We start from the raw sequence: 141,446 nt of genomic DNA, 5'->3' as shown, positions 1-141,446 counted from the left end.
GAAATGACTGATCATTGCCAATTTAAAGGACTGGAATTTCTTTTTTGTAAATTTAGTGTTTAGGGACTACAATGAATGTTGATTATAATTTTAGGAACTAATTTGATGTATTATTCCAAAATATTGGTAGGTCAACCCTCATCATAGCTTTCTCCAAGAGTTTCATTCCATTTTTCGGAACTTAAATTTTATGTCAAAATTCAAATTCTGCATTTCATATGCTGTCTTTCAAAATCCGTCAAAAATCAGTAAATTCTTTGAGAAAAACCCAGAAGATAATAACAACTAAAATATGAAATAAAATAGTCACTAGTGAAATTAAGGATGCCAGTCAGCAGAACAAAACATAGCGGAGGTCAAATTTATGTGATACCAGAAACAAGCACTTCAACAAAAGAGAATAGTAAGCCTTGCATAGAACCAAGAAATATACATAACAAATTATTAAGACAGAAGAAATGCCAGATGTGAAATTGAGACATTGTAGAAGGTTAACTGCCCATTTAACTTACCGAGTCAATCTTCTTCAAAACAGAAATGCCTGCCTTCATATCATAATCATAGACTGAGGAAGGAGTCCTCAATGAGCTATACGAAAACCGTAAAATACTTGATGAAAACTCTGAATCTGAGGATTCTGCTGAGTATACAGGATCAACAAAACTGACCGCCTGACCACTTTCAAGGCTCCTTAGTGGTTCACCAATTGGTGGAAGGTGATAAACTATTATTTTTGGTAGACCATTTTCTCTCTCATATGCTACTAGATGATCACTAAAAAGTTGTATCTCCTGAATTTTAACACTAAAGAAAATTCCATGTAAGTTTTGATGAAATAGAAAGACACTAGCTCCAAAAATTTCTATTGTTTACATTTTATTCATTCAATGATTTTATATGTTGACGGATGATAAGAATCATCACATAAATATAATGTGACAGCAAATTAGTTCACTATAAACTGCAATGGAATCCAATATCATGTCAAGGAACAGCTCATCAAAGTTTATTTGAAAGGTGGCCAAAGACAGTTTTTTACATATCAAATAGTAAATTAGTAATTAAGAGAACAAAGACCAGACAGACAGAGAAAGAAAATTGCATGAGCAGAACACAATTACATACAAAGCATCTTAGAAAATATGCTTTCTTTTAGAAATTTAGAATGCAGTCTTGACTACGACTAATACATGGCTTTTAAAAATGAAACACTATACCTAGCATAAGAGCAATTCATCATGTTCCAGTAACCAAACCAAAAAGCGGGAAATCAGCAATTAATGACCACATTGTTCAGAAAGCTTTCACTGATATTTAATATTTTACATCCTTGAGCACAATACCTAGTAGCCGACACACTCACAAGTCAAGTCATTATATAATTTATTCAAGATTATGGCCCAAAATAAACATAACAACTGAGCAATTATACAGAAATCGTGTTACCTTTCCCTGTGAGGAATAAGAACTGTAGTTGAAGAGGTGTTATTGACAGCACAAGCTACAACCTCTGAATTGAAAAACTGATCACTTCTCCTCTTAATAAAGAAATGATCTCCACGATGGCTGACAGTTGTGTCAATACCATCAACACGTGGTGTCAGAACTTTAAGACCCTCTTCAGGCTTAGAAACATCCAGATAAAAATTGAACCTTGTATTTTTACTCTCTGATGCAACAAACAAATATTTCTTGCTCTCAGAAGCTTGAAGATCAAGAGAAAACATATCATCCTTTTCCACATAAAGACAAGTATCCTTTGATTGTTCTGTTCCCAGCACATGAAACCATGCCTGTATTACTTGAGATGTCAGCATAACAAGTAGACAATTAACAAGTGTAATAATGATTTAGAGATGAGACCAACAAAAAAAAAGGAAATTGATTATGGAACAACATGTCAAAGTAAACAATGTAAATATATTCAAATACCATCTTGGAGCAAGGATTGGACACACATGTTTCAGATTCGGAAGAAAAAAAACGATTTTGGGGTATGGTTTCTTCTGATTTGTTGAGTTTTTAGCTGTTTTCTAAACTTATCTAGTTACTATAACTATTATTATTTTAAAAAATAAAAATAAAAACATTTTTCCCCTTTAAAAGCACCAAAAATTGAGCCCTTAATTAATCAGAACTTGGCGTCTAGCTATGAATTAAGCGGAAAAAATTCAGAAACACTGCCACATTGAATCACAATATCACACAGTAAACTGCAAATCTCGTAATCCTCTTTTCAGCATCTTTATCTGGCTAAACTTCAAATTCAATTTGGTCAATTTTGCTCCTAGTCAGATTGAAATTCAAAACGCCCATCCAATGGGTTTGGAGTTTGGGCACATGAGAATTTGGTTCAGTTTGAGCTAAGATGGTCAAAACGTGTGAGAATAAGACCAATAGAGCTCCAGTTATAAGTGTTGATAAGATGTAGGATTGCTTAACAATTAAAGGTAAAGGTAGACTAAGAAAGATTGAGTGAAATCATTAAAAGTGATCTTGAATTAAATGGTCTTGCTGAAGAAGTTGGGAAAGTTTTTGTTGTTGCTGCTGTTGTTGAAAAAAAGAAGTATCATTAGAACCAAATAGGTCAATACTGAGTTCAAAGGAGTATTTCCCACCTTGTCAGGCCTGAGAATCTCATCCATTGTGATGTAAACGAAAGCATTGTCACCAGCCCATTCAAGGTATGATGTTACACCAACAAGAGGCTCTCCAATAGTAGCTTGAGTCTCAACATCAATGACATAAATAGTATATATTTCATCTCCCTTGGTGTCTTCTGCATATGCTACCAACTTGTTATTTGGGCTAACCTAAAAAGAAATGAAGTTTGAAATAAAATAGCAGCAGGTCAGAACTTGGAAGTCAGGAAACAAGCCAGAAGAAAGTGAGAAAAAATGCCATAATAATGATATGTTCTAACCTTAAAAGCACCGATACTGTAGTATAGGTGATGTTGTGCCTTAACATTCACATCCAAAATAACATGCTCTGGAGGAGCTTCAGGTCCTGTGGGCATGATGTCATGCACAGATGGCACCTTTTGGTTATCAGATATAAGGCGCCTGCAATATTGAACATACTCCTTCCCTTCCAAAGTTCTCTTATAATAGTAATAAGGCCCTTTGCGTAAAGGTGCAGAGACATCCTCCTCCTTAATCCTTCCTCTTATCTCAGCAAAAAGCTTATCTTCAAATTCCTTAGTTCCTAAAAAATTTCAAAAAAAAAAATTAGTATAATTTTTGCTGATAATCTGACGAGACTTCCTTAAAAAGTGTGGGAGGGTGGGTGCAGGGGCAGGTCTAAATAGATACAACAATAGGATTCCCAACTCCGCACTTTGGAGTCATAGAGCCTTTACCTCCTTTATGTTTGTTCTGTTTAACAATGAATCATTTCCATATATTGCAGGGGAAGTGAGCAGAAGACTGCCTTGTAAAGTTACACGAGAAATGCTACCAACACACTTTTTGGTACATTCTTTTGAATACACTCTCTAGTCTCTACTATTAGTCGAAACTTATTAGAAATAAAAAATTCACAATTTTATGGGTCTTAACAAGACATATTCAAGATTTTTTCAAAAATTTGAATTCGAAATTTTAGACTGTGTAATCGATTACACAATTTTGTTAATCGATTACCAGCAGTTAGTAAACGTTTTAATTCAAATTTTAAAAGCTGTAATCGATTACACAATTACTGTAATCGATTACCAGACAGGATTTTCAGAAAAATAATTTCAAGAGTCACAACTTTTCAAAGGCTTTATTCATGACCACCAATGGTCTATATATATGTGACTTAAACACGAAATTGCTCAGAGATTTTCAGAACAACAAAGTGTTTATCCTCTCAAAGAGCAAATTCATTTTATCCTCTTAAGAATTCCTTGGCCAATTCAATTGCAATTCATTAAGGAATTATTTGAGTACTCAATCTGTAAAATCCATCTCTTTCTAGAGAGATTTGTTCTTCTTCTTCTTCTCATTCTCTAAGGGATTAAGAGACTGTGAGTCTCTTGTTGTAAAGGATCTCTAAACACAAAGGAAGGATTGTCCTTGTGTGTTTAGAACTTGTAAAAGGAATTTACAAGATAGTGGAACTCTCAAGCGGGTTGCTTGGGAACTGGACGTAGGCACAAGGGTGTGACCGAACCAGTATAAAACTGAGTTTGCATTTTCTCTTCCCTTAATCTCCTTTATTTATTATTGTTTTATATTCATATTCAAATTGTTTCATTTGAATTAATATTTAAGAAGATTGTCATTAAGGGAATTCATAACTTGAGTAAAAAGTGAAATAGATTTTTAATTAGGGGAAACAGCTTCGAATATCTTAATTCAACCCCCCCTTCTTAAGATATCTGAGGCCACTTGTCTAACATAAATACATTTTGATCAATAGTAGCGCGTCTTTTGTTAGCACTCCTCAAGTTACCCTACACATCAACCTCCAGCTCGAGAAGAAAGTAAAAACTATAGAAGGCCTGGGTGCATCTGAAATAGTTTCTATAGCCATTAGGATCTGCTGTCTAGGAGGCGTTTTGTCTTGTGCATAATTAAATTTAAGAAAACATTTACTATAAATTTGCTACAAACTTGGAGCAAATTACAGTAGTTGTAATTAATAGATAATTGCTAGGTTGGAATTTTCGTTGTACAACCATCACAGGTCAGACTTGGTAATCATGTCGACGAATTGATGCAGTCAAATACTCAGATTAAGTCAACAATTTTTTTGCTACTGTAAGTTGTAACCAAGGCTCTTAAGTAAATTCAAACTTCCACGGTCTTGCTTACAGTGTGCTATACATCCATGCTGATGCGGATTGTATTTTCATAAGAAAAATAAAATTTCAAAAGTAAGAAGAAAGAATAATGACGGTGAAAGCGAAAGAGGATAAGAAAAATAGAATTCGCACCGGACATGATGGAATCGGTGTAGGCATTTTCCTGGCGGAGGTACGAGAGCACTTCGGGATCGGTGCGGGAATCGTCACGGAGCCAATAGTAGTTGTCGATTCTCACGTCGCCGAACATTTCCATCGCATGCTCCACCTTCTTTGCCACCGGAGGAGGCGGGGACTGAGACTGCGACGACGGATTCATCGGCGATGCGGAGGCGACGAGACGGCGGTGGCGAGAGAATGCTGCGGTGGCGGCGGCGGAGGAAGGAAACGGAACAGCGGAAGAGAGAACAACGGTAACAGCTAGGGGAATGCAGAAAATGCGACCAAAGTTTAAGCGAAGATTTGGAAGTACCATTTGTTTGTATTTTTCTTTATCGATCTTTATCTTTATTTTTTCGAAATAGTCTAATTTTTTTCTTTTTTTCTTTTTCTTTTTTTTTTCTTTTTAATATTTTTCTATTGTCATGGAATCTGGAACATGGAGAGAGAGTGAAGTGTTTTCATACTTGTTTCTTTCTTCCTATCTATGGATGTATAATTGAAATGAAATGTTAGAAACTCTGAATTACGAGTGCAATTTGCTCATTGAAATGAAATGTATGATTGTATGGCTAGAAGAGTGAGCCCAGCGGTATCTCTATCTTTCCAACTGAATATTTAATACGAAATGACATTTAGAATTGTCATTGTGCAACATATTAATTATGTGATACACACACTGGAATATGACTTTAAAGGAATTTAAAAGATTTCCTGTGATAAAAAAATATCGGGATGTTATATCAAGATTCTTTAAATAATATAAAATACGATTTCTAATATTTAATTAAGATTATCATGCTTTTTTTTAAAAGAGGGTGTGAAAATTCTTTACATTAAAAAAATGTTATGCTAAAATTTGATGGTATTGAATTGAGAATTTTTAAGTCTTACAAAAAGTCTTTTGATATAAATATATATATATATATATGCATATACTTAATATATTATTATTGAGTAAATTTTGTGTAACTTTTTGGTAAGGTGTATAAATATCATATTCACCCAATAATCTTAACCTATGTGATTTTTTTACTCTCATTTTTTTCTCTCATTACCATCACAAGTATATTTTTCTATTTTTGTTGAAGGAAGTATAAATATTGATATAGTAATACTTGATATCTCCTTTTTTTTTCAAGCTTACATGTCTTCTCTACACTTTAGTAAAAGATCATTCAAATTTTTTTTTCCATTAATCAACTCGACAAATTTATTATGTACATCATAAAAAAGGAAAATGTCAAAAATACATAATTTTTTTTTAATATTTGACCTTCTTTATGTGCTCGATCAAAACACATAAAGATAATCTTTTATTTTACATAATACTGTTTATTGATTATATGCTAAACTATATTTTTTCCTTAAAATTAGAGTTGTCTTTTTTAGTCTTTCAAATTTAAATTTGTATTTTTTAATCTCTTAAATTCACTAAATATTTTTAAGTCTCCTGAATTTTTTGTTGGTTTGGGATGCATAATTTATCATATTTTTTTATACCAAGAGAGACTAGAAAAAGATCTCATAAATTTGAGAAAAAAGATAAATTCACAAAGATTAAAAACGTATTTTTATCTTTATTATGTTATACCAATATTGTCTTGGCATCCATTTTTATGAAGTAATAAAAAGTTAAATACAAGGCTTAATTAAAAAGTTTCACAATGTTAGCAAATTTTACACTCCAATTTTGTTTTCAAATTTTGCTCTCACGTAAAAAAAAATCACTATAAGTGTTATTATTTTGATTATTAATTTTCATTGATTGCTATAATTTTATATGTTGTTCTTTTAATTTGAAACTTATACACATGCGGTTAAGTAACTTAAAAATTTTATAATTCATAATTATTCCAAACTGAAAGTTTATCTGTTAGCGAAAAAAAAGAAAAAGAAAAGTGTTAAAAAAAAAGTAAACGTGTCTAATAATGTTATGAAAATGTTTAATGAGAGAAACATTTTATAACACAAAGTTGACGAAAATGGTGAAACAAGAGTGTCGCATGATTTTCTGTCAAATTCTTTTATTTTTTAATTTAATATTTATACCAGTAAAATATAAACACGTTCCTCGTCATCTTTTCCTACTAAAAAAGTTGAACGTAAATAGTCTTGAAGGATTCGTTTTCTTAAGACTCTGTTTGGTAGCTGACAGAAGAAATAAAAAGAAGAAAAGTAGGTAAGTGAGGAAATAAATGAAAAATAGAAGTTGTTTGATTTCAGAGAAATAAAGTAAAAACAGAAGAAGAAAAATATTTTAAATTAAAGTTATTTATTTAGTAAAATAAAAAATAATATTACTAATAAAAATTCAATTTTGCCCTTGTGTAAACACTATTTTGTTTTTTACTCGCCGCCACCTGTGTGAGTCCGTGAGTTCTCTTTCTCACCTTCGTCTTTGCATCACCCTTTCATTCTGTCTCCTTCTCTCTTTTTGCCACTGTGTATGTATGTGTGAGTTGATGAAAGGGTTTTTTTGTTTGTGCGTGTTTGCTAGTTGGTGTTTTTGCCAGTGAACAATTGTTGGGCGTGTTTGAATTGGGAAAAGAATGAATCATAAAGTGTGAATTGAATTGCTATTCCTGTTTGATTTCTGCCATTTGAATTAAAGCTGAACCTTTGGGGTGTAAATTGGGAAAGAATGAATCAGAAACTGTGTTTGAATTGCTGTGAATTGTTGTGCGTGTTTGATTTCTGCAATTTGATTTAAGGCTAAAACTTTGGGTTGTAAATTGGGAAAAGAATGAATGAAAAACTGTGTTGTGAATCAAAGTTGCAGAAGCAGTTTATGTTCTTATCAGTAGACTTATTTATGGAAAAGACAATTTTGTTGCATTGGAGCTTATATTTTTTGTCCTGTGCGGTTCAACCTTGGTGCTTTCTTGTTCTAAGAGAGAGGGAGGTGTAGGTTGGTAGCTTGAATTCTATGATTGGATTATTGCAGATTTGTGACTACGCTTGCAGGAGGACATTTTTTATTCCTTTGTTGGCACATTGCATGTGGTGCTTAGGTTTCATTACATTATGGCATAGGAATATGTTTATTTGTTGTTTCTTTTTTGGGTCCCTTTGTCTTTTGAAAAATCCGATGTAAGGTGGATTGGCTTGGTTAGGCACTTCTTGTGTAAAACTAAGTGATATCAATAACTATCTTTTGCTGAAATGTGAATGTCAACGAGGGAATTTGTTATATTCTGTTATCTTGCGTCTAAATTAGTTATGGTGTGAATGTGATCTCTTCCATTTTCATTATACAAAATAATTTGATGTCAATAGTTTTTTTTTTTTTTTTGAGTTTATTAATAAAAGTAGGTTGCTGTTTTGAGTCAGCTTTATTTGAGCTAGACAAGTGAAAATGAAGTGGTTGGAGATGGGGTGGTTGATATTTTCGCATCTGATGATTATTATGCATGTTTAGTTTTTGTACTAAATTTGTATAATAATTATTTTAATTTTTTTTCATTTATTACTTAGTTTGTTATCAATAAGTTAGAAAATAATATCTTTTAGATTTTGTTAGTTCATTGAAGTAAATTTTAGTAAATTCATTAGGTTTAGTTGTGTTTTATAGAGTTTTGGTTCACCAACAAGCAAGAAAAAAAATATTTTTGGATTGATGAAGAAGCACACCAATTGAGTTTAGCGCGTATGAGGCAGCTTGGAAAGTCACATGGCAAGCATCTAGAGGCTGTTGGGAGAAGATCTGAAATTTGGTGCACCTATTGCACCTTAGCTAATTATTTCCTTTGCCATTGGTGTTGGCTAAGTGCAAATCTTGGGCTTAGCATGTAGTCACTTAAACCAGTACTGTTTTTGTGTGTGCGCTTAGCACGATTACCAAGCTTAGTGCACAAGCCTTTATGAGATAGTGTTTTGGAGCGAAAAGTTTAAAAGAAGGAAATTTTATTAGGGTTAGAGTTCAAAGGTTTTAGAATAGACATATTTTAGGTGTTCTTGTGCTTCATTATTCTTCATTTTCTCTTCTTTTCCTTGTATCCCATTCTTGTTTATGTCTCTTATGGATATGAGAGGCTAATTTTATCATTGTTAAGGGCTTGGATACCAAAACTCTGGGATGTAACAATCTTTACTATCCATTTAATGTTATCTCACCATTATTGCTTTCTTTCTATGTTTATTACTTGTTTGTGGTTTGATCACCCATGTGCAGGTATATTGTAGTGTAATGATCATTGGAATTTTTTTTTCCACTAAGAATTGAAAGGGACTTCTAGTTCTAGTTAACTCATATCTAGGGATGGAATGAGGTTGTCGAACCTTTTATAAACCTTTGTTCTTAATCAAATCACCAGGTTTAACTTGTAAAGGGATTAAGGTAGAATCAAGTGATTTAGACTCTTTTACATAAGAGAATATGGTTAGAGTAGATTAGTTGATCAAGGTAATAGGTGGAATAACATTGACTAGTGAAAAATTATTATTTTTACATCAAGAGTTCATTTGGTAGGCCAAGTACCCAATATTTTTACCATATCTGCACTGATCTTATGTTACACCTAAAGTGTTTGTATTTTTGTTCCTTTGAACGTTGCACTATTTTTATATCTTTGTTTAATCTTAGACTTTAAATCTCTATGTTATGTTTTAAAAATCAATCAACTCCTTTCATTTAATTGCTTAGAACTTGGTTTATACAAACTACTTAACACAAACAAAGTTCATATAAATACGACACTCGATCTTATCGTTTATTATTACTTGCATGATTTGATTTACTTGCTAATCGATTAACAACAATCAAAATACTGCAAAATATTTTGGTTGAAGTTAAAGAATTTGATGTGAACAATATAACACAACAACATGTGTGACTAATAGTGATTATAACATATACCCATCGAATGACAAATTTTTGAAATCGACTAACTCAACAATTATGGGATACAACTAGTGTAATTGTATTGCACTTAATTGTTGTAATTATCATATTTTGGAATATATAAAGCCTATATACACCTTTTTGCTTAATAGAACTAAATACAAATTGTAGAAATATGTATTATATATCCTTGGTATATTATTATTAGTGTTATGTTTGTGTTATTTTTTTTTATAATTTTAACAAAAAAAATTTTGTAGAATTTTTTTTATTTCTATAATACTTTTTAATTGTTTTTATTATGTTTAATTATTTTTTTTTATTTATTTTTGTGTCAATATTTTTTTATATTGCATATTTTATAATGGAATGCATAATTAACTTATTTTATCTATTTTCAATTTACAATCAATAACTATCTTTTGCTGGAATGTGAATGTCAACCAGGGAATTTGTTATATTCTATTATCTTGCGTCTAAATTATTTATGGTGTGAATGTGATTTCTTCCATTTTCATTATACAAAATAATGTGATGTCAATAGTTTTTTTTTTTTCAGTTTATTAATAAAAGTAGGTTGCTGTTTTGAGTCAGCTTTATTTGAGCTAGACAAGTGAGAATGAAGTGGTCGGAGATGGGGTGATTGATATCTCCGCATCTGACGATTATTATGCATGTTTAGTTTTTGTACAATAATTATTTTAATTTTTTTCATTTATTACTTAGTTTGTTCTCAATAAGTTAGAAAATAATATCTTTTAGATTTTGTTAGTTCATTTAGTTAATTTTAATAAATTCATTATGTTTAGTTGTGTTTTATAGAGTTTTTGTTCACCAACAAGGAAGAAAATATTTTTGGATTGACGAAGAAGCACACCAATTGAGTTTAGCGCACATGAGGCAGCTTGGAAAGCCACGTGGCAAGCATCTAGAGGCTGTTGGAAGAAGGTCTGAAATTTGGTGAGCCTATAGCACCTTAGCTAAATATTTCCTTTGCCACTAGTGTGGGCTAAGTGCACATCTTGCGCTTAGCACGGTTACCAAGGCTTAGTGCACAAGCCTTTATGAGATAGTGTTTTTTAGCGGAAAGTTTAAAAGAAGAAAATATTATTAGGGTTAGAGTTCAAAGGTTTTAGAATAGACATATTTTGGGTGTTCTTGTGCTTCATTGTTCTTCATTTTCTCTTCTTTTCCTTGTATCCCATTCTTGTTTATGTCTCTCATGGATATGAGAGGCTAATTTTATCATTGTTAGGAGCTTGGATACCAAAACTCTAGGATGTAACAATCTTTACTATCCATGTAATGTTATCTCACTATTATTGCTTTCTTTCTATGTTTATTACTTGTTTATGGTTTGATCATCCATGTGCATGTATATTGTAGTGTAATGATTATTGGAAAATTTCTTTTCACTAAGAATTGAAAGGGGCTTCTAGTTCTAGTTAACTCATATCTAAGGATGGAATGAGGTTGTGGAACCTTTTATAAACATTTGTTCTTAATCAAATCACTAGGTTTAACTTGTAAAGGGATTAGGGTAAAATCAAGTGATTTAGACTTTTTTACACAAGAGAATATGGTTAGAGTAAATTAGTTGGTCAAGGTAATAGATTAAATAACATTGACTGGTGAAAAATTATTATTGTTACATCAAGAGTTCATTTGATAGGCTAAGTACCCAATATTTTTATCATATCTGCACTTATCTTATGTTACACGTAAAGTATTTGTATTTTTGTTCCTTTGAACGTTGCACTATTTTTATATCTGTTTAATCTTAGACTTTAAATCTCTATGCTATGTTTTAAAAATCAATCAACTCCTTTCATTTAATTGTTTAGAACTTAGTTTACACAAATTACTTAACACAAATAAAGTTCATATAAATACGACACTCGATTTTATCGTTTATTACTACTTATATGATTTGGTTTACTTGCTAATCAATTAACAACAATCAAAATAATGCCTTCTGCTGCAAAATATTTTGGTTTAAGTTAAAGAATTTGATGTGAACAATATAACACAACAACATGTGTGACTAATAGTGATTACAACATATACCAATCAAATGATATATTTTTGAGATCGACTAACTCAACAATTATGAGATACAACTAATATAACACTACGATTATGGGATACAACTAGTGTAATAGTGTAATTGTATTGCACTTAATTGTTGTAATTATCATATTTTGGAATATATAAAGCCTATATACACCTTTTTGCTTAATAGAACTAAATACAAATTGTAGAAATATGTATTATATATCCTGGTATATTATTACTAGTGTTATGTTTGTGTTATTTTTTTATAATTTTAACAAAAAAAATTGTTGTAGAATTTTTTATTTCTATAATACTTTTTAATTGTTTTTATTATGTTTAATTATTTTTATTTATTTTTGTGACAATATTTTTTTATATTGCATGATTTTATAATGGAATGCTTAATTAACTTATTTTATCTATTTTCAATTTACAATAATCTTTTAAAATCTAAAAACCTAAATAAACTTAAACTTAAAACTCAAAACATAAATTGAATTTTGTTTTTAATAATTTGGAAACTTACAAAAAGAAAACTATCCAGACGATGCCTAATATCCCTAACTAACATAAAATAAGTTAGAACTTAGAACAATAACCAAAACCGTCTAGATTGAAGACATCCCATCAGAAGCAAAACAAGCAATAACATCAGGTAACGACTTCATCATTCACGTTGGAGACTTTGTCGGCGACAATGGCCTCCATTGACGGCGCAACGTTGAGCATTGAATGGATCTGGAACTCCATATATGCGACCTAAAAAAGCTTTTACTGTGCTAGATCGGAATAGATCAGACTTGGTCGAAGAAGAAGATGAGCAAGCGGGGGAACGAGCATCTCAAGGAAGGTGAAAGTGACGGTAGCGACCCACCCAACAAAGCAAGATGTTGAGGTAAGAAGGGGAAACATTGAATGTGCCATGAACAAGACAATTTTCTTCGCCTTTCTTCTCGGTTGAGTGAAGAAGTTCTGCAGCGTGGGTCCCTCAAAAATTTCTTGTGTATTTCGCTTATGCCAAACCGCGGAAGTTGCATAGATCCCTGCGTTTCCCTCCTCTTCTGTTCTCTTCGTCTGTTTGTCTATGTCAAACATAGGGAAGGGAAGAAAGATATGAAATATTAGATAAATATTCATCTCACATTTTTTTAAAGAAAATTCATATAAAATTTCCTAAAAAATCGAACAACATATTCAACTAGTCTTCCACCTGGTCGGAAAATTACCTTTATCAGAAAAAAAAAACTTCAACAACCCACACTCGTGATTATGACTTGTAGGAGGAATATATGTCTGCTTTAGTGGCAAGAAAGAACGGACAACAATGATTTGTGAGAAGAGAGAAATAAGTAGTGTTATGTGTTATTTGATTAGGGTTTAGGTAACAAGAGAGATCATTAACTATTCATCTTTTACCTCTTTCTTCATTCATTACCATTTTAGTGTGTATTTTTTTTCTTATCGATGATGTGTTTCTTATCGAGCTTGATACAATAAAACCTGATAAAATAGTCACCCATAACTTGATGCAATCAAGCACATTACATAGTCCAATTTAGAAATTGACGACATATCCCCTTCAATTACATTGACAACAAACATTCCCAAAATGGATATTATACTTTTGAGTCGGATGAATTCAATAACATACAATTATCCTTCTTCTCCTTTCGGGAGTATTTGAAAACAAAAGAAGATAATTTAGTATTTCTCACAATGAATAAAGATGATATAACATATTGTTGCTAATATGATATTTGTAATTTTTTATGTGGTTCTTAAGGTTTTTATCTAAAAATCAATAAATTTAATATTTTTTCTTGATTCAAATAAAATAGTTATGAACTTTAATTTCTTATTTTCTTCTTCTTCATTTAGACTTTACAATAAATACATAAGTTTAAATCAATTAAAGATTAAGTAAAAAATAAGAATATAATTAACAAAAGAGTAATTAATGTTAGGCTAAAACATATTTTTCATCCCTTTAAATATTGAAAAGTTTGAAATCTATCTATGTAAAATTTTCGATATGCTTTTAATCTTCTTATAATTGAAATATGTTATTTTTTGGCTCAGCATTAGACTTGGACGAATTCCAGCCTACATAACATTTTTTAAAACTTAAATTATAGGTTAAAATATATTTTTTGCCCTTATAAATATCGAAATGTTCAAAATTCATCCATACAAAATTGAGTCCCTTTTTATCCTTGAAAAATTGAAATCTATTACTTTTTGGCCCAAACCAGGTTTGAGTATCCAAACATAAGTATTACTCTTTCCTTGGTTTCATTCATGACTATGTGAGTATGTGATTTCTCGGTTTTAAAACAACCACAAAATGCAGCTCCCCCCAACAAAAAATTGTAAATCTCTCATTTTTTCTTGTCTTTCTTTATCTTCTTCGAATTTAAATAAACAATTATCTTTCTTTTTCTTTTTAAATGTTTTGTTCAACTACAATGACCAACATCACTTTATTAACCATGTCATCTTCTTCTTCTTTGAATTTCTCTTCCTTCCGAAAATCTAACACCTTCATTTTCAAACTCAACAATACGAATACCAATTTCAATGTTCTACTGGAATTAAACGTACGTTTTTGACAAGCTCAACAACTTGACTTCCGAATTCACCTCTCTCTCATATTAACCTAGTGGACAAAGAAGATTAAGAAAGTTAAGGAAGAAGGAGGTTAGAGAAGAGGGATTTACAAATTTGTGAGTTTTTTTTTTTTAATTTTGTGATGATTTTTAACCCTTGAAAATCACTCCCTCTCATATCCATCAATGGAACCAATTAAAGAGTAACATGTAGGTTTGAATTTACCCAAACCTAACTCTTTGGACAAAAAAGTAACATATTTCAATTTTTCAAAGATGAAAAAAAGGCTCAAAATTTTGTAAGAATAAATTTCGAACATTTTGATATTCATAGAGATAGGGATGAAAACATATTTTAACCTATAATTTAGAAAATGTAAGTAGACTTAAATTCGTCTAACCTAGCTCCAAATAAAAAAACAATACATTTCAGTTTAATAGACAAAAAAATATACAAATTTTTTTGTAAAAATGAATTTGAAACTTGTTAATACTTATAAGAACCAAAAACATATTTTACCCATAATGTTATCTTATATTTTAAAAACACAATTAAACACCAACAAATTTTATAAAAATTCCAAAATTAAAAAGAAAGTAAATTTATCACTATTTCATTAATAGAATCAGGGCTTTTTAAAAGTAAATCAGGGTTTGAATCACAAAAGAGACTCTAACATTGAATAGTAGATTATAAAAGAGTAAAAAAACCATCCAATCACAAACGCAATCAATTACTGTTATGCATAGCCATTAAACTAATGAGGAATTAGCAGCAAAAACATGTACTAATAAAGCAAAAGGCAGGTTGGTATGTGTATGTGTTAGTTTGTTGACTTCTTTCAACCTAACCCATCGTTCGCACGGAGCCGTGGTGGTTCTGGCTCTGTCCTTTTTTCCTTTCTCTCGTTACCAGAACCAGAAGAACCATTTGTGGCCAACATGGATTTGGACCAGTGGATCTCCAAGGTCAAAGAGGGCCAGCATCTTCTTGAAGACGAGCTTCAACTTCTCTGCGAATATGTACCCCTTCTTTCTTCGATTCCTCCAAAACCCTCTCATGCTCACCCTTTACTTTCTTTCTTTTATTAAATTGGGATCTGATTATGCATTTTGTTCCCATCGCCTTTGTCCCTTTTCTTGGGATTATTTTTGGGGAAACAAAATTCTGAATGCTCTCTTTGCTTCTTAACTTCGTATTGTGTCTACATATTATTTTCCTTTCACAGTTTTTCCCTTTGTCTTCATTGAGGATGGTATTTTCTAAATTCAATTTCAACCTGTGCTCACTGAACAAAGTATTATCTCATTATTAATTATTAAACATGAAGTAATTCAGTTACTTTTGCTGTAGTTCTAGTGATAGGTTTGTCATTTGTGCACCTTGGTGTCATTAAAATGGATTATACTAACTTGCATATTAAACATTTTATTTTTTAAAATACCCCAGGTAAAAGAGATCCTTATCGAGGAGTCCAATGTGCAGCCTGTCAATAGTCCAGTGACTGTTTGTGGTGATATTCATGGTCAATTCCATGATCTAATGAAACTTTTCCAGACTGGGGGTCATGTGCCTGAGACAAATTATATTTTTATGGTATTTGCTACGATTTCTTTTTTCCTATTAACTTTGATGATTTAATATCTGTTTTGGAGTTCTAGATTTTCCTAAATGCATGGCAGGGAGACTTTGTTGATCGAGGTTACAATAGTCTTGAAGTTTTTACCATCCTTTTACTTCTAAAAGCTAGGTATGTTCTTTTAATGCATATTTGCATTGCATCTGTCTTGATTCTTGACTTGTTGGCTTTACATGTATTGTTAATAAGATTATCACTTGGAATTTGTCCTAGCTTTGGAGGCATTTAAGAATAGTTTTATGATTAATTTGGTTTTTTGTTCCCCCATGGTATCAAAATGTAAAATTTTGGTACACGGTCAGTGTGAAGATTTTTTCATGGTCAGCCAATTAGAAATTGTGCTTGATATAACTTTTAAAGTAAGTATTATAAAAAGCAACAATCGTACCATAAATGACAATTCATGATTGGATGACAGTATAAAAAACATTTACACTGTCATTGTATTCTAATTAACTTCTAATATCAAAATGCTTATGATACTTCCAAACAGTCTTTCGTTGCTAGCATATTTGACTTAGGAAAGTTTACATCCATTTGCAGTGGTGCATTTTTATGAGTTATCATATCAATTATTCAGCATTAGTTTGAAATGGTTTACTTCTATTTATTTTTTCCTATGGGGCTTGTCCTTTCCATATGAACTACAAAGTTCATTTATTCTTCTCTTTTTGTACTCAACATCAATATAGGAGCAATAACTGTGGTTTTGATTTTTGGTTTTAGACTGTTTGACCCCCTGGTGTTGTGGTGTGCAATAGGAAGAAAAGAAGGGTAGTAGTGGATTAGTGTCATGCAGGAAATGAATGAAATATGTATGATTCATGTTGGGAATCTGAATTGTAACCAACCAGCACACATGTTAAGTGGCATGGGGAGTGCTAGGCCAGGGGTCAGTTAGCAATACAATTTACAAAGGAGGTAATGAATAAGGGAGAGGCAAGCAAATTGCAAGTAAGGGGTTTTGGAAGGAAGGAAGCAAACCCTTGAAGTGCTAGCAGTGTTTCTACATTTATTTTCTGCTTTCTGTTTTGTGAGTGCCATTAAGTATCTAATAAGATTTTGCAATTGACATGAAATTCTTGATTTCTTCTCCTTGGAAGAATAAATTTGATTTTTGAGACTTCCAAATATGTGCAAAAGCATTGTTTAAAGTTACCCCAAGTCCCAACACCATCCACTCCCCCGAAAATGATTTAGCCTTGTGAAATTTGTCAAAAGCTCTTACATAGATGGCTAAACATTAACCTGGCTGTTCTTTAAACATTTTATCTACAACTTAGCATGGCACCCAAAAAAGTGGTTGATTTCAACCTCCTAGTGATTGTAAACTTGTACATTTTATGACTAAAATATGTTTTTCGTCCTTGTAAAATTGGCGAAGTTCGGATTTAGTCCCTATAAAACTTTTCGCCCTCCTAAAACTTTAATGTGTCATTTTTTGGCCCGGAGCTAGGTTCGGTTATATCTGAAACAATGTGACATTTTTTTTATTTTAAATTTTAAAATTCGATTTATGGGGGTTAAAAACCGCTACAAATTGCATAAAAAATATAAAATAAATACAAAAATACAATTTCTGGCAGTTAAAAACTGCCCCAAATTGCATAAAAAATAAAAAAACACTGTTTGTCTCCATCTTTCTCTACCTCTCCAGCTCTCCAGCGCATGCCGCCCCGGCACCAGACCACCTCTCTCCTTCTCCATATCCAAACAATTAGCAATGGAGAAAAAAGGTTGTGATATAAAATTGAATCACCGTATATGATCTCGTACACAAACCAAGATGAATAGGAATGTCAAGTCTAAATTAACTCATTGAATCACCGTATATGATCTAGTATATGCCTTAGGAAGAGTATATTCAGTGAATTGGTGAAATGTGTAGACTATGCTATTAAAACATTTTACCATAGTTTAGAGAATCTTTCTATTCTTAATTTGAAAACATATCATTCTCTTGACCATTTAAAGAGAAAGTCTATTTGATTCTTCAAAAGTCAAGATTTTTTTTTTGGCAAGAGACTTCAACTTTATCTAAAATGGAGGAACAAAAGCATCTGCAGAAAACCCAAACCAATGAAGACCCCCACGACGACGACAACAACCCTGACTATTTGGGATGTCTTTGACACCCCGATGACCTCAGGGAAAGAGAAAGAGAAAATCGAGCTGAGAATGTGAGGTCCTCAACTAGGATTAGTGCAACCAAGAAGTGCAGATCTGGAACTCATAGCGGAACTGGGACAACACCGTTAACGACCTTGATGTGCAGATGTGGGACCTTGAAGCCAGATCTGGAATCAAGAAGCGCCGATCTGGGAGATTGAAATGACAATGGTGTGTGGTGTGGCAGACCTGGAAAATCGAGGAAGAAAACCAAAGAAGAAACCTAACTCAGTGGTGGGGCGCAAATCTTTCTCTCCTTCTCACTCTTCATCTCCCCAAAACCTCTCGCACACGTGTCCAATCCTTAGTGGACAGTCATTATAAACGTAAGTTCGGATATGATTGAACCTACGTCCAAGCCAAAATTTGACACATAATTTTAGGAGGACTAAAAACAGATGAAAAATTTTGCAGGGACTAAATTCGAACTTAGGTAATTTTACAGGGACTAAATTTTGATCTTGTTTGAAGCTCAAATGCTAGATCTATTGCGACGATAGTATCTTTCTGCTCTTCATCTAATTCACTTTCATTTGTTGTATAATTTTTGTATTTTGTTGAGAAGCAACTATTGGTGTGTGATTCTTTTATTTTTTTCCTTTGAAAATTTACACATCCTTTTATTTTTCTGTAATGTCACAGATACCCAGCTAATATTACTCTTTTACGTGGAAATCATGAAAGTAGACAATTAACCCAGGTACGCTTTGTGAATGAAATCATTACATGAATCATTCTAAACTTGCAGAATATTATATTTTTTAATTCAAACAGATTGTGCAACTGAGGAGGGGTCCAAAAAGTATTTCTAATCCTGTCAGTCTAGCATGCTAGTTATAACCTTATAAAGTGTTGGTAGTGTAATTATGTGCATGACTTTATTTCTTGCTAATTGCAGTGATGCCACCTTAAGTAATTTTCAATATTGCTAGTGTTGTTGAGTTCACTGAGGCAGATTTATTTGCAGGGTCCAATAACTTCTGATGTCCAAAGAAAATTTGAACCAAGTCATTGGCAATTTTAAATTTGGTCCTTTTGAAATTTTTAAGCATGAATTGGCTAAGGTAGAGGAGTTTAGTTGCTTTGAATTTTTGAAGCTGTAATCAATGTTTGGAAATGGTTGTTTAGGTTGAAATTTTAAAATGGCTAGGAAAACTCATGTAGTTTTTGACTCATTAAGGATCTCATCTTCCATGGATGTGAGATTGAAAAGTAAGGTAAGTAGTAGTCAGGTTGTTGTGCAGAATGCTAGATTTCATAATGGAGATATGAATTGTGGAAATACTAAAACCAGAAATGCCAAAGTATCATGATGATTTATGTTAATTTTGTAATTTACTGTTTTGCTAGGTCTATGGATTTTATGATGAATGCCAGAGGAAGTATGGCAATGCCAATGCTTGGCGGTATTGTACAGATGTGTTTGACTATTTAACACTTTCTGCAATTATTGATGGAACTGTAAATATCTTTTACTCCCTCCTCTTCAAGTATCTACCCCCCATGTGCCTCTGTGCATCTTGGTGGGTAGCTTACTGGATTTATTTTGACTTTTTGTTGTTCTATTAGAATGTTGCTTGTTCAAAATTGAGTTTTCTATATGCTATGCTTGACCCAGGTGCTTTGTGTTCATGGGGGCCTTTCTCCTGACATTCGAACAATTGATCAGGTCCTCTAGCCTCCTTCTTAATTATTGGCCAAAAACAATATTTTATAGCTTAGACTATCTCCTCGTACATGTATTTTGTTTAGTTGTCTAATTATATATTTGCAACATTGACGTTGCACCATGGTGTCATCCTTATATATGCCTATCCATGCCCTGTCTGTATGTGGATACATCATATGTACAGTCAAGTTATATATTTGTTTTCATGATGTGAAATGTCTCTCTAAGTTAGCTTGATGGTCCTTCTTCCCCATGATTCCCATGCTATTTAGACTTTAGACAGAAAAATGAACAGCTGGAGCTGGACACTTGCATATTTCCTTTTCTTTATTTTTTACTGGTAACTCAAGAATGTGGTCTGTTTTTGTTTGACATCAGAAAGCCTTCAATGCTTGTCGTTTTGATATTTTGTTTGAATTACTTCTTAAATTTGTCAAACATGTTTGGAGCACAGAAATTGCCTTTGTTTCTTAATAATCACAGTAAACAAACACTTAGTTCTTAATTATTTGGATCGTTTGTTAGTTAAATGAAGTATTGTTTTTGTTAGTCTTCAGAAAGAGAATTATTTTCTATCTTCATTAAAAGGTAGAAACGAATTTTTGTTGCAGATAAGGGTCATTGACCGGAACTGTGAAATTCCTCATGAGGGTCCTTTCTGTGATCTAATGTGGAGTGATCCTGAAGATATTGAAACATGGGCAGTCAGTCCCCGTGGAGCAGGTTGGCTTTTTGGATCCAGGGTCACTTCGGAGGTAATGTAATTTATTTGTTAATTGCTTTTAGAATTGAATATTATGTTTTAATCTTACCAGTGCATTCTTTTCATGCAGTTCAATCACATAAATAACCTTGATCTTGTTTGTCGAGCGCACCAACTCGTTCAGGAAGGCCTTAAGTATATGTTCCAAGATAAAGGCCTTGTAACTGTATGTTTCTTAAATGAATTACAATAATTCTTTTGTTCCCTAAATTTTTAAAATATAATTTTGGACTCGTATAGATATGAAGTCAATTCCCCTTTGGAAATTTGCAGGTATGGTCTGCACCTAATTACTGTTACCGATGTGGAAATGTAGCTTCTATTCTGAGTTTCAATGAAAATATGGTGAGTCATCTGAAGCTTTTTGCTGTGTTTAAATCTATTTCCATGATAATGATGGTTTCTTCATCATTTGGTCTTGTGATATCATAGTTCTTTTCTTTTCCCTTGATGCATCAAATTGTACTTATTCTTTAATGATTCTGCATGTGATGAGATGGAGAGCGCAGTGATGGCATGAGTGTCGTATGCTATGTGTTTGCTTCGCTGTTTTATATGCTATCCAGTGGTAACTACTGAATTCACAGTGAAATCATGATGAAATTTCATCTGTTATTTTACCTTGCATGAAATTTTCAATTGAGTATTTGCTAAATTTCCTCTGATTTGATGGGTGTGCCCAGGGATAGATAGTAAATGCAATCTTGTATGTCTCTCAATTGCACTACAATGTAGCTAATTTTGGAATTGGCAAATAGATGGGGCTATTAGCCTATTACAATATGCCTATTTATATTCATTTTTTTTTCATTTAACTTTTCAATTATATTCTTGTTACGTTTTACTTTTTTAAAAAGTCAAGTCAATAAGCATATTCACACTCCTTATTCTGTGTGTGTTTTTTTTTCCTTTGTGTATATGTTAAATAAATACTATTAACTTTTGTTTTGATAAGTGTTTATTGGCTATACTTGATAATATAGTAATATACCCATTTGAATTTTTATTTTATTAATATACATAAAAAAGCACAAATTATTTTGCAATATACTAACTTCACCATTGTTGTACTGTCGGAGATAACTTGTTAATTTCTTTGTGACAGGAAAGAGAAGTTAAATTTTTCACCGAAACAGAGGAGAACAATCAGATGAGAGGGCCCAGGACAGGCGTTCCATATTTCTTATAAGTTGGTGCAAATTTTGTTTTGAATTTATTGTAAAATTAGACACTCATGTATTTATGCTTTGCCTTTTAAAGGTGGATTTTATTGGTCACAAGATTACCAATCAAACTATATCTTAGCTCTGGGTCGCACAGATAATTTTATGTTTAAATTTTTATTGAAAAATATTTTTTTTCTTAATTTTTACTACAAAATATCGTTATATGAATAGAATTGTTAGAACGTCTTGGCATGTTTTCAAAATAATTCGCAATGTGTTAAATCATACTTTACTCTAATAAAATGCGAACTCAGCTTGTGTGTGCTTTCTAAACTTTTGTGCTGTCAAATTTTCTACTGTTGAGATTAAGTACAAATATTTCCACGGGACGTCTGAAAAGAAGAGTAACATTTTGTGATTATTTAACATTTTTTGTTGTTAATCTTGAGAGTAACATTTTGCTCATACTAAGTTTTTTTTTTTTTTAAGTTAGGAATGTACTTTAGAAAATAGAATTCTTTTATAGTTGTCGATTAAAAAAATTAACAGTTAAAATTTTAATAATTTAGTTATTTAATATACACCTACGTATATTTTATCACATTAACAATTATATATTTTCTAAATAATGTTTATAAGAATATTTTGTCCTTTACCCATTATTTAGGATGAAGGAAAATAAGAGGAAGGGCAATGAAAAGGAAGTGATACTCATTTATCATTTGGTATACATGAAAATGAGAAAGAAAAAAAAAATTGATAGATCTCAATAAATTTTTTTGGGTTGATTAAGTTTTTAGTTCATGAATTTAATCATGTTCTAAGTTTTTCTCTCAATTTTATATTTGACAATTTGTAGTTCTTTATTAATTTTTCATCAGTATTTCTAATTTCTCTATTGTTAATTTTTCACTTATTTTTATTGTTCAGAATTAATCTCAACTATAAAATAAATGAGAAATTAAAAATAGACAAAATAAGGACTAAATTAGAGTAATAAAAATAAAAGAGAAACTAAAAGTAAGATTTTTTTAAAAGGACTAAGATTACTGACAAAACATTAATAGAGGACTAAAAGTTATAGAAAAAATTGAGGACTAAAAATTAGGATTCAAAAAAGTTGAGGAACTCAAAACTTATTTAGCTCTATTCTTTTCTCAATTTAAAGTAAATATAATAATAGATGGCTTAAATAAGTATAAGATAAAAATGCTCTTTTATATTATAAATTTCTTTTTTTTATTTGGAATAGTGTTATTATATATATATATTATTTCAATAAACTGCGAGGAAAAGAAAAAATAAATATATGAATTTTCTCGTTTGATGAAAAGAAGAAGAAGAAAGCAAGTAGAAAAAAACCTCACAATTTTGTTTTCATAACAAATTTCAAAATAACTTAATTACACTTTCAGTTCTTGTATTAACATGCAATTTTCGTCTCTATAGTTCTAATTCTTTATTTTAAATCTTCGTAGTTTCCAATTGTTAAATAAGTATCTCACACTTTGTCCAATAATTAACAAAAATATCACAAATGTAATGTTTTGTATAAATTAACAAAGGAAAATACATATGCTGTCAACTATTTATTTCAATGTGAGTGATTAGTGAACAAAGAGCAGATGAAATTTGTCATGAAGACGGTGTCTTTGGTAAGATAAATAAATAAATTTCTATCCAACTTGACTAATGACTAGTTTAACACTTCTTAAGTTCTTATTTTACCAAAAGAGTTGTTCAGTAAAAATAATACTCCATACGTGTATATAGTCACAACTTCACGCTGATACACCATAAAACATTACCAGAATCAAGAAATACTTTGTAAAATAGGAGGTGTTTCTAGTTGGGGACAGTCACTGATGTTCAGTTTTGGAGATAATCCACATTTGATAATTCCCCACCACACGGTCTTCAATTGTGGCAACTCTCTAAACTCCAACCTTGTTAACTTGGGAAGAGTAATTTCATTAACACGACCCACATCTTCAGTGATACTCACTGTGAATATCTCTTTCATCAAATCACAACTCTTAACATCAAGTGAGACCAAGTTTTTGAGCTGTAGCAGTGGCCCAATTGTCAGCAATTTCTCTATCTTGTGGCATTTTGAGACCTCGAGATGTTTGATATGAGAGAACATGCCACCAAGAAGAATATTTTTTGCTTTGACTTCATTTTCCTTCCATGTTTCAGCTGGGCCTTCCAAACTTGTAAGATTCAAAGATTCAAGGTTTTGGAGATTACTGCACAAGGAACATGGACCAGTCAAACAAAACAAGCTCTCTAGTTTTGGACAAACTCGAATATCAATGTACATCAAAGAAGGAGATCTAAATGAGAGAACATCACACAAGCATCTCCATTGTTTATTCTCTGCTATACACAATCTTGCAATGTCTGTTGGAAGCACATGGTCTAATTTTGTGCAGTCCCTAAAACTCACAATTCGGCACTCATCGTTTGTTAGAAAGTTATAGTCATAAGAATAATCCAAAGAATATCCAGGACCGATTCCCAAATGGAGATGATAAGTTTTAGGTCCACTACCTCTGTCCAAGGTTGCCTGCACATAATTATTGAAGTTATCCCAATCATGAAAACTGCCTGCAAAATGTTCTAGCATGGTCATCCCTTGTACATCTTCTGCATTTACCTTTGCCAAATGACCATAATTATAGCAGATATCAAGGTATTGCTTATTGGTTAAACCAGGTAGCACAGACCCTGGTAACAATGTCAAGTTGTAATTCTCAGACAAATCAAGCCATTTCAAGTTGATAAGCTTTCCCAAACCCTCTGGTACTTTCTCAATGGAAGTTCCTGAAATTTTCAATCTAGATAATGCCTGTAGCTGTCCTAATGGGGGGCACATATTGTAGTGACTTGCATCCTCCAAGTAGTAGAGAAATCAGTGACCTCAAGTTAGACACTGCATTAGGCAAAAGGGTAAAAAATGGATTGCATGATAGATCAAGCACAGCTAGAGCACTCATGTGGCTGAAAAAACAATCTGGAATATGACAAAGGGGATTACCACTAAAAATCAAAGTGGACAAGTTTGGACACTTTGGTGACGTGCCATTCGGGATTTTCTTTATATTGTTCTGCATCAAGGAAACCTTTTTTTAAATCAGCTGTCCACTCCTGCATGTCAGGTGCCTTTGTCAATCCTTCATTACAATTCACCATGTAACTCTGGTTCAATATGTGGCATACCATTTTCTGCACTAAACCATGCATATGGAGATAATCACTTTCCAACAACAAAGAATGGCTTTTGAGTTTATCAACTATGGTAAGTCCCTCATCCAATACTCTCTCCAAACTTGCTGTATCATTAATCAGTCCCTCATCAAAGAACTTCAAAACCAATGTTTTTCTCCCAATTTGATGGTATAACGCACAGGATAAGAAAAAATTCTGCATGTTGTCAGTTAAATTATCGTGACTAAGTTTTAACAAGTTGAAGAGCTTTACTTCCATTTCTGATTTTTGAAGTTTATTCAATGCATGTCTCCACCAACGGATGTCATTTACCCCTTTCATGGTGCTAGCCATCACACTGATTCCAAGAGGTAAGCCATCACATTCCTTAACAATTGATCTTGCAATCTTTTCTACTTCATGAGGAAGTTTTGCAGGTGTTGCCTGGTTTCCAAGTTTCAGCAAAAATAACTCCCAGGCTTCTTCAACTGAGAGGTTCCATCCATATTATGCTATTTGGTAGGCAATCCATTTGGTGACAAACATGTTCCAAACGACTTGTCAGAATCAATTTAATGCCATTCACTCTAAGAGGAACTCCCACCTTCTGTAGATCAATATTCTTCCAAACATCATCCAAAATAAGCACTGTTTTTTCTTTTCTTTCCAACACTAAGGACAACTTTATAGCTCTCATTCTCTCATCATCTTCATCAGGTGTCATGCCTATTCTATTTGCAATGTCATTTTGCAATTTAAAAATGCTAAAAACTTGGGAAACAGTAACAACGGCATGTTTAAAACTGCCCTTTCTAGTTATATCGTTCTCAATATAAGTTACTAGGGCTGTTTTTCCCACTCCTGCCATTCCATGTATGCCAATTATGAAGACTTGATCATCCCCTAAAAGTTCCCACATCTGCTCAATATTCCTGTTAAAATTTTCACCAACCAAGTCATTTGGCAACTCAGAAGACTTTTGCTTCATTTGAATATGCACTTCTTGTATCAATTGCTCTAGCACTATTTCCAGTCACTGGAGGCTGACAAACCAAACTTTAGAGCAACACAAAGTAGGAGAAAATTTAATTAGTCAACCATTTTCTAACTCCAAAATAAATCATAGCAATAAAAGTAAATAAGAAAAGAACATATATATTACCTCAAATATACATAGAATAATTCTCATAACTAGAAATTTATAATAGAACAACTGTGGGATGATATTGGATAGTAGCTGAGACAATGGCATATAATTAATGAGAAAGTAGTGATTATAAAAAGATTATTCATTAATGTGAAATAAATTTTTCTTGTTGATAGAAAAAACATTCTCTTAAAAACCTATAGTCATTATGAAAATATAAAAAAATTATAAGAACAGTCAATACTGTAAAATCTTCGTGAATCAAAACTCATGGGAGAAAAGTCTTTCTATAAAAAAAAATATAATATTTATTTATTATTTGTGAGAATCATATATTTAAAAATTTTATTTATTTATTATAATTGTTAATATTGAGAACCTTCAAATTCAAATTTATACATCAAGCTGGAATAATTTATCTTTTGCTCGATAAATACATTTTTACAATGGATTTTACTACTTCGCTACATGTTAAAAAATTATTTCCCCATGGTGTTAGGAATAGTGTGAACTGCTAAGAACAATAAATTGTAGCCATGGTATGCGGTTTTAATGCTACTATATTTTTAATATTTCATTAAATTGTACTTGTAGCCAAGGGCCAAGGGGTAGGACTCAAAGTAGGTTTTATCATGTATAAAAAATGGATTTGGAGTAGTTTTTTTTATTAAGATCATGTCACTTGGCCAAGACTATTAGGATTAAATAACTCATGTTAAATATAGTAAAAAGACACCTCTAATAATGTTTTATCATAAATAAATTTTATCAATTTAACCGTGTTCTTTTTTTACATATTATCAATCTAACCATTAAAATAAAGAATATTATCATGATTAGAATAAAAAGAGATTTATCATGCAATATTATCATGATTTAGACATACTGTTTTAAGTATGTGAATTTTTGTAAACTTAATCTATTCTATGATAACTTTGAATTTAACATTTAGATTGATAAAATTTATTGTTGAAAAAGGTTATTTGATGTGGCATATTAATAAATTTGACGCATGATGTTATTTAACCGAATCCCATATATACATATAAATAAGATAAATGATAACTATAGCTCTTATGGTACTAATTAACAAAGTAAAAGGAATAAAAAATTGTTGGGAGGCAAAAAAATATGCTCCTCTGTGATTTTAAAATGCGCTCTTACATGATTTCTAATAATTTTTTTTTTAATTTCATAACCAATATTACTAGGATTACTAGGATACTGGTTAATAGGACCCAATAAATAAATATAAATAGTTTAATATACCAAAGATAATATATATAGAAAAATGAATTATGAAAACAAATACGACTTCCTACGAAGTTCTATTGTCTCTAACAGTCGCTGACTATCAACCTGTCAGAGCCTTCTTAAATCTTAATGCATGCAAATGGACTATCAATCTCACATAGTAATGTATGCCATTGCCAATACTACTTTACTTCATTCGCATACCACGTTCTAATGTCTATTACAAATAACCTTTCATTTCTAGAAAAAGGTGACTCATTGTACCTTCTAAGTTCTAAATATACACATTGCCTCAATGATACATCAAGTCGAGTTTTGACTTCTAGTAGCAAATTAGCAATCTGGTCACCAAGTTTCATCTTCCACGTTCAATTTTTCTTTCATCCCAAAAGCCAAGTCTGATGCCCATTTCCTCTGATGGCTTCCATGGACACAAATCAAACAAGCCAACTCTAGCAATTATGTTGCATCTTTTATGCAAGTTATTTTATCACATTATATGCAGTCAATAGAGCTATACATTCTCCTTGCATTTTATTATACAAAGGCAGAATGCGAGAGGCATCTTTATATGGAAATATTTCAGCAGCATGGATGGATTCAAAATTTGGACCCTGAATTTTTCAGGACACTGGATTGTCAGTGACAATAGAAGGAATATTTTCTTGAGAATATGTCAAACTATTCAAACAGGATGGTTTTGCTGCACCATAGTAAAAGTAAGCCATGACTTTTGACCACTCTTCTGCACTGCGAATGGCTGAGAGATCACCAAATGGATGGTAAGCAAAGTCAGAAGGAAAGGGACTAAGAAATGGGAAATATAAATTTCTTTTTTTAAAAAAAATATATATATTTTAGGGGAAATATAGACCAATACCTTTATCACGGAACAAAATCTTGCCTGCTTTAGTAAAGATAATTTCTGGGAATATTGATACTTGAAGTGCAGCAACCAGTTCAGTCTCAACAACAGCATCAATCGCAACACACTTTCATATGATATGAAAAAGGATGTTAGACAAAAAAAATTAACTTACTGCTAAAGTATCAGGAACCAAAGGCAACAAGTGTCTGACTTTACTAACTCTACTTACTCTTGGTGAGGGCAACCTGCAGTTCCATATGATATGCACAGCCTTCTCTAGTTCATCCCGAATTTTTTCATTCTCCTTTGGCCTAAAAAGATTAAAAACTTGAACTTTTATCTGATTGCAAGTATGATATAGAGCATTACAACTTCATAAATATAATTATTAAATATGTGATCTAGCAGACCAAGTAAATTAAATTACCTAAAAGTACTTTAGCCACATTCTGAGGTTAATTAATTGAATAAAAAGGTTGAAAGTTTAAGAAAGCCCCCATCAGATCAGAGCCCCATTCCAAAAGATAAAAAGGAAAAGGGTCATCACTCATCAGTGTCTGAGAAAAAACATTGGTTAAGGAACCAATAAGTAGAATGATTTTATTAGAAATCATAGTAGGGATGCATTGGTAATGTATTTTTAGAAAAATAATTTACTTTTGATTTCTCAACTAGTATTCTAAAGGAACATTTTTTAAAACGTTTAATTTTGATTTTTTAACTAGCACCCTAAGGGAACTTGTTAGCATTCTCCAAAGGAAAATACATGCATGCTCAGCTTTAAGTTGTCAACACTAACCAAACAGCAGACTACTCTTACTAGGGTTCTCTAGAATGGACACCGTTATTAATAATTGAAACATACACATTAACCCTGTAGCATGCTCATAGGAACAAGCAACAGCTGAGCAATTAGCATTCAGCTACTTAAACTGAAACCAGAAATTATCAAAGAAACATTCCTTTAAGCTACTTATCAAAGAATACTCGAGCAATTATTGGGCTTAAATACAGGATGTAGGAAATGTACAACATAGAAGTAGAACAAACCTTTTATATCGATTGTGCACGAGAATAATCAAGGGACTTATGTCTTTGAATACAGTCTCCTCCCATTCGGCAGTCTTTATGTCTTTGATGGGACGAATGTAATTATCATCTTGCCACATGATTTCTGGACGATCAACATCATCGTTGTCGTCATCATCATCATCATCCTTTTTCTTGTTCTTAATGGTAATCTTGTCGAAAAACTGGCCCAAGCTGAATCCCCAACCATCAGCATCTTCTGGCCAATCAGGATCATCCTCGTCCACAACAAGAGGGTAATCCTCCAAAAGCTTCTCCAGTTTTTTCTTCTTTTCCAGAGGGTCTAACTCCTCTTCAACATCAGGTTTCCTATCCAACACCTGTCTTATGTTCCTCCTCCATTCCAGTCTCTCCTCAGGACTCATAAGGTAAGGGTCATTTTTATTAAACCGCTGAGGTGCATCGTCATCGTCATCGTCGTCATCAGTGTCACTAGATGCTTCTTGCCCTCTCTTCTTCCATTTACCACCATCAGATTTGAGTGCTTGAACTCTGCTTGGGATTCTTATTGATCTACAGCTATCACCATTCTGTTTGAGGGAAACAGAAGAGTTTTATTGAACTCTATCTGAAAGATTACTCAACTTAGGGCTGCTTAATTGAATAAATTTATCTACAAGCACTTAAAGGAGAAGGAAGAAGTCAAAAAAATTATTTGAGCTACTCCCATAAGTTAAAATCAACTCATGCACTTAACTTTTATAGAAGCTCATTCATCTAACATTTCTAAAAAGCTAAGGTGCATAAATTGATTTTAGCTTATGGGAGAAGCTCAAATAATTTTTTGCCTTGCTATTTTCTTCTACTTGAAGTTTATGCAAACAGAACCTTAGATAGATTGGAAAGAGAAGAAAGATGAAATACTTGCCAGCTTAAAGGGAAGGGTGAAATTGGTAGGTTTATGTTTGGGAAGACAACATGGTGAAATGATGGACGAGAAGGGCAGAATGATGGAATGGGGCAGCGCCATTTCTTCAGTGGTTGAAATCTGTTATGCGTGTGGATTTGAAACTGAAAAGGGGAAAAAGTTGATAAAAGAAGATACGAAGTGAGTTAGTTAAGCAAATGCATTCGTGACGTGATTATACAACGCGAAATTACCTTGCTGAGCTTCGCTCTCCCCTAATCCACTTTTGTGTTTGTTTGTTGAGAGAAAAATTTAATAGATTAGTTGAGTTGCCTCTGCAAGCTGCAAGGACAAGGAGCTTAAACAATGAGTGTATTTCGGAGAAGGGGGCATCCACTAGGCCCAACATCAGAACCATGTTGTTATTCTCAACCCTTTTATGCTCTTCTCACTCCCTACTTTATTTTTTCAATTTTCTATTCTCTCCTACCCTCACAAGGCATTCCCTTCTTCGGTCTCTTCTCTCTTCTTCTCTCACTCCCATTGTACATTTTCGCTTCATTTTTTTTTTGTTTCTTGTTGTTTTGATAGAAACTTGTTTCCATTTTATTTTGTATACACAAAAGAACATAATCGAAATAAGTTTTCATTATGTTAAGTTTTTTATATATAAAAAAAATTAATGCAGCTAAACAAGTTTCCATTGTATTAAATTTTTAGGACTTATTTTCATCGAGAATATTCTTTTGTAAGAAAAAAGTTGGAGAATGAGAAGATAAATGTTAGTTACAGTCACATTTGGATATGAGCTTATGTCCAAGTCCACTTTATTGTAAAATCCCAAAGTTTCTTAGGTCTTATTATTTGTACTCCCTATTTTATCTTTAACTAAAACATTTTTTTGTTTTTTTATATACAAAATAAAAATTAGTTTCTGTCAAAAAATAAAAATAAAAATCTGAAACGAAAATACACAATGGGGATGGAAGAAGTAAGGAGAGAGGTGTTTTATGAGAAAGAAAAGACTCGGAGGGGGGAGGGAAGAGAAAAGAATTGAGAGAGGGGTGAAAAAGGGGCAACAAGGGGTGCAAAAGTAAATTAAGAAATAGAAATATATTGGGGAGTGGTAACAGAAAAAAGCTGATTGCGAAAAACAAGGCCCAACCAACAGGATTTCTGGGCCCATATCTAAAACACACAGTTTCACTTTCTTATATATATATATATATATATATATATATATATATATATATATATATATATATATATATAATCCTTTATTTTCTAAAAACACCCGAGACCCCCCCCTCTCCTAATTTCCTTCTGAAATCACCATTATCTCTTAAATCCTCCCTCTTCTTTTCTACTTTTCATCTCTCAACCTTTTTCACTCATTTTCCTTCATTATTTCAAAATTCATCAAATTTATTGCATCCTTATGACACTCTCAAGCATGAGAAGGTGGTTCGAGTAAAAGAAAACACCACTCATTTCCTTAAAAATTTTATTTGATCTCTTTAAGGTAAATTTATAACTCATTGAGTTAGATGAATATTTTATATCATAATTTAGTTATGAGTTGTGTGAGAAGGATTAAAGTATTAGGAATTATTGTGATTTCCTCAAAACCTTATGTTAAATTTGAAAAATTCACGTTATCTCTTGTTCTTTTTATTTTAAATGCTTAGATCTTGTGGAAAATATGATGATTGGTCCTCCCAATAGCATGGGAAGACATTGATTGTGCTCTTTTTGATGTGAGTAGTTAATCTACTTAGTGACATTTTAAAATTCTTTTAAGATAAGCAAGTAAACTCCAAAATTATATTCTTTTGTGATCTTTGAAATTGTAAAAGTACTTGAGAATGAAGTCAAATATTTATTTTTTCTTGATTGAAATTTATTCTTTTAGATTTTCGATAAGGTATTTAAGAGTGGATATAGGATTTTTATTTATTTATTGTGAGTTTATGATTGATTGTCATTTGCTACAACGAACAGATAATGTAACCTATAAATGTCATATTTTTATAATTATTGTTTGTCACAACGAAGAGATAATATTGTCTATATGCACATAATAGAATAAAAATTTTAACAAAATTATTATTCTTGAATACAAGTTTATATGTAATTTTAAAAGTTTTCAAGGGAGTATACCATAATTTCTAATAGTGAGTTGTATTTATTTCACTTTTATTTAATGTCAATTAAATTCTTTTTGGATGTAAAGACTTGTGCTATGTCAATTAAATTCTTTTTGGATGTAAAGACTTGTGCTATGTTTGTGCTCTCTTTCCTGTTAGGTTTGTATTTTATGCATGTTTGTTTTGTTGGGATCCTCTTTAATCTTGTCAAAATTCACCGGTCGTATTCTCGTAACATAACTAATCTGATAATAAGGATTTTCTACACCGAGTGATTCCTTCTATCACATTAGATTTAGAAATTAGTACATGTTTAAGTTGAAACAGCATGATGCCGTACAAAACTTTCAGACCACCTCGAGTTTAATATAAGGAGGAAGCATAGAAGAGGCAAGAGAATATACAACTTTGCTGCCAAATACGAAAGGGATTCATACTTTAAGAATAGACAAAAGAAAGAATAAACTAGGTTATACGGCGAAGGAATGAATAATGCCAACCTTTGCCGGTATCAAATTATAATTGATCCGCGTAACGCAATATCATTTTCTTTTCTTGGACTCATGATCAGGCTTAACGAGCTGGACAGGAGCAGCTGGTATTCTGACCCACCATTCTCTAATCCTCCTTATCCATCTATCACTACTCTCTTTCCTATATGGCATCTCCCTTGTGTAAAACTCAACGAATACCACCAACAATATGTATTTTGGAGGAACAAAGGCAAACACTGCTGCTAGGAATACAAGTAATAGAGCAACCTTCTCTGTAGCCTGCAGGACAAATGTTAAACTTCAGAAAAAAGATTATTGAGGAAACTTAAAGTGACTGAATCAATTTGTTTAGAAATCATAAAACTTATATTTCAATCAGCAGATACTTCATAAAATAGGAAATTAGCAATGCTACAAAGGATGCCATTATTTTTATGGCTATAAACTTATTTCAGCCAACAAACTAGTTGGGAAAAGCTAATAATTTGCTGTTATTCTACACATTAGAAATGAACCAAGGTTAACTCAACTCTAAAAGTTAACTCGTTAGAAAAAGATTAGTCTTATAAAGAGTATTAGTATTCTTGCCATATTCCTAGCCAAGATGGGACATCTTAAGAAAATCAGAGGCTCCAACTATGCTTAAGTCATCATTTGGACAATGGCACTCAATAAGATTAAGATTAATAATTCATATGATCCACAAAGTCTTTTCTCTTTATATGTGCTTTTTGAATTTTTATATTTTTGGAACTGATTCCTATTTACATTTACCTTACAAGTGGACCTATACTTGGAATAGATTTATGTTCTTTAAGGTGATGAATGGCCATGAAATTTGAGGTGGAAATCAAAGCATGCCTTATCCTCCTCCTCACTCTCTTCCTAGAACTCCACTACTCTTGATAGATTTTGTAAATTGAAAATTTTCCAGCAGATAATGAAGTGCTTTTCATTTATGTTTAATAACATATCTACTTCCTTCATAGTGGACTAACCAAATGCAGCACAAACCTCATTATACTACCCCACAAGATAATGTATGCATAGTATAAGATGTTTTCGACAACTGCATGCAAAACATTTAAATTTTTCTTTGTAGAAATAAAGTATGACTTGGATACTCACCTGTGGTAATATCGCCAGTAGAAGAGCTCTCAATTTTAGGAGAATAATATTTGCAGCTTGAATAAGCGATTCAAACTGTGTAATGGCCTCTTGTAACGTCAGCAGTTGTTCTACAGCATTTCGATTTGGGGGAGGAGTTACTATAAAGGCTTCTAATGGTCTTCCCTTTCTGAGATGCCTTCGCCAGAGCATGAGAATTGCCATAAACATAAAAATGGATGGAATAAAGTACTGGATCCACCCCCTGTACATCAGTGTTAATCAACTGCTTTATTCATCCAATCCATGGAAGCCAGTTTTAAAACAATAATATCATTTATTAACAGTCATCATGGTCTGATCCTGGTGGTAATTCATTTGTTTAATAAAAAAAAAGTAAAACAGCTTATCAAAACTTTATTCTAGCTTTTAAAATTGACATCCACAACTTGTTGAAGTACAGATTGACAAAAGTATGCACTATGCAGAATGGTGCCAAAAACATGATGTATCTTGAACGAAATGTGCTTAGGAACAATATATATATATATATATATATATATATATATATATATATATATATATATATATATATATATATATATATATATATATAAAGACAGTATGGAGTGGTGATTTGATGTGCCAGAGCCTTGACAAAGAGGATCTCAAGCATTGTAGAGAAGGACATGCAATACATGTCAAATCATTTTAAAAAACTACTTTTTGGCCATTTGGTTAATAATAATATCCTTCCATATTGATTTGTTTCTTTCCTTTTCTTTTTCTTGAGTCTCTTAGACTGTGATCTTGTGTATTTTACAGTTATTTCTCAATAATCAGTACATGTTGAAATTCAACACCAAGTAGTGATGAACTTGAATTTTGCCCATTTACATGTATGGGGAAAATGCTAAGAAGCTAAGGAAATCATTGTTGGGCACTTGGGCCTTACACAATATCTTTTAGGGATTGAGACCAATTGGTTGTGAATATTAAATTTATACAAAATTGAAGGGACAAGAGTTGAGGTAAGAACTAAGAACCATATAAAAGCCTTTTAAATGTTCAAAATTAAAGAAATTCATGTATAAATCAGAATGTGATAGAGTTGAGAAGCAAAGACACCTACTAACAAAAGTGGAAAGTTTTTCAACAGCCTAAAGTTTTGCAAAATCAGTGACACTGACGTTTATGTGAAAAGCAACCAATTTGAAACAACAGATATTAATCTGGGTCACCAAGTCATCTGCTGATTTTACAATAAACCAATTACCTTATAATCATATAACAGGAGAGTAGCAAAAAGGCTGCTGATTTGTAAAAGTCTTTCCATGAGGCCAAAAGCTGTAGTCGGTTGGCAGATACAATGACTGGGAATAGTAGCTCCTACAAGGAGTTAAAAGAATTATCCATACCATATTTATTAAAAATATATAGTCCTTTTATTTTTCCCTCATCCTCTTGGGAAACCTTATAATTTGTGTTTTGAGAGGCTAAGTCATTCAATGGATATCCTAACCCAGCTTTCAGGTTCAAAATTGAAATGCATTTCAAATATGAAGCAAAATATTTAGTGAGCTGAAGGAGCATTTGAAATATTAGTCACAGCATATTATAACAATTTAATTTTTTTACTTCCTTTTTAATTAATATACTCTTCCCCCCTATATTATAATTTCCATGATCAAAATGAATTAAGAATTATTTTTTCACGAAAAAAGAGATTGTGGAATGTAAATAATAATTAACCTTCATTACTGCAACATTTGTATCAATTCCTTCAACCTTCACTTGGTCCACTGTTGCCTGTGCAGCTTCCGCTTTTCCAGTGTCCAGAAGGGACTTTTTCACTGCCACTTCCAAGGGATGTATCTCACCAACTCTGATATCACTGACAAAAGTTGCTTCCTCACAAATATCAGTCACCTTTTTTGATTTGAATCCAAGATAGAAAAGTGCCATAACTGCTACTGGAGACACTGCCGGCTGCCTTTTTGTATCTACAGTTACAGGAATATCCCGTTTAACAGAAACAGCAGCCAAATTTGTTAAGCTCTTTGACATGGTTTGCAAGATTATGTCTCCCCGCGGAAGAGTTTCAGCTAGGTTAAACGTAAGTAAAGTTTTATAGTGGGATGAGAAAAACCGGAAAGCTTCTCTAACTGCACGATAGCGGAAAATGCCCAGAAGAGCCCTGGCAAGCACTTCTGATTTTTGTACCTCCTTAAGGTAGTATTTCCTGATAAACTTGTGTGCACGCAAGATCTCCAGACTAATGTCCAACCAATAGTCACGACGCAAGTTTGCTTTAAATTCAGGGAATTCAAAATAAACAGGCTCTACTCTGTCAATACATATTGAAAAATCATAAAACTCGAAGTGGAAAGCAAGTGAAATGTATAGAAACGTCAGATGATATTTGTCAATAGATAACATACACAGAAGTTGATTTATACATCACAGCTTTATCAAAAAGGCGAGCACCAAGGGGCCCAGTCAGATCAGGCCTTATGACCTGTTTCATGTCTGTGCCCAGATCATATCGAACAGCTTTCTCATATACACCAACTCCCAGTGACTCAAAGTACAGAGCATAATTGGTGAGGGTCAACCGCCCTATAAAGGTCAGAAAATTGAGGTACAACTGAGTATAGTGGAAAACATGTATGCATCATTAGTCAGCCTGCTGAAACTGGGTTCCTAGTCAGTTTGCTACTACATTGCTCAGGCATAAAGCAGAAAGAAAAGGCTAACACATTACGCAAGGTGATCTACAACCATTTATTTCATTCCATATAATCCAATTTGCTGCATGCATCAAATTAGCTTCAAATTAGGGCACTAAAAACACTTGACTAAGAAAAGTTCCTAGACTTCCCTTAAGCAAACATTGCAGGAGATTATTCCATGCATTTTTTTTTATGCAAACAAAGATAAAGGTTGCCCTATACTTACAGCAAAGAAGCAATTAATGGAATGTTCAAGAAATAATTTACTACAAATATTTGAGTGCAGCCCTTTGTGATCAATTGGGCTCTCAGTCACTCAACGATTCCAGCAGGATTCAGTTAAATAGTGAGTACTTCATCTACAATCAAAAGCTTAATGTGATATTTAGCTTGCCTGTGCATTTGTACTGCAATAGAAGCTTGGTAAAACATAAATTTAAGTTATATTCTGTAAATAACAACAACAATGACAAGAAGAAAAAGGACAATTGTTCAGCTGAGCAAACTAATTTTCATGACTTTATCATACAATAAAAAAGAGGAAAATGGGAGTTGCTAACCACCTATGCAAGCTATTGGAATGCACCATCATCCTAGTAGTATCTCAGCCACTCAGTGTGCAACTATAATCAACAGGGACAACTAGACCCTTTCGATGTATACAATCTGTTTTGAGCATTAGAATGAACGACTCACCAGGCCATGCAGTGATTCCAATATGTTGAAGAACTGGTTGAGTTGGAATTGTCCCGTCAACATGGAGGACGATCTCTCCTTCGGCAAGCTGAAGATTTCCAGCAGATACAGCCATCACATTCTTAGAATTCTTGATAACCCTGCAAGCAACTCAGTGTCAACAACTACACAAACAACAACAACAACAACAAAGTCTTATTCCACCAGGTAAAGTGAGCTACATGGATTACACGACGCCATTCAACTCAGTTAAAGACTAAAGTTTCAGCAATGTAGGAAGTACACAAACAACACAAGTAACAATGTGGAAGGAGAAGAAAAAACTATCGTACTTGTCAAGGAATCTTAGGTATTTGTCATAAACAAGAAAATGAAGGCGGTGCGCGGAAGTACTAGTGAGTGCATGGAAGAGATTGTGGACAGTTACAACATCAGCAATGGGAACACAGACAGGAGCAATCCGCGAGAAAGCCTCTAGACCCACCGTCTTCTTGTCATCGACCTAAATAAAATACATTGCAATTGCATTACATTCGAACAGTTATTAAATTTAATTGCATAGGATCATGGGAATGGTGGAGGTGAAACCTGAAGCGCCATATTGGTGGAACTCGAATAGAACAAGGAGGCGTCATCCTCATCACCAGCGGTTTCCTCTTTACTTGAACTTGAAGAAGGGTTATCCTGCAATGCAGTAATGAAGCAAAGAGATGCATTACATTACATTACATGTTGATGAATGAATGAAAGTGGAGAAGAGAAGGGAGAATGGAATGAACTGAGAGGGTGTGGACGCTGGGAGCCTCCCAAGCGAGCATCATGTCGAAGGTTAAACGACGGAAATCGTTGTCGTTTAAGAAATCGGAGTTATGAATGAGTTTGTGAAGAGCTTTGTAGGAACAGAACTCCAAGAGGTGTCTGGCGTAGGTGAGAAGCTCTTTGACGCCCATGGGGAGTTCCGAATCGAAGCAGTGTTGCAATTCCTGTGGCGACATTCCAAGGATCCTGAAATGGTAAATGGTAAATGGAAAATGGATATGAAAGTGCGAAATGGAAATGGAAGAAGAAAGTGAGGAAAATGACTTGGAACAGCGAGAGACGACGGAGTTGGCGAGATGAGAGAGCAGGGGGATGGGTTTGGGGGAATAGGCGGACTCATCGGCGGCGGCGGCGTTGGGAGAAGAAGGCTTGCTCCGGTGGAATAGGGATTTCAGCGAGTGCTGATGGTTTCGAAGAATGTTCTCCCACATTCCCTCCATTTCCAAACAGAGAAATTCAATTCGTTTCGTTTTCAATCTTTTTATTCGATGATCTGTGTATGTATCTCATGCAATGCCAAATGCTCAATGCAATAATCCGCACCGACTTTGCTTCCTGACTCGGTAGTCGGTAATCTCGATCTTCTTCTCACTTCTTTTTTTCCATTCGGTGTTTCCCATTTCTATTTTTATTCTTTTCTTTTGTAGCAATAAATTTGTACTACTACTACTATTAAACAATATTTATTACTTGAATGTGTTTTTATTTTTTTCTAGTTAATTTCTTTCATTGATGATACTGATGTACAGGCTCTTGCCTCTTCTCATTAATATCATTCAATATGTTTCCAATTACAATATATATATATATATGAAAGCTCACGAAAACAATGTTTTTATTTATTTAAAATGAAATATTTCTTTTTATTTATCCTGTTTAAAGAGAAAGGTAACCGCAACTTGACTTATTCTGGCAGGTTTATCTTTCTCATCTTAAATTTTGATTAAATTAATTATTTGATTCCAATTTAAGAATATTAATAATATATTCATTAAGATTAACTCAACCAAATTTATTGATTTTAACATTGTATATGATTAAATTATATAATTTAAAAATATAAAATTAAAAGTAAAGTATATTAGTGGGAAAAAAAAGATTATAAGCATTCCCTAGTCCCGTTATTTTCCCTGTTTAACAAGGATTAAGATTAAAGTAAGCAATAATTATAATGATAATAACAAAAGCATTTAGATCACTTTTTTGTTCTCTCTCTGTATAAAGGGAAACACATGCGCTGTTGTAACTTGTGGCTCCAGTATGTCAAAATTGCATCTTACTAACGAACAATACAACCTCAAGGAGCAGTGCATGATATATGCATGAGTCTGAGCTCCCATTAATTTTGTTTTTACCTCAATAAAAAAGTATAGGTTCTGATTATAGGACTAAATCAATCTATACACATTTTAATTCTGTTTTGTGATGAAAATTAACTCTACTGATCAATTTTACAACACAGAGGCTCAAAGACCAGTTTCAGTTTCCTCTAACAAAATTAAATTACAAAAAAAAAAAAGAACTATTTCTAATTCTGGGTATGTGCATGATGAGAAAACAAAAAGGACCTACAAAGTGGGCAAGAGAATTGATTGCGTAGTATCCATTGGTCAATGCAATTGAGATGGAAAACGTGCCCACACCTTCCCAGCTTGCTCACTGCATCTTCCCCCTCATACTCCACCAAGCAAATGGAACAAATCTCTTGTTTCTCTCCATCACAGTTATGACCCTTCAAATCCTCGTACCTTGCCACGGGCAGGGAAGGAATTTCTGGGAACTCCATCTCCTTGGCCATGCCTTTGGTCTCACAAGAGAACAAAAACATGCTTGCAAGTGCCCTCTTTAGTTTCATCAATGGGATCAAAATGCATGTGTAGAACACAATGGTCACTACCCACAAACGAGACTGACACACCACAAAGCAATTCATCCCGCAATTAATCCAATACCTCAAATGAAACCCTCTGTCTCTCTAATGATTTTGGTGTGTAGGTATATGTTCTTATCAATGACAATGATGCTTAACAGAAGGTGACTCTCTCCATATATATACTAACACTAAGAGGAGAGGGTTGTATGACTTCTATTTATGTTGACACCGGCCCTTCACATAAAATAATATATATCCTAAGCCTAGATTCTTGATTTTATAAGAATAACTTGTTGTATTGGTTCTGACTTTGGAGGCTGCCAATGTGTATATTACTTGTTTATTACATAGGGCAGCTGCAATTATACAAGTATAGGTTTTGGGCTGCGCTTATTCTATTAACAATATAAAGTCATCGCAGGATTAAATATGTAGTCTCTGTTAAGGAAGAAGTTGTTAACTTAGTTATTTCAATAAATAAATAAAAAATCCATGTTGAAATGATGAGCCGGCTAAATCTCCGTTTGATTAATGCACACTAATAATAATAGATATGCTCTTCCTTAACCTTGAGATTATCATAATTAATTAAAGTATAAATTAGCCGGTGTGGTGTGGTGTGGTGCTTTTGCTTCAGTTTCATTTATAATAATGACTGACCGCGTGCCGTATGCACAACAAGTGCAGCGGTTAGCGGAGGGGTAAAGGAACCTCCATCTCTTTGCTTGTTAGTTTTGGGTTAAGGGTTTGCAAGATTTGGATTAAAGAAATAATATTTTAAAGCATCTTTACCCTATGTTACTTTAGCTTTTTTCTATTTGTTTAAATTTAATTTAAATATACCGATAGTATAATACTTTCATTTAATTAAAGAATGTCATGTACTACTATAAGAAAAAGATTGTTAGTAACTTTTATAATTACTATCTTTAAAGACATACTTATGACTTTTATTTAGTTAATATTTACACTAACAATATATGATCAATAAAACCTCTTTTATTTATCACATAATTTTTTTTTTCTTTGCTTTTCTTTCCCAGACTACTGGTTTGATTATTTTTGTTCACCGTATTAGTAAATTAGTCCTAGAATGCAGTGCTTCCAATAAGTAACATAATGGTTTAGAATAGAATGCCAAGACTGTCTCTTTTTTTTTCCTCTTCTTTCTTTCAACTAAGTTGTCTTAATAATATATTGCTGGAGCCTTTGAAGTAATCATTCATCTGCCAGGCCCACATGGGGGGTCCTTGGCCTTGCTGAAAATACAGAGTACATGACAAAAACTTTAGACAACCTCGGAGGATTTGTTTCAAACATTACCTGTAAAGTGGACGTTTCAAGTATATTCATCTTTATATTATAAATTTGAATTTAAGTTATATTTTTTACTATATAATCACGTGCCTTTTCACTTTATGACACGTCTTGTAATTTTCTAGTGATAAAAGGTTTAATTTGTATAGATGAGATCATAAATTTTAAATCACCCATATTAAAAATGCATATAATCATGTATGTTAAAAATATTATTTTTGGATCTCTGTCACCCATTTTCTGTATCCACCAATGATATTCAAACTTCAACTAATTTGTATCTATAAACATTCTGTTCATTATTGTTCAGTAAAGTTGACTATGAAATACTACAAAAGGCAAATAAGGTAAAAAATATCGGCCTAAAAATACTACGATTTTTTTTGGGAAACGAAATAATAAGATAAAAATATATTTTAACTTATTTTAAAATAATTTTAAGTTAAACTGATTAAAATTTGAGGCAAATACATACATACTTTAAAAGATAACCAATATAAACTTCTTAAGAAGGTAACATACGGGAAAGTCACAAGGGATATAAATATAATCACAGCATATGAAAGCAACATTTTGAATAACGGTCCCACTGGACATAATTTATAAATGCATATTTCTATTTGTTGACATTCTAACAAAAGTCAAAACAATTTGTTTTGTTCGGAATAGAAAATGACGCCTGGATACCAATTAGGGTCACTGAGAATGGGACAGAACTCAGAGGGTCGAAATAATCGACATACTATTAGAAAAAATAATGGTAATAAATTGGAATTTGGACATGCTGTCTCCTCTTCAATGATAGTTTCATCTTAAATGTATTCATAACAAAGAAAAATACTATTTTAAGTGATTTTTTCCCCCAAAGTAAACAAGTAAAAAAAATACATTTTACTATCATAATATACTATTTTACAAAATTAAAAGCCACTCTACTTGTCAATTAATTGGCATAAAGTTATTCTTGCTTAATCATGGAGTATCAGTAATCTCAAGTTGAAATTCTAGATTTTCTTTGAGAGAACTTTGCTATTAGTCTTACTCAATTCGCAGGGTTAATTTTGTGGAAGATATTGGTGGTAAAAAAAACAAAGAAAAAAGAAAACATTAAACTGCTTTTGTTGTCAAACAATTGGCAGAAGGTGCCCAATCCCAGAGTTTCACGTGTTAAGGTGTATATAGATTATTCCAATTGGCAACCCCACTGAAAAGAGCATAGACACAATAATGATTCTTTAAGAGAAGATAAGGATGCCAACAGGAAGAGGTAATGAGCATTTAGCATTTCACAATTTGGTGTGACATAACTTTTAAAAAAAGCTCATATGTTGTGTAGTAAATTTATGTAAAATCACTTTATTATCATCATTATTCTAAAAAAGCTGTCCTTTAATTTAAAGAAATTGAGAGAAAAAGAAAAATAGAAGGAAGAAGAAGAAAATGAAAGGACAGTAGATTAGAAGTGACCACACCTTTGTCAAGGCCATGCCTGCTGTTAGCACGCTTTCTGTCTCAAACAACTTTTATCGAACACATTCCACGCAGTTTCTTTTCTCACCAATAACTTAAAAGCAACATACACACAAATCTCACTCTCTCGGTTCATGGAACTCTTGCTCTCTCTCTCCCGTGACTCCTTCTTCTTCGCCATAATAAACAAAATGACAATCAAAACAAGGAAATAGTGCGTTCGAACTTCGAAATTAGTAATTGAAGCATGCGATCACCTCAGCCTCTTCGCAGCGGCGGCGATAACAGTTGTTCGCCGTCGCATAACCCTCGTTTCCACTCGACGGTGGCGGAACACAAACTACGTCGCTTCAACTTGCTAATACTCGTGTTCCGCCTCACCTCCTTCTCCTTCTCCCTCGCCTCCTCCGTTTTCATGCTCACCAACACTCGTGGCTCCGATTCTCCTCACTGGTACCACTACGACACCTTCAGGTACTCTTATTACTTACTATTTCAGACCTAATTTCTAAATTCGTGTGGAAATTGGAAAGTAAGTCACCGAAATCGGTTCAGATTCGTTCTAGCGGCGAATGCGATAGTGGTGGTGTACTCAATGTTCGAAATGGGAGCGTCGGTGTGGGAAATTTCACGAGGCGTAACACTGTTCCCCGAAGTGTTGCAAATATGGTTCGACTTCGGGCATGACCAGGTCAGAAACTCAGAATCGAGAAATAATTCGACAGTATTTATTCTTCATCACTCGCTTATGTATGTGTGTGGGAGTGATGTGGTGTGGTGGTGGTGCAGGTGTTCGCGTACCTGTTGTTGTCGGCGAGCGCGGCGGGGACGTCGATGGCGAGAACGCTGAAGGAGATGGAGACGTGTAGAGCGAGCAATGCGTTCTGCGTGCAAACGGACATAGCCATAGCGTTGGGATACGCGGCGTTTCTGTTCCTAGGGTTTACCTCGCTCCTAACGGGCTTCCGCGTCGTCTGTTTCATAATCAACGGTTCCCGTTTTCATCTCTGAGGTTTTCGTTTTCGTTTTGCGTGGCAACGCCACACTACACAAACGAACGAATATTTTGGGTGGGGTCGGGCTTTTCTTTTCACTGTACTCCATCCAAACACCGCTCGCTGGAAAGAAAGGTATCAAAATCAAAATTATTTGTCAAGAGCCTGTTCGCACGGAGTATGTACAAAGCAATTCTATTTTTTCTTGCATTGGGAAAACGGAGCTTTCATGCGTTGGAAAACGTGCTAACTCTCGTTTATGTGGTGAGGAGCACTTGATTTGTTGTACGTTCATTCTTTTCTAAGAAATCCTAATAAGATTATGTTTATGATGGTAATTTTATTGAATAGGTTAATATTTTTTTATGATAGTGATTGTAAATAGGGTTATTGATTTTCAAATAGACATCAGATATTCTCAATAAGTTTTGATCCAAAGATCATCAAATTAATTTTCGATTTTGAGGATGTAATTTACACCTAAATTCTTTGTTTCTTCTCCAATAATATATTATACAAGGATTAAACTCAGATGATTTTTTTCAGATATTTTTCAGAAGCTTAGTTTGTATTACTAATTGAATTACACTTATTGGATAAATCGGTTAATTTTAAACATTAACCCACACAAGTTGGATGATTTTATATTTTACAATGTAAAAATGTTAAATTTCATTTAAAAATTAGAGTAAATGACTTTTATTAGTGTTGGTATAAAGTGAGATTGAAAATTACAAACCTATAGAAAAGTTGTGTAGTATTTGAATCCAAGTTATGCAAATTAGAAGAAAAGAAAATTAACTAAGTAACTTTTTCATCTATTTGCTAAATCTTTATTAGTTTATGTAAAATAATCTAAGATAATAATTATAATGTAATGAAAGAAGTATATTATTCATAAATTTGTTGACTTTGATTATAGTTATTTAAAAAATCATAAAAAAATAATTTCTTATTAATTAACCGTATAAGAACTCCCATACTAACTCTATATTATAAATTAGAGACTAAAATCTACTCCTTCAAATGGGTTTTATGATCAAACCTTAAATTCTCTATTAGAAATCTAAGTCCGCATAGATCGATTACATGAACTTTTGAACATCCTAAAGTCACAAAACAAGTTTGAACAGTATACATTTCTTCTGCAGGTCATTTCAATCACATTTGATTTCCATTTGGCTAGAGAAGTGTACAAATTTAGTCTGTGATATTTCCATATTTATATTTTCCATAGTTATTAATGACTTTTGAGATATTATTTAGCCTGTGTTATAGTATTTGCAAAAAAGTCCCTCGTTAATTTTGTATTTTTTTTGGGACATGGAGGAACCTCGTTAATTTTGAATAAATGATTTTCATCTTTCATTTTTATTAGATCTTTTATGGAGTTTTAATTATGCTCATGCGGTTAAAACAAAACAAGGGATACATGTTATACATTATTTTTATGAGTCATATTCATCTATTTGATTTCCGCAAAAGAAAATGATTCATTTAAAAAATAGAAATTCTAGCTTTTATCAAGAATTTGAATGAGTTCTTGAAATATAATGACTAAAATAGCCACAGATAATAATGATCCCCATAAAAGAGTTGCATAATCCAATATCATCATACTTACGTGCATCATTAACCAATGGGACTGCAAAGCATATACTAATATTAAGGATTCATGCATTTTGGTTAAAAGTATGAGACCACTAGAAATTTGCTTTACTTATGATTGATACCTAATCGTGCTTTCTCGATCAAGCATGACGACTACCGATGCAATCAATTATAATTTTACGACAAAACTAAGGGGGAAAGACATCGTATCTTACGATTAATTGTCAACATAGCATAGTTACAATACAATTACTATATCAATTACAGTGGTATGACTATAGCAATTACAGTCTACATCTGACTATCTAGAAATAAGATGATTTTTGAAGATTATCAATTTTCTGTAATAGAAATTATTAGTAAGATTAAGTTTCTTAGACCAGCACACCTGTTGCATTTGTTTTAACATCTTGATATAGACATTCTAGGGAGGTTTTTGATTGTCTCTAGCTTCGACGTATGCCTCATTTATTGTTGTATCATTTTGAGTTTAATATAATTTACATTTTTCCCAAAAAAAAAAATACAATCCCTATATCAAACAAATTATTGACTTGGATTGCATCATATTCTGTTCTCCCACTAACTCATTAGTGGTTGTATATTAAGATGCTAATAGACGAGGTTAAAGTTGTTACTTCTCAAATTATACTCACTCGATGAAGTTCAGGTAAGCATTAAAACGAAACTCCTCTTAATATTATTTTCTTACAAAAAAAATTTGAAATCAACTAAAAGTTCTAATAAGTTCAAACCCCTTCCACTTGAGTATTATTATACTTGAGTATTATTATGTAAGGCATATTGAATCTTTTTCAAAGATTGTGATCAAAGCTGTCACAAAATTAACATAATGTAGAAATGAATAAAAATTAACTCAAACCTTAACTAACATGAAATAATGGCAAACATATGAAAAATTCTACGTAAAATTATGTTAAATTACAAATGGATTGAAGTTCTTTCGTATATTAAGTAAATATTTAAAGCAAGGAAAAGTGAGAATTAATTCTACTCCAACATATAATTATACAACAGAATTAAGATCCATTTTTTAATTTTTAAATCATAATGAATTGATTTTAAGAAAATTAATTTTAAACTTGCGTTTCAGAAACGGCTAAACTCCAAAAACAATTATAACGAATTAACGATTGCATGCAAATATATCCATGTCATGAGATGAGCGTGCCCATTTTTCCCAAAAAGCATTTAGAACACTAAAACAAGCCAAGATCCCTGTTTAATGCATTTATAATTATAAATTATAACTAAAGCTAGGAGAAGATGGCAAGTTTTAGTTTCACATCACGGCAAATTACTAATTAAGGATTCACATAAACACTAAAACACCACATGTTTCTTTCACGCCAGAGTAGACATGGCAAAACATGGTTCCAAGAAGATAACACATGATGAAATTGCCCAAATCAGAAGATAACAAGGACTGTAAGCACTGGAACTCACAACAGTGAAGGAGCATTTTCAACCATTCAATCTAGTCCTCTAAAACTACAATTTTACAAAAACAATTAAGTCTGCTCATGTTCCAACATTAGAAAACATCTCACTAATAAGCCATGGTTGTTGCTCACTCCTGATATTCTTTGAATCTTAACTATCACAATGTAAATGCAGGAATGAGCAACTATGCATTTATGGAGAGCTTCTCCTTCGGAAGATCATTTCATTTCCAAGCATCAAGCCATAATAAATTAAGGGCAACATCATCAAGTGAAGCACAAAAACATTTCCTTAAATTACATGTTATCAAAAAGTACTCTATAGAAGAAAATAAAAAACAAAATGAGTCAAACTTCTTTTATTTATAAGTTAAAATGAACTTACATACCTCACCTCACCTTTTCGAGAAGTTAAATAAGAAAGTTGCTGTAAAAGTTAAAGTGTATAAATTGAATTTAACTTATAAAATAAGTTTAATTCATTTCATTTTACAACTCCACAATGTAATGCATAGGGGCATATATATAGAAGATTCATATACCAGCCAAACAATAGGCCGACATTTTATAAACTATTGTTCAAATTCAACAAGTTTGATTTGTTCAATTAAACTATTGTGTTAGAATTAATATTTTGTGTGAAAGATATATGACTTATGTAGAGATTAGTAAATAAATAATTAATAATTAAGGACTAAATTATAATTGGATTAAATAGGATACATTTTTAGAGGTAACTATTACTTATTAGAAGTCGTGATTATAAAAGAAATTAATACCTGCCAAATATAGAAACATAAAAAGAATAATCAAAAAAGCAAAATTTTGTTTCTCTTCTCTTCCCAGACATCAAAGAATGACTGGTGCAAGGATAAAATTCCCTTTGTGCTTATGGCGTGGGCCTAACTATACAACCGGCCCATATCAATACGCGCTTAATTCTTTTGTCCTCGCACACGTCACATTCGCGGGGTGTACATGGTTGTATACACACACAAAAATAACGTTATATATTAGCTTTTGAAAGAAAATATTTAGCTAAGCGCTTGTGGCAAAATATATATTTTTTCGTATTTTACTCAATAATTAATATATGCTCCTTAACCTCAAAATATATAAAGAAAGGAGGATCAAATTATGCCGGTGAAACTTTAATAACTATTATGTTATTTTATAACTTTCAATTAAAAGATATTTTTTTAAAACTCAACGAATTGAAAATTGTTTTCATATAGATTATATATGCAAAAATTTATATTAATTTAAAATCATTTTATTATCTCATTCATATAGATTAAAATCGACATAACATAAATATTTTAAAATCACATTGTATATCAAGTTATAAAAATAATAGAATAATTGTCAAAATTATATTAATGTAATTTGATCTCTCCTTTTATATATATATATATGTAATTAAAGATTGAACAAAAATTATAGATTTAAAAAAAAGAAGAACCAAAATTTGATGAACATAAAAAATAAGAAAATCAAAATCAAAGATTAAAAATTATACAAGAATCAAAATTATAATTCAGCCTAAATATAGTATAATAACTATAGACCAGATGGGATTACTTGCTCAGGTCTGGGCATATTTAAGAAACTTAAAAACAAAATCAAAATGAGTTAACATTATGACTTGTTTGATGTAGTACCAGATATTGTCCACTCCGAACATTTTAAATTCCAAAAGCAAATTGTTCTCAAACTACACGAAGTTTAAGTACATAAAAAAGCGCCCCCATATCAATTTATCCCATTACAAATTGTATGACGTTTGAATTCAGAAAAGAGAAAATATTTATGACAGTTAACACCTAACAGCATCATTGATTTACTTTGGCACAGTCAAGTAAAGGATCAGTTGCTGACCACCCTAATCTGTGCCAAGGACTGAGCGTGCAAGGTAAATTGATGATGCACATATTTCCAAAATATGAAATACAATTTTTCCATTCAAAATTTATATACACACATATGCCTCGTGCTCATACATACCTTCTTGCATATGCATGTATCTAAATATTTGTGTACATAAATTAGCAAAAGAATTAGTTTTACACGAAGCTGAACTTGGTGAAAACATTAACAAATCAGAAAAGGGGAAAATGTCAAAAATGGGTATCTAGGCTCCGGCAACTTCTTGAGGTTGTTTCGGCTTCGCTTTGCTTTTCTTAGTCTTTCTGACTGCAACCCCTTTGTCTTCCACTTCAGTTTGGTTTTCAATCCTAGCAAAGACTGGTTTAGGTTGAGCCATGACTTGGCCACCCTTAAGCCCACCCCACTTGGTGTCTCTCTACAATGTAAAACAACTTAAATCAGAGAACAGAATAGTTTACGTGTAAGTTATGTATATGTAAAAATTTATGTGTGCGTGCACACATGTGAGAGAGAGAGGACAGACCCAGGTTGCTGCATCAAATTGGTCCCTGGAATAGCCAAGTTGTGCATATATTCTCCAACTCAAGCTTGGTGTAACAGGAAAGAGTGCAATTGCAATAATCCTCACTGTCTCTAATATAATTACAAGGTCCTGCTCCAACATCATAAATGAAAAAATCTTGCTTAGGCATTTGGCTTATCTTCAACAGCAGCAAAACTGAGCGACACGTTGATTAAGCATATTATACTTGATTAAGAAGGAACTTAATGACAATTGACAATTAATGAAAAGCAAATTGACTATTTTCACTCCATGCATGAAAAGAAACAATTGTTTAGTTTTGTATTAAAATTTGATCCAATGTCAGTTTAAGTGTTTGAATGTCAACGAACAATATATGATGTTAAAATGATGCTAAAAACAATTATTGAATATGCAATACCTTAGGGTGTGTTTGGTTTGCATTTTCATTTTCTGTTTTCATTTCCTGAAAACTGTTTTCATTTTTAAAAGATTAGAATTCTGAAAACATGTTTGGTTTGACTTCTTGTTTTCTGTTTTCAAGAAATAAAAACACTAAAAATGCGTTTTCAAAAGGAAATGTATTTTTAGATTTACTTAAAATTACATTCCTAGCCATCGCGTTTTCATTTTATCCAAAATAAGGTTCTTGGTTTCAATTGAAAACGAGATTTTATTGTTTTCAGTTTTTGGTTCGTTTGGAAAAATATTTTCATTGAAAATGAAAATAGAAATCCAACCAAACACATTTCCATCACCATTTTCTATTTCCAGCAAAAATGAAAACAGAAAACAATCAAACCAAACACCCTCTTAAATATTCCAACGATGTAAATTTTCTTTTGTTAACTGATAGCATATGAAGTTTTATACTAAAAAAAATATATCATGTTTAAAATTTTACTAGACCCAGATGTTATTCAAGAATCAAGATGGATGATTTCATTTTCATACAATAATATAGAGCTGAGCAAATTACCTTAGCAGCTGCTTCAGCAGCAGTGCCCCCTTGCTTAAAGAGAGACCATGGTGCACGCTGATCCATATACAAATTCCCAACATTACCAATCTCCAGAACAGCCTCACAAGCTGATGACAGAGAGAGATTTTCATAGTGAATGTGAGCTTTATCAACCTACAGACAACATAAACATTGGTCAAACTTTGAGTCACAGGCAACTCCCACCACAACTTATGAACAAGGGCAAAAAGAATAGCTTTAAAATATGTCAAGTTAGCAACTATGGAACCAAAATTTGGAACATTAACTAAGGGTCAGACTGTTTCTATTTTGAAATTTGAAATAGAATATAAATCAAAAGTTCTATTGATATAGCCTGTAAACAAGTAATTATTTCATTTTTTGTTTGGTATATAACAAAATATTGTACTCCCTCCATCTCAAAAATAATGGTCATCCTAGGTTGTTTTACATAGACTAAGAAAAAGTAATAAATAAATGAAAGAATTAGAATAGTAATTTTACAAAATTAACCTTATATTATCATTAATTCATTTATAGATTTTGTTATCCATCATAAGAGATATAAGTGAAAAAAAGTAATTAATGTTACATTGAAAAGCTAAAATGACAATTATCTTGGAACAAATTTTTTTTTGACATGACAATTATAATAGGACGAAGGGAGTAACAATTTTTAATAGTGTTCTAGGCAAGACCCTTAGATATGCAGAGTTGTATCTAGCTAGCCTCTAACAGCCCATCAAATTTAAATACCATAGCCCCTCCCCCTCACCCCCCCCCCCCCCCCCCCAACATTTATCTGTATTATTTAAATCCAGTTGCTGATGAGTTATTTCATTATGTCCAAATGCCTAGAACACAGGATAAAATTGAAGCAGTAGTTAGCATCCCCTCTCAAATCAAAAGAGGTCTCCTCCTGAATGTGAAAACAAAATATTTCAACTTGAAATTCCTAGCTTTCTGTACATTGATTACAAGATACAATTAAAGCTACCACACAACCAAGCAGCATTCAACACCAGGTATAAATCACCAGACAAATAATGTGCTATAGAGGTTTTCCATAGTTATTAAATTCATGGGTAGCATAACCCCAGACTGCTGCAAAATGACAAACTTTAAAATTTAATTTATAATTATAGAATTTCCTAGAGGCTTTACCAGCTTCTCTACATTGTCCTTGAATTCATTTCCTTCAGCAGCTGTAGTGGAATCCACCACCAGAATTGATTGGCAGTTCTTTTTCAGAAGTCCTAGTGTCCGATTAAGAAGATTTCCTGCCAAAATAGCGAAGGAAATACATATCAATATTTGTTACTGAACGTTACAAGTAATGAAAGTAGGTTGAAAGTACCAATTGTATTGGCAAGATGTGCATTCACAATATTGATGAAGCGTTCCTCTGAATAGTCTCCATCATTGCCAAATTCCACCTCTCTGAGGAAGAAGTATCTAACTGCATCTGTCCCAAATTTATTAACCAAATCGTTTGGTTCAAGTATATTCCCTAGTGACTTGCCCATCTTCATGCCATCCTAACATTTTCAAAATAAAAAGCATTGCTGCATGAAATGAAATTAAATATAAGAAATAGATTTATAAAACTTTGCTAAGTCAAAAATTGCCAAATTTAGTTTCCTACCTTTTGCTAAGACCCATATTTTATTGAACTAATTTTTGCAAATTCTACTATTTATACACCAGATTTGAAGAATAGTACATGAATTACACAAGGTTTGCCCCTAATTTACCCCTAACAAGGAGTTTCCTCCTTCAAAACACCATGAACAGCAAACTGACACAATGACTACCTCCTATGGATCTGTTGCAAAAAAATATACAACACTATAACTGCCACACAAATCCATAACTAACTAAAGACACAAAAACAATAATAATTCAGATCCAGAACTACCTAAAGACACAAATACTGCACAAACACTAATAGTTCAGGCCTACTGAGTGTCTGAGTCTTGAGCTGGTTCATATCCCTTCTCACATAAACTTCCCAAGGTCTATCAACACTCCCCAGGAAATGAATAGCCTTGTCCTCAAACCCGAATTGATATTATTAGAGCTACCACAAGAAGAAACATAAGATAGTAAATACTAAATAGGTTTAACTACAAATACCTTTGTCAAGAATCCATGGCCAAATACCATTTTAGGAAGGCTTAGTCCAGCAGACATTAGCATAGCTGGCCAGTAAACAGCATGGAAGCGTAGAATATCCTACAGAGTAACAAAATCATTAAAGAAATATAGAAATTCAATGTTTTAGCTATTCTTAAATATCATAAAAATTCATTCACAAACATATATCACGGGTTGCAAAACCATCACAAAAAACAAATGCTTCAGTAGCAACTACAATGTTTAAGAAGAAAATATAAGTGTTGCATTTTTTGGCAAAAAATTAAAACAGATAAAGAGAACAAAACCATAAATCAAAAGTTTCCAGTTTTATGATTCTATTTGATTCCAAGGAGATAAACCATGCAGAAAAGAAGCATCTCATCGTAAGACAACCCCGTGTAAGTTGGAACAATTTGTGCAGCCTCTCTCACACACAAACAAACAAATTAGTGAAGGATGAATAGAAGGAAAGGTTAGGGTGAAACAATGAAACATTGGGACTTTTATGTAAAGGATCCTCACAATTAATGGTTATAAACAATGAACTTGTTATAAGTAGATAAAAAATGGTTTTCAGTAAATTAAGTTTACTAAAAAAATAGGAAAACCGGTGGCATACCTTACCAATCAAGTGCAGTGAAGCTGGCCAACCTGAAGAAACAGTTTTAAGTAAATCAGGTTGTTCCTGATCATCAGATAGTGCTGATATATAGCTGCAAATTGAAAAGAATAAAAGAAAAGATATTCAATAAAAGTTTAGGAAGGTAATTAGCAACTCATTTAATTAAAAATATTCAGCAGAATAGCAGAAGTCCAAACTCTTCTTTATCATTTTTCTGTACAAATGATCATGCATAATTTGAACTTTCATGCATTTAGCAATGTATTTCGAACAATAAACAAACTGATAGTCATTGATTATGATAGACAGGAACTATAAGATTATAGAATAGAGTCAAGGGAAACTAGAGAAGCACGCACAAGCTATAAAATACATATCCTTACCCTAGTAAAGCATCAAACCATACATATATAGTCTGGGTCTTGTCATCAGGAACAGGAATGCCCCACTCAACTGATGCTCGGGAAATGGAAAAGTCCCTCAAGCCACTTTTGATCCAACTTTGAACCTTGAAGCTTGTAGAAGAAGTTAATTTAAAGCACAATACATTAACAAGAAAATCCATTTTAAGTTCTCCCAAAAGAGATAATATGCAGTCCATTAGATACCTATATCTCATACATGAACCTGCCATAAAGCATTATCCCACTATCTATGGGGAAGCATGTAGGCCAGCATGAAGGGTGGGGTTGTATTTGAAACAAGACAAATCAAACACCTTGGTATTTGCATTTTCTTTAGCAATATGTCATCAAATTTACATCCAATTAACATATCAATTATCAAATATCTGGATCAGAGTTTAATTGTGTGTGTGTGTGTACAAGTGATAAAGGTAGGGTACTATAGTACCCACTACCCAAACCCATGCTCATTGCAATTTTTTGTGGGTTACTTGGGCTTGGACCCACAAACCATTTTATGGCTAATTTTTGTGAGTATCCATTAGATATAGATCCAACCATCATTCCTAACTATAATTAATGATATTTGTTATAATCTTTTACATCCAATAAGATTCATGATCACAAAATCACTTAACTGTACTATATAGTCGCGTGACCTTTTAAACATATATGTAAAAGGTCACGTGACTATAGAAATATAAATATAATTTTAAATGGCTGTAGAATATTAAGATTCTAATTGTTTGGCCACATTATGGTAGGACTTCAGAGTGTTAATCGGCCGGGCATGTTAAAAACTCAAGCTCCAAGACTAGAGAAATGTAAAAAATAGTTCAAGTACGTCATCACTGGTCCTTTCTATTAATGCAAATCTTAAAATCATATAAGTTTCCATTCTGATTCTTCTCAAATGAATGTAGTAAATATGTTCTGAAAATAAAATTGAATACAGCCAACACAAAGTGCAGCATACTAAAAAAGTAACAAACAGACAGGGAGTTCATATTTTATAATACAAAGAGAAAAGGGAACTCTCCATTGCCTTACCTCATTTAAACGGAAAGATGGCTGCACAAAATTCGGATTTCTATAAAGAGTATCCTCCAATGCCTTCTGATATTTTGACAGTGCAAAAAAGTAATTGTCCTCTTTCCTTGAAACACAAGGCTTTAGGTGAACTGGACAACAATTATTATCAAGAAGTTCCTTCTCATCCTGCATCAGATAGCAATACATTTTTAAAGTAAAATCATAAAACTAAGATGGTAAATCTTAGTAAGTAAACTATCTCAATCAAAAGTTTCAAATGATCGGAGAAAGTTCTCTATTTCCTTCCTATTAAAGGATGCTAAACAGAAAGATTGCTTGCAGTTCACAGGACACACTCAGACCCTTCAAAATAAAAAACTTATATAAATTAAACATAAAATATGGCCAGTACCAGAGCTACAACTTCCAAGTTCAAACAATCACCTTATATTCCTCACAGTTTACACAATAAAGTCCATCATAATCAGCTCGGTAGATGTCACCATTGGCAAGCACTCTTGAATAAAATTCCTTCACAATTGCTTCATGCTTGCTATCAGTTGTTCTAATGAACTTGTCGTAAGAAATATCTAACTGCAGCCAAGCAATAACAAAAGAATATCACGAAAAATGTAAACCAAAATGCATTAATACGAATATCCAACAAATTAAACAAAAACAAAACATGACTAAATTCCAGGGAAAAACTAAGGATTAAATTACATCTTTCCAAAGCGTCTTGTAAGATCGAGATATGAGATTGCAATGGTCAGGAGGGGTGGAACCCTGAGCCATGGCAGCAGTTGCAATTTTCTCCCCATGTTCATCCGTGCCAGTAATAAATATAACACTCTTCCCCAATAGCCGCTGTCAAATGAGTTAAACCTTATATTATTATATAATAGGAGAAAATAAACAGTTAAAACATCAACTTTCTTAATAGAAACCATTGTGCAATATCTCTAATCATATACCCAGCAGTTTAGTCCAATTTCCAAGTCGACCCATTTCTGGAATTGGACCAAAGTTACATAATTTAAACTAAAATCAATGAGGGTAGAGATAGAGAATTGAACCTGGAAGCGAGCAATGGCATCGGCAGCGATGGTGGTGTAAGCGCTACCCATGTGGGGAGGAGCATTGACGTAGTAGAGAGGGGTAGTGAGGACAAAGTGTTCGGTACTTTGGGGAGTGATATCGGTGGTGGCGCATGTGCAGAATAAAGCTCCTCGAGAGGGGTTTTGACGAAAATGCAATTGGGGTTTCAACTTCAGGGAAGAAGCTCTGTAACGGAGGGAAAACAGAGGAGGGTTGAGGAGACAGAGGGTGTTTTGAATGGAGCTGTTTATTCTCACTGCCATGGCTTCTTCTCAGTTCAGATTCTCAGGTTTCACTGTTTTGCTGTTTTGTTCACACGTGTCCTTTTGCCGTGGCCATGCTTTCCAGCGGATAGCATTAACATCTCAGTGTTATATTAACCCCTAAATACTGAAACTGAACTATCCCCTCGAGTAGAATTTCCATTTTTCTTTTCACCCGATAAAAAAATTACATATTGGTTATAAGAAAAAAAAAGTTTTTTTTAATATAAATGGGGAAAAAAAAACTAGTGCGAGACATTTTAATTTTTTAACTTTTAAGTTTAAATATATGTTTAGTAAACAAAAAATAATTTAAATATATGTTTATACTTGCAATTTATCTCGATTTCAATTCTAATTTATATTTTTTAAAAAGAAAATTATAATTTATATTTTAAGAGTTTAGTTTTGTTTTTTTAATTTAAATAAAGCATATTGATAGCGTGAAAAATATACCATCATCTAATCATAAATTAAGATTATTGAATTTTTACTTTTTTAACTTTAATAATTACTTTAAAAATTATATTTAAGATTAAGGTAAATAATTATTTTCATCTTTGAATGTGTAATTCATTGACAAATTCATTCTTAAAAGTTAAAAAATACAAAAAATTCATTTATATGTTAATTTTCATCTGTTATTGTTAATGAAAGAGTTTACATGACACAAAGGGAATAAAATGTCACAAAATTAATTGTCAACATGATTCTTAAATGATCAAAATATTATTAAGTTTTCATTAGACTAATTTATCATATCACAAATTTTGTTTCATTTAAGGATAAAATATAATATGATTTTAGTTAATCCTTACAAAAAAATGAGACCTAACTTGAATTTATCATTACAATGTCACAATAGAAATTTCATAACAATAAATAAATTATGTTTATTATTATGTTTATTAGAAGTTATGTTTGCTTCCTTATTTTTTAAGTGTTTATTATAATATTATTCTTGCAGTAATAAAAGAAAGGGAGGAAATGAAGATTAAATTATATTTTGTCTTTAAATGAAATGAAATTTGAGATCTGACAAATTAATTAAATGAAAACTTACTAACATTTTGGTTCAATATATTCAGCAGTCATGTTGACAATTATTTTTGTGACATTTTCGTTCCTTTATATAACATAAACTTTTTCATGAATGTTAATGAAGAAAAGTTAACAAATAGATGAATTTGTCACACTTTTTTTTTTTACTTTTAAGGACCATTTGAAATTTTATCTTTAAGGAATGAATTTATCAACTCTTTATACATTTAAGGACGAAAATGACTATTTATTAAGTTTATTTATACTTACTAATAGTATAAAATAATTACATTAATTATGTATAAAAATTAAACTCTGTAAATGTTTTGTTGTAAAATAATTAAATATAGGGACACATCCCTAGATGTATAAAGGGAGGCAAAAATAGTTTACACAATTATTTAAAATATTTAATTTTTAACGAATAATTATTTAATAAATTATGACTTTTAAAAAAAATATTTATTATTAAAACTATACATAAAATTCATTACTATAAATAAATCAAGCAAATATCAATTCAACACCCTTTTTATTTTTATTTATTAATTCTTTATTTTCTTCTCAAATATACAAGGAGCCTTGAGGACCTGAGCATAACCCCTATTTGTCCCCATGAATCCGTCACTGGTTAAATAAAGCATGGTTCAAGATCTTGTTTTCTCTAAGGCACTTTGAATAAGAAAATTATTATTTGTTTAACGATTCATGTAACCAGTTGTACAATAACATTTTTTGTGTGTCTCCATCTCTCTCATACATATCATTTTAGGTTAAATAAGTTTTTGGTCCTTTAAGTTTTTTAGCTTTCAATTTTTAGTCCTTCAATTTTTGTATAACTTTTAATCTTCTATTATTTTTTTTATTAATCACTTTTAGCCCCTCTAATTTTTCCTATTTTCAATGCCTTATTTAATTTTATTGTTCAAAATTAGTTCCAAATATAAAATAAACAAGAGACAAAAAATGGACAAAACAACAACTAATTTTGAGTAACAATAAAAATAAGTAAAGGACTGAAATTGGACAAAAAAAATTAGAGGGTCTAAAAATATTAACCAAAAATTAATGAAGAATTATCAATTGTCAAATAAAAATTAAAAGACTCAAAATTGGAATATGAAAAATTGAGGGGATAAAAACTTAATTAACACTATCATTTATTATATGTCATAATGATGGAGAGAAATGAACATAAAAAAATGATGTATAAAGTGTTGTATGTATATAATATCTCTCAAAGTAATGATAACTTTGTTAATGAACCATTGAATATTAGTGAAAAATAACATTGTGTTTCTTTTAAAGATACGATTATGGAAAATAAGGAAATATTTTTTTCCATATTCACAGTCGATCTTGTCAAATATAATTTGTGACAATTAATTTTAAAGATGAGATTTTTTTAAATCCTATGATATATTATAATATTTAACCACTCTCAATATCCACATATATCCCTACAAATCAATAATTCTTTTTTTAATATGTTTTATTCTCACAACATTAGGTTGTTTAACTCACTCATGTTTTTCAAGTAAAACATGTCTCATGAAATCATGTTAGTACCATTCACAATAACACAACATGTCATCGAATTGTTAAGAAAAAGATCTTAATGAAGTTATTGTTCGGTCAAAAAATTACAGAGGATCTTATTGCATGGTTTGTGTTCAATTAATTCCATAAGGATAATATTTTTTAAAAGTTTTTTTTCTTCATTAAGAGTGATTTTAGAGATTTTTAATATATTTTTTACTGCAATATTTTATTTCTTCAGCCTATCGTTTTCATTTTTTTATTTCTAAATTGAATTTTAATATCTTTAATTTTTTATCAATAGATAAAAAATTATATTATAATGTAAATTGTTTATTATAAATTTAAAATATAATTTATATGTTAGAAATACTTATTTATTACAAATTTTAATTATAATATAACTTAAATGTTAACAATAGTTATTTATTACAAATTTTAAGTATAATATAATTTATATAATTAAAATATTTATTTATTATAAATTTCACTTATGTATAAAATAAACACGTATATCCTAATATTAAAGGGAGGCATACATATATGCTGACAAAAAAAGGATGACATATATAGTAAGTATCTTAAGAAACACATTATAAAAAAATCACATGACTTAATTATTCCAATATTAAATATTTATAATAAAATATAATGATTAATATATATTTTTCTCACTCTCAACACAAGTAAAAAAAACAAAAACCCTCATTAAATATGCTTCCGAATTTCAGACACTAAAGAGTACTTGTTTATTTGTACTAGTATAATTTTTCTCCATGTCTAAAGGGAGCGTAGAAGGAGGCATATGCTGCTGAAAATAGGCGTTCTTTAACAGAACTTCTATTCCCCTAGTCAACCTTGGCAGCACACCACCTCAGTCTCCCTCTCACTATCTCTACAGAGACAAGAGAGTGATTGAGAGACTCCTCTGCTTTTCTAGTTCCCCAAATTCCATTTCCATTATAAATCTCGTCTCATGCTTCAAATTCAAATCCCCACGCACACAAACAACTCCAATTCCAGCGAATAACTAACTAACTGTTAAGTGTTGGAGAAAATTCCAATGGAATCATCGAATAGAATGTCCATTTCTTCAACCACCTTCAGTCTCTCTCTGATGCAACTTCCCGCCATATCCAGGTTGAGATCTTCCTTCCTCAAGAAGCTTCCGGAGCCTCTTCGTCGCGCCGTCGCTGATTGCCTCTCCTCTCCCCTCACCTCCGCCCTCGAACCTTCCAGAACCCTTCGGGTTAGGCCTTCATTCTTCTTTTTCTCTCTGCTTTTACCTGCAATTCCTATTACGTTTGCTCAGCTACACCAGAGTCAGAGATGACAATTTCAGTGTAAAACGCTATCGGTTATTTTTACTCGTTCAATGTTCTGATCTGGAACTTGTCTCAACTCTCGATACTTGTTTTTCTACTTTAATTTCTGAACGGTTCTTAGTGTGGTTTTTTAATTTCCTGAAAATTTGAGCTAATTTCTCTATTAGTCATGATTTTTTGGAATATGATTTGTAATTTATTGTAGAATATAATTCTAAAATCTCTTAATAATATTCCTACTTTCTTTTTATGATGACAAATATTAGATGTATTTTTATATTTTCAAGACATATGCATTTAGTTTTTCATTTAATAATGATAGTAGGACGATTCGATGGAGACTATAGTATTACTTTATGAGTTTGGTGGTCATGTACTTATAGTGTAAAATACTTTATCGTTAATATGACTTTTAAAATAATTATCATAAAAGTCAACAAACTTACCATACATAAATCATAAAAGTCAACAAACTTACCATATATGATGGGTTGTGATTAGATGACCGTGTAAAGTGTATAATCGTTTTTCTCTACTGAGGTTTAATGGCCATGCATTGAGTCTTTGAGAATGATGACATATATTGTATGCAAATGTCATTTCCTTTTTTTTAGTTTCGTGAAGTTTAAGATAGTACCACTAGTACTGAGAAATAGAATGATGACATGTATTGTATGCGACAAATATTTTTGTGTTAGCAATGAGTCTTTGCGAGTATTTTGTACATGGCTATTTCATGTTTTAATGCATACACCGTTTCTCGTATTTTCAATTGTTTCATGTTTCATTAAGTTAATTGTACTTTCTTCACACTAATTTGGTGACTACTCTAAAATGTATTATTGCAGGACTATCTGGCAGACCCTGCAACCAGAGACTTGGCTTACAATGCAATTTTGGGACATACTATTGCAGAGAGGGAGCGAAGGTAATTATCAGTTGTCACTTTTTTTTTTTTGATAAAAGGTAGTGATGACATTGTCCAGACTGCATCAAGCCATTGTTCGTATGATGCGTAATTTTGTTCACATGGATGGTCTTCTATATTTTAGACTTATCACACAACCATGTTGTTTCTTGCAATTTAGATTTACATTGACAATTATTTCTTTTTCTTTTTCTTTATAACTTGTTCTGTTTAGTATTATGTAATTCACTTTGAGTTTCAATTTTCTGCTGCTAACATTTAAAACTATTTTCACCAGTCCTGCAGTAGTCTCAAGGTGTGTGACACTTTTCAAACGCTATCTTCTAAGGTATGTATTTGAATGAGTGGGTATTCTGTTCTATCATAATAGTATCTGAGATTCTGTCATCCTAATTTCTTGAAACTGCTTGTCAATACAATGTTGGCTTATTTCAATAAAAGGAAAAGAGTATGCAACTTCCCTAAGCATTACCTCTTTTGCAAATGGACACCCTAAACTTTAGCTTTGCCTCAATTGATCCACTTTACTCTCTTTGCAAATAAATATCTTAAAACATTAATTTCATCCCAATGAATCCTTAAACTTTTCTCTCTTTGTAAACACACATTTTAAACATTAATTTTGTACCAATGGATCCTAAAACTTTACCTCTTTTGCATATAGACACCTAAATTTTAATTTCATCTCAGTTAATCCTTAAAATTTATCCCTTTGAAATAAACTTATATTAAATATGGGTTAAATTACTAACAGAGAAGAAGTTTCAACTGGTATTTATTTCAAATTTCAATAATTTATTAGTTTTATTTTCATAAATCACTTTTCCAAACTTTAAAAATCAAAAGGATATTTTTTAAAATTAATATTTTTATTCTATTTTAATATATGGAAAAATGGAATGTAACAAAAAAAAGATTAATGAATGATTGACATTTAAGATAAGTAAACTATTGATATTTCTTTTTCGTTAGTAATTTAACTCTAACATGATAGGAAGAACTATTTTGTAAAAAGGCTAGAGTTTAAGGATCAATTGGAATGATCATAATGTTCAAAGTGTCTATTTGCAAAAAATGCAAAGTTTAAATATTAATTTGGAACGAAATTAAAGTACATGGTATTTGTTTGTAGAAGAGGTAAAGTTTAGGGTGTCTATTTGCAAAAGGAATAAAGTTTAGGGAGAGGGGGTGAGTACTCTTTTTCCTTCAATTAAAAACTTCATTTATCTTACCCTCCCTCACCCCTACCTTGGAATCATTAAATGGATAAAAAAAAATAGGATCCCTAGATAACAAGCTGAACAGGTCATGGTCATGGAATATGGATTGCGATTTTGTAAATAGCCTAATCTATCTTGACTTTGATTCTCTCTTTCTTCCCTCTGTTTGTTTTGTGGGGAGGGGGTTGGTAATCCTTTAGATGCAGTGCAAATTGTCATTTAGTTAGACACTCTTTAATTGATAACTTGAATGCATTTTCTTTAGATTTGTGTTACAGTGTTACACAAGAAAGCAACATTTGTTACTTGCTACTTATGCTATTAAGACTTAAGAGTTCTCAACTAGTTAATTTATACAGATATAAACCAAGTGAGGAGACTTTACTTCAGATAGATCATTTTTGTTCAACCATTATTGCTGAATGTGATATTAATCTGAATCGACCATGGTCAAGATCTTTGAATCACCAAACTGGTGCTTTAGCAATATCCACAAATACATCTCCTTTGCCTGTATCTAGTTTTACCTCTGAGGCAATCCTGAAATCACTGAGTTATGTGCGTTCCCTTGTGGCTCAACACATTCCGAAGCGGCATTTCCAACCAGCTTCATTTGCCGGACCACCTTCTGCGTTGGGACAATCACTGCCAACATTGTCATCATTGTTGAGTAAATCCTTCAATTCCCAACTATGTCCAGCAAGTGTCACAGAATCAGTGGAGAAGGATCCAGTCACTTCATCTATTTCTAAGTTATCAAAAATTGAAAAAATTGATGAAAAAGACCAACTTGGGTTCATTGCTCATGATATTCTACAATGGCGTTGGCTTGAGAAACAGCAGTCATCATCAATGAAAGCTGACAGGTAATTAATATTTTATATTTGGTTTTGATCTATAGGTCTAGGTGTTGTGTTAATGGCCACTGTTGTTTATATTTCTGTTATTCTTTTTAATTTATCCCTTCTTAAATTGCTTCAGAAATTTATTGTTTTTTCAAATATATTTTAATACAGTGATCATGCTGTAAATTCACAAGGCATGAGAGCATATAATTTCTTAGAAGTTGGTGCTGCAGCTCTACTTGAAGGAGACATTGGAGCTAAGATGAAGGGGCAACCATGGAAATATTTTGGGACTGATGACATGCCTTATCTGGATCAACTATTGCAGGCTTCTCCAGTAACATCATTTACTAATTCTGCATCTGCTTGTCCCCACCTGAGAGCAATAACAGCATCTAAACGCACAAAAGCAGGCCCTCGTCAAGTTTGGCATGTTCTTCTATCAGATAACTTTCTGCTCAGATATTTTTTATTCTCATTTTTTGTTGTTTCATCTCTGTTTTAATGAATTTGATTTTTGGAGTAGTTTAGGCCTTGTTGCATTAGTTGTATGCTAGGAAATTCCTTACCTGCAAGACATATTTATGTTAGAAGTGTTACCGTTTGGGTTTGCTCTAGTTGTACCACTCTAGTATTTCATCTAGAATATTAGTATAAATATAGGAGTATTGATCTCTAATATGATTTCTATGGATAGGTTTGACCGTTTGAGGGCCATGCAGTAATTTAAAGTTTTGTTTGGCAGTGACTTTGTTCACCATAAATATAAATATACACAAAACCTTAAATGTTATATGAATTAAAATGCTACTTATATAACAAGTAATTGAATTGCTTTGCAACAATATAACATTCTCTTTTTACTTAGACAAAAGGCAAATTGTAATGTCTGTTTTTTTTCTCCACTACTTTTGACTTGCTAAATGATTTTGATGATGTAATTTGCTAATCTGAACATAGTGATTCCTATAGGGAGGATTCTCCTGTGAGTACATTCCGTCCTCGAGCTCGACAACTCTTTCAGTATCGATATTACAGGTACAGATAGAAAATTCTTTAAAAATAATTTTTTAAGTATTTTTGTATATATTCCCTCCATCTCATAATGGATGTCATAATGATATAACACAGCTCTTTAGTTGAGTATGGCGTTAGCGACAAGTCTAATTGCTGTAAGCCTGTAACGTTGTTCTCCTGTTCAGATTCAGAATATTTTTCTTTCTTCAATTAGAGCTAACTACAATAAAATATATATATATATATATATATATATATATATTTCTATTGAAAAATCTGCAATCCTGAAAAGCTTTTTAGGTTATGTAAAGAGATTCTCAATATAATGCTATTTGCTCTGGAATACATGGTTCATATTTTATTTATTTGCAATGCTCTTTTTTAATCTTTGATTATGGTATATGCTTTTCATCTTAAATTGTCTTTCTAATTTATGTATATTCAAACAAGGAGTGTTTAAATCTCTCCTCTTTGCTTATATTTCCTTATCACTTGATTGCTAAAATCAGTGCTCTATATTTGTAATTATTTTCCAGAGGAAGTCGTGGAATCTACTCAAGTCATAGGGGTGATCATGGATATACCCAACCTGACCAACCCAACAAAATAAAAGGTTGGGTTGGATTCACGGGTTTGATCGGGTTGAATTTGTATTAAGCTGATTGAGTTAGGTTGGGTCTTGGCTTTAACAATTCCTATACTTGACCCGACCTGATTATATGAAAAAAATAAAGAAACACTTAATATAACACTTAGTATAAAAAATAAAATAGAAATTTAATGTGATATAGAGCATGTTTGGGATAGTAGCTTATTGGGATTTCTGCTGTTTGAGTGAAAAAATTCAGCATGCTTGAGTGGATGTGCTTCATAGAATAATTCTGGTTTTTGAGACAGGATAACAATTTTCTTTCAATTTTTATAATTTTTGTATTTTTCCCATTATGATAATAAACTTGATGAGCCAACCTGATCCAACTACAATTGGGTTAGGTCAAGCTAGCACCTAGAAACCTGACCCGAGAATTGTCAATAGGGTTTGATCCAAAATTTCCCCAATCCCAATCAATGATCAACCCGCTCAAGATGATGAAAGTGTGTGGCCATATTTAACATACATATTAGGTTATTAATCAATTTAACCTTTCTGATTTATAAAAACTTAGCTTATAAAAAAAAAACATCTTCTTCCTTCCCTTGCCTCCTTCTCCTACTCTTCCTTTCTAATTCTTGATAGCTGTTTTCATTAATTTCTTACTTTCACAAATTATTAATTATTTTTATAAAAAATAATATATAATTATGTTTCTTGAATAGAAAATTGCATATTGCTTGTGTTTTCATTGAAAAAATTTACAATTTTTGGTGATATGTTGATTATTTTTAGTTGATTTATTCTCTTTTTATATATCTTTCACTAAAGATAATTTTATGTTGACCAGTGAGCAACAACCTTTGCGATTGAATCCTGCTGAGGTATGTGAAGTCTTTGCTGCTGTTTGCTCAGAGCCTTCCCCAAATACCAATGTTATGATGATGTCAACTAGGCTAAGAAATAACAGTGGAAAACCATCAATGGATGTGGCTGTTAGCATCCTTATTAAACTTGTTATTGACACGTATGTTTCAATGCACTTATTGTCTGTTTATATTTTAATTCATTCTAGGGTCACACTCTCTAACACACTCTTTTGAACACACCATCTATCACTGGTTGAAATTTATTGGAAATCACAAAATTTAGTGGGTCCCACTCCCACATAGTATTTTATGACTCTCTTGATTTTGTAGTTTTCAATACATTTTAACTAATAAGAGAGAGTGTGTTGCCAACACTTCTCTTCTTCCATTCTTGGTTATAGGGATACAGTTGGTATGGGATTATTGTTTAGATTTTGATAGTGGGTGGGCTGTTCTGAGTTGATCATGTATTATGGCCATAAAAAGATACCGTTTTGTAGGTATATTTTGGATTATCAGATTGCTACTCCACTCACGCTTTCTTTGCTAGAGGTGATGAATCAACAAAGTACTTGTTTCCTATTATCATTATGACAATATTTTTAAATGTTTTTAATGTTAGTTGTTACTTACTGGATTTTCAAATACATCTTTCAGGAGATGCTTAGTTCTTCTAAAACAGCTTGCAGGGTTCAAGCATTTGATTTAGTTCTAAATTTTGGGGTTCATGCTCATCTCCTAGAGCCAATCATAGTGGATGATGCTTCCACAATTGAAGAAGAATATTCTCAAGAATCCTATTATGATAGTGACACTCAACTTATGGCCCAAGGGAGCAGAAAAGGAAATTATCCAAACAAATTGGACACTTTCTCTGCAATTAATAATTTCGAGTCTTGGGTTTTAAATATTTTGTATGAGATACTACTTCTTCTTGTGCAGGTATTATTGATCATCCTTTCCTATTTTGACCAACTTTGAGCTGAAAAAGAATTTTTAGGAGAAGATTAATTTTTTGGTTTCTTCATAAATTTTCTTGGCCAGAATTGTTTTATTAGTAGGTGTCATACTGGTTAATTTATTTAGTCTTTTGGCTTGACTAACTTCTGTTATGCATGCTATGATGTCAAGCGATGCTATAGATGAGTTGCCCAAATATTTTTAATGATGAAAATAAGGATGGGGGTGTTTCCTATGTTTTCTTATGAGAATGTGGCATCAGTTCTTATTTTAAGAGGGAGGGTTATTCACACTTAAAAGCTTTTCTTTTTTGGTACTTATTTATCTGTCCTAGTTTATAGTTACAAGTTTATCTCGTTACTTGTCTAATTTCTAGGCTTCAAATTGGATGGTTTATGGAGAAATGAGTGCTTGCTTTTTGAATGTCATGCCAATTTAGAAAAGTAATCATTGATGCAATACAAAGTCCTTGTTCTTGAACAAGTACAATATTTGCAAGTCACATTATGTTTTATAAAGTAGCATTATATACAAATGGGATTATAGGATAGGTGGGTTGAAGAATTAGGAGGAAGCCAAATAAGGTTTTAGACCTTTAAAGATTGGATCACTGATTTTGCTTTGTTGGATTAACAATTTTTTATTTATTGTATCTTTAGTGTAGAAATTCTTACAACAATGGTCTAATCATGATGTTCTCAACCTAACATTTTATGCTTATTAATTGTTTTATACAGACTGAAGAAAAGGAGGAATCTGTCTGGGCATCTGCACTCAGTTGTTTACTTTATTTTGTCTGTGATAATGGAAAGATCCACAGAAACCGATTGCAAGTTCTTGACATAAGGGTGAGACATGATATTTCCCTTTCCTATTTTCATTTTACCAGGATATCATGGAAATCTCATTTTTGTTTCATTCTGCTTTCTATTAAGTTTGTTCCTCACCTTTAATAGACAGTAACTAGTAATGCACTAATGCCTACCCTTTGCAACCGTAGTATCATGCTATTTCCTTTTTTCCCCATCCATTCTTTGTTTTGCTGCATAGCCACTCATTGAAGACAAGTGATGGGAACCATATCACGACGATTTCCATATTTGCCCTTCTCTTTCTGACTCCAATTTTCTCTCACTAAATTTTTTTGCATTTTATTTATTTCCATCTCTCCCTCTTTCTCTTATTTCCTTATCATAGCAGAGTAAAGAGAAAACCCATCATTGGAGATCACTCCAGTCACTTGTCGAAGACAAAAAAGATTGGAACCATCTCCTTCACAATTGCTATACCAGAATCTTTATCTGCATTTTCTCCCTATGATTTTACCTATTTGCCTCTCTCTTTCTGACTCCAATTTTCTCTCTACTTGAATCTTTGGCCTGTTTTTTCTTTTCTCTCTCCCCGTTTTTTTCACTTATTTTCTTATCAAAGTAAAGAGAAAACCCATGTTGAATTAACTTTAATCTACTTGGTTATTCATACTGATATAAGAACTGCTCATGGCTTTTTATCTTTGAAGACTTCCAGAATGGTTGAGCATATGAATGAAATTCAATGTTTAGATATACATATAGCATTCAACTCAATTCCATTTTCTTGGAATCAGGGAATGGCCTGCAACTTATTAAGAGGAGAGTGTGGGGAAGAGAACGACAAAGGGGCCATTGGCTTGTGTTCTCTCACTACTTGAACCAATGTTTAGAATTTTAGATATACATGTATCACCATTCACCAGCGTTAAACTAAATTATTTTTTATCAATTTTTTGCTTTAAAATTTTCTTGATTATGTTTTACAAAACTGTTTTTAAGAATCAAATGGCACAAAGAGATTGTACTTCCAGTCTCAGACCCTAGGTGTTCTTTGGTTCCTGACTTCCTGGTCCTGTCCATAGCCATGGTTTGTCTCCCTTTTCTAGGACATATGGCTATATGTAAATTGTATCACTTAATGAAATTAAACCATGAAGCAATTTTGAGACTAAAGTTTGTGAATTGGGTCTTTTTTTTTTTCTTGAGTCTTTTTGTAGCCATTCATTTCTTTGTTTTGATGGACAGTGTGGTTCATGTCAATGGAATTATAAATATATAACCATTATTTATGGTCAAGAGGGATTTCATGGTAAGTAAAATCATTGAAAATTCGGTCTTTAATTGAGCCAAATGGTGTTGTGTGATCCATATAGCTGACTTAACCTAGTGGAATAAGGTTTTGTTATTATAGTTGTTGTAATTGTGATTACTCCGTTTAATTTATTTACACATTCTGCCTTTAGGTTATCAAAGCACTTATAGAAATCAGCAGAAAGAATTCCTGGGCAGAATTAGTTCATTGTAAGCTCATTTCCATGTTAGCTAACATGTTGTATGAGGTTCCTGATGAAGTTGTTGAGCTCCTACCTAGCACACCAAAGTTTCTCGTGAATCAACTTGATCTGATTGGAGGAGTTCAATTTCTTTTACGCGAGGTATGCATATTTTCAACCACGAGCTTGAAACATAAGGAGAGGACATAAAATGTAGGATTTATTATTATCAATTTAAATCTATGAAGACTGTTTATATTGCCTACTTAGCCGACAGTGTTAAGTATTGAAAATTTCTGTTATTTATAATAGGATTGTACAGTCAAAGTAAAAGTGATTATATATATCCATCCATCCATCTATATATAATCTGATTTTGATTTTCAAGTACAACAAGCATTTACACTTTTCCTCATATGACAGCGCTTAATTCAGATCATACAAACAAGACTAATAATCACAACTAAGACTTGTATATTTTCAAAGCTTATGCTTCTTTTTTTCGGGGGGGGTCAACTTTGGTTCAATGGCAATGCTACAACTCACATTTCTGATTTCTCCAATCGAGAAGTCAAGTGTAATACTAAGTACTATCCTTAAGGTACACAAATCATAATGGATCTTGACTATATAAGAAAGAAAATACTTTGAGATCATTCTTTTCCTTAAGTTGGAGATTTAAGGTGATGAATATGTCAAACTTTTTGGTCACTTACTGTGCCCAATATAAATTTCCATATTGTTTGATTTATAAGATAGTCTCTGCTTTTCACAAGAGTGGAAGTGTAGAATGAAGACATGATCCAAGGTCCTTGTTATATCAGTATTTCTAAATTTGCAATACTTGAAGGATTTCCTCCCATTTATTTCTTTGTTGGATGCAGTATGCCCTTGTAAACTCAAGAGGGGAGAGGAAAAATCTGCATTCAGTGCTTTTTGACTATGTTCTGCATCAAATTAATGAAAATTGCATAGCTAATGGAATCAATGAATATAGTGATGATGAGATCCAACCCCTTGCAAGTCTACTTGCTCAAACAAATGCAGCCGAGGCATTTCATATTTCTGTTAAACTTGGGGTAGAAGGAATTGGGGAGCTTTTGAGGAGATCAATTGCATCTGCACTATCGAGATATCCCAACAGTGAACGTCTAAATATGGTATTTCCATCTTTTTCTTTTTAGTTTGCAGGCAGAATAGTTTAATCTAAGCTGTTGACTGTTGAAAAATATGTATGCATATTCTTTGTTAAGATAGAAATTATACTAAATAGTATACGGAGGGTTAATGAATGTGACATATTGATACATTAGGAATTTTATTGAAAGCCTTATTTCCTTTCAAATCTCAACCAGGAGCAAGGGTTATACTTTTTCTTGAAATTATGTGATTATACATATAGAGAGGAAGGGAGATTGAAACACTGAATTGATATTAACTGAAAAATATTACAATACAATGTATTGATGTGTTCAATATGTTCATAAAACCTAGGGTACTAATTTTTACTTATACTAACTAATCATAATCCTAAGTAATAAGAGAAACAAATCTTGGAGGATAATCTATGATATCATAAGATATTTCCACATATTCTAACACACACAATATAAGCCTCTAATGTGCATTTCATTTTTTATTGGCTTAAATGCAATTTTGGTCTTCCTATTTTGCTCAATCCTTAATTTTGGTCCCTCCATTTTAAAATAGAAAAATTTGGTCCCTCTGTTTTAAAAAAATCTGCAATTTTAATCCTCTATTTCAAAATAGAGACATTTGGTTACAAAATTTTCAATTTTGCTTAGGTTTTATTTCTTTCATTTTGATCCAGTTGAATCTTAGATCTAACATATTCATTTAGGTATCATAAAAAAATTATTTAATTAATTATAATGTAAGAAATAAAAGAAATAAAATGTAGATAAAATTGAAGATTGGACCAAAATTGTGAATTTTTTTAAAATACAAAGATCAAAATTGTGAATTTTCTAAAATAGAAGGACCAAATGTCTCTATTTTAAAATATGGGGACTAAAATAGTGGATTTTTTAAAACAAAGGGACCAAATGTCTCTATTTTAAAATGGAATGACCAAAATTGTGGATTGAACAAAATAGGAAGACCAAAATTGCATTTAAGCCTTTTTTATTCAATGAATGATAGAACTTAGTGCTGAGACATTTTTTTGACAATGCTAAATCCGTAAATTGTTGTCTGGTATTTGGAATTCTTAAATTCAAATTTTATTATGTACATTTATGATAATCAAAGACATGTTTTGCTTTTCAGTTCAAGAAATTTTATTAGCAAGTCCACTCTTCTTTCATCTCACCAATAATCAGTTGCAAGCTTGAATAACTGTCTGGAAGAAAGACCAACATGTTTCTGCATCTTCCTTGTACCTAATGTTTGCTCTAATTCACTGAATAATGTTAGGATGAATGTTACACATGTTTAGGTTTATTTTCTATTTGCTATTGATTGTACATTTGTAGCTATTTAAATTTTAGCTAGAGAGATTATTAAAGTGGCTAAAGAGACGTTGGGTGAATCTAGAGGTTTTGGACCTAGGGGTAAAGAATCGTGGTGGTGGAATGAAAGTGTTCAGAGCAAAGTTAGAGTAAAAAAAGAGTGTTTCAAGGAGTGGTCTAGGTGTAGAAATTCTGAAACTTGGGATAAGTATAAGATAGCTAGAAATGAAACCAAAAAGGCGGTGAGTGAGGCAAGAGCCCAAGCTTTTGACGGACTATACCAAGCTCTAGGAACCAGGGACGGAGAAAGATCTATATATAGGCTTGCTAAGGGTAGAGAGAGGAAGACTAGAGATTTGGATCACGTAAAGTGTGTTAAGGATGAAGAAGGCAAAGTCTTAGTGCATGAAAAAGATATCAAGGAAAGGTGGAAGGTGTATTTCCACAACTTATTTAATGATGGATATGGATATGACTCTAGCAGTCTAGACACAAGAGAAGAGGACCGGAACTATAAGTATTATCGTCGGATTCAGAAACAGGAAGTAAAGGAAGCGTTGAAAAGAATGAGTAACGGTAAGGCGGTGGGGCCAGACAACATACCTATTGAAGTGTGGAAAACTCTTGGAGATAGAGGTCTTGAGTGGCTCACCAAACTCTTTAATGAAACTATGAGGTCAAAACGCATGCCGGAGGAATGGAGGAGAAGCACATTAGTGCCAATCTATAAGAACAAGGGGGATATACAAAATTGTGCAAATTATAGGGGAATCAAGCTCATGAGTCATACCATGAAATTATGGGAAAGAGTGATCGAACGGAGATTAAGAAAGGAGACTCAAGTTACTGAGAATCAATTTAGTTTCATGCCGGAAAGGTCGACCATGGAAGCGATTTATTTATTACGGCGGGTGATGGAGCAATATCGCATGGACCAACAAGACTTGCACTTGATTTTTATTGACTTGGAGAAAGCGTATGATAGAGTGCCTAGAGAGATTTTGTGGAAAGCTCTAGAGAAGAAAGGGGTTAGGGTTGCATATATTCGAGCTATCCAAGATATGTATGATAGGGTATCGACTAGTGTTAGGACACAGGGTGGAGAGTCAGACGATTTTCCCATCACAATTGGTTTGCATCAAGGGTCAACCCTTAGCCCCTACCTTTTTACCTTAATTCTGGATGTCCTCACGGAACAAATCCAAGAGATAGCGCCGAGATGCATGCTTTTTGCAGATGACATAGTTCTCCTTGGAGAGTCGAGGGAGGAGTTGAATGAGAGGTTGGAAACTTGGAGACGAGCTCTAGAAACACATGGCTTTCGCCTAAGCCGAAGCAAATCGGAGTATATGGAATGTAAGTTCAACAAAAGTAGGAGGGTATCTAACTCAGAGGTGAAAATAGGAGACCATATTATCCCTCAAGTCACACGGTTTATATATCTTGGGTCTGTAATACAGGATGATGGAGAAATTGAAGGGGATGTGAATCATCGCATTCAAGCAGGATGGATGAAATGGAGAAAAGCATCGGGGGTGTTATGTGATGCAAAGGTACCGATCAAGCTAAAGGGAAAGTTTTATCGGACTGCGGTAAGACCGGCGATTTTGTACGGAACAGAATGTTGGGCGGTCAAGAGTCAACATGAGACTAAAGTAGGTGTAGCGGAGATGAGGATGTTGCGGTGGATGTGTGGTAAGACTCGACAGGATAAAATTAGAAACGGAGCTATTAGAGAGAGGGTTGGAGTAGCGCCTATTGTAGAGAAGATGGTGGAAAATAGACTTAGGTGGTTTGGGCATGTAGAGAGAAGACCGGTAGACTCTGTAGTGAGGAGAGTAGACCAGATGGAGAGAAGGCAAACAATTCGAGGCAGAGGAAGACCCAAAAAGACTATAAGAGAGGTTATCAAGAAGGATCTCGAACTTAATGATTTGGATAGAAGTATGGTACTTGATAGAACATTATGGCGGAAGTTGATCCATGTAGCCGACCCCACCTAGTGGGATAAGGCGTTGTTGTTGTTGTTGTTGTTGTTGTTACTTTCATTGTATTGTGACTTTTGATTTGCAAAGCATATATTGGCTTAAGATAGTCTTCTTTAGGCTGTCTGCATATTCATTTTTTGTCTCACTTGTTTCTCTTTAAATCTTTGCAGCTCTTGGATTTTGTGACAGAGAAATTTGATTCACTAATAAGTTCATCCACTCATTTGGATGGAGAGTTCTCTCATATGATTCAGATAACCAAAATTCACAAGTCTCTTGAAAATGTGGAAATTATCGCTCTAAGAAATGATATTAATCTACAGGCAAAGCACTCATGGGTCACTTTACATTCCCTTCTTCATTCTGAAAGAATTGCTTACCGTCAGAATGGTTATATCTGGTTAGGTGATCTGCTTATTTCTGAAATCAGTGGGGAAAGCAATGGTACCATATGGTCAAATATAGAATTCTTCCAGCAGAAATTTGCTCAAGTAGGAAAACAGGATTCTTCAGATATGTCAGATATTCCTTTGCCCATTTCACTTATGTGTGGGCTTTTAAAATCAAGGCATAACTATATTAGATGGGGATTTTTATTTGTTCTTGAAAGGCTGCTTATGAGATGCAAATTTTTGTTAGATGAATATGAAATGCAACAATCAAGGAGCAGTGATCTTGGGAGTGGGCTGAAAGATTGGCATCTTGAGAAAGCCCATGCATTGATTGACATAATGAGCAGTGCTTTGTTGTTTCAGATAAATGAAAAAGATTGCACCAATAAGTATGAAACAGATCGCATCAATATTCTGAAAGTAATTATTTCTGAACTCAGAACGCATTTTCTTTTTTTCTCTCCTAATATCCTCATGTCATAGCAACGAATACTTACAAAAAAATGGTGAGCCACACTAAGTTTGAAAAACTGTTGTAAGTTACTCTGCATGTTCTTTATGCTATCAAGGAAAGAGAAGAACCATTCAACCACATAGTTTTCAATTTGGATGTAATTAGGGACTTATTTTGTTAGGAACCTCACATTGTCCTTGTGTCATTAGTGAACTGATAGAGCATGGTCTTTTTATGATAATTATACAATCTTGGAAGTGGGTTTATTTGTTAGGTCAAGAAGCATTTCAAGATAAATTAAATTACCATCTACAAAATCTGAAATCACATAGGTGGCTAAATTGCTAACAGATGTTAATATTCATATTTAATATAATTTTTCTGAATAGTAAACTTCAAATACTGTTTTCTTAATACTTAATAAAATGACTCCTAGGAACTACATTGAGAAAATTGTCTCTTTGAATATTTATGGTCTACCCATTTTGCTCAACTCTTTGTTGTTTCTCAACAGATGTGTGACATATTATTATCCCAATTATGCCTAAGAGTTCCCCCTGCTACGGCCCTACCCAATGGAGATGATATGCAACATGACAGGAATTTAAATTGCTTCAGTTCAAACAAAAAGTTTGATAGTGATAACCGTGCCCTTAAACAAGATACTTATCTCTTGGGTGAACATATTGAGGAAGAAGCTGATGGAACTTCAAACTACCCTAAGAACTATCACCTTGTTCATGAGACTGCAGCAATGGCAGCACTTCTTCTCCAAGGACAAGCCATTGCCCCAATGCAATTAATTGTGCGCATTCCTCCTGATTTGCTGTTTTGGCCACTAATGCAATTGGCTGGAGCAGCAACAGATGATATTACATTGGGTGTTGCTGTTGGAAGTAAGGGAAGAGGAAACCTGCCTGGTGCTGCATCTGATATCCGGGCAACCCTTCTCCTACTTCTTATTGGTAAATGCACAGCAGATCCTGTTGCTTTCAAGGCAGTTGGTAAAGAACATTTTTTTATGTGAGTGCAAACTTTATGCTCTTTGCTAATTAGTTGGCATTTTTATTTATCACCTTTACACATACTTATAAAGCATGGGCTTCTTCCATCTGGCAGGGAACTTTTGAATGACAGAGATTCAAGGGTGGCATATTATTCTTCTGCTTTTCTTCTGAAGGCATGAATTTGATTTCATTTTTTGTGTTGATCATGTGTATTGATCCATAAATTTCATCCTTTATAACGATTTCCCTTTACTGCAGCGAATGATGACCGAGAGTCCTGAAAAATATCAACACATGCTTCAGAATCTTCTTTTTAAAGCTCAGCAGGTACTTCCATTTGTAATGATTTGCTCGGAGTGCCTTTTCTACTGTTATTACATTTGAGATTGACATTTTTAATTTTGCATTTAAGGTTGCATGCATCATATTCAAATTCTTGTTTAATATCCTAGGCAGTTCTATCCTTAAACAAAATTCCCTTCTTTGTATTGTGTCTTTAAATAGAAACAACCTTATTTTAAATTTCTTTGTTTCTTTGCTTAATAATTTAGTATTTTTGGTGATTAATTATAAATGTTACATGTTTGTGCTTTGTATTTGCACTGCACAGAGCAACAATGAAAAACTGTTAGAGAATCCTTACCTTCAAATGTGTGGCATACTTCAATTGGCAAATGATCTTGGATTTGACTTGTGATGTTAAACTCATGGCTTTTTGGGGTGCGATATTGGTTTGGAGTAGATTCATGTTGGTCTAAGGTGTCATTGCAACTGATTCTGAGGATCATTCATCATCTATCCTTCAAATGACCGAGATTGCCACATTAGCTGGGACATATTCTTTGAAAGCTTCCTTACAGGAACAAAATTGTGATTTATTTCCAACATGGTGGCCAGAGGGTCCAGGTGGACTCAATGAGCTCTTCCGTGAAGATTTTTGCACCAAATGTTATTGATATCACACTTGTAGATCTCCCAGGCATTCCAAAGGTTCCTGTTGGTTACCAGTCTTCTGATATTGAAGCGCGGATTAAAAAAAATGATCATGTCATATATCAAAACTCCCACCTGTCTCATCCTAACTGTAGTACGGGGTGATTCAGATTGGGCTAACTCAGAACCAAATGCTCTTCAGATGGCACGCATTGCTGATCCTGATGGTGATTTTTTGCTTCCTTCCATGTGTCTCAAACTTTAATCTTTTCACACCTCTCTAATGGGTTGCTAAATGTTCGTACATCTGTTGCAGGTATAGATCTATCTGTGTAATCACAAAGGTTCGGAATACTCTTCTAACAATTTAACTGACACATTTTTTATTTTGTTAAACTGTTGTCATGTTCTGACAATCTTAGGAACTTGTTATTTGCAATGTAGTTGGATATCTTGGAAAACCAAGCTAAAGATGTTCGGGATCTGTTGCTAGTAGGCATGACAATTCTCCTCGCAACTCGGGGATCCCCGCAGGGACTGCCCCATTCGGGGCCGTCGATCGGGGAAAAATTCCCTGCTGGGACGGGAATCGGGATGAAAAACCTCCCGCAGCTAATTTGGTGACGAGGACGGGACTATGCTCCCCGCCCCGTAGGGTTCCCATATCCCGTGTATATAAAATTTTACTTATATACCTTCATAACTTATAATATGTATTACATAAATATAAGGATTAATATAATATTTTACTAGTAAAAAAAAATATAAAATAAAATTATCATATATATATATATAAGTAATATCTCACAAGTCACAAACACAAACATTAACCAAACCCTAAAACGCTACATCAAACATTCATCGTTCCTTGACTTTCTTCTTCCTTTGTTTCTTCTTCACCTTTTATGCTTGTGTGATTTTATTACTATTATTATTGATTTATTTTGGTATTTTTAGTCATGTTTTAAACTTAGAATTAAACCTTAAATTTATTATTGTTGAAAAATTGAGATAAAACAAAAAAATTGTATTTTTTTTTTATAATTTTTGACATTTTTTAATGTAAAACGGGGTCCCGCGGGGAGCTGGGGAACGAGGATGGGGCAACAAATACCCCTACCACGGGAGAGGGGACAAAGAGTGGGGTAAGATTCGGGGACGGGGAGTGGGGGAGTACTTCCCGCCCCGCGCGGGTGCCATGCCTAGTTGCTAGGTCAAGTTTGTTGTCTCCCACTTGGTTATGTAGGCATTATAAATCGTGGTCAGGAGGTAGTGATGTTTTACTGTAGTTGTAAATTAGTGTTTAAAACTATTTAACACCTTTGCACATGTTCTTTTAGATATTTTGTTAAAATTACTGGTCATTGTATACTCACACCATATTGTTTACATGTATTTTTCCTGATTGGCATGGAGGTCAATATGTATATTTTGTTGAAATACATTTTGTCTATTGTTTCATCATATTAGGATATTCGAATGAACCGGAGTGTGAAGGATGCACTTGCTTATGAAGTTGAATTTTTTCTCAGTCACCCTGTAAGGAAGTTCTTGTGTGTGGGTAATATAGTCAAATTTCTTTGCTTATGTTTGCTTACTTTTATCTATTTATGTTATTCATAGGTATACAGCGGTCTAAGAGATAGATGTGGTCTTACTGAACTAGAAAAGAAGTTGAACCGGGCAGAGTCTTCATGACACTGAAAACATGAATAGTCTTTTGTAATAAATTTTACTGTTTATAGTGCAGAGTAAAAGTCCCCTTCGGTCTTCACACTTTTTCCTTCTTTACTTGACACTATATATATAGGTTTGTCCTTTATACAGAGGCAATCAAAGATATTGAATATAGGATAGGAGCACTAGGGGAGCTTAGAAGGGTGGTCTTCCAAAAATTTTACCAAAATATTACATATATATATATATATATATATATATATATATATATATATATATATATATATATATATATATATATATATGTTAAAAATGTTTATATATATATTTGTATTTAACACTAATAAATTTTTATAAAATTCTCAAATATGATTTAAATTTATGTGTTTTTTAACTACTAATGAATTTTTGTAATTAAAATAATATAGAATATTTTAATTTGTAAATTTTTAAAGTTTGACAAAATATAAAATATCAATCTTTAGTTATTATTATTATAATAGACACTTTTAAATTAATATTGCATTTAATTTTTTTTCATAACATTAGTGCTTAAATGCTTATGATTAATTTAATAACACTTTTATTTCTTATCTATTTCATTAAGAAAAATTATTTTCTTACATTTCCAAACCCATCATTTTTCTGTGATTTTTATATATTCACTCTAGTATAATGAAGTTTATGTAACTAGTGTAATAAATCGTGTCTTGTATGGATTTTAAATTTACAATTTACAAATTCTTATATTATTATTATATTTAATATTTTTATTTCAAATATATATATATATATATATATATATATATATATATATTTGTGTGTGTTCATGTGTGTATGTGACCATGTGCTTATTTGCAAGTATATTCATTTATATTTTTTATATAATTAAAATAAAAAATTAATTAAATTGAAAAAAAAATTAAAACATATTATCATACTAAAACAAATACTTTTAAAACACATCTTTATACTAAAAATAAGTAATTTTAAATTACAGGTAGGACTTTTTGGATATCTTATTACTATATAAACAAGTAAAGAATATTGATTTATTTTACTCTAAACCATAGGTATTCATTAAACTATATCGTGTTGTAAATTTTGTATTTAATTATTTGTGGTAAATAGTCATGCATGCCATGGTGATTTCTGCATCATATTCATAATCCAAGTCTTGTGCATCATACATCAAACATTGTAATGCCAAGGTAACTTTTTATGTTTTAGTATTTTTTTATTTTGATACATTAAATTTTAAAAATCTTATTTTGTTGTTATGTTTTTTAATGGATTCATTTTGATCTTTTTTAGTTGAAATGTTAATAAAAAAGTGTAACATATTAAAAGTCAATTGAGATGATACAGCATCTCAATTGAAACTGTCATTTTAAATAATTTCATTTTACTCTGTCATTTTAAATAATTTCATTTTACTCTTTTATATTTTTATCATTTTTATCATTAGTAAGAATTTGTTTCACTTGCATTTCATAAGGAATAGGAGCAACTACTTCAAATACAAAATCGGGAAGTATCATTTGTGAAACCTCAATATGCACCGGCTTTTTTTTTTTCACTGTGATAATTTGGCAAATTACATATAGTTTGTATTTAATTACTAATTAAGAATTAATTTTGTTTGATTACATTTATTAATTTCACTTAATTGTATTATTTACATAAATATTAAATTATTATTTTATTTATCTATTAATTTTTTAATTTTAAAAGATAATTCATAATTTCATAGATTAAATAATTATTTAGGATATTAAAATGATATATTATTTAAAATAACTTTGTAATGCACGTATTTCAATTTCATCATGAGGTTGATTTTAATAAAATGGTTAATATTTTCTACACGGCAAAGTTCACGTAAAATTTTAAATGTCAAATTTTATTTATTTATTTTAAATGACAAATTTTATTAGACAACGTTCAAAGTTATTACATGATAGCAAAAAAAAGTTATTACATGACAAAATATTTTATATAGAAATCAAATGAAGAAGAGTCTGTTAGCAAAAACAGTGGAGAGAAAATTGTTGGTTTTATTTATTTGTTTTAAATACCAGTATGTTATATTTTATTTTACATGTTTAATTTATTTGTTTTTTATTTATTAGTTATAAAAATTTTATTGGTTATACGGATGAAGCGTTGGGTTTGTGTCCATCCAAAAATTTCTCATTATTTTCAATAATAATTGGGTTGTTAGAAATTAGCTAACCTATAAATTATATTTTAATTGTTAAAAAATAATCAACCATTTAATTTTATTATGCAATTGACATGGATTATATATAACTGATTGATACATATTATAATTGACACTGAATATTCAATTGTTTGATAAAAATTATAATTGATCGAGAATAATTAGAATTAAACATTAACCAATTTGATATAGATTATGTCAATTTGTTTAGTTCACCACATGCTAACACGAATTATAACTGATTGAGAATAATTAGAATTAAATATTTAATTGTAGGATTACTTATAATTGACTAATAACAAAAAAAAATTCCACAATACTACTCAATTTAAATTAATTAATTATAATAGATTGTTTAAAATAAATAAATTTTCATATTATTAAATTACTCAAATAATTATCATAAAATTAATTATTAAAAATTATATCTGAAAAATATATTTAATTTTTTTCTTATTGTAAATTTAATTATAAAAAAATTAATATCTAAAAAATATAATAAATTTTTTATTATTTTAATATTTTAGAAAAAATTAAATTTATAAACATATTTTTAAATACAATTTAAATTATAAAAAAACTGTTTAAATTATTAAAAAAAACATGGTTATAAAAGGTTGAGTTATAAAAGATTTGCTTGATTTGAATATTCAGATGGTTTAATTGAAATATATTTTTTAATGCTCACTAAATATATTAATACTTAAATTTAAATTTAATTTATAATCAAATCAAATTATTATGAATTATTAAATGGTAACATGTGTCATCCAAACTTTAAAAATTACCTGCCACACATCTCATCCAGATTTATTTATAAATTCTCAAATTTAATATTATAGATATGATTGAACTTGTGGACTTTTCTTTTGAATTTTTTGTGTAGATTTTTTTATATTAATTTTGTCATTTCTTTGTAAATTCTTCCACAAAATTTTTCTGCATAGTTTGTTATGATTTATGGTTTGAACAAAACTATGATCATTTTTCCTTAAATATGTCGGAAAAATATCATCGAATTCTATTTTTGTGTATTCTCATACAAATTGTGTGTTATATAAAAAAGGTATGTTTCTTGTAAATTTGTCACAATAGTCGTAAAAGAATAACCCGAGAAATGTTATTAATGAAGTAGAAAAAGTATTTAGGATTAATAATTTTTTTCTTCTTATGACAATCTCTTTCAAACCCCCATTTTTCTGTGACTTTTATTATTGACAAAAATAAAAAAAATTATCAATAGTTAATGTTTAAATAATATCATTAAGTATTTAAATATACTCATAGGAAATGATATATTATATTTAATTTACATATTATAATTTTTATTCCTTTTGGCCCCTCCAAATTTTTTCTCAAGCTACGCTACTGATAGGAGGGAGGTTTCAAAGAAATTTATTTAGCTATTTCACCTTCATTGTTGATTTGTGCTGGCTTTGGAATTTTTCTCTGAATCATTGGTATCATCCTTTGGAAAGGGAGAGGAGGAAGGAGAATGAAAGAATAAACCTTCATTTAGTTTCTTTTTTGTGCTGCGAAAAAACGAACTTTATTTGTTGCTTGGGCTTGTTAGGGATATAATCAAGTGAAAGACTAAAGCATTATGAATGCGTACCAAGATTGAGGTTTCTGGACTGATGCACGCCATTATGGCATGCACATTTGCATGTTCATAATTTTTGCAGATTCTAGCACAACTTATAAAGGATGTGCTACCTGGGCTGAGAGCACGTATAAGCACTTTACTAGTTGCTGTCACGAAGAAGTATGCAAGCTATGGAGAGATCACTGGGAGGGAGGTATATGTGTTAATACCGAGATGTGCCTTGGATATGTCCCTGTGACTTTTTAAATACTTAAATAGTTAAATATACTTTATAACAATTCTCCTTATTGTGTTAAAAAAGCAGCATTTTTTAGGTAGTAGCTTGTACTGGCCAATATATATTTTACCCTTTTTTAGGTAGTAATCAGTTACAATGCTTTTTCATCTTTGGTATTTTTTTCTTTTTAAATTCAAATTACTTATCATACTTGTGTTGCACTATGACTTAAGTATGACTCCATGTATCCTGCTACTTAACAGCAAGACTGGTCCAGGTAAATTTTTTGGTTTAAATAACAGAAGCCTTTTGATTGCCATTCTTAGACTTAAGGAGAGCATTATAGTACGTATGTGAAAATATAAAAATAAAGATCAAATTCATACACACGTCTACTTCTTGTTAAAAAAATTTACACCCTGTTGGAAATAGAATTAGATGGGCATTGAAAAGAAGGATGATAAAGAAGGAAACACTGGAATACACAAGTAGATGTTCTGCTGAAGCTAAGAAAATGTTGGAGGATGTCCAGCTAGCAGATCATGAAATTGACATCATGGAGAAAGAGGCAGCTGAAATTCTCAAGGTAATTCCTTCGTTGTGATTTATTTGCTTAATAATCTATTTAATTTGAAATGCTAAGAATTCTTCAAGATATGGAGAATGTGTCTGCTGTTCTATTTGTTCTGTCTAAATGAATTTGGAGGCGCAAGCAAATTTCACTATCCACAATTCCACATTGATAAGCCTATTTCAGTATTTCCTACTGGTTAGGTTTTTGAATTAATTCTTGTCTAACATGCCACCCGCTTCTTATTTTGTATTCTTGTGTTTCTATCTTCTTTTCTCTTTGGGTTCCTATTCATACGGTGCACAAATGAGTACTTGTGTGCTAGTATTTTGACTGCATATATAATAGTTTCTATATTTCATTACTAGCTACTTCAGTGTTATGTTTTGCTTAATTTGTTAATGTACATGGTGGTCTTTGTGGAAGTGCTTTTGGTTAAGAGGGCAAGTAGGTTCTTAGCTTACTCAATGTATTGAATCCAATAATCCATTCCTTTTGAGATCGAGCTTTGCAATGTGTGTGTAGTTGTTTGAGATGATTCTAGGGGCATGCATCAAGCCAAACTAACAATCGCCAGGCTTTGTAATAGGAAATAATGCAACGTAAATAAATATGTGCTTTTCTTTGCTGAATCAGCGTATATTTGTTTTTCCTTTCTTTAGTGACGTGTGTGGATATATAATACCTCTTGCTTAAAATTAAACTGATTTATATGATATTATTGTATCTAATGGACTTCATTTTTGTCAAGACATCCGAATTGAAGTTGGAGGAAGCGATTAAACAAAGTGAAGAAGAAATTCAAGGAACATGAGGAGTCCCAAATTTCAGAGATGAGGAGGGATCAATCAGAAACTGCAGCTGCTATCTCAGATGGATATACTGGAGATATATAGTCATATAGATGGGCTACTGCCTACTGAGAAAAAAAAATGAGAGTATATTTTTATACATTTTCCTTCAAATTTAAGTGTTGCCTACATGTCACTTTGCTTTAAAGTTGGAGAAAATTACACCCCATTTTTTTAATTGCACACGTTTTTTTTTTCTTCAATTTCTTGATAATTTCCTTCCGTATAGTATCTATAATATTAACATTTGAGGATCTGAAAATTTCTCCTTCTAGCAAAATTATACACGTGTCAACATTTGGTGAATTTGAAGAAAAAAAGCATTGCAACTATTTTGCTTCTTAAGGAAGTAACTAGAAAGTTACAAACAAACCACATCCAACGGAACATTTTTTAAACAATTGGCGATTTGAGGAACACGGTTTCACGCTAAAATGCACCATTGCACAAACAAACAAAATTGCATTCAAATTCTGTCTTTATTTGCAGACTTATCATACAATGTGTAATAGAGTAACAAAAACAGGCAAATAACAATTTTGGGGAGGATGACCCAAAAGTTTTATATGTATCTGTATACACCTATAGCAACACAGAAGGAGTATTTTCACATAAATGTTAATTTTCTTCATCTAAAGCAATGTAAATCTGCTTCCATTTTTCATGCCTTTGTAGTCATACCATTTTTTGAAAACTGGAAATCTGCACAATTTTAAATTTGAATTTTATTTGTCTTTCCACTACATTTTGAGTTTAGGTTTTTGAAATTTGAATTTGGATCTCAATAAATTTTGTAGTCTATTTCTCATTTGTTTGTTCTTTTTTATCTAAAGCAAAAACTATCGAGAAAGCACTAAGACACGAATAACGGGCTCATGGAGGAGCTCTGCATGCACCTCCCTGGACAAGATAAGTTTTGTTATTCTTGGCTTCTCTCCTTTATAAGATGCATTTTGATTTTGTGAAATTGATGTTAGTGTTTGGTTTGGTTGAGAATGTCATTAGCCCAGTAAAAATTACATTCATTCGATATTGTTTCCACCCACATGAAAATAAAATAAAAAAAGATCATAATAAAAAAAATAGTCTAGGAAATTGTTTCCAAAACATTGTGATCATTGTATTGTAGTGGATGTAGTTGTTTGTCTTTTCTGTCATAGTTATTATGCAGAAAATAATTTTGGAGCATTCTTATTGCTAATTTGTACTAGAAGTGTTTGCACCATAGTTGTCACCTATGTTTCTAATATTTTATTTTCATTTTACTAATTTCACAAGAAGACATAATCATATATTTTTTATTGTGGAGGCTTTTGGAGACAATTCTAAATCTCCACTAGCATATTTCTTCCTTCATCTTTTTTTTTATTCTTCCTTTGTCCTTTTTATCTTAAGTTTCTCATTTTTTTTATTTTCAACTTCTGCAAGAATTTCTCTCTCTACCCCTCCTCTCTTTGCCTACATGTTTTGTGTCCGATGAAGAATCGTATATCTTTTATTGGAGCTCCGCATGCACCCCCTGGACAAGATAAGTTTTTGTTTTCCTTTGCTTCTCTCCTTTCTAAGATGCATTTTTATTTTGTGATATTGATGTTAGTGTTTGGTTTGGTTGAGAATCTCGTTAGCTCAGTAAAAATTGCATTCCTTCAATACCGCCTCCACCCACATAAAAATAGAAATAAAAAGATTAAAATTAAAAAAGAAAAAAATAGTAGCCCCAGAGATTGTTTCCAAAACATTGTGATTATTGTATTGTGGTGGATGTAGTTGTTTGTGTGTCATTCTTTATATATTTATTATGTTTGAAGCTTTTAAGACAAAAGATTTAGTTATTATGCAGAAAATAATTTTGGAGCATTCTTATATAAAACCTTTCTTATTAGTATGTAAATGTCGAAGTCCTTTTAACACCATTGATTTGATTAAATACAAAGTTTATTAGAAGTGTTTATATCACAGTGTCACTTATGTTTCTAACATTTTATTTTTATTTTACTAATTTCATAAGAAGATAAAATCATATTTTGGAGACAGTTCTAAATCACCACTAGCACATTTCTTCCTTCATCTTTTTATTTATTCTTCCTTTGTCCTTTTTATCTCAAGTTTCTCTTTTTTCTTTCTTTTTAACTTCTGTAGGAATTTCTGTCTCTGATCCTCTTCTCTTTGGCAACATGTTTTATGTTTTGTGTCCAATGAATAAACATCCTCTACCTTCTCCCGGTTTTAAGATAGAACGTTTGGTCTAAGAATCAAGTTTTTCCTTCCCCATTTAAAACCTCTTCCATTTCCCATACATTTGGCTTAGGATACAACTTATCCTCTAAATATTGTGCTTTTTTTTGTTGGAACACTGAATAGCTCTCCTCAAGCATTGTAATTACTTTCATACAAGAATTGCTAGAGTAAATAATTACTAAACTTCAGCTTCTTATTTGTTTTTATGATCATTGTGGCTGCTTATATAGTGAATACTAATCTTATATAAATTCTTCATTTTTTTCACATTTATGATTTTATATCTTCATTCATTCATCGGTAAATTGGTCTCTGTGAACCAAATTATCTTTAACCAAATAATTGTTTTTTCTTTCTTGCTTATTATCTTATCACTTAACTAATTTATTGAATATCTTATTTTATTTAACATAGAAAGTATAAATAAAATTAATATCTAAAATTAAATTATAGACGAATGATGTATTTCTTATTTATTAACTTCTTACTCATATAAGTTCTTTTTTTACTTAACTAATTTTTTGAATACTTTGTTTTATTTAATATGAAGAATATGTATAACCTATTTTTTGATGGAAGAATATAAAATATAACTAATGAGATTAATGTAAATGTTTTTTTTGGTTTATTTCTTGCTAGTTTTCTTTTCACTTAATTAATTAATTGAATATTTTATTTTATTTAAAATACAAAGTATGAGTAAAATTAATGTCTAAAATTTATATGTAAAATTATGAGGTAGAATTTTTCTTTTCTCTTCTTCTCCCGGTGAATTATGTAAAAAATATGAAAATAATAATTTAAAGACAAGTAACAATATCTATACTTAATTTGTAGAGATGAAATTTTTTCTTAAAGATAGAAATAACATATACAATAAAAAATATGAAATTTATTTTTAAAACAAGTAAGAAAATTTATACTTAATTTATGGGGAGGAGTATTTCAACTATAAATAGAATTTTCATAATGCAGAATATGAAATACAATTGTATTTTATAACTCAACAATCAGGTTAACTTTGATCTTCAATTGATAAATTATATCACTAATGTATTAGTACTTCAATTATTCAAAATAATTTTACATAGATTAAAGTGTTATTTTGCATTTTTGGAGCATAAGCATAAATTTTATAAAAACGAGTTAATACGACAACTAAATTTGTATGTAATTTAGGTAAAGAAGCTTAAATTTAAGGTAATATATCAAATATCATATGAAATAACCAAAAGATTATGGTACCTATAATTCATGCAAAATTTCTTGTGTTGGAAGTTCAAGAAAATGTGCAAGATTAACAAACCCAACTTCCTCAATCGTCTCAGTCGTTTGTAAACAGATAAAGTTCAAAAGAAGAAATATTGTTCCATTCTATATAGTTGCAACACAACAACAATATCGAAGACGCATGTTTATAACGCAATAACAAAATATAAAATTATTTTTTTAAAATTGATTCATATAATAATTACAATTCGTGATAGCTTACCATGAATCAATATGCTCGTGATCAATATGGCCGTGCATTGTACGGGCTCTAATATTAACTAATATTATATATATGGATAGATAAAATATCCGATTACATAATATATATATATATATATATATATATATATATAATTATTCAAATTTATGTTCTAGAGTTTAGTTGCTGTTATAATTGTGCAATTCTACACTTTCTTATTTACTGCAATTCTATTCCTACAATCTGTTTGTTATTTGAAAAAATTACTATAAAGCCATTTCATCAAAAGCTTTCGCTTTAATTAAAAAACGAATGATGCTCGGAGAAGTTTTTCATCCAACGCAATTCAAATACCTAACAACTACAACTACGGCACTGGAAAAAAATAGGCGCCTAGTCTAGGAAAGAATATAGGTTGAATCCAACTAGGTATTGTTACGGTCTGAGTTTAATTTTGACACATTGCCTGAGTTTGACAATGTCTAATACATGTATGTATATATATAAATTTTTTTTGCTCCGTATGAGTTTTTGTTTTTTAATTTATACGGATCATCAATTTTTTTTTTACGGATTATCAATAGGTAAGTCTATATAAATTATTAATAAAATACTCAAATCAATTGACCTAATAGACATATTATGTTGTAAATAAATAATGTCACTATATATATCACTAAAATTTTTAATTTATATTTAATGTACATGTAAATTTATATAATAAATTTTGTAATGATTATTTTTTATCTAATAATTAATTTGTTTATATATATAAATTATAAATAAAAATCATAGGTTTAATAAATATTTATATATGTAAAAAAATATCAAATTTATTTCATTATCAATTGTTATAAAAAAATATCTAAATACATCATTCAATTAAATATCATGTTTATTTAATTTTTAATCATTATAATAAATATCTAAATACATCATTCAATTAAATATCAAATTTTCTAAACAAATTAAATGAATAAAAAATTTCTAAAAAAATAATTTTTATATCACGATCGTATATAAACTGGATTGTTAAGACCTTACTTTTGTGGGATTCCATAAATTTTGTAAATAATTTTTAAAAAACTAGTAATTAAGAGTTGATACTAAATTAAGGATATTTTTGTAAAAATGTATTACTTTATTTTCAAACAATATATATTTTAGAATTTTAGGTGTCTTTCAACTATAATTTACACCATTAGTAGTTGATTATTAGATTTAATGGGTATTTATTTTTTATAAATAAAAAACAAAATTCTAATAGTTGATTTTGCATTGTAATGAATAAGATTATTAAATTTTAAACAGATTTAAAAAATATATTTTATATATTGAAAAGTTCATTATATAATTTTTGTGTCTATTATATATATCGACACTATTTGTTTATAACATAATGTGTCTATTAGTTCAGTTGGTTTGAACGTTCTATTAATAATGCTTTCATATTATTTATATTTTCAGTGTTAGCAAAAATATAATAATATTTCACCTTTTTGAAATCAAATAATCATTTGATCATATTAAATTCTCTAATTTAATTAATCATCAAATATTAAAATAATTTCTTTAACAGAAATTAGAACACTCGTTTGTGTGTGACCCCATAGGTTCAATACTAAGTTAGTAATATATTAATCAAATTAATATACTAATCAAGGTAGGCGTCTAGCAACACTTCTTAACGTTCGAATAACATGAAGTAACATTTTAACATTAGAAAAGTAGTGTAATAATTTCTTTCATCTTTAAAGCTCTGGGTTAATTCTAGAGTGTGATATTACTGTCAAACCCTTTTGAGTTAACTTATAATGACTTAAGAAACTCATTTCTTCTTTCATTTTATTTTCCTAGCCAGGATATAATTTTATTCATAGAGCTCAAACTTATTATCAAGAGTTGATGGATTCCTTTTTGATTAATCATTAATTCTACAGGTGTTTAATCATATATAATATCCATTCAACAAGTGCTCTAAAGCATTAGGTGTTCGAAATCAAAATACAACAAATAACAAATAACCTGTTAATTACTATGATAATCTTAGGTCAAAGAAAGCTATTATATCTCTTCTTGAGAATTTTCTATTGACAGTTTATGGTAAATTTTAACCATTATAAAATTTCAATTGAGTCAGTTCAATGATCACATCAACACGTGACTCATCTATATATGCAAATTAATAAATGAGATCTATTAATATTTATCCAATAAATACTATCACATATATATTGATCTATCAAAATTATTGATATCCTATTTACAATAATCTTATGATCAATAACGGTTTAAATTAAAATTAGAACAAACTCATTTCTCATTATCATAATCTCTATTATAATAACAAGTCTTTAATTTTAATCAAGAACATTACCAAATAGACCATTTGGTCAAATAGTGAAATATGACAATGAAAATAAAATAATATTTTATTATTAAAATTATAATTGATTACATGATGACTTAGATCGTGGACATACAAATTTATTCCCAACAGCAAGTTCAAATCCATGAGGACCATGACAGAAACTGAGACCAACGTGGAAACCTCCAAGGACTCCAGGATCGGTATAAATAGAAATCAAATTTTTCTGATGATGTATGTAAAATTTTCTTGACCAACAATAATGTATTATGAATAAAATTAGTCTCTAACTTGATTAGAAAATACTTAATAGTGATCTTTGATCTAAGATAAAAAATGTAAATATATTAAAAAAATTATCAAACACATTTTTATGACAAAATAATTTTAAGTTACTTGCTAAATAATATCATATATTAAATTAGTTTAATTTCTTTTATGAAAAATATTACAAGTATCACAATTTTACTAGACATCATTATAAATAAAATTATTATGGACCTCAAAGTTTTTTTTATATTAAAGATTTAACAATATTTATTCACACTTTGGAATTCTATAAATCATGTTTACTTTTTTTAAACAAAAAATAAAGTTTACTTTAATTTAAATCTAATTAGGTAATATGTTTAAAAATTTCTTATACTAAATTTTTGTTGATTAATATTTATATAATAATGTTAAACTTTTTTATATAAATATATAGAAAATGTATCTAAATTAATTTATTAAATATATTTTAATGTATAATAAATTTAAATTACTTAAATAATTTAATTAACTTAATTCAAATTCTGTTTTAATACGTCCATTATTTTAATTAATATTTTTTTATTTTGTTAATTATTTCAGTACTAAAGTATTCATGGTAAAGTAAATAAGAAATATATGTGACACTATAATCAAATGTATGTTTTCTGTGTAAATACTCTCTTTCATTTTTTTTGTTTGTTTCAATGAAAATATTTGATTTTATAAATAGATGTATTTTGAACAAACGTGAAAAAGAAAATGACCTATACAAGTGCATCCAAGTATATTTTTTCCTCACAAAATAATAATAATAATAAATTTTCATTTCCATGAAAATATAAGATATTTGCTTTTATCATTAAAATAAGAAGACACGTAAAAATAATTTATATTCCTATAAATTAATAAATCTTGAAAATATTGTTTCAAAACTCGTGTCATATATAAAAATATGTTATCTTCGATTAATTATTTGACAGGTTTTTTTTAATGTATATATATATATATATATATCCCAAAAAATTGTTTAATTTTAATTTTTATTAAATATCTATTCATGCCACGTTATAAATATATCATTCAGCAGACTACAACTAATATATATTTTCTTAAAACTACAAATTAAGTAGTTTTTAGTAAATAAAAATATTAACGAGAAAATAATATATGCACAGGGAATGTAAAGAATAAAAAGTCACACCGATAATTATTTCTAGTTGGTTAACAATGCAATTTATTACATTAATAGTATATTAACAAAATTGTCAGAAAATAATATATTAAAATTAAACTCAATCTTAATTAATTAATATTTTGTAAACAAAAGGCATGCTTTACCTTTGGTTTTATCATAGCCCTCCCTTTCTTTTCTTTTTGTTTTTTTTAATCTGAAGAATAAACGAATGATGAGATGGCCATGTAGTTGCAGTGGTGGGTCTCAATAATAGACATTAACAAGTTATCGACTGCCACTCAAACATAAGAGTGAATTAGACGATATAACTTTAGACAACGACTTTAAAATATTAATTTAATTAGAATGCATGTAAAAGTCTTTATGTCGTAATTTAATTAGAGAAAATAAATTATGTATATTACTATTGTAAAATAGTTTAACATATCATCTAACAATAAGTTTGATAAATTTTACGATAAATAGCATAAAAATCACATTAACATCATTTTTTTTTTATTGATGGAGAATGTAACTAGTTTTAAACTGATAGTGCATCATCATTGGTCTCCTTTATTATGATATTGTTTGCTTAGTTACTTGTTTGATAGCTAAAATTTTATCTTTTTAGTAAAAGATATCTTAAGAATAGAATGTATTTATAAATCATCATTAATATTAATTTTTAGGTTATATAAGACTTTGTGTGACGGTTGAAATAAGTCTCTTGAACTTAATGTATAATGTTAATATTTCACTCTTAAATTTACAAACATTGTTAGAATTTTCTATATTTAAGATATTATCTGCTTAGATGATGTAGATGCTGTTGGATCATCATGATTTTATTTTTATTTTTAGTAAAAGACATATCCATTCATGGGTTAAAAGGAAAGTGTTTTTAAATATTTTTTATCTTAACTTGTAAATAATGTAAAACTTTGTAAATGTGAAAACACAATCCAAGCAACCAAAAGTATTAAAAACAGTCCATTCATCAAAAGTAAGCAATTATTGCGGGGCTAACGTTTTACGCAACACGTAAATTGCGAAATGCCTATACTATTTTTTTGTCATGTAATCATTATCATTATATTATCAAAAGAAAACAAACATCAATCAGGCATTGTTTTTTTACATGATCAATAAGGCATTTTTAAGCATTTTTCTAATTCTTAAAACAAAATGTATTCGGCTAAAATAAATTTAAATTAATTTTCAACAAAATTGATAATTCATGAGAGGTTTCCAAAATTAATTTGATAGTTATTAGTGTTAAGGAGAAAATAGATAGCATCCCAAGTTTAATTTCTTTTTTATAAGTAGGCACATCAGAAATAATAATAGTATAATGTCTTAATTATTGTTTTCTTTCCTGAAATTGGGAAGTATGTTTTTTAGTTCTTAAATTTTGATAATTTGTTTTTTTAATTCTTGAAAAAATAAATTGATATTTTATAATAATTTTAATACTTTATAACAATTTTTTAACATTATAATATTTTTAAAATGAAAATTCAAGTAGTTAAAAATAAAAACTAATTTATGAAAACTAAAAACGATCACAAAATATCGATTTACTAGAGATTAAAAAGAGAAATTTATCAAAATTCAAGAAAAAAAGTAATTTTAAATTTTAGGGACTAAAAAAAATATACATCTCAAATTCAAACACTAAAACAATAATTAAACTTCGTTTAAAACTAGTTTTAATATTAAAGACCAATTTTTATAGTTATTGTAAAAAAAAAAAATTAGTTTAGCAAGAAAATATATTAATTTTTCAAATGAAGTTATAACATTAATACTGATTCATCTTGAATTTACATTTTAAAACTTTAAAACTCTAATAGAATGCTAAAAAATTAGTATAAAGCGTTAATTTATAATCTTAGATTGTTAGAGACTAAAAAAAACAATTTTTCAAAATTCTGGAATTAAATAAAATATTTTTAAATTTTAGGAAATAAAAAAAATATAACTTAAATTCAGATACTAAGAGAGTAATTAAGCCTAATACAATTAATAAGGAGTCACATGTGGCACAGCGTTAAAGAGGATACGTTTCTCGTTTAAAATGTTTGTGTCTTTTGTCTGTTTCTCACACTTTCTGCTTTTCTTTTCTGACAACCTTTGCTGACTTCTGTCTTTCTCTCTCTTATCATCATAATTCACAATCATCAGAGACAGAGAGAGATGGTGAACGTGGTGGAATTGCAGAAACAGTTGCAGAGGTGGCAGCAGAGTGGGAATGTGAATGTGAATGTGAATGTTGATGCCAACGGAGAACTCATGTATGTCAAGGTCATGACTGATGAACAGTTGGAAACTCTGAGGAAGCAAATAGCCGTTTATGGCACCATTTGTGAGCAACTTATTGAGATGCACAGAACACTCTCAGCTCAACAGGATCTTGCAGGTAGGTACCTCAAGCTCATCTTTCTTTTCTCTTTTTATTGTTTTCTTTTTTGGTTAATTATGAGCTACAATAAGTTTGTTCTCCCTACCATTTATCTCAACGTGTGAGAGTTGATTGAGCTAAGTTACTCTAAAGTCCTATTTATCTCCTCTCCTCTATATTCCCATTGGTTGTTAAATGTGTATAATTGGTTTCAGAATAGGCGTGCTCGATCCAAAAGAAGGCTGCAAAATGTGGCTCCTAGCAACACTGAATCAGAAGTGGACACTGAGGTTGATTCTAAGAATAAGAAGACAAAAGCTGAGGAGGAGTTTCAGTCCCAACATAACATAACAACTTCTGGAGGGGCTGAAAAGCTGTGCTTCCAGAACCCTCAAGTATACTCTGATCACTTGCACTACTTGAACCCTGATTCCAACAAACCATATTCCATGTTCCAATCAGATTGCAATCTGAAATCCACAAGAAATTCGAGTCATGTGTCTGTTTTTAATGAGATGCTGTCAAACTCAAGTATGTTACATCTATTCTTGTTCTTTCTTCCTTCACTTTCTTCTCTTCATTAGCAATCTAAGAGAAAATAAAAATAAAATGATTGATTATACTTATCTGAAAAATTAAAATTAACTTATATACTTTAATTTTTAGAGAATCCAAGATTAATTCATTTTATCTTCTTATTTTTCAGGGAGTGAGTATGTAGGTGGAAAAATGGAAGTTGGTGGGAGTGTGAGCTACAATTTATTCCACCAAACAGGAGACTGCAATCTGGCGGGTTGAGATTTAGTGTGAGCTGTAAAGAACCGTGAGTGTGTTGGATGGGCTTGTGTTCATGTTTATGACAAATTATACTGAAACAATCAGAGTTCAATGTAATATTTACTATTTAGCCATCTTTTATAATATTTACTGAAAAAAGAGAATAGCATAACAATGTTACATCATACTGTGAAGTTGGTTTCTTGGTAACAACTTCACTATTTTCTACTGTCACAACTTTTTTGCAACCCGATTCTAAAGGGATTATTAGTTTATTACCTCCCTATATTATGCATATTCATTGTCTTGACTGTATCACGCTATTCAGTATTTGTAATTTACTATATGATCGCGTTAAGGTTCAATTACTTGTAAGTTGAATTGGGTGGATTAGATTAATGGACAAAGATATATATAGGGCCTGTTTGGGTGTAAGTTTCTCTAGAAGCACTTCTAGAAGAAGAAAATAAGAAGAAAAAAATGAAATGAGATTCTCCATTAGTTAAAATGAGTTTTTCATTAGTTAATTTGTAGATGTCATCTCATCTTTTAGAGAAACTATATTGGTGAGCTTCTAAAAATTAATTCATGAAGAGCTTATTTTTGCTTATGGAAAAGTTCATCTCATCTTTTTTCTTTTTATTTTTTTCTTTTTAGAAGTGCTTCTAAAGAAGCTTACCTAAACAGACATTAATAATATTTCTCTTACTACATCTGTTTCCCTTCATATAAAACTTTTTTAACTTTATTTTTTTATAATATATTTTCTAAAAGTATGGTGTATTATTATTATTTTTATCTTATAATATTCTTAGTTGATTATAATATTTTTTCTTTAAACATTAATTATTTTTTTGGGAGCAATTAACTGAAAAAAGAAATAAATGATAATTTTGAAAGAAAAAATGTAAATAATTGATAAATTTAATATGATAAATTAAATTAATTGTTTTTTTTAAAGAATGTGAATTAGTTGAAAGTGTGTATCATTTTTTTTCATTGGTACTCGAACCTAAAATCATGCATAAATAAAACCGACTTCTTTATCACTAACCAACAAAATTGTTATATGACTTTGATTATAGAGTTGCTAATGACATTATTATTGGTTTTATTTTTTAAAATAATTTAGCTGTCTAATAAATATGTCACGCTTTGAAGAAGCTATTATTTTTTTTTTAAGAGAATGAATCAATATAAAATAACATGTAAAAAATAGCTTAATAAATAAGCATGCTTTTAAAGGTTTTTACATTGTGAATCAATAAAGAATAGGACGAAATTTAAATACAAATTTATAGGTGTTTTTAATATAATTTTCTAATTTTTTTGTTTTTTTTTATAAATTTAACAATAAAATAATACAAATATATATATTTTTTGTTATAAAGTGTATTACTATCATTTCTCAAGATTTTTATATGGTTAAATAATTTCAATTAAATTAAAAAAATTGGAAATAATAAAAATTAATTAAAATGCATTTACACTATTTTTTAATCTATTAATAATCTATTATATAATTAAAAATAACAAAATTTTATAATAGGCTTAAATATGTTTTAGAGTCATTAATAAATTAAATTTTTTTATTTGGGTTCCTAATATCATTTTCCTCTACATTAAGTCTCTAATAAAATAAAAATTATATTTTGAATTCTTGTTATTTTGTTATAGTGATTCTAATATATCTAGTTATCTATATTAATTCTTATTTTTCATTACAAAGACTTAAATATATGTTTTAGGTCCCAGATAATTTTGTTAATTTTAAGATAATATTTGATGGGACTTGTTTTATTTTCAAATGCCATATCTAAAATTATATTAATTAGTATACAAATCTTAAACTAATAATGCGATAGAATGAATAGTATTTTAAAGTAGTTATTAGTTAATGGGGGAAGCAAGTGAGGGATTGGAGGGCAGAATAGAGTGTGGGCAGGAGTATGTAAGAAGAAGTGTGGTGTGGCAAAACGTAACGCGATTGCAATGATATGATAGGCGCAGAGCAGAGAGAGAGAAAACGCAAAGGCATTATTTGGTCTTGGATCCCTTTCGATCCGACGACTTCGTTCGTTCCTTCTCCTTCCAAGTTCTAACCATTTCCCACTGTCTTCGATTTTAGGGCATTAAATCTGCCATGGCAGCAGCACCCGCTAGAGCTCGTGCCGATTACGATTACCTCATCAAGCTTCTTCTTATCGGCGACAGCGGTGAGTTTTTCCTAGATTCAATTCAATGCTTTCTTTATTCTTCTCTGATCGTTAATTATTATTACTAGTTGTCGTTCAGAATAGGGATTAGTGTTTAATTGCTGATTATATATAGCATTATTGGCTCTGCTGCTCTCTGCTTTATTTTATTTGTGACTCAAAATCATTGTAGGTGTGGGGAAGAGTTGTCTACTTTTGAGGTTTTCTGATGGCTCATTCACAACCAGTTTTATCACCACCATTGGGTTAGTATATTATCTGTAGACACTTTTTTTTTTTTTTTTTTATCGCTTGTGAAAAATGCTGTACCTGTTTGTTGTCTTGTTTCAAGATTCTTACATCCGTATTTCCTCTTTCCACTCACTATTGACTATATTGTCTATAGCGCCCCTGTTTCTCTTTTAGTGTTTTTTGGTAGCATGGCAATTTTGGACTTAATGTCTAGAGCTCATTTAGTGAAGACAAACGTTATTTGTATACCAAATTATATAACAAATCTTACAACTAAGAGAGAAAAAGAGAGAGAGATATGATATGTAATGGAGAGAGATAAATACAAAAAATGCTGTTGTATAAATTATTTTAGGAGTTGTTGATGAATAACACATTTCTTTAGTGAATAGTGCTTTTAATATGGACATTTTCTCGTTGTTGGGGTACCAGATTGTCTGAATGTTTAGTCTCCTTGTACACAAATATTTGTACCCAACCAGACCTTTATCTCTTGATAAAATAAAATCTCATTATAATAATGTATGTATGGCAGTATCGATTTTAAGATAAGAACCATTGAACTAGACAGCAAACGGATTAAGTTACAAATCTGGGATACTGCTGGTCAGGAGCGGTTCCGAACTATTACCACAGGTATGTGTTTCCTCTTGTGCAACCTTGCTGTCAGTTGACAATTAGCAGCTGTCCTCTTGGTAGGTAATTTCATATCATTTGTTTACATGCATTCTTGTACAAGTTAAATTGAAGTAATTATAGTTGTGATTGATAAAAATGAGCATTCAAAGGGAATTAGTTTTTATAAGTATTATCAGTAACTCAATTAAGTTTTGAGAAGTTCTTTTTCATAGAAAATAATTATTTTTGGGTGGAAGTTATAATTTTTTTAAGGAATAGTGATTTACGTCATTCGATATGGTGACTCATAAATCTAATTTACACACTGGCATGTTTTATACTTACTTAGAAGGACACAATGCTTTAATCTAACAGGTTCAATTCTTACTTGATTTTAAATACTATGGATAAACTAACTTTTATTGCATGCTCCATTTCTTTGATGAAAGGAAAACTTGTCTTACAATGTTACATGCTGTTGCAGCTTATTACCGTGGAGCCATGGGTATCTTGCTGGTTTATGATGTTACTGATGAAGCATCTTTCAATAGTAATCTCCCTTCCCTGGTTTTGTTGGAAGTTTAAAGATATTTCAGTGAATGACATTCTATTGATGTATTTTTATGCACTAATGTCTTAGAAATTAGAATTGTAGACTTCATTTCAGCTTTAGCTGACCTTATAAATTGTATTTCTTTCATATTTTCCCCATTTCTTATTGCTCACATTTCTTATTTTCCCTATTATTCTCTGATGTACAATTAACTGGTAGACAAAACAATCTGTCTTTATGGTTAAGTTTACTTCATCTGTTCTGTCCATCTTTCGATTTTCAATATAGCTTGGTTTTTTCTATCCAGATATTAGGAATTGGATCCGCAATATTGAACAACATGCTTCTGACAATGTAAACAAGATACTTGTTGGCAACAAGGCTGATATGGATGAAAGTAAAAGGGTATGTACATTTCGGGGTACTTTGCAATTTACATTTTACTTCTTAGTTGGCTAGGGTTGGAAATTAGTTGATTAATAAGATATTGCACTATTGACTCCATGCTCCTCAAACCACATTTGTTTACTGATATCAGATTAAGCTATCTCTTTGTCTGCATTGATACAAACAAAAGTTTTTCCTTTTTCTCTTCTAGGCTGTACCTACCTCCAAAGGGCAAGCACTTGCTGATGAGTATGGTATCAAGTTCTTTGAAACTGTGAGTGACAATTACCTTTTCATTAAAACTATTTGTGATTTTGTTATATTTATATTGAAGAACACATGCAGAGTGCAAAAACCAACATGAACGTGGAAGAGGTCTTCTTTTCAATAGCAAGAGATATTAAGCAAAGGCTTGCAGACACAGATTCAAGAGCTGAGGTAATTTGCAAACTCTTTTCTCTATGTCCTTTGTTTTTTTTTTTTTTTTTTTTTTTTTTTTTTTTCCTGAGAAATGCAAGTGCTCTCTTCTTCTGAAAGATTAAAATTTTGCAACTGTGTATCAAGTACTTAAGAAAAATAATTGTTAGGAATTAACACTAACTTTCAAAATAAGTGCATAGATTTGTTCGTATTGCTGAACACTGATATTCTCTTCTCTGTTGATTCAGCCTCAGACTATCAAGATTAACCAACCTGACCAGGCAACCAGTGGTGGTCAACCTGCGCAAAAGTCGGCTTGCTGTGGTTCATGAAAAGAATCAGTATCTGTAGAAAGAGGTGCACAGGTTTCTGCAATAGCACTCATCTGGGTGCTAATGTTATTCTGATGACATTATAAGTGGGAGCATGTATTTGTCCCTCTGTATCTCCCAACTGCAGATGTCTTATTTTAAAGTTAATATTTTAAATTCTTTGCTCACTGACTTGGTGGAATTTGTTGTGACTAGTAATTTGCTTCAATTTCCTATTTTCATTTGTAGTGTGACTCTTAAAAGGTATCTTGATTAGATGCGGATAGATTATCACAACAGCTTGATCATTTGCAGAATATCGGTCCGAATGTTTTTTATTTTGTTGGCTGGCTTAGGAATCTAGAGGCAAACCCAATAAGTTTGCACGTGGAAGGAAAATGGAAGCCTTGCCATTTCACCGCAATGTGAAATGCCGTGTTTACTAAAATGGTCCGCGGGTACTAATATTGCATGATAATGTTGCAATATTTTCACCCACTTCGAAATGGTTTGGTTCGGAAGGTGGAACCAAGTTTCTTTGAAAAAGTTAAAATGTTTTTGCATGTTTTCTAATCCCCCGTTTTATTATAAATATTAATCTAGTTGAGATGTTTGGCAACAGTCAGTAAATTTGAGAGGAACTTTTGGAATTTTTTTTTTGACAGAAACTTGTCCTTTTTTTTTTTGTATTCTGGATTCACTTAATACCTGGTTTGAGCATTAACTAACAAGGGATACTTAAGTAAATAAGTACCAACTTGGGCTGAAGTTCATGACATGTATAGTTTGTTACACGAAAAATCCCGCTTGCGGTCCACATCAAATCCTATAAATCCTATTAGCGTGTTGGCTGTTGCTTCCTGCATTCCTACCATAGCTTCCTGCATTTTCCATTGCATTATGAAAAGCCAAGTCTGAAATGCAAATAGTGCAGGAAGTTTTACCCTAGCTTGTTTGTGTATCTGTTTATACAAGTTGGCATACATTCGAAAGCTCCACCTTCTGAGAAGCAACAGTTTGTTGCTTTTTCAATGGGCCCTTATTTGCAATTCGAGAGCTCCATGTTGTGAGATGCAACAATTTGTTGCTTTTTCACATGAGCCTTCATTTGTGGCATTTTGAACTGAAAAACAAACCCTAACAGTAGGGTAAGCTGCTGCTTGTTTTTGTTACAACGTCATAAAGAACTAAATTACAAATTACCTTGTAATTGAAGATAATTTTCCAAACTCAAGAAGTTTTGCTTGATATAAAATAAAATGACTGCAATTAGTTTGGAGATTTTGAAATTCCAAAATCAATTGCGGTGTCCAAAACTGAAGTTGCTCGTCACAATTGATTTTGATCTAAATGTTTTTTTTTTAAATTCTATTGAAAAAATAGATTCCGGATATGAAATATATAAAATTGATTTTGATGTTTGTAGTTAACTAGCTAGAATAAGGCCAATCAATGATGTCAAAAAGATAATCCGAAATGGCAAATCAACAATTTGATTTTGATGTTAGTAGTTATTTAGCTATAATAAGGCCAATCAATGTTGGCAAAAAGATAATCCGAAATGGGGTGTCAACAATTGCTGATGCCAAATTGATGAAAAGATTTGGTAAGGTTAGAGTAATTCTGAGAAGAAAGTTTGTAACTCAGCAGTTTGTTACGAAAGAAAAACAAGTTAACCGGAATACCGGATGCTACAAGCCAATTATCAAATAAATTTTATAGACAAAAAGAAGCAAGATGATGCTCCAGCGCTGGCATTGAAAACAATAGAATTTCTCCAACAATTCCAAAAGGAGCTGGGACTAACAAACACATGAAAATTGCTCCTGGAATCATAAAAGTCTGCATGACGAAGTAAGTGGGACAGCAACCAAGGATGAGTTATGCAGGATTTCTTGCATATACTGAAAGACTATCTCTGCAGAAAATAAGAGAAGTACTATTGAGAAAAAAGCATGCCAATGTTATTACTAAAAAAAAATGAACATGTAGTAACCAACCGAGATTCCCATTCAAGCTACTGATTCCAACTAAAATCTTTACAACCTTTCTTACTTCCATAAAAACGTCATGTTTTTCACTGTGATGTTAGGTGCATTTTATGCAAAGACTCAGAACTCCACACTGCACACTACAATGCTTCAGCCATGATATGAATTAGAAAGATGGTTGTGCATTACTCGTGTCAAATTAGACAACAGACATGGTTTGACACTCACTGCAGAATGGATTGTATCAAGTTCACACTCACATAATTGCTTTTCCAACCGCATATTTCCTTCACTATTGTTGTTTCATTGAAATTAGTGATATCATGATGACAAAGGGCATACTGACATTTCTAAAAATAATAAATAAAAGAGGTCAACCGTTTAAGCTTCTAGTGTTAACGGTTCATAACATGTGCCACTGTTAAGAGAGAGGGGAACAGGAAGTTAGTTATGACTGTTAGGATATTAAGTAGTTAGTCAGGGGGCTAGAGATAAATAAATAAATGTAGGGGAAGGGATTTCACTGAGTCTCCAATAATTTAATTTGAGAATTGAGTCCTTGCTCTTTGAGAAAGGAGAAATCATTTGTGAAGAGGAGAAATCTCTCTTTCTATTCTGTCAATTCATTCAATTCAAAAAAATATTTTCTTTTCTTTTACCCTTTTTGGTGTAAGTAATATGGAAGCACTATGAAGCACACAACTTACTTTATGTTCCTCTCATTTTTCAGATGGTCAAGGATAAGGATTAAAATGGGAACTGCTTAATTTATGTTCCTCTCATTTTTACAGAAAGAGTGTGTTATTGTTCAGAGGAAAATATTAATTTGACTTGTTTGGTTCTTCTTTTATTATACCTAAAGCTCCTTTTTTATGCACTCTTTTTTTTTCTTTTCATTTCATTTAACATGCACTATTGGTTTTCTTCTCAATGAACTGAGTTCCATCATACCAAAATTTGATCTAAGTGCTGAAATCCTCTACCTTAAAATCCATTTGATTGGAATAGGGGAGGCTTTTCAATTATAATGATACAAATAGAAAAGAAAATGCAAAGTTCATTTCATTCCCTTCAAAAAGAACCGAACCCTATGAACCTCTTGAAGAGATGTCAGTTCAATGAACATTAGAAATCTGAGTGTAGCTGAAGCACAATGGAAAAGATCTAACTTGTTTAGTCCAATCTCCATGGATACATTCCTATTAATTTTTTGACTTCAATCTTTTTTACTTGTAAAAGACACAACTAAAAGGGGCAAACACAAAGTGGCATGGGAGGTCATATATTTTTCTTTTTATCAAACACCCAAGTTGATTGTATTAAGGACCAAAGCAATGATGACGAAAATATTGGTCATATACTCATACACAAAACACATTATACATAAGACAATGACAACAACAGAATGTATGCAATACTACATCTAACCTCATATAGTGAATGATAACCATCGGATATCATACAGTACAAACAAAACTCCAAATACTCTTACAAAAAACACTGTGTAACTCTTACATGAACTTTGTAAGACTTCTAACTAATTAGATGCCATGGTAAAAGAAGATATATATCGAGAGGCTGGTGAAAGCTGTTGGATGTACTTCAACATGTTTGTTTTATCAGTAATAGGAACAAGATGGTAGCTGTGCAGTTATTGGGGTGGCCTGGAATCCTGGTCAGTGTGGTAGCTGGTTGGCAGAAGTCCCACATGGAATAAAGAAAGAGGTGGAACTGACAGAGGCTAATATAAAATAGGAAAACATAGTTCCTTAGAAAGCATCTTTGCGCTTGGGGCAATGACGCAGCTAGTGAGGTTCTAACCGAGGCGCGTCTATTGCTGGTTGAAAACTATTTCCAAACCCCCTCTTAGGCCTGGGTTCACCCTAGGCCTTCGAGAATTTCTGGAAGGGCTCCCTTTGGGGCAAAGCCCTACATTTTTAGTTAAAGATTTTTTAGTCTGCCACTAGTTTTCGTGCTTAAGCAAAATTTAGATTAAAGTTAGTATTTTGTATTTTATCTTGAGAAGATCGATTAAAATATTGCTTAATTTGTTATAAATTATTTAGCCTTAAAAAATTCCAGTTTTAACCTTTCCAATAAATTTTTAATTAGACGATGCAGTTATTTATTCAAAGCATAAAATCAGTTGTACAAAGGTGTCATTCGTTTTTGGAATCAACATAGGCAAGGCACAGTCATTAAAACAAGACACTGGTTGTAAACATGTATTACATATAAAATTAGTTTTAAAAATTAAATTTTATTTTAAAATCGTTTGTATAATCGGTGTTAGTTACAGTCAGTTAACTTCGGATATATAATTAATTTCTTAAAAAAAAATAATTGATTATCATGTGTTAGATCCTCTAAAAAAAATGTTTTGGTTAGATTGTTCAAATAACCTATAACATTCAACATATCTAGGATTAACCGATGACTCGTCTGTTTAATCATCCGATTCTAGTAGAGTAGTAACACTAATCAAAACGGTATGCTAAAAAAGAGAGGGAAAATCAACGAAAACGTGACCCTATCAACGACTGCCAGCATGGCAACATTTCAAAGCGAGCTCTAGAAGGTGTAAGAAAATAACATTATAATATTCAGGACCCACTAAAATTGAAAAAGGTAAGAAAGAAGAGATATATTGCATGAGCATAAGCGTGTTCTGGAAACAAACAGAACAAAGTTGATTCTTGTCACTGAATTAAAACCTTCAACTCCCATTCTATTCCTTACCGTCAAAAATTGTTCATCTCGATCTCTCTCCGCTTTTAACTCTGGTATTGTCTCTCATTCTCTTCTCTTTGCAATCGCTCATTCACTTCATTCTATGTGAATGTGTCTTTTCATTTCTCAGTAGTAACTGTCTCAGTAATTTCATAACATTTTTCTCTGAACCTGCATTTTTCAATCTCGGTGACTGTTACACTCTTTGTCCTGCGTGATTGTTTCGCTGCTAGATTTATGGAATATTAGCTCTTTCTCGTCAATCTCATCTCATGATGAACTTCTTTTTTTTAGTTTGGTAATTGATAGGAAAGAGTAATGTATGGTGAATTAAGTAAGAACTTGAGGAAATACAAGCATTGGTGATAGACATTCTTGATTGATTGTTCTGAGCGAGTGAGTGATGGCATGGTTTAGAGTTGCTTCCAGCATAGTAAAGCATGATGCAATTAGGAGAAATCTCTATCGAGGTGCGAAAAGGACCAGCACAGTCCTTCCATCAACAAGTAGAATTAGAAAATTTCACACCACGGTTGTCAAATCCAAAGAGCAAACTGCACCGGTGCCTCGCCCCGTGCCCCTTTCCAAGTTGACTGACAACTTCTTGGATGGGACGAGCAGTGTCTATTTAGAGGAGCTTCAAAGGGCTTGGGAAGCTGATCCAGACAGTGTAGATGAGTCCTGGGACAATTTCTTCAGGAACTTTGTGGGTCAGGCTTCCACATCCCCTGGAATTTCTGGACAAACAATCCAGGAGAGTATGCAATTGCTGTTGCTGGTGAGAGCATACCAGGTTAATGGCCACATGAAAGCCAAGCTAGATCCTCTGGGTCTGGAGGAACGAAAAGTCCCTGATGAGTTAGACCCTGCCTTTTATGGCTTCACTGAGGCTGATCTTGACAGGGAATTCTTTTTGGGTGTGTGGAAGATGTCTGGCTTTTTGTCCGAAAATCGCCCTGTGCAGACTCTTAGGTTCATTTTGTCACGGCTTCAGCAAGCCTACTGTGGGAGCATTGGCTACGAGTACATGCACATACCGGACCGTGAAAAATGTAACTGGCTTAGGGACAGGATTGAGACCCCTACACCTACACAGTATAATCGGGAGCGTCGCGAAGTTATCTTTGATAGGCTTGCCTGGAGTACACTTTTTGAAAATTTCTTGGCCACCAAGTGGACTTCGGCAAAGAGGTTTGGGCTTGAAGGGGGAGAGAGTGTTATTCCTGGCATGAAAGAAATGTTTGATCGGGCATCTGATCTTGGGGTCGAGAGCATTGTTATGGGAATGGCACATAGGGGAAGATTGAATGTTTTGGGTAATGTAGTACGGAAGCCACTTCGTCAGATTTTTTGTGAGTTTAGTGGTGGTCAGCCTGCCGACGAAGTTGGGCTCTACACAGGAACTGGTGATGTCAAATATCATTTGGGAACATCTTATGATCGCCCAACCAGGGGTGGGAGGAGGATACATTTATCTTTGGTGGCAAATCCTAGTCACTTGGAAGCAGTCAACCCACTTGTGGTTGGAAAAACTCGAGCAAAGCAATATTACTCCAATGATGTGGACAGAATGAAAAACATGGGGGTTTTGATTCATGGAGATGGTAGTTTTGCTGGACAAGGTGTGGTCTATGAAACCCTTCATCTTAGCGCTCTTCCTAATTACACTACTGGTGGGACTATACATATTGTGTTCAACAATCAAGTTGCATTTACAACTGATCCCAAGTCAGGAAGATCTTCACAATATTGCACTGATGTTGCCAAAGCATTAAATGCTCCAATCTTTCATGTGAATGGTGATGATGTGGAAGCTGTTGTTCATGTCTGTGAACTTGCAGCTGAATGGCGCCAAACTTTCCATTCTGATGTGGTTGTTGACTTGGTGTGTTACCGTCGATTTGGCCACAATGAGATTGATGAACCATCTTTCACACAGCCTAAAATGTATAAGGTTAGCCCTATTTCTTTTTGCTATACATATTTCTTTTTGACAAGTTCATCAGTTTTTCAACTTTCTGGACTACATATAGGTCATCCGAAACCATCCATCAGCTCTTGAGATCTATCAGAAAAAACTTTTGGAATCAGGGGAGCTGACACAAGAAGACATTGATAAGATACATAAGAAGGTCACATCAATTTTAAATGATGAATTTTTGGCTAGCAAAGATTATGTTCCAAAACGAAGAGATTGGCTTTCAGCATATTGGTCTGGTTTCAAGTCACCTGAACAGATTTCACGTATTCGGAACACTGGGTATGATGATTTAATGTTAATGTTGCTTGAATCTTTTCTGTTGGTTGTATAAATGCTGAAATCTATGGTCTATCCTGTGCAGTGTGAAACCAGAGATCTTGAAAAGTGTTGGGAAAGCAATCTCAATCTTACCTAAATTTTTTTCTCCTCATAAAGCAGTGAAGAGAATTTATGAACAACGCGCCCAGATGGTTGAAACAGGGGAAGATATTGACTGGGGATTTGCAGAGGCACTTGCTTTTGCCACATTGATAGTTGAGGGTAACCATGTTCGGTTAAGTGGTCAGGATGTTGAAAGAGGAACGTTTAGTCACCGTCATGCTGTAGTTCATGATCAGACAACTGGAGAGATATATTGCCCCCTTGACCATGTGATAAAGAATCAAAATGAAGAGATGTTTACTGTTAGCAATAGGTAATATGCCTTAAGCTTCTAAAATTTGAATTCATATCCTGCTCAACTGATCATTGATACTTGCTCATTTTTTCTTATAGTATTAATTTAGTTTTATTTTGTCATGTGCTTTACAGTGAATTTTAATGTTTGTGATACTTTGTCAAAAATGTATGGGCTATTTAGAATTATATTTTAAAAATTCTTAATAAAATTTATCGTCGAACCTTTTCATAAACCATTAATGATTGTTATTTAGACTGTTTCATTGCATCTCTATTTATCCTAAAAGATAATTACTGTCCCGGCATCCAGTGCTTTTCAAATTTCAATGGCTCACCTATCAGCTATATCTGTAGTAGTATACATGTATTAGAAGTGTCTTCGACCTATACTATAATTATGATGTTATGTGCCTTTATCTTTGATGACACTAAATATCATCTTTGACATAATATATATCAGTATAATTCATTTGATACTTTAATAAAACGTGAAATGTATGTTTAACTAATGATAGATTGTTTTCTATTAATCTTTCATATGATATGCAGCTCACTCTCTGAGTTTGGAGTTCTTGGATTTGAATTGGGTTACTCAATGGAAAATCCAAATTCATTGGTGATCTGGGAGGCTCAATTTGGTGATTTTGCTAACGGGGCTCAAGTTATATTTGACAATTTCTTGAGTTCTGGTGAGTCTAAGTGGCTCCGTCAGACTGGGCTTGTAGTGTTACTTCCTCATGGTTATGATGGCAAGGGCCCTGAGCATTCAAGTGGAAGATTGGAACGCTTTCTTCAGGTGCTCTGTTATGAATCTGTGTTCTAATTCCTTGAAACTTCTTTGAAAGCTTTTATTCCTTCGCCATGAATCTGCTTGCCAACTTTTGTCTACTTTGAGGTTGACATACCACAACAAACTAGAGGGCTGTGTCATTTTCAATTTACATTGTTGATGTTGTGTTGTGCATGGTTTGTTTTAAATCGTAAGCTTCTTTTTATCACTGGATGGCACTTGTTAGTAGTCTGTAGTTATCATTTATAATATGATTAGTTTGGGGAATACCAAGGGTATAGGTTAATGGAACAATGCTGAAAATGAAATATGAGTCTTTGAATTTAGCTACCTTTAAGTGTGGAAACTTCAAAGTTCATAGAAGGGGGAAGGACAATAAAGAAACATAACTTTTTGTTTAATTTAGATTGGTTGTTGGTATCTCGTGTTTTTATTGCAAACATATAATTCGAATAATTGTCTTTTGTTTCTTGCTTTTGAAGATCTTTTTTTGCATGAGTCCTTTCATCTTTCAATGTCAATCTTAATAGTATTTAAACAAGGTTTTTATTAATTTATTGGCAGATGGCTGATGACCATCCTTATGTTATTCCTGAGATGGATCCTACTCTTCGGAAACAAATTCAGGAATGTAACTGGCAGATTGTGAATGTTACAACTCCAGCAAATTTTTTCCATGTTTTACGGCGGCAGGTTTGTAGTTGGTTCAATGATTTGATTGATGTTAGCTTTGTCCCTTAAATTTGTGTTGCTTTATTTTCTCATTGTTGCCTTTTGTTTTCTTGCAGATACATAGAGAATTCCGTAAACCTCTCATTGTGATGTCACCTAAGAACCTGCTTCGTAGTAAGGCTTGTAGATCAAATTTATCGGAGTTCGATGATGTTCAAGGACACCCAGGTTTTGACAAACAGGGCACTAGATTTAAGCGCCTAATAAAAGACCAAAATAACCACTCAGATGTTGAGGAGGGTATCAGACGATTAGTACTCTGCTCTGGAAAGGTGTGTGATCCTGATTGGGACTACCTGTTCTCGTGTTTGGTTTTTACGCTCAGACACCGGGTGGATTTTCTTTTAACTGTATTTGTGAATTTTATCCGGTGCTTCGATACTGTTTATGTTTTACATCTACTACTTATCATTGTTTTCTAAATATGCTTTTTATAACTATTAATGTCTTATATTCCTTGCAGGTTTACTATGAACTCGATGAACAACGAACAAAGGAAGATGCAAAGGATGTTGCAATATGTAGGGTGGAACAGCTTTGTCCTTTCCCTTATGATCTTGTCCAACGAGAGCTCAAAAGATATCCAAGTATGTCTTTTCAAAGTGCTCTTTTGAAATGGATTCTGATTTTTTTTCATGTTGAAGCTTGAATATGCTGTTACTGTTATTATTGTGGGAAGTAATTCTTGTTTGTGATTTTTCTGCTAGATAGTCATTTTTTTATCTCATGGCTGTTGCATCTTTTACCTTAGCAAAAGACCAGCCATATGAAGGTAGTTGTTTTCCTATTGCTGTCAAAGCAGACTAACAATATGGAGTGCTGATTTCTGCTTGTTAGTTGGAAGGATTGGAAAGCATCATTTTCCTTCTATACAATTTTTTAGATCCTAGACTAGGCCTGATTGAAATTGCAATGCATTCTGCTGCTAATTGGTTTCTAGATGTCATAAAAATGTGGTTAAAAGCCAAAGGAATCAATTTATTAGAGCATTATTGAATTGTAGTTGATGTTTCTCATGATATGGGAAATGTTTGAACTTAGATGTGCCATTGTGTCAACTAATTAGTAGAACATTTTGGTTTTGTCTTCGTTGTCATTTGGGGTTAAGCATTATACATTTAAAATGGTAGGATTTTAATAACGTATAGTCTGTTGTGGTTAGTTGTTTTACATTATACTTTGTTGTGTTTCTTCTAGATGCGGAGGTTGTTTGGTGTCAAGAAGAACCAATGAACATGGGTGGATACACTTATATTTTACCCCGACTCATAAGTTCCATGAAGGCTGTAGGTAGGGGAGGTTATGAAGATGTCAAATATGTTGGTCGTGCTCCCTCTGCAGCCACAGCTACTGGTTTCCTCAAGGTTCACCTTAACGAGCAGGCTGAGCTAGTTCAGAAAGCCATTCAACGTGAGCCAATCAATTTCCCTTACTGAGGCATAGCATATACTTTGTTTCTCCAGAGTGATGAAGGCAATAATTGGAGGGTAGCTTACATACAAAATTCTTAATATTTGCTTTTCACCTTTATGTGTTCTGCCTTTGACAAGATGTCAGGTAAGCTGAAATTCAAGGTGTATACTGTTTACTTCAGCTGAGGTAAATTTTTTCTGTTACCAAGAGGTGAAACTTAGTCAATTGTCCTCCAATAAATAAAAATTGTTTTTTTTTGTGTGATTATTACTGTTATTGCTTAGTAGTGTTTAATAGTTTCAATATAGAACAACTGTGGCATACGTTTTAAATACTGAATTCCCTTCAAGATAGAACAACAATTGTAATTAATATGTCTGAAGCTGTGGATTTTAACTAGTCTGTATGACGTCGTATGATTCATGTAACCGATCTTACCTAGTATAAGGTTTCATTTTTACCTTTTTTTTTGTTTAGCTTCAGGGGATGAAGACTTTCTCTCCTTTATCAGTGCACTTTTTGTCACGTGGTTGTTGTTATTGTATAGGCTTGTTGTATGTACTATTTGTTCACTGTATTTTGCTAAAATGAAAAAAAGGGTTAAAAATAATAAACTACCTTTACACAGGTGGTAACTCATTCGTTTGATATGCTGCGAGGGAGTTTGGTTTAAAACTTGCACTGTTTCTACCCATCTTTTTCTTTGCCTGTCATAGTGTGTTTGGAAACAATTTAAAAGTGTGTGGCACCATGAAATCACGTTATAGGAGAAAAACGCTGAAGGATGAAGCTACTGTTAGTAACTTTTGATTTGGCGTGTTGGCATCAAATAGCGGCAACAGCAAGCATTATAGAACTTCTAAGCATTTACAACACAGTCAGCAATATCACTTGAGAGCAATGATGTAGTAATAATACCTCGTGACCTGAGGAGTCCATAGTAGGTTAAGTTAAAAAAACATAAACTCTTTTTGGACCGAAGCCGAACCTGCTAGGTTTTGTCTTGCATTTTATGCCGTCTAATCTTTGTGTGCTTTTTGTTTTGTCTTGAGGGCAGTCAAACTGGTGATGGAATCCACATTTTGTCTACATGTAACAACTAGTAATCTATGAATAAATGTGCCGGGTCACTCTTCAAGAACGTTTATCAAAAGGAAGCATGATAATTTTTTAAATGATTTTAGGGTAAGATTTTGTTACTTTACATCACTGGACGCTATATACCACTTTTTTAACATTCAAAATATAGTTCAAGTAGGAGACACTAATTGATTAGCATAACTAAAATGGTATTCCATAATACAGGTAAAAAACAGAACATCTTAGAATCTCCTACGAACTAAGAAGGATACTTCTTACAACTCTCAGATTCAATTTACCTCTGCGTTACTGCCTCATGCAGTGAACAAATTGACCAAGGGATGTTACAGTTAGGGTATCCAGACTCGTGATATATGCACTGTGCAAAAATTATTTGAGCTGTGATCACTCTTTTTCATAACAGCAGCGTTGCAAATAATATATGAATGAATATAAAATCAAATTCTATAATAGCCCATGCTTAATGTGAACTTAGTTTTGACATCTGATGTATTGCGCTTAAAGGAGAGCAACTGAGCCACCACTATTGTTTGTTCATGTCCTCTTAACGCGGTGGTGACACTTTAACAACTCTAGTCAACAGCAGACGGGGTTGCAGTAATTTTTTCTCAAAAGAATGCTAATAATGGCAAAAGGATTTGCTTAGAAGAATTTAATGGAAGATGATACTGGAAGTTAAAAAGAAAATGTTAAATTGTAATTTTGATTCCTGTAATTCTTAATCCGTGATTTTGGTCATTGGAAGAACAAGAAAGGGAAAGAAAAAGTGGTTATAAAACCTTTATTTATGATAAACGTCAATTCACTCACCCATGTACTTGTAGTGCCAAGCAGAGCTGCAGATTAATACGACCATGGATACCTGATGTTAATATATTCATTTGATTTGGATACGAAGAAAATAAGTGCAACGTCCTATTTTTACAGGAATAAAGGGCCTACGATGACTTTGTCTATCTTAGCAAAAATTGTGCTATGATGTCATGTGCACCAACCTAACCAAGTTCCATGTAACTGGCCAGTTATTGATCAGAACTTGAACTATACAAGGCATTTTTTTTTTTTAATTCAGTAGCAATCAGGTTCCTTGGTTCTACAGACTACTGATATATTATTTCTGTTAGTTGCATTCTTTAGACCGTGCAGCGAGCATAGTAATCCACTACTACTAGATTTAGCTACCTTAGCCCAAGAGTGTGCACCGCTCCCAGTCACTAATCTCACCATAATTGAACAGTTATAAGGGGTTTGGTTTAGCTTGAATCCAGATGGGTTGTTAAACGTGTGTGCATGTAATCTCTTCTGTGCTTCATTCTTCAATTACACAAGCTAGCTCTTCAACCATTCAGTGCATCATCACGTGGTGGAATATTGTATTGTATATATAAGCAGGGAACTCTCTTGATACATGGATTTGAGGTGGGGCGGTAGAAAGAGGGTAAATTTCGATTCCATGGAAAAATTGAAGATTCAACAAATTAAAACCTGACAACTACGTGACCCTTTTTGAAAAATTGAAATTATTGTTTCTCTCTTCCATGCAGCAGAGCAAGAGTATCCTGTCTCAAAATCACTCAATATTGTAGTTTCTTTTCAGTTCACTCATCACAATTAACAGTATAATGCACCAACAACCCTGAAAAGATCTATCTTAACACCTGGACGGAATTACCAAGATTATTTGGTGCTCAATGTTGTATCACTCACGACTCACAGCTAAGTCCCACATCGGTGAGAAGAGATAACATGGCTACATTTTGTTATGTGGAGATCCCACATCGGGCCAAGGGAGATGAGAATTCACGTCTTAAAAGAGGTTGCTTCTTGCTTGCTGATTGCGGATTTTGCAAACAGGCTGAAACTGTTGAACTATCGATTTTTCTCTGGCTACTAATCGGTTTTCACTCAGTTGTTAAAGAGTTTTATTCATTATAAAATTTGTTATATAAAATAAACATTTTATAAAATACACCGTGGCTAAAATACTAGTTACAGAGTTGGTACAACATTTTCTTTAATGCTGTTTATCTTTTAATTATTAATAACAAAAATAATACTTTAATTGAAAGTATTTTTAGTTATTGATTTTTGGGTAAAGTATGTTTGATAATGGTTGACCAAAAAATAATGGAGTTGTATCGCTGACTTGGCCCAGTTAATTATACGACATTGACCATCATCATATTCAATATGATAATATGTAATCAGCTATTAACTTATTCACTTCTTATTTAAAAGTGATTGTGTCACTTGGACAAACAACAGACCCTATAATAGGCATTAATGCTTAGCTATAACACGATTGATATTTTAACTTTTTAGCCTATCAACAATGCATGAACGTTCTTGAGCATGACATATGCAGCATGTTAGACTAATATTCCATTTTCCTTGGTCAGACAGTCTAGAAGAGAAGTAGTTTTCCAAGTTAACAGCGCAGTCCAATACATGAACACTTAAAATTGTATCTTATAGTGGCTGCCATCTAGAAGCCCTTTTATTTTAAGCCACTTAATATATTATTTCAAAATTTCATTCGAAGAATTTTAAATATTATACAATTGTTTATAAGCTTTGAATTAATGAGCAACGATCTCCCATCAGCTAACCAATCACGCTTACCTTCACACCAAGCTTACTAGTCAAAGGAAAAGCCCTAGTTCAACGCATATATCCAATGCATTGCTATTTAATTGCTCCATCACTCCTACTTGCTTACATAATGGTTGACTCAGTGACTAGAAAACAAACTCATCTAAGAAAAATATAGGTTCGGATTTTATTATCGATATAAGGATTTTATTAGTAGGTAATAGCTAATTAATTTTGTTAGCACTTTTTAAGCCTTAAAGGCTTGTTCTAACTCTCCAAATCTAATTTATCTAAATTTTTTCTTTGCAAAAAAAAAAAAAATCAATTCAAAGTCACAAGTTTAGTGTGTTACAGTACATGTTCACACATTACACACACATACTACATTCAGTAACGTCAGCCATATTAATTAGAAGGGTCTAAAACTCTCAAGCTAACAAACAAAACCAACCTAGCTTATAAATATCTATCACGCACCATACACCATATATACTCTAAAGTCTCATACACCAGTTAATCCATTCCACACCTTTCTATTCTTTTTAAACCCTTGATCATATCCATTTTCGATCACCCCTTCAAACCAAAACACCAATATTATTTCAAGTACTATTGATATAATATAGTGATGAAGAGAGAAAGAGAAGTTGATAGTATAACCATGGCCAACTACTTGATGCTGCTTTCTCGAACCACCACCAACTTGAACACTTCCAACAACCGTGTGTTTGAGTGTAAGACATGTAACCGGCGGTTTGCGTCGTTTCAGGCATTGGGTGGCCACCGTGCGAGTCACAAGAAGCCAAGGTTGATGGGAGAGAGTGATAGCCAAGTGCTAATTCATGGTTCACCACCAAAGCCTAAAACACACGAATGTTCCATTTGTGGATTGGAGTTTGCAATAGGACAAGCTTTGGGAGGGCACATGAGGCGTCATAGAGCTGCAGCAGCATCAAATGGAAACATGCACACTACTATTAATTCTTGGTTGAGTTCTAGCAATAGTGGTGGTAGCACAGTTGATAATACTTTACCACCAAACATGAACAACAAGGCTAACAACACCAAGAGGGTTTTGTTTCCTGATTTGAATTTGACGCCTTTAGAGAATGATTTGGAGTTTTTGAAGTTTGGACAAGCAACTCCTTTAGTTCACTGCTTTAATTGAATTAATTCTTGGCACATAGTTTGTAGAGTACGATATAGATAGATCATACTACTTTTTGCTCCTTTTGTATTTTACTTATATATGTAAATTAATGTGTTCAGTTCATATATATATAAGAAATTCGTGTTAATTACAAAATCAAAGAAAAAGTGCTCGCTTATGAATCCTTACTTTAACGTTTCTTTCAAACCAACATTTTTTTATTTATGATTATAAGCATATTTGTACAAGTTACAGTTTCTTTAATTTGTAGCTAATATATTTTCATGCCATTAAGTGAGATTGGGATTTGTGTTAGAATAAATTCAATCCGTTAATTTCGTTTCAGAACGTGTATCATGGTGGAAAGAAATTTCTCCGGCCAACAAAAACATTTTTGTTAAATACCGATTTAATTAAACTTTGATTTCTCCTTTTCTTTAAGTCAAAGGTTCAGACATGCATGGTCCACGTTCTCAAGGAAAAGAAACACAAAACGGGTTTCCTAACAGGGAATAGAAAGCAATCTGCTTCTAATTAATCTAAATATGTAACGAAATTTTCCTTAAACACCTGTCTTTGATTAAAGAATCGATAATACACTGCAAAGAAGTGAAACAGCCGTGCATATAATTTTTTTATATGCACGTAAAACATTTATGGTAATGCTAGCTATGAATTAATGTATAGTGAAGAGCATTGAATTATATACAAATGTATATTTACACAACTTCTCCATGTGGTGAAAATAAACAACTGATTCGAATAAGCTTTTTATCTGGTAGTATTTGACCTAAACAAGGAACGTTTGTATCTTACTAGCTATATGGTACTAAACTTCTTATTCAATGTAATCAGCTGCTACTAACTAATTCACTTTTTTAACTTAATGATTCTACCACTTAATACAGGGCAGATCTTTGTATCACAACCACGAAGTTAATTTCTTTTTATAAAATATAAATAACAATACTTTGGAATATTGTCGGATTGATTTTCCATTTTCCTTGAACGTCATACAATCTAGAAGGGAATTATTTTCCAAATACCAGGGCCGTGCAGTTGGGTCCAATAAAATCTTATCCTACGCATATATATAGAACCTGCGTGCCATCTGGAAAGTCGTTTCATTATAATAACTTTTACCATTCGCAGTCTTATTTCAAACTTCGTGTTCAACAATTTTAGTGATTATAATGTTGGTAGCTACTGGCTAGAGTAAGTTAAATTTAAGCAAATGGATACGCTACTAAGAAAAATCTCATATTAAAAAGGAAATAATTCAATAGACAACGCATTGATTGTATAAGGTAGCCCAAACTTTTGTTTTAGTTTTCAGAAAAAATAATTATTTAGCACTGATATCTATGCATTTTTTTATTATTAATTAGTCTAACACAGTGTTAATTTAGGTATGTTTTTCCTTGGAGAATGTGGTTCAAACCTTGCTCGAGAAAGAATCACTTTTTTTTTTTAAGTCTTTGAATTTTTGTATTACTCTCTTATCCTTTGTATTTTTTTGTAATGTCATTACCTCAAACTTGGTTTTAGTCTTTTAGACTTAAAAATATATTGGGCTGACCATGAAAATTTAGTATGCTCCTTTTAGAATTTAGTATAACTAATTACAAAAGAAATTGATAATTAATATTAAAAGAATTTGTTTTGATCAAAGAATATGTAATAGAAATTGTTTTTATAATGATAACTAAAAAGTAAATTTCAAAGAATTGATTTTATTTAAATGATACATTAAAATACTTGTAAAGGTTTTAATTTTTTTTATTAAGATCCTAAAAACCTATACAAAAAGCTTCTATTAACGTACAAATAAATTATGTTGGCCGTAAACAAACATAAAGAGTAACCAACAGAGTTAAAATATCCTTCTTTCAACCAGTTTCTTGGTTTTTAGTTCTATACTAATTCTATTTCTATTTCCTAGTTTTGTTGTTCGATCTTCTGAGATATATCACCTGCGCAAGCGATGATGACGAATTTCGATACCACGTGCAGTACTCCAAATCACACTACAGGCAGGCAAGGTTGTCTAGAGCAACAGTGAGAGTTTCAGCTGATAAGAAATCACAGAAGATTGGCTTCAATTTATTATATATAACCAAATTTAACACTCTTTGTCGAGCAGTATCATAAGACATTAATTATGGTATTGATATATAGGTCAATTCAATAAATCTCATCCAAATCATTTAATTGATGCAGTATTTTTTAACTATTTAGCTTCATAATTCAATCTCGTCCAATAAAATTTTATCACATTTAATTAATTTGGATTGGAGTGGAAATAGGTTAAAGATAATATTTTATTTATATAAGTATGTTGTTACACTGAGAAAAGAAAAACTAGCCTAAAATAATAAATACGTATGTGGTTATATGCCATTTATAAACTTGACCTAATGTTTCTAAAGTTTGATTTAACCTAATAACCTACTTAATATATATATATATATATATATATATATATATATATATATATATATATATATATATGAGATTTGTTAATTTACATCACTTATTTTTGTAGAAAAAGTAAGCTAACAAATTATAATTATAAATTTTCTTAAAATACATCTATGTGTAACTTAATAATTTACTCCTAGAAAATAAGTATGTGTATGTTTGCAAATGTGTATAAAATTTGTTAATTTATACTCATTTATTTTTTAGAAGAAATAAATTAACAAGTTATAACTATAATTTTTCTTAAAATACATTTAAATGTAACTTGTTAACTTTTTCTATAAAAAAAAGAGTGTAAATTAATAAACTCATATATATATATATATATATATATATATATATATATATATAATTTTTACATTATTATAAAGACACAAATTATCATGTATAATGCGTTTACTTACTTTTATTATAATTATTTTAAAAATCATATTAAAACAGTTTTTAATTAGTTGTCGATGTAATTATTTATATTGATAGTAGATAGAAATTAATCTCATATAATATTTATTAAACTTAAAAGAAGTATTTTTTGTAAATAAAAACACTCCCATACCCATAGAAAGTATAATTTGAACATATCTTATATTTTAAATTTGATTTTATTGTACATTACATAAATGATATACTAATTAATTTCGATAATTCTAGAAGTTACGTCAGGTAGGTAGCTAGCTACAAGAAGTTTTTTTTTTTTTGAAAGAAAGCTACAAGAAGTTATATATCTAGGAAACGTTTTATTTTTTAATCTTAAACACGAACATGACATATATATTATAAGCAATGATGGGAATATGGGATTGGAAAATCTCAGTGGAAAATTTCCATTGGATAACAAGACAATAAACTATTATGTGCTTACGTACAGCATACTGATTACAAATTTACAATAGACTTTAATTAGCTAAAAGTCATCATCGATCCTTATCGTCACAATAACGTTGGTGAGTGGTCACCTTAATTTTAGTTCCTTATCGTCACAATGTCGAAGCTTCTCAGCGAAAAGGAAAAGGCTTTTCTGGGAGGTTTCATAATAATAATAATAAATAAATGAAGTTATCTCTATTACAGATAGAACTCCACAGCGAAAAGGAAAAGGCTTTTCTGGGTAGTTTCATTTTCCTAAAGCAAATGAGAATAATAGCAGGGAATGGTTATATTAATTACATAATAGTAATCTAAACTATTTGATCACATTAATTTGCCTATCAAGACTTTCTTTAATATATTGTTGTGTGTTTATTTTAGATTGCTGATTTTATAATTTAGTTATTTCAACAAAAGTATTTCTGAATTCGTCCCGTGAGTTGTTAATTATTTCATTTGTTGGTGATATATTAGGACATGAAATGTACAACTTTTTAAGATGAAAACTAGCTTACTTTCCGTGACTTGTCCTAATATTAAATTCACATTTTATAATTTATTATTTATATTATTTGAATTTTTAATATATTTTATTTAATTTAAATTTTAATAAATATATATTAGTAGATATGTCAATAAATATTTAAATAAATTGTATATACACACTTATGATGAATTTAAATTTTTTAAATTATAATATATAATATTCAGTAAATATATAGAATAAATTAATGTTGATTTAAATTTTTTTATTGGACAATCAATTAAAATTATGCCCATATATGTTTCATAATAGTAAAATATACGTGTGTGAATTGATTTAAATTCTACATGCACAAATTTAAAAAAAAAAACACCAAAAACGGCTCTTTATTAGTTGTGTTTATGTAAAATTTACTTTTGACAATTAGTATATTTTAAAATATACATGTAATTGAATATTTTCACATTTTTACTTCGATCAAAAAAAAATATGCCATATAAATTTACACTATTCTTAAACCTATTATATAAAATTAAAACAATAAAATGAATATAAAATCTAAATATTTTAATTTATATGATTCTTGTGTATTATAATTGATTTAAGATTCTATAAAGGATTATATTGAAAATATAAAAAATATAAAGTCTATATTAATTGCATTATTTAGAGAATAAATATAGAAATATCATGTAACTCCATAAAATAAAACCACCTTTTTTATATTTGTATAGGGAGAGTAAATTAATGTTTTTTTTGTTAGTAGAAATTGAATATTGTGACAAAGGAATAATTCATCGTTTATTTTGTTATTGAAACGCTGGTTTTTGGCATGACATGAATCCTATTTGACAAAGAAGCATTAACAACAAGTAAAATGACCTGAACATTTTTCTCATCACTATCTTATTCTTGATTGAGGGTTACAGGCGGTTATTTGTTTGCACGTCACTGAAACACGTTTGAGGTAATCAGGTAAAGGTTTCTACACATGATAGTATATAAGTGACCAATGTGTACAAAATGGGGCAACTTTGCTAGCCTGTACTTTGGTTGATCCAGTTGGGATATGAGTAGTTTGGTCTTAATTTTAATTTTAAATGTTGCATTTTGGACGTTTCTTGGTCAAAACTGAAAATTTACAAGTTAATCTCTTTACACATGCGTAACACAAGCCACAGCAGATTTTTTATTTGGAATGAGTCTCCAAATTGGATATGACCAGCTTTGAGAATAATAATGTCACTTGTAAACCCATGTTTCAGTATGTACCTAGTTGAGTCTTATCCATGTTCCGTACCATGTCAATTGTGAAGGGAGATTGTTATAGTCTAAATTTGTATAATCTAAATATTCTAGATTAGCTTTGTTAAACCTACCTCGCCTCTTTTCAAAATTTGTATATTCTAAATATCTAACTAGGCCAATTGGCCAATTTTTTTTTTCATATATCAATTTATGATTAACGATAATATAAAAAAACTACAATATTAATGCATTCTAATTATTATAAAAATCAATAACTTTGTCATATATTAATTTATGATTAGATGATTGGATAAAAAAATTACACTATTAATGTTTTCTAATTACATTCATCTTTAAATTGCTTTCTTCATAATGTATGCAGTATATTTTATTATTCTTTGGTTTGCTTATCACCCTTGAATACGTTTAATTATTTCTTTTCTGATTTGTATAGACTTACGTAATCCATGAGGAAAATGTATACCCACTTGATGAGTAACTTGGCCTTTCAGATACCAAATGCTTTATTTGTGACTGATACAAAATACTTTTTTTTTACGAGTTATTCCTAACTTGAGCTGAAGTTTTTGGCAACAATTCAAATAGTGCAAGTGTTATAAGCAAGGGTTAATTTATTTTAGGAGTAATAAGTTTTTTTTTTACAAATTTAATTGTTAATTAAATTAAATATTAAGCAAATTAAATCTAGATATTTTTATAAGAAAATTGAATTATTTGAAACTTCTTTAAATAAATTTAAATTCAACATATAATATACTTTATAAATATAAGTAAATGTTAGACAATAAAACTATCCAATTACAAATGTCCAATTTATCCAAAGTTTAGGGTGCCAAAAAGTTGAAAATTTAAAATAAATTTATTGTTATCAACAAAAAAGTTCGATGGATATCTAAGTTCGATCATTGACAAAAATAATTTTTTGTCAAATTTTACTTATCTCTTGACTGATAGACCCAGGGTTAAGATAAACAAAATTAACCATTTTTTTTATTAATATTGATGAATGAGATAATTGGGCCTTATAAATTTGAATGAAGTAATAAATATCCTTAAAATATTGATTCGGGAATCAAAAATAGATTTTTTATTTGAAGGAGTACCAATATTTTCAAGGCAACCGATTAAAATTTCCAAAAAAACCATTTTATTTATTAATAAATTAACCAATGTTCTTAAGAGTTAAGACACTTATTAGCACAACCTTTTAAAAATTAATAACACACTACATAAGTATTAAGTTATTGTTTTAGCATTTGATACTTATTTAAGTTTAATGCACATGTAAGTTTAATGCATATGCAGTGAACTGTAAAACAATCTTACACTATCTTTCATAGAAAAAATCACCATTAAGATGATTATGTTAAGAGTTAACAAACTTAACATACATGTTATTTGTAATGGGATGCTTGTGTAAAAAAAGTTACATTGTGCATAACCCTTTTTCTCTACTTATTTTCCTAACTTTTGAGATGTAAATATGTACTTGAATAAATTACATGAAAATAAATCTTTTTTTTCACATAATCTCCAACAATATAAGTTGTTTAGATTTATAAGAATTTGTCTTATTTGAATTTTGAAGATAAAAATAAGTTTTAGATAATGATTTTTGTTATTTTTGCAGATTTTATCTTTTATATTTTGTTTCATTTAATTAATAAAAATAAATAAGATAGAAGATAGATCAGGTTCATTAACATTTTCAGATTGGTTGTAAGCCTATATACTTAGATATTCTCACCTTATGAATATTATTAGATATTTTCCTCTATTGTTAATCTCTCTATTTTTTCTGCAAGTTCTCCCTATTTCTATATTTTATTTTACAAAATATTTCCAACAGATATGCATAGTAATATTGACTTTCATGCCTCTACTTTGATTTAGAGTAATACGTCCCTGCAACTTTTAGGCTATATTTAAATTGAAAGAAGAGAATAGAAAAGAAGGAAATGATATTGTTTCATTGTTTAGATCGTAAAAAGAGGATGAAGTACAATGCAAACTAATAAAACCTGTTTCATCCTATTCCATTGTTTATTTTACTTAATCTCATTGTATCATAACATATCTAAACAATAGAATAGAGAATTTATTCCATTTCATCTCATGAATCCAAACATAGCCTTAGATTATTCAATTCACTTCAATGTTTATAACAGTATATAATTAGATAAACCTATACACAATAACTTTTTAGACTGGTTAGTCCTAGAAGATAGAACCCAGCACTTTGTGGTTCCAATAGCAGAGCTTATTTGTAAAAAAAAAAAAAAAAAGGAAGGAAGAAATGTAAAATTTGCAAAGTGTGGATCTTAATTCCCGGAAAGTAATCCACATTCCCTTGTTCTTTAGGACACATTTGGTAAGACATGTTGAACGGGAAGTCAGTTATGAAAAAGCTTTTCCTAATGAGGGATGTATGATATACTAGACTAATATCCAAAAAGGGGGACACGAGTGAGGATGATTGTTAAAAAGTAATATTGGGGAACAAATTACATGGATGAGGGTTTTCATTGGAAAGCTCGAGCGGGATTCATAAGTAATTTATTAATAGGGATGGACACAAACCTAGTTTGAATTGAATCAACACATATATATTATCATGCTTCAGTAGCTGAAATGAAATTGCAATTAATAAAGAGGACATGCGAGGTAATAATTGGGGATTTTAGTCTTGTGGACTAGCCAATGGAAGTAGTGGCCTAAGTTTAACGAGGGAGATAATTTCGGTACTAAGTGGTGGCATCTTGCAGTTAGTATTTTAGAAATATGGGTTGTAAGTTGTAGGGAAAATAAAAAAAAAAAAAAGTGGGGATCAGAGCCATAAGATCGAGGAGAAAAGGCAAATAATGGAACAGTGACAACATGGTATATTATCATAATTCATACGCACCACAACACAAGATAGATGAGGATGTGCATTAACATATATTAAATTAAAGGATGGAGAATTAGAAATAGAATACAAGGGAGGGGAGTGATGAATCAGTTTGAGTTATGAGGATGGTCGTCGGGGTTACCGAATTTATGTTTGAAGGAATCCTGGCGCTGTAACCACATCATGTGACCCTGAAAATGAAAATGCAACAGATGAATTGAATTGAATTGAGAAAAGGAGAATAATTAGTTAGGGTACCTAACCTAACCTGAAGAGCAGCGGCCCAGGCAATAAGGAAAGATGCCATCCAGAATTTCTTGTCCTTCACCACATTTCTCAATTCCATTTTCATTCCAATACTCAAGCCACACCTTCGTCTCTACACTGCGCCCACACACACCAGACCACCGTCTCTGATTCGATTTCTGTTTCGCAGCAATCACTACAACGCCACCTTTCATAAAATGGTTTTGTTTGAACGATGCAATCAATACAAGGCCCTCTTTATGGCCCAGTCTTACATTTCTCTGGCTATTGCTTTCTGTACTCCCATGTTGCTTCCTGCATTCTTTCCGGAATGTTTTTTAACCTTTCAGGATGGTTATTCTGAAAGCCGAAAAGAAATTTCGAAATGTAATTTTACATTATGTAAGGAAAAAGGAAGTGTAGAAAGCAACACGAGAAGTACAGGAAGTAATAGCCCTTTTGCTCCCCCAGTGGCCCAAATGATTTGAAGACAAATGTTAATTGTTTCTCTTATAACAAAATAAAAAATGTTTATAAAAAATAATTATTTATTTATAGGCTTATTTTATACTTCCAACTTTTTTATTTTTTGATAAATTAATTTAGCATATTTTACCCTTAACTTATAAAAAACATAAATTTTATCTTTCCCTGGCGTGACATGTTGACATAGCATAAGAGTTGAGGATAAAATTCGTCAAAAAAGTAAAAAAATTGAGAATAAAATTTTCCAAAAAGTGAAAAATTTGGAGGTAAAATATGCCAAAAAGTAAAATTTGGGATAAAAAATGTAATTCTTTTAGTTTGTTGCGCTAGCTCAACAATGGAAGGTAAAATTTGTAAGTTTTTTTTTCAAGTTTGGATAAAATGAACCAAATTAATTAAAATGTAGAGTATGAACATTACAATTGCAATATATAGAGATATGATTCTCTATAGACACAAATCTTCTTTACACTCTTGATTGTCATATGCTCATTTGAGTATAAGGATTCTCTTATTTTTTATCCGTTAAAATCAAAGACATGTATCAGAGAATTTATAACATTCACATCTTTTCTTAATTAAGTGAGATAGATCCCTTATGTAAAGACTCATTTAAATTTTATTTGTTAAGTTATTTGCATTTGGATATACATGTTAAAATATACATATACAATTTTAAAACATTTAGATACATAATATTACTTATAAATTTGGTCTTATTTTACAAATTAAAAAAATAAAAAGTAACTAAATAATTAAAAAATTACATTATATAAACAATTTCTCACATAATAAAGTAATTAGTTAATTGCATATGTAAAAGAGGAACAAAAAAAAAGTTAAAATAAATTGTTCATAAATTATTGTATACATTAAGTAGTGGTAAAAACATATCATGTGAAAAAAAATAATTGTATATGAAAGTGAGAAGATTAAATCTAAACAGTATAACCAAATATAAACTATTAAAATTTAATGTCATGTGATCACTTAAAAGTAAGAGAGTTTTTTTTACATTAAATCTTAATGTATGAATATATAGTTCAAATTTAATAATTTCACTTTCATATAAAATATTTTCTCTCTCAAGATATATACTATACATTTGATGGTATATTCATACAGCATTGTCCAAATTGAGGTATTTTCTATCACATTTAATAAGAATAAATAATTATTAAGTTGTTCATTTACTCCGCAAATTGCAAGAAGAAATTTTTCATCATTTATGTTATGTCATTAAAATTCTAGTCAACGCACCTAAATCCCCATAAAGAAGAGGTAGGAAAACTAATCTGCCCTCCCCAAATTAACAAATTAGCGTCTATGACCGAAAAAAATGAAATAAGGAGCAACAAAGACATAACTAACTCCACTAACTACCAAGCAAATAGCTCATGCAACCATACGTAGAATAAGTATCCTCCTCCTTGAGCACACATTGAAGCAGAGGCAACTAAAATTTATTTTGTGTTCAAGTCAGTTATCAACCAATAACATGAAGATGGTAGAGTAAAAATCTATTTTTATATAATTCCAATTCAATTGTAATAATCAGAAGAAATGATATTTCAAGTTGGCAGTTTGCCAGATAAGTAGAGAGATAGCTTCTCTCTCATAATGGTGGCAGTATTGTCAGCAAATTCACTAGTTTGGTCTTGATATCTCGAATCATGCTGGTGGCAAGAGGGCATATCAATCAGTACTTCATCCTCCATATCGATAACTATATTATGTAGTATACAGCAAACAAGAATAATTCTTGGTAACTTGTGCTTATCAGGCTTCCACATCACACCTTGGATTATCTTCCACATATCCTTCAGCCTAGCCAATGCTTTCTTGGCCACCATTTGGGTTTCAACAACCCTTTTATTAAACTCAACTTGAACATTTGAGAATCCTTTACCTTCATAAGGTGTAAGAAGCCATGAAAAAAGGGGAAAGCCTGTATCCCCTATAATATATTCCCTAAACAGTGTTCCATCTGGAAGTGTTTTCTTACCCCCATTCAACCTCTTCCCTTCTTCAGCCAGTTTGAAAAAAGAAGAGCTTCGAAGCACTTGCTCATCACTCATACTTCCTGGCCATCCAGTAACTATGTCGCGGAATCTCAAATCCGGATCCACAATGGCTTGCAAGACCATGCTACAATTCTTCTCACGGTCAAGCCACACACTATTCAAAGCATCCACAGAGGGCAAAGTCATCATTATGTGTGTGCTGTCAACGGCACCACAACAATTAGAAAGGCCCCGTATGTTCTCAAACTTGGACTTTATCTCTTCCATTTCCATTTCAGTTGAAGCCCAACTAAGATGGTGGAGCCCTCTTTCTTCCATTGTTTCCACAAATTTCCATGTTACCTGGGAAACAGTTGACTGATTCATCCGAAATGATTCACCAATGGTTGACAATGACTCACCAGAGCTAAGCCTTCTGAGAGCTACAGCTACTTGATCATTCAAAGACAAACGATTGCCATTTAGATCAACAAAATTTGAGGCTCTGGCCAGCATGTCTTCTTCCACAAGAGAACATATATAGTTGAACGTCTTCCTTGAGATCTTGAAAACAGACTCAAATTTCTCTATATTTTTAGATCGAGCTAAAGGTCCTAAAATTAGCAAAATTAAACATGAGCATATCACGTAAATGGGCAATTGAATTTCACAATAGTATATAATGAATAACTTTAGCACATCATGAACCATCTTAAATAAAATGAAAGGAAGGTAGTCCACAAGCTAGAAGAAGCAATAGCAGATTCAATTTTCTTTATATCCAGATTACAAATAAATGTGCAAATCCTTAGTATTCTAGAGGTCAGTTTCTCTGAAAGCTATATTAGAAAAATCCTTCTCTTCTTATACAAAGCAATCTACTTAAGTCACAAAGCAAAAATATCACAAAATATGAACAACCTGATAGTAATGAATTGACTGAAGGGTTCACACCTATGCATTTCTGATTTTATTTTTCTTTCAAAACCTCCTTAGCTGTCAATCAGATCAGAAGGTTTTCAACTCATAACAATTCATTTTTTTTATTGTATCGACCATACCAGTCTAACATTTAATCCCATCAAAGCAAATTCTCACATTTAACCAAATAACTTTCACAGAATATGTATACCTTTCTATCATCAATCAATTCAATAAGCCACATGGAAAAAATCTCTTTCACAAGTAGTTTAATTGGTTACAATGTGTGTTAACCACAAGTTTGAGTAATCTCATTGCTCATGTATTTGGTAATTAGTCAGTATAAAGATGAGAGGGCAAATTATGTGACTCCTCAAAGCAGACATTGGGAAGAGACAAAAAAACTGGAGTAAAGGAAGAAAGATCATTTAAGATGTGTTGAAACAATGGAGATAGAAAGTCAAAATGAGTATTGACTGACATCAATGCATAACAAGAGAAAGAAGCTGCACAATTCACGTGAAAAAAAAGCATATGATACCCAATTTGTTACGTACAGTGAATTACTGTAACAAGTGAAGATAACAAAAATAATGCAGGTATTTATACCTATAACCAGGATCCCACCAATGTTCTAATTAAGGTACAGAATAACAACTAGCCAAGCAGAGATATGCGAATCAAAACACAAGTAATTCAAGAAAATTGTTACCAAAGTCTAGGATAGTTCCTAAGCAAGAAACAAATTCGAAATACAAGACAAAGACATTAGGGTCAAAGGTATGAGGTTACTTTATTTATCAAGTAACTCGGTAAGAGCAACGTGAATATGAAAGTCAAGCAAAGCAAAGTGAGTAAATAACTAAAGCTTGAAGAAACAAATCTGGAATCATTATAATCCTACAACCCATTACCAGAAAGCACATAACTTCTTTGCCCTACATAACATTAAAAATAATAACAACTACCCCTCTTAATATATATATATATATATATATATATATATATATATATATATATATATATTACAATAACAAGCAAGCAACAGAATATCACACACTTATCAAAATGAAAAGAGAGGATATTAATTAATTGCAGTGTACCTGAGATTCTGAGGGAGAAGTGATGCCACCAATCGAATGAGGTTGCAGAGGCATCTGGGCCATCTTTGTTGTCAGCTTTCTTCCTCTTCTTGATCCCTCTGATGGAACCCATTGAGTATTCACAACCCAAATTCACAAAAGGGGAACAAAACCCATTAATCATCACCCAGATTTCAACTACACCAAGAACAAGAAACAAAGTGAGTGAGTGTGTGTGCGAATTCCCGAGTATTCATTATAATATGAAAAGTTGAATGAATGGACGGACAAGTAGTAAAGCATAAACAACCAAGGGTGAGAGAAAGAAAGAAGCAGAATACGTGAGTAACTAACGCGTGGTGTAATATATATTGGTGAAGTGAAGGGAATCAAAGAAATGCAAGGAAAAACAATAAAAGAAAACAAATCAAAATATCGAGGCCAGGCCAATTTCAATGAGACTGCTATTTTAGTTTCTCTCGTAATGGACATGAACACTTGAATTCAAGACTTGTGAAACTTATGGTCTTTCAATTATTTTAATTTTTTTTTTCAAGTCAGTTTACAATAAAATATATCCCTTCCATTATTATCATAAGTTCTGAATTAAAAGTATAGTTTCATCTTTTCTAATGGTACTATTTTATTTTTTTTTACAAAAAAAATGCCTTTAATTAAAATCTTTTATATTGACGTGGAAGTGAGATAAACATACTTTGTTCATTTTATTTACGGAAGTATTTTTTTTAAAAAATATTATTTTAGGATAAATTTAATACTCTTAGGTGAATTAATCAAATTTCTTAATTTTGATGAATTAATTAATTTGACCATTTATAAAAATTAGAAAGAATAGTATTTGACAATAAACATTTGTGGACACAGGACACTTAATGCACTAGCTTGGTATTGGTATTCATTCTTTTTATCATGTCTTATTTTATCTTCTTTTTTCTTTTTTACTGCATCTCTTTTATTTCTTTCTCTCGTCATTTTCCCATATTTTTGTTACATTGCATTTTACGCTCCACTCATCTATGTTCTTGTCTCGACAATAAGAATCATTTCAACATATCATTTTCATTTACTACTAGTTGTTGTTCGACCATCTCTCTCTGTTTTCACATTATCATCATCGTGTCTTTAGCTTAAATACGTGTAGATATTCATTATTTAACCGGGGGAGGGGACTCGAAATGTTGTTTTATCAATAGATTATATATTTTAGGATGAGTGCTTAAATTATATTCTTTATTCATTTTAAAAGTTGTATTATTTTTTTAAAAAGTATATTACATTTTCATTAGTTTTAATGTAAACAAAATTCTTAACAATAATGAATAATTTTGAATAAATTTCTCTATTATTTTGTTCTCAATTTCACTAAAAATTGCTTTCTTGACATTCTTATTATTGATTTTGAAAATTTTAAAATAAAACAAAAATTTAAATACTATCCACTTTTAGATTTCCATAAAAAAAATCATATTTTTTTAGAATTTCTAAATCTATATAATAAAGGGTAAAAACTATTCATCAAGTGGGAAAAATCCTACGATAATTATTTACATTAAAATTGATTAAAGTATATCATAATTATCTCTCAAAAAGTATAATTTCCAAATATTTTATCAAAAAAATAATGTAGTTTTTCGTTATGATAATTTTAGGATAAGAAGATTGTATTTTGGTTTAAGATAAGAAAAAGAAAACATGAGAGGAATATATTGAAAATTATCGTTAGCAATTTTTTTGGCCATTTTATGGAAAAATTTACTGACGTTAGTTGATTGGTAAAAGATGCCAATAAAAAAACGTAAGTAAAATGCGATTACCGTTTAAAATGAGGTGTCTTTATACAATTGTTGGGTATTAATAAATATATATATATAGCAAGATTTTTAGCCATTTTACGAAAAAAAAAAAAAAGAACTTCGCCCACCGTGGGGCTCGAACCCACGACCACAAGGTTAAGAGCCTTGCGCTCTACCAACTGAGCTAGACGGGCAACTGTTAATAGTTAAATGTATTTATATAATATATAGTTTTATAAATTGGTTACATACTATATTAAATTATAGAATATAGAATGAATAGATGTAGAAACTAAAAATACATACGTACCATCAAGTTCAATTGGTCACATACCATATAAAATATATATTTCTCACTTTGCAGATCCGATGATTTCAAATTAATTAAGTCTTAAATTATACATGACGTATCTATATATAGTGTACCATTTGGCATTTTAGCAATAATTTTTTGATAGCTTTGCGAAATGCGAAGTCTTTAATATAAGGTATCATTGGAGCGGTTGCATATTGCAGTGTTTATAGAACACACTTAAGTGATTCTTGTAGTATATAATTCCAATATTTGAACCACATGGGGTATGTGTCTGATATTTAGAACGTACCAAGTTGGTCAATCAAATTGAAGTGTTTATAGAGCATAACTAAATGTACCAAATTGTTCGCTCTAACTTGGGGAGTAAACCCACTCCTCAAAGCACGTTGACAAGTTTTTTCCCAAAATGGTGTTTTAGTTACAGAACCCAAGCCCAAGCCTTCCCTTCCCATGGAATACACCTTCAACACTTCTAAACAACAGCAAAACTACCTATACTTGTAACCCAAAAGGAGAGAATCTTGACAAAAGAGAAACCTTAGAATGCATCCACCAAATAATGTTCAATCAGATGACTAAAGCACTTATATTTGGAAAGAACTCGAAATGCAAAATAATTCAATTGAAGCAATCAAATTCCATTCAATTGTGAAATAACTTGTCTGGATTATTAAACTTGAGTAAATATTTCCATTGGGGTATCGGGCTCAACCAAATACAACAAGTTAGTAAGTTTTGCTCCACACAAATGATGATGCACTAATATTGGATTATTGGGTACCAAAAACAATGCAAGGAGCAATAATTCATGTCATGTTAATTTGATTGGAAGGACACAGCACAAGGGATAGATGTACTAGCAACAAATCACTCAATTTATTGTTCCATTTCTAACTTAACTAAAAAAACTGCGTAATGACACCAATTTGAGTGATTTATAGTTCCTCTCTCGTACTCACAAAGATCATCCACACCTGATGAACTGCATCAAAACTTCTGAAGCCTTGATCCTCCCACTTGGACGTTCATTCTCTACCCTCTGGCTTCTGATATCTGCTGATCCAAAACCCTCCAAAGACCCTTCCAACGTTCCAAAACTAGATCTAGAAAATGGCAAAGACCCTTCTTCATTCTCACCCAACTCCTTTGCATCACCATTTCCTTCACACTCTTCAACTTGCTCCTCCCTTTTTATCCTTTCCCTACGCTTCTCCTCAGTCTGAGTCGACGCAATAGTAGCTTTCCCTGCAAACTCTTCGCATTTATTTGCCGAGTAATACTTGTAATCACTCGAGTTCAATGACTGGCTTCTCCTCGTTATGGTGGCAGGGGAGTCTGCACCCGTGCTAGAATTGCTTGCTTCAGTGGAACTTTTGGAGCTTGATGTTGATATTGTTTCGCAGGATCGAAAGCTCAAAGAAGCTTCTATCATTTGTGTTCCTTTGAGGACATACTCATGGCCACTACTTGGGTAAATGAAATCATTCTCGGACAAATCTTGCCACACAAACCCGTTTTTGTAACTCCTAGAATGAAAGATCTCATTAGCATTCTTTGATAAACATTGTTTGCAAGAGGTTTGAGCTTGTGAACAAAATAAATGTGTGTTTTGATTCGCAGTATATCATCAAAAATTACGTTGAAATATCAGCAATTTTAGGTAAATGCTCATGTATCAAATTCCACAATAAGAAATTAATTTACATTCATATTGATCTTGAGCTAGATCAACTTTAAATAATACTATTTTCTACTACTAATGTATTTTTAGAATAAAACTATCCAAACATAAATGATTTAATCTCAAAGTCAATTTTGCAAAAGCTCGTTCAACACACACGTAAAGACAACTGGGTCTAAAGGGATTTTGTGTTCCAAGATTCTGAAGAGCCCATAATAATAGAATATACCTTTTTGTAGACCAAGAATACATGTTGGCCATTCCTTGTCCCCGGAGAAAACTCAATCTATCTATCACGTCTGAGAACGACAGGGTAAACAGAGAAAAAAAAATTGGTGAAATTATATCTTAGCATAAATCAAATTTACTAACTAGCACCTCTATTTTCCATTACTGTATTGTTGGCATTTACCTTTGAGACATAGCACTCTCTGTGGAGAAGAGATTGGAACCTCCATGAGATGTGGATGCTCAAGCTGGCCATTTCGGGAAAGGTAGTATATTACTGGAACTTTAACCTCAGTTGCTTGATGCTTTGGTTCAATCCAGATTTTAGAGCTCTCAAGACTTGCTTCTCTTTCTAACATTTTCCTTGATAAATTAGAAATAAAAAAAAAAACAGCAAATTTGAAGGTAATGAAAGCCAAAGTTTCTGAGTGCAGAATGAGAATGGGTGTGTAGAATTGTTATTTCTAATTCAGGTACTGAACTGAGGCATTTATAACGATAGGGGCCACCAAGAGGGAAAGTGTCTCTTGTTTGCATTTGGCAAGTAATGAGCTTATATGTACCAATACCAACAAGTGGAAGTGGCATGGCATGCAATTGCATATATTTCACGGCAATGTGTCAAACCTGTTGTTGAGCTTATAATACTAACTCACGAGGCAGGTGCTACTACTAGTTGCAAGTTAAGGGTCAAATGATGTTTATCAATTATTAATATCAATCATAGTACCCCGCTCACGGACCAAAGTAAGCTCAGGACAAAATTTTCATTTTCTTCATATAAAGTCAAAAGTAGTCCCGTGAAACCATCGCACTGCTTTCAGGGGAAAAAAATGGACAAGTTTCCCGGCAACCAGGCAGAATGTGCGGAAACTAGTGAAGCGAGTGCTTTTATAATAGAAGGCAAATGTTAATCCGTATTTTAAGAATACTGATTAAGAAAATAAAGAAAAAAGCTTTTCATTGGAATGAATAATAGATTAAAATGCCCAGTATTATTTTCAATAAAACTTTTTATCGTTTTAATTCCTTATCAAGTGTCCTTGGCAAGACCCTAGTAAGAAGTGAGGAATCTCGTGCAAAAAAAAGGGCCTAACTTACTATTCCTTCACATAGAAAAATTAAAACAACATGGGTGCTTAAATGCGATACTACATATATATATATATGGGGTACAAAAAAAAACTAGTGTGACACCGTCTACAAAAAATGCTCCTTGAATCTCTGTGTATCATTAAGCTTACATTCGAAGAGACACTTATTCTATTAATGCCGTGCTTTTTCTCTTGCCACATCCACATGCAGGTTACATTTCATAGCCAAAAAATGCCAGGATTTGCTCATATAAACGAAAGGTTATAATCGGAGTGGTTCTGCAAGCAACCTTCCTTGTTGGTGGAGCATACGTGACAAAACACTTTAACCAAGGTTGGAGGCAATTTCTCAGTTTGTTTGCGTTGGTTGTTTAACTAGCCCATGGCAAACTAGGACTAGTATTATGCAATAAGAGCTATTAATTTCGGGCGTGGTTCAAGTATCGTACGTGTGTGGATTGTGAGTTTGTCGTTTGGGGGAGAAGTGGCGTGTGACTGAAAAGAGTACAGTGGCAGAAAGTGAATGGGAAAGCTGGTGCTGGTGAGTGATGATAATTGATGAAAGCTTTACGTGTGACAGCGAATAAATTGGAAACAAATGAAGAAACTGTATTGCATTGATCCCTTCAATGCACAGAAAAGGCTAGCAGGCCACTTTTTGGAATTGGAACCACTACGTTCCAATATCACTGCAGAGTGCAGACAGAGCAAAATGCGCCCAGAAGAGGACTGTGTTATTTCTCCAGCACTTCACCATTTCTAAAACAACAACAAGTTTGTAACTTTGCTCACACATACACACAACTTAGCCGGGTGTGTGAAATGTGTAGAAAACAGTCTGTAGGGATTACAAGTTGTTAATTAATTTTTACTCTTATTTTTTTTCTTTGTACGCATGCATACATACAATACGAGTGATGACTCTAGACCCATCCATCTTCTTGACAGTATGAGGCCACTTCCTTCTAAGATTGTATTTTCAGTTAGAAGAATAAAAGGTAACCAATTGATTCTAATTAATGATCATGACTCATGAAACCAGTTTCAAGGATTTCAGTCAAATTTTTACTCATCATTTGAATTTATTGCTACTTTTCTATTGGCCTGTATAAAGAAACTGTGATGGATTGATGTGGCATTAGCATTCCAGAGTGTGGATTCTCGGCAGTCACTTTGTAGGACCCAGCAGTCTGCTTTTTAAATGCAGAGAATCTTGGTCTGGCATTTCTGCAGTAGCTTAAGTAATTGCTTTGGTAAGTTTTCTTTTCAGGTACTATGTTGTATTGGAACCAGAAGCTTGGAGGGAGGTCCCTCACTCGTATCTGTCAGGTGATAGTGGCACCCATAAGAAAGTATCATGTTGAAGCACCTGATGACAAGTCTCTTTTATATGAGATTACATATACAATCAACTATCTTATCAAAATATGGCAATCCTGTAGTCATTAGTTCTCCAATCCTTCAGTTAGGTTATAATATCTGAAATGCTAGCTAGGACCAGATTCTTCAACTCAAGGGGAATATGATAATGTGGAATTCATTTTAAGAATGCTTCGTGCATTCGTCACTGGCATCACATTATTGGAATGCCGTTGATGATGCCGTACAGTAGCATAAATTAACTAACGCTAGCAGAATTTCACGTAATATTCTAATTACACAGTTTTACCTTAGTTAAATTTTCAAGAGAGCTCTCTCTGGTTTCTCAAGCATATAGTGCCTAGTTGCAATAGGCAAGTTGACCGTGCAGAAAACAGGGAAACAATCCTTATATTTACGTACTACTATTTGTTTACAGCTTTTTTTAGTTTTAGGAATCACTAAGGAGAAAATCGTGTCATCATGAACTGAATTCTTATCAATGCTGCATATTACGTTATTACATAGAAAAACATCAATCAAGTCTTCCAAGTTTGTTTTTCTCCCGTTTCATTTCATTTACACTCGGTCAATTTTCTTTCTCTGAATGGCTTATCATTTCCATTCTCTGACATTCAGTTTTTATATCAATTTACAAAATTCTCATTTTCCTTACAAGTACAACAAGGATAAGGTGCAATAAAAAGAAAGCTTGGATTCACACTATTAATTTGCATCAAAATGTCTATCTATCTGTGAACAAAATCTCAAACTACTAGTAACTTTTTAATCTCCTACTTTTCTTGGCTTATAACAAAGACAGAATTTTCATTTCAAGAGGAAACAAGGATAACAATAACAAGGGAAGCAGGAAACTGTAAATCCGACCAGTTATGAATGCAGCACTATTGTATTTTATAAACTACAATCAAACTATTTGCTAGAAGAAACAAGAACAGTGATCTGTTTGAGTTTTCCTACACACTTTAGGTTGTAGTTGCAGCAACTGTTTGTTTCTTTGGGCATGCCGCAAATGTATGTCCTTTCTCACCACACTCATAGCATGTCCTCCTCCTCATCTTGCCACTTCCTGTGGAACTTGGTTTATCACCATCAGCTCCATCTATCCTGTCACTTCCTGTGGAACTTGGTTTATCACCATTAGCTCCATTAACCGTGGAGCTTGTATGAGTTCCAGTTTTTTTCTTCAAAGGAACCGCACAACTTATCCTGACAGGTCTCCCAAACAAAACATTTTGGTCCAATGCAAGGGCTGTTTTCAGTGACTGACTATCACTGAAATCCACATGGGCATACCCTCGAAACTCTCCTGTCTCCTTGTCCATACCGAATCGTAGCGATGTTATCTCACAACCATTGAAGAATTTCCTTAGTTCTTCCTCAGTTATATCCCACGACAAATTTCCAACATATATCCTATTGTACCCCTCCAAAATTTCTGGAGCAAAATCTGAGGCTTTATTGGCTCGAGTTGCTTTATATGGTTGGATTTTAAGAAAGAGTCCTCCCCTGTTAAACATCAAATGTTCCATGAGAAATGCACAAAAACAGTAAATCAGGTTTCTAAGAAAGAAAATTGCTAGTGTTACTAACATGTCAGCTCCATCAAGAGCCAATGCTCTTTTAGCTGCAGCCTCAGTCTGCAGGAAGAATGCCACATGTCAGAGCAAGTTATGAGCATGCTTATTTACCAAAGTGAAATATAAACTTAAGACACAACAAATGTAGTGTGCTGATAAATCTCAAGGGCTCAACCGAGATTGATAGTTTAATAAAAAAAACAATCAAGAAATGCTCTATTGCAATAAATAAAAAATGAAGAAAAGAATAGTGCATTATTCCTGACCTTGAAAGTAATAATGGCAATCCCTCTAAACTTGCCAGTTTCAGGAAAAGTCATGCAATCAACTTCAGTTATGGTGCCACAGCTTTCAAAATAACTTCGAATATCATCCTCGGTTGAATAATAGGGAATTCCTCCAACATAAGCTTTCGTGTTTGTAGGAGCATCACCATTGTCTTTACTGAATATATATATATATATCACAGAAAACATAAACAATTAAAACAAAAATGAAGACAAAAATCTCTCTGGCACTCACATTAAACAGTAGCTATTTACAGTGTAATATTATTATAATTACCTGGTAGTTGTATTGGTTTTGGTTAACTCTGTAGCCTCTGGCATTTCCCCTCCACCATTAGATTCGTTTTCTTCCGCCGTTGTGGATTTCTTCTTGTTCTTGTTCTTGTTCTTCTTCTGTTTTTGCTTCTTCTTCTTGTTCTTTGGTGTGTCGGAAACTCCATTTGCTGCCACGTCATCGCCCTCTACCTTCTTCCTCTTTCTCTTCTTATTGGGCGAACCCTCAGCTTCTGTTTCAGTTTGAATTTCCTTGTTGGCTTGTTGTGAAGGTTGGTCGGATCGAAGCTTCCTTCGCTTCTCTCTTTTGGAGAATCTGGCTTTAGGGGTGGCAGAGTCCAGAAGAGTTTTGAGAGAGTTGTTATTATTAGTAGAAGATGAAGATGAAGGGGGTTCGGCGGCGGCGTTGGAGTTTCTTTGGGCTAATTCAGCTCTCAGCTTAAGCTTCAGTTTCTTGTTTGATAGAACCATTCTGCTCTGCACCTCCCTCCACTCCAAACCCTCAACACACAAACGAAACAAAGGGTTTTGGGGAAGACGAAACAAACGACGCCGTAGATTCGGAGGGTATAACAAACATTTTAGGCTTCGAAAAACCCAGCAGACATTTCTTTGGGCCTTTAGCAAAACAATGGGTTTTGCTAGGTGCACCTACTTCTTATGCACCATCATTTTAAGTGAAGTGGCGAAATTGCCCTTTACTTTAAATTTAAAAAAGGTCTCCCTCTCCTCTCCCTCTTCGTATGCATTGTTGTTGCACTTCATTCTTCTTTCTTCTTTCTTCTTCGCTTCTTCTCGCCGCACCATTGTAGTTCTTGCTTCCAGTTATGCTTTGTTGCCAGTCCCCTTCATTGTTGTCGCCTTCACTTTCGTCGTAAGTTTCTCTTTTCCACTCGTTGATTTTTAATGGGATTGTGTAGCCATTATACAGATTTGAAATCCATATAATCCATACGGATATGCATTACACAGACTCTTAATCTGTATAAATATTTTTAAATATTATTAATTCCAAATTTTTATAAGTACTTATTGTAGAAATTAATTTAACAAGAAAATCTAAATTTGTAAATGACAATTTATTTTTATTGATATAGTCATATAAACATTACTACACTAATAGTAATAAATATTTATATAAATAGTCTTTTTAAGTATAAAATTAAAATTTGTTCATTTGTTTATCAAAATTTTAAAGTATTCAAATACTAATTTGTTAAAAAATGAAATACACATTTATTAGAAATAAATAAAAATTGTACTTACATTTTTATCATATATTTAAGTTTACTAGAATTAGTGATGTGAAGTCTATAAATATTTAAAAAAAATTTCTATATTGATTTATGAATATATAAAAGTATTGAAAAAGTTAATTAAAAATAATTAAATATTTATTTAAGAATTATTAAATACTAATTTATTCAATATTTTTAATTAAATTTATTTATTAGTGAATTTGTTAGTTTCTATGAAACTCAAGTATCATTTGAACGATAACATTAATTGTTATTACTGTTTAAATGCGTAAATTATGGTTAGAACTAGGAAAAGCTTTAAGGACAAAAGTTAATGGTGATGCAGATGAAGTCCCTTAGCGGCGAAGGCGACAACATCTGTACGTAGGCAACAAACACTCACACCTATTACCGAGGATGTTGAACATGTGGATCATGTACCTGACGAGGTCCATGAGCAGTTTCAGGATGCAGTTACTAATGATGTAGTTGTTGATGTCCAGGATTTTTCAGGCGGGCCCCACGATAAATCAGTTTTGATGGATTATGTTCATCATGTGGCAGTCACAATTTGAAATGGAGATATATTTATTTTTTAAAATATATCATATTTTCATAACTATTTTTTATTTAAGTTGAAATGATTTAAATTTTATTTTCATAAACATCTCGAGTTGAAGTTATCCTTCCATGGAAGAAAAGTAGAAAAAATTGGAAGACCTGCTCCAAAGATTGAAGACATAGTGGTTGTCACAAGATTAAGTCCTTTGATTGCATGTTCCTTGGACACTGGTGACAGAGACTTATATATGCTTTTGCAAAGAGGTGGCAAAAGAAAACTAGTAGTTTTCATCTTCCGATATGAGAGGTCACTATCACCCTCGATGATGTGGCATCGTTGCTACATCTTCCCATTACAGGCGCCTTCCATACCTTTGATGCTCTTCATTTAGACCAAGCTATGGACTTGTTAGTTGACTTGCTTGAAGTCAGTTCACAAGAAGCAAGAGATTAGACATTTCAATGCCATGGGGCATATATTTGGTTATCCTAGCTGCGAGACATTTATCGTAACAAATGTGACGCAGGACAATAGACCGTAGCAGCTCGAGCATATCTTTTGCATCTAGTAGGTTGCACACTCTTTGTTAAAAAGAATGTCACACACGTGCATGTGGTATTCTTGGATGCATTTCGCGACCTCAGCCAAACTAGAAGCTACTCATGGGGAGCTGCTGTATTGGTCCATATGTATGTGAATTTGATTGATGTGTCAAAGAGAATCGTCAAGCAACTTGCAGGATATATCACACTTTTACAGGTATTTATAATTTATTTTAAATTTAATTTTTAGTTTTGTAGTTTATATTGAGTATTATTTTGAATTTCTATTGTTTTTAAAATATAGGCAGTGTTGGAACTATGAGCATTTTCCTATTATTACTTCTTGTATTGTTGTTGAAGATTATCATGAGAGGAGATCACGTGCTTGTCGTTGAAAGTCTGGAAAGGCATTATCAGTGTTGATGTATCATAAGCAGTTGGATAGATTAACATTCGATGCTATGTGTTGGATCCCTTATGATAACCACCGTGCATTAAGAGAATTTGAGCCGATCTCATTATTTTGCGAATAAATCAAATGGGGTCCATGTATTGTCATACATTGACCAAAGAAGATTGTGTAATAGTTTGGTTATGTGTAGACCATTCCTCTAACCTCTGCTGCCCCATTTTTATCTATAGAGGAGGTTGACGATAGATGGATGCACTTCTCTGAATATCTTGCACTGGTGGGTCAGATTTGTGTTGCTCCTAGACTGTGTGCGGTAAACTACATGAAATGGTTCTACATGATATCTTATTCCTTCATGAGTTTGACACAGCCTGGGATCCTCCTAGACATTCACTCGTGGTGCACGATGATACATTTATTGAACCAAATCCTCTTTAGTAGCCAATCGTCGCACCGATTATGCCAGAACCACCTACAGCTGCACTTGCCTATGTAAACATGCCTCGACATGCAGTGGTGTAATATATTTTGAATTCTCAAAATTATGTGTTATGCATTAAATGTTTATTTTTTACCTTGTTGTCAATATTGTAGGAGGCTTGTCATGCAATAGTAGAAAGGTTGAAACGCTTGATCAACCTGAGGGTAGTCACAGAAGGAACTGAAGCATACACTGTGACCGAGGAGTGCTTAAGGATCACCAGGGGTGTGAATACGCAAGGGAATGTATATGTTCGATCGAGACGAAGGAGACGTACGTTGGACGCATGAAGATTATTATTATATTTTAGGTTTTATAGGAATTATGTATGCAATATGACTTAACAATGTTTATTATTTAATGTTATTTGATAAACTTTTTATTTATTTTCGTTTATTTAGTATATGAATATTAAATTATTGACCTAAGTAGATTAATTATGTTAAACCTTAAACCAAATTACTTAATCCCTCAACCCTAAATACATAATTCATCAACATTAACACCATAAACCCTAATTCAATTTAATTAGTCAAATAATCCTATATAAAAAACTAAATGAAACATGCGTTAATTATCATATTACATGTCAACCCCATAAGTATGTCACAACTATGTACATTACAAATATTGACTTAACAGTAACTAAATGTTCAATCTTCTCCTAAATCAACAAAGTTTGTTTTCAACCGCATCAAATTTGTATATTGTTGCATTCTACTAATATATAGTGTAGGTTATTGCTTTGCTTGATAATGATAATGTGTAGACCATAACAAAGCTGATGGCGGTAAGGGACAACAGTCTCTTATAAATACCTGTTACATAGGGACATACACATTCAAATTATCAGAATATATTTTATTACATAAATTACACAAACAGGATGATCATGCTTTTACTTGAACAAAATGATTATCATACACATGGCCGATACATATAACGTGATGCATAGAACAATCCCTTGGTGGTTGACTTCTAAGAGAAAAAAAACGTCATGCTTTGTTGGAGAGAAAGAGAAACTAGGATAACATTATAACTTAATGCAATCACATATCTTATGTTGGTTATATTCATTCACTTATCCATGGTAACCTGCATGTAACAATTTTAATTTCATTTATTTAAAACAAAATTAATCCATCAAAGCGTAAAAGAAAACTTATAAACCATAGATAATCTATTAACAAGTAGGGACCACTTTAATTCCTCAAATCTGTTTATGCCACCAAGCAGATTGATATACTCATTAGACCATTTTGCAAGTTCTTTAAGCAAGTGGTTACAAATCAAAGACCATGAATCTTCACTCATACCTAATAAGGTAGCAATTGCACGATATCCACAGTTACCATTAGGTTTGATATCGACAATGTTTTCAATAAAATCATGAATGCATGGATGAAATTGATCCAACATCGGTATGATTATTCTTGGTTTTGGTTGTTCAAATGATGATGCACTACATTTGATTGACGAATTACTATTTTGTACAGAATGTAAAACATTAACATACTCTCAGTAAAACGAATCACGGTTAGTTGATCTTTGATGTTTGGTCATCGGTTTCTTTTGAGCACCTTTTGTTTTGACCTTTTTCTGGAGAAACACACCTAGAGTTTAGATCGGAGTAAACAATTTCTCGAACTTTACTCTTTAGAGTAACTTTGCCACAAACATCAATCTCTTCAAACCGCTTGGATATGGTTTCCATCTCTTTGGTTATGCTGACTTCGGGCTCAGATAACCCTTGGTCTAAAAAACTTAGCCCCCGCCAAAACATATTGATTATGTCAAGTGATATACTATCGACAACATATCTAGCTAACTCACATGCACAAGAAAGACCATGAGTAATTCTCATTACACATTCACAACGAGAATTGTCAATACCAGCATAACTTACATGCTCAAACTCAGTATCAATTTGGTTTAAAGCATACCATGATACTATGCCAAGTAGTTTCTTGTATAAGGTAACTTTAAAAACATGTTCAACCACATGTGTACTTGTCTTAAAAGATGCCTTAATTTTAGTGTGTTGCAGCGTCATCATGTTATTCATGGATTCTCAAACACTACATAGGTCTCTAAGACTATTCTGTAGTAGTCTCTTTAAGGCCCAATGAGCAGACTCAATCCTACATTTGAAATACACAAACAAATAAACAAAAACATGTATTTTTATCCATTAGACCCTAAGCCCTAACACCAAAATATATTTACAATTTTTATATTTGTTAGTTGTTGTGTTTTTTAATGCATCACCTTATTCGTCCAAGCTATAACAAATCTTTCTTTATAGGGAATCAACCATGTTTGCTTTATGTAGTCAACAAACATTGGTCATGAAGAATAAGCAATTTCAAACTTCATAAGATAGTCATCGTCAGAAGGACAATCCACCAAACTTCCCTAGGCTTTCATGACATAATCTCATGCATTTTTTTGAGCAACAAGAATTTTATATTTTGCCTTCACATTCTTATTAATGTGAAACTGACACAACAAATTGGTAGACTTAGGGAAAACAATTTTCACCATATTCATCAATGTTAGATCTTTGTCAATAACAAAAACTCTTGGGAATGTATCATGTCTCAGAAAAATACCTCAAAACCATTCTAGAGCCCAAACAATATTATATAGATGTTCTCCCTCCAAATAGACAAAAGCATCAGAAAATGTCATACCAACAATGTCAAGTAACAACAGCCAGCACTTGTTTATTTTGTAGGTACTATCTATGAGAAATACCAAATTACAGGTATTGGATAGTTTGACTACATCAAGATGACCCCAAAATATATCACGTATAACATTTTCATCCTTCAATCTATGTCAATGAATAAACTAATCTCGTTCAAGAAACTTCATTAGTTGTTGCATTTCAGTATTATTGCCTCTTTTGGAAGAACGATATGCATATCTTGCATTTTATACTTGCTTGATTGTTGTATAACTGTTGCCATTATGCTCCTTCAATGTTAGAAGAATATTTCTTGGTTTGACCATTGACTTTGTCATATTACCAATAATAATTTTCTTATCCTTAATTAGTTGACTAGCATATGAATGTCCAACTAATGACTTAGCCAACACATAATTATGACTCCTACATATTAACTTCCCCATCCATCCTTCACCTCCCACCACTGGTTTCGCTCGCAGCTTAAAGGAACACTCACATTTTTTACTGCCAGTAACTGATCATACTAAATCTTTTTTCATGGTCCTATACTGACCACTCCCTTCACAACCAATAAAACAA

General features: G+C 31.9%; 16 protein-coding genes, 1 long non-coding RNA gene, 2 other non-coding genes and 1 pseudogene across 27 annotated transcripts in view; 9 read left to right on the top strand and 11 right to left on the bottom strand.

Annotated features, from left to right (window-relative positions):
• LOC114402495 (protease 2-like) overlaps nt 1-5,538 on the bottom strand; it is an 11,273-nt gene extending 5,735 nt beyond the window's left edge. Inside the window, exons 1-5 of the mRNA XM_028365090.1 lie at nt 4,925-5,538; nt 2,924-3,207; nt 2,619-2,813; nt 1,447-1,793; nt 513-804 (exon numbers count right to left, since the gene is read on the bottom strand). Of these exons, the coding sequence (XP_028220891.1) occupies nt 513-804; nt 1,447-1,793; nt 2,619-2,813; nt 2,924-3,207; nt 4,925-5,267 (1,461 nt within the window). The 5' untranslated portion in view covers nt 5,268-5,538. The remainder of the gene's footprint in view (nt 1-512; nt 805-1,446; nt 1,794-2,618; nt 2,814-2,923; nt 3,208-4,924) is intronic.
• A 6,800-nt stretch (nt 5,539-12,338) lies between these two features.
• LOC114402805 lies at nt 12,339-13,227 on the bottom strand. Its single transcript, XR_003664518.1, has 2 exons — nt 13,076-13,227; nt 12,339-12,931 (listed from the first exon to the last, which is right to left on the bottom strand). It is a non-coding gene; the product is annotated as an uncharacterized LOC114402805 (long non-coding RNA).
• Nucleotides 13,228-15,243: 2,016 nt separating this feature from the next.
• Nucleotides 15,244-22,064, top strand: LOC114403673 (phytochrome-associated serine/threonine-protein phosphatase-like). Its single transcript, XM_028366776.1, has 10 exons — nt 15,244-15,478; nt 15,906-16,052; nt 16,139-16,206; nt 18,907-18,964; nt 19,615-19,725; nt 19,883-19,933; nt 20,545-20,688; nt 20,767-20,862; nt 20,970-21,041; nt 21,802-22,064. Exons 1-10 carry the CDS (start codon nt 15,398-15,400, stop codon nt 21,883-21,885), a joined length of 912 nt encoding a protein of 303 aa, XP_028222577.1. The 5' UTR covers nt 15,244-15,397; the 3' UTR covers nt 21,886-22,064.
• A 2,840-nt stretch (nt 22,065-24,904) lies between these two features.
• LOC114402078 (probable disease resistance protein At5g47250) lies at nt 24,905-26,060 on the bottom strand. Its single transcript, XM_028364615.1, has 2 exons — nt 25,617-26,060; nt 24,905-25,516 (listed from the first exon to the last, which is right to left on the bottom strand). The coding sequence occupies exons 1-2, from the start codon at nt 26,058-26,060 to the stop codon at nt 24,905-24,907; spliced, it is 1,056 nt and encodes a 351-aa protein (XP_028220416.1).
• Nucleotides 26,061-27,626: 1,566 nt separating this feature from the next.
• LOC114403922 (thioredoxin-like fold domain-containing protein MRL7L, chloroplastic) lies at nt 27,627-30,666 on the bottom strand. Its single transcript, XM_028367154.1, has 6 exons — nt 30,532-30,666; nt 30,299-30,441; nt 29,392-29,960; nt 28,571-28,652; nt 28,354-28,465; nt 27,627-28,233 (listed from the first exon to the last, which is right to left on the bottom strand). Exons 2-6 carry the CDS (start codon nt 30,398-30,400, stop codon nt 28,097-28,099), a joined length of 1,002 nt encoding a protein of 333 aa, XP_028222955.1. The 5' UTR covers nt 30,401-30,441; nt 30,532-30,666; the 3' UTR covers nt 27,627-28,096.
• Nucleotides 30,667-32,687: 2,021 nt separating this feature from the next.
• LOC114401453 lies at nt 32,688-38,899 on the bottom strand. The gene is made up of 10 exons (XM_028363966.1): nt 38,537-38,899; nt 38,233-38,458; nt 38,042-38,137; nt 37,786-37,955; nt 37,454-37,593; nt 36,467-36,644; nt 35,778-36,372; nt 35,302-35,414; nt 34,047-34,290; nt 32,688-33,197 (listed from the first exon to the last, which is right to left on the bottom strand). Exons 1-10 carry the CDS (start codon nt 38,710-38,712, stop codon nt 32,967-32,969), a joined length of 2,169 nt encoding a protein of 722 aa, XP_028219767.1. The 5' UTR covers nt 38,713-38,899; the 3' UTR covers nt 32,688-32,966.
• Nucleotides 38,900-43,179: 4,280 nt separating this feature from the next.
• Nucleotides 43,180-44,352, top strand: LOC114401601 (CASP-like protein 4C2). Its single transcript, XM_028364151.1, has 3 exons — nt 43,180-43,406; nt 43,488-43,623; nt 43,722-44,352. The coding sequence occupies exons 1-3, from the start codon at nt 43,180-43,182 to the stop codon at nt 43,941-43,943; spliced, it is 585 nt and encodes a 194-aa protein (XP_028219952.1). The 3' UTR covers nt 43,944-44,352.
• A 4,405-nt stretch (nt 44,353-48,757) lies between these two features.
• LOC114403359 (methionine--tRNA ligase, chloroplastic/mitochondrial-like) lies at nt 48,758-56,053 on the bottom strand. The gene is made up of 13 exons (XM_028366276.1): nt 55,667-56,053; nt 55,314-55,457; nt 55,035-55,184; nt 54,609-54,776; nt 53,538-53,662; nt 53,152-53,245; nt 52,530-52,628; nt 51,751-51,931; nt 51,558-51,673; nt 50,391-50,546; nt 49,412-49,540; nt 49,099-49,303; nt 48,758-49,069 (listed from the first exon to the last, which is right to left on the bottom strand). The coding sequence occupies exons 1-12, from the start codon at nt 55,949-55,951 to the stop codon at nt 49,133-49,135; spliced, it is 1,818 nt and encodes a 605-aa protein (XP_028222077.1). The 5' UTR covers nt 55,952-56,053; the 3' UTR covers nt 48,758-49,069; nt 49,099-49,132.
• Nucleotides 56,054-59,285: 3,232 nt separating this feature from the next.
• LOC114403630 lies at nt 59,286-77,715 on the top strand. Of its 4 annotated transcripts, XM_028366715.1 has the most exons (21): nt 59,286-59,780; nt 60,705-60,784; nt 61,062-61,112; nt 62,364-62,870; nt 63,021-63,278; nt 63,822-63,887; nt 65,309-65,485; nt 65,828-65,879; nt 65,985-66,269; nt 67,025-67,135; nt 68,563-68,754; nt 69,477-69,752; nt 73,222-73,863; nt 74,412-74,920; nt 75,017-75,077; nt 75,163-75,231; nt 75,515-76,064; nt 76,154-76,181; nt 76,282-76,508; nt 77,308-77,376; nt 77,461-77,715. In XM_028366715.1, the coding sequence occupies exons 1-17, from the start codon at nt 59,595-59,597 to the stop codon at nt 75,599-75,601; spliced, it is 3,609 nt and encodes a 1,202-aa protein (XP_028222516.1). In that variant the 5' UTR covers nt 59,286-59,594; the 3' UTR covers nt 75,602-76,064; nt 76,154-76,181; nt 76,282-76,508; nt 77,308-77,376; nt 77,461-77,715. The 4 variants fall into 4 exon arrangements, with proteins under 4 accessions (XP_028222516.1, XP_028222517.1, XP_028222519.1 ...); XM_028366716.1 differs by lacking the exon at nt 76,282-76,508; XM_028366718.1 differs by lacking the exon at nt 76,154-76,181 and having other exon boundaries at nt 75,515-76,153.
• Nucleotides 75,820-82,165, top strand: LOC114402077 (dynamin-related protein 3B-like). The gene is made up of 9 exons (XM_028364614.1): nt 75,820-75,904; nt 75,993-76,064; nt 76,154-76,169; nt 76,334-76,457; nt 77,308-77,376; nt 77,461-77,520; nt 81,424-81,537; nt 81,825-81,838; nt 81,994-82,165. The coding sequence occupies exons 1-9, from the start codon at nt 75,820-75,822 to the stop codon at nt 82,163-82,165; spliced, it is 726 nt and encodes a 241-aa protein (XP_028220415.1).
• A 10,423-nt stretch (nt 82,166-92,588) lies between these two features.
• LOC114402863 lies at nt 92,589-93,961 on the top strand (annotated as a pseudogene).
• Nucleotides 93,962-95,584: 1,623 nt separating this feature from the next.
• Nucleotides 95,585-98,717, top strand: LOC114403829 (ras-related protein RABE1c-like). 2 transcript variants are annotated; one of them, XM_028367012.1, is made up of 9 exons: nt 95,585-95,698; nt 95,793-95,880; nt 96,053-96,125; nt 96,647-96,747; nt 97,214-97,279; nt 97,590-97,687; nt 97,881-97,943; nt 98,015-98,107; nt 98,338-98,717. In XM_028367012.1, exons 2-9 carry the CDS (start codon nt 95,808-95,810, stop codon nt 98,419-98,421), a joined length of 651 nt encoding a protein of 216 aa, XP_028222813.1. In that variant the 5' UTR covers nt 95,585-95,698; nt 95,793-95,807; the 3' UTR covers nt 98,422-98,717. The 2 variants fall into 2 exon arrangements, with proteins under 2 accessions (XP_028222813.1, XP_028222812.1); XM_028367011.1 differs by having other exon boundaries at nt 95,611-95,880.
• A 3,452-nt stretch (nt 98,718-102,169) lies between these two features.
• LOC114404021 lies at nt 102,170-102,320 on the top strand. The gene has a single exon (XR_003664782.1). It is a non-coding gene; the product is annotated as a U4 spliceosomal RNA (small nuclear RNA).
• Nucleotides 102,321-103,027: 707 nt separating this feature from the next.
• LOC114401438 (2-oxoglutarate dehydrogenase, mitochondrial-like) lies at nt 103,028-109,114 on the top strand. Its single transcript, XM_028363948.1, has 9 exons — nt 103,028-103,174; nt 103,416-105,075; nt 105,155-105,381; nt 105,464-105,796; nt 106,330-106,576; nt 107,135-107,263; nt 107,359-107,574; nt 107,766-107,889; nt 108,500-109,114. The coding sequence occupies exons 2-9, from the start codon at nt 103,525-103,527 to the stop codon at nt 108,736-108,738; spliced, it is 3,066 nt and encodes a 1,021-aa protein (XP_028219749.1). The 5' UTR covers nt 103,028-103,174; nt 103,416-103,524; the 3' UTR covers nt 108,739-109,114.
• Nucleotides 109,115-112,871: 3,757 nt separating this feature from the next.
• LOC114402841 (zinc finger protein ZAT11-like) lies at nt 112,872-113,650 on the top strand. Its single transcript, XM_028365530.1, has one exon. It carries the CDS (start codon nt 113,037-113,039, stop codon nt 113,574-113,576), a length of 540 nt encoding a protein of 179 aa, XP_028221331.1. The 5' UTR covers nt 112,872-113,036; the 3' UTR covers nt 113,577-113,650.
• A 7,850-nt stretch (nt 113,651-121,500) lies between these two features.
• Nucleotides 121,501-122,102, bottom strand: LOC114402076. Its single transcript, XM_028364613.1, has 3 exons — nt 122,097-122,102; nt 121,818-121,928; nt 121,501-121,740 (listed from the first exon to the last, which is right to left on the bottom strand). Exons 1-3 carry the CDS (start codon nt 122,100-122,102, stop codon nt 121,657-121,659), a joined length of 201 nt encoding a protein of 66 aa, XP_028220414.1. The 3' UTR covers nt 121,501-121,656.
• A 1,620-nt stretch (nt 122,103-123,722) lies between these two features.
• On the bottom strand, nt 123,723-126,797 carry LOC114402280 (protein ALP1-like). Of its 5 annotated transcripts, none has more exons than XM_028364792.1 (3): nt 126,629-126,797; nt 126,309-126,485; nt 123,723-124,889 (listed from the first exon to the last, which is right to left on the bottom strand). In XM_028364792.1, the coding sequence occupies exons 1-3, from the start codon at nt 126,777-126,779 to the stop codon at nt 123,853-123,855; spliced, it is 1,365 nt and encodes a 454-aa protein (XP_028220593.1). In that variant the 5' UTR covers nt 126,780-126,797; the 3' UTR covers nt 123,723-123,852. The 5 variants fall into 5 exon arrangements, with proteins under 5 accessions (XP_028220593.1, XP_028220594.1, XP_028220595.1 ...); XM_028364793.1 differs by having other exon boundaries at nt 123,723-124,898; nt 126,577-126,795; XM_028364794.1 differs by having other exon boundaries at nt 123,723-124,898; nt 126,598-126,795.
• A 1,425-nt stretch (nt 126,798-128,222) lies between these two features.
• Nucleotides 128,223-128,295, bottom strand: TRNAK-CUU. The gene has a single exon. It is a non-coding gene; the product is annotated as a tRNA-Lys (tRNA).
• A 768-nt stretch (nt 128,296-129,063) lies between these two features.
• Nucleotides 129,064-130,987, bottom strand: LOC114402834 (protein UPSTREAM OF FLC-like). The gene is made up of 3 exons (XM_028365524.1): nt 130,511-130,987; nt 130,328-130,397; nt 129,064-129,943 (listed from the first exon to the last, which is right to left on the bottom strand). The coding sequence occupies exons 1-3, from the start codon at nt 130,683-130,685 to the stop codon at nt 129,382-129,384; spliced, it is 807 nt and encodes a 268-aa protein (XP_028221325.1). The 5' UTR covers nt 130,686-130,987; the 3' UTR covers nt 129,064-129,381.
• A 2,487-nt stretch (nt 130,988-133,474) lies between these two features.
• LOC114401240 (RNA-binding protein CP31B, chloroplastic-like) lies at nt 133,475-135,500 on the bottom strand. The gene is made up of 4 exons (XM_028363705.1): nt 134,945-135,500; nt 134,647-134,824; nt 134,394-134,440; nt 133,475-134,309 (listed from the first exon to the last, which is right to left on the bottom strand). Exons 1-4 carry the CDS (start codon nt 135,409-135,411, stop codon nt 133,766-133,768), a joined length of 1,236 nt encoding a protein of 411 aa, XP_028219506.1. The 5' UTR covers nt 135,412-135,500; the 3' UTR covers nt 133,475-133,765.
• Between the last annotated feature and the right edge of the window lie 5,946 nt (nt 135,501-141,446).

This window comes from Glycine soja, chromosome 20 (assembly GCF_004193775.1).
Source record: "Glycine soja cultivar W05 chromosome 20, ASM419377v2, whole genome shotgun sequence".
Lineage (NCBI taxonomy): Eukaryota > Viridiplantae > Streptophyta > Magnoliopsida > Fabales > Fabaceae > Glycine > Glycine soja.
The sequence above is the reverse complement of the archived record's forward strand: the minus strand, read 5'-3'. Positions and strand labels throughout refer to the sequence as shown.

Excerpts from the sequence above, each read along its gene's own strand:
- LOC114402280 (XM_028364791.1), bottom strand. The coding sequence starts at position 126,779 with ATGTCCATTACGAGAGAAACTAAAATAGCAGTCTCATTGAAATTGGCC. Across the intron at positions 126,486-126,628 it reads ACCACGCGTTAGTTACTCAC|TTGAAATCTGGGTGATGATT; the intron begins GTATTCTGCTTC and ends TTCTTGGTGTAG. Across the intron at positions 124,899-126,308 it reads CTTCTCCCTCAGAATCTCAG|GACCTTTAGCTCGATCTAAA; the intron begins GTACACTGCAAT and ends TGCTAATTTTAG.
- LOC114401438 (XM_028363948.1), top strand. The coding sequence starts at position 103,525 with ATGGCATGGTTTAGAGTTGCTTCCAGCATAGTAAAGCATGATGCAATT. Across the intron at positions 105,797-106,329 it reads ATGTTTACTGTTAGCAATAG|CTCACTCTCTGAGTTTGGAG; the intron begins GTAATATGCCTT and ends TATGATATGCAG. Across the intron at positions 107,264-107,358 it reads TCCATGTTTTACGGCGGCAG|ATACATAGAGAATTCCGTAA; the intron begins GTTTGTAGTTGG and ends GTTTTCTTGCAG.
- LOC114401453 (XM_028363966.1), bottom strand. The coding sequence starts at position 38,712 with ATGGAGGGAATGTGGGAGAACATTCTTCGAAACCATCAGCACTCGCTG. Across the intron at positions 37,594-37,785 it reads TACCTAAGATTCCTTGACAA|GGTTATCAAGAATTCTAAGA; the intron begins GTACGATAGTTT and ends AGTTGCTTGCAG. Across the intron at positions 36,373-36,466 it reads ATGTATAAATCAACTTCTGT|AGTAGAGCCTGTTTATTTTG; the intron begins GTATGTTATCTA and ends ATGTATTGACAG.
- LOC114403359 (XM_028366276.1), bottom strand. The coding sequence starts at position 55,951 with ATGGCAGTGAGAATAAACAGCTCCATTCAAAACACCCTCTGTCTCCTC. Across the intron at positions 55,458-55,666 it reads ATGCCATTGCTCGCTTCCAG|CGGCTATTGGGGAAGAGTGT; the intron begins GTTCAATTCTCT and ends CTCATTTGACAG. Across the intron at positions 53,246-53,537 it reads TGGTTTGATGCTTTACTAGG|CTATATATCAGCACTATCTG; the intron begins GTAAGGATATGT and ends TTCAATTTGCAG.
- LOC114403630 (XM_028366716.1), top strand. The coding sequence starts at position 59,595 with ATGGAATCATCGAATAGAATGTCCATTTCTTCAACCACCTTCAGTCTC. Across the intron at positions 60,785-61,061 it reads ATTGCAGAGAGGGAGCGAAG|TCCTGCAGTAGTCTCAAGGT; the intron begins GTAATTATCAGT and ends TATTTTCACCAG. Across the intron at positions 63,279-63,821 it reads GCAGGCCCTCGTCAAGTTTG|GGAGGATTCTCCTGTGAGTA; the intron begins GCATGTTCTTCT and ends TGATTCCTATAG.
- LOC114402077 (XM_028364614.1), top strand. The coding sequence starts at position 75,820 with ATGAGCTCTTCCGTGAAGATTTTTGCACCAAATGTTATTGATATCACA. Across the intron at positions 76,458-77,307 it reads AACCTCCCGCAGCTAATTTG|GATATTCGAATGAACCGGAG; the intron begins GTGACGAGGACG and ends TCATCATATTAG. Across the intron at positions 77,377-77,460 it reads AATTTTTTCTCAGTCACCCT|GTATACAGCGGTCTAAGAGA; the intron begins GTAAGGAAGTTC and ends TGTTATTCATAG.
- LOC114403673 (XM_028366776.1), top strand. The coding sequence starts at position 15,398 with ATGGATTTGGACCAGTGGATCTCCAAGGTCAAAGAGGGCCAGCATCTT. Across the intron at positions 15,479-15,905 it reads TTCAACTTCTCTGCGAATAT|GTAAAAGAGATCCTTATCGA; the intron begins GTACCCCTTCTT and ends AAAATACCCCAG. Across the intron at positions 19,934-20,544 it reads ACATTCGAACAATTGATCAG|ATAAGGGTCATTGACCGGAA; the intron begins GTCCTCTAGCCT and ends TTTTTGTTGCAG.
- LOC114401601 (XM_028364151.1), top strand. The coding sequence starts at position 43,180 with ATGCGATCACCTCAGCCTCTTCGCAGCGGCGGCGATAACAGTTGTTCG. Across the intron at positions 43,407-43,487 it reads TACCACTACGACACCTTCAG|ATTCGTTCTAGCGGCGAATG; the intron begins GTACTCTTATTA and ends AAATCGGTTCAG. Across the intron at positions 43,624-43,721 it reads TCGACTTCGGGCATGACCAG|GTGTTCGCGTACCTGTTGTT; the intron begins GTCAGAAACTCA and ends GTGGTGGTGCAG.
- LOC114402078 (XM_028364615.1), bottom strand. The coding sequence starts at position 26,060 with ATGAAGCAAAAGTCTTCTGAGTTGCCAAATGACTTGGTTGGTGAAAAT. Across the intron at positions 25,517-25,616 it reads TGACAAGTCGTTTGGAACAT|GCAACACCTGCAAAACTTCC; the intron begins GTTTGTCACCAA and ends CTTGGAAACCAG.
- LOC114402834 (XM_028365524.1), bottom strand. The coding sequence starts at position 130,685 with ATGTTAGAAAGAGAAGCAAGTCTTGAGAGCTCTAAAATCTGGATTGAA. Across the intron at positions 130,398-130,510 it reads GAGAGTGCTATGTCTCAAAG|ACGTGATAGATAGATTGAGT; the intron begins GTAAATGCCAAC and ends TGTCGTTCTCAG. Across the intron at positions 129,944-130,327 it reads TATTCTTGGTCTACAAAAAG|GAGTTACAAAAACGGGTTTG; the intron begins GTATATTCTATT and ends CTTTCATTCTAG.
- LOC114402841 (XM_028365530.1), top strand. The coding sequence starts at position 113,037 with ATGAAGAGAGAAAGAGAAGTTGATAGTATAACCATGGCCAACTACTTG.
- LOC114403922 (XM_028367154.1), bottom strand. The coding sequence starts at position 30,400 with ATGGCGCTGCCCCATTCCATCATTCTGCCCTTCTCGTCCATCATTTCA. Across the intron at positions 29,961-30,298 it reads TCACCCTTCCCTTTAAGCTG|AATGGTGATAGCTGTAGATC; the intron begins GCAAGTATTTCA and ends TCCCTCAAACAG. Across the intron at positions 28,234-28,353 it reads GATTTTGTTCCGTGATAAAG|CCATTCGCAGTGCAGAAGAG; the intron begins GTATTGGTCTAT and ends GTGATCTCTCAG.
- LOC114403829 (XM_028367012.1), top strand. The coding sequence starts at position 95,808 with ATGGCAGCAGCACCCGCTAGAGCTCGTGCCGATTACGATTACCTCATC. Across the intron at positions 95,881-96,052 it reads TCTTCTTATCGGCGACAGCG|GTGTGGGGAAGAGTTGTCTA; the intron begins GTGAGTTTTTCC and ends AAATCATTGTAG. Across the intron at positions 97,280-97,589 it reads TGATGAAGCATCTTTCAATA|ATATTAGGAATTGGATCCGC; the intron begins GTAATCTCCCTT and ends TTTTCTATCCAG.
- LOC114402076 (XM_028364613.1), bottom strand. Across the intron at positions 121,741-121,817 it reads CCTGGGCCGCTGCTCTTCAG|GGTCACATGATGTGGTTACA; the intron begins GTTAGGTTAGGT and ends TTTCATTTTCAG.
- LOC114401240 (XM_028363705.1), bottom strand. The coding sequence starts at position 135,411 with ATGGTTCTATCAAACAAGAAACTGAAGCTTAAGCTGAGAGCTGAATTA. Across the intron at positions 134,825-134,944 it reads AAAACCAATACAACTACCAG|TAAAGACAATGGTGATGCTC; the intron begins GTAATTATAATA and ends ATATATATTCAG. Across the intron at positions 134,441-134,646 it reads TTGCCATTATTACTTTCAAG|ACTGAGGCTGCAGCTAAAAG; the intron begins GTCAGGAATAAT and ends TTCTTCCTGCAG.